The 144,179-nt window shown below is 39.1% G+C and overlaps 1 protein-coding gene across 2 annotated transcripts; it reads left to right on the forward strand.

Annotated features, from left to right (window-relative positions):
• The first annotated feature begins 7,174 nt into the window (after positions 1 to 7,174).
• On the forward strand, positions 7,175 to 106,886 carry MOXD1 (monooxygenase DBH like 1). 2 transcript variants are annotated; one of them, XM_080806243.1, is made up of 13 exons: positions 7,185 to 7,484; positions 35,095 to 35,241; positions 36,862 to 37,029; positions 37,154 to 37,237; positions 77,847 to 78,026; positions 78,312 to 78,414; positions 80,066 to 80,232; positions 81,329 to 81,520; positions 82,724 to 82,783; positions 87,786 to 87,928; positions 98,514 to 98,682; positions 99,149 to 99,397; positions 105,997 to 106,886. In XM_080806243.1, the coding sequence occupies exons 1-12, from the start codon at positions 7,218 to 7,220 to the stop codon at positions 99,347 to 99,349; spliced, it is 1,881 nt and encodes a 626-aa protein (XP_080662369.1). In that variant the 5' UTR covers positions 7,185 to 7,217; the 3' UTR covers positions 99,350 to 99,397; positions 105,997 to 106,886. The 2 variants fall into 2 exon arrangements, with proteins under 2 accessions (XP_080662368.1, XP_080662369.1); XM_080806242.1 differs by lacking the exon at positions 105,997 to 106,886 and having other exon boundaries at positions 7,175 to 7,484; positions 99,149 to 101,663.
• Positions 106,887 to 144,179: the final 37,293 nt, after the last annotated feature.

The raw sequence follows: 144,179 nt of genomic DNA on the forward strand, positions 1-144,179 counted from the left end.
TTTATTAATCCTTTTGGTTGCAGTCGCTCTGAGAGCAGGTGCACAGTCCCTTCCTATTATATGGCTGATACGGAATCCTCTTCCTGGCTTCTCACAGGCCCTCTTCTTTCGTCCCCTCACCCCAGGCATAATCTCTTCAATGAGTTTAGTTCTTCAAAAGCTGAGAAGAGCTGTAGACTTTAAGCTTTTGGTTCTTGGCCTTTGAGGACCAGGCTAAAATCTGGGTAAAAAGAATTACAATATTTCCTTCCAGGGGTGGGGTGGTTGGAGGTAGAACACGGAAAGGACAGAAGGGGATGTCAATGACTTGGCCTGCCTCAAGCGCCATGAAGAAAAGGAACAGGGCGCCATGGGAAGTTATCACACTTTATCTTCCCGACAACTCCATGAAGAAGGTATGTGATGCAGATGACAGACCCAGGCGGACCTAAACTAGGCTTCTGGGGGTGGGGTAGGATAGATTTAGACACAGAGACTCTTTAGAATAACAAATTAACAGCAACTGTAAAGTATAAATTTGAACGTGACAAAAACAGCTCCTTCAAGCAAACACACAAGTCTGTTCACCTTCACCTTCTCTCAGTCCCTACACATGGTCAGATTTTGACATGATTGTTATCATGACATACGGACTGCTTTGCATGGGGCTTTTTCTTACTCAACATATTTTGATGGGCCTTTTCCTGTGTTTCCATCCTTATAATTAGCATTATCAACTATTGCAAGAGATTCCTTGTGAAGTGGGCCATGATTGGTTTAGCTCGTCTTCTGTGGTTGGACTTTGGTGCTTTCCAGCTCTTCAGGGTCTTAACTAAAGCCTCACAGTTGCCTTCTCCAAAGAGCTCTTGACCTCTGCTGGTTCTAGAAGATAAATTCTCAGGGGACAGAAGTTTTGTGTTGAGAGGCAATGTACTAGGAAGGCCATGGGGCTGTGGGTCACACAGAACTGGGCTGGGATTCCACTCCATTTCCCTGTGGGGCTTGGTTCTCAATTCAGTGTTTTCAACCTCGGGCTCCAGTCAGCCCCTTGAGGCTGGGCCTTTGTACTTGCTGTTGCTTCTGGAACACCTTTCCTACAGGTCTTCCTGAGTGTCTCCCAGACAACATCCAGACCTCAGCTCAGAAGTCATCTCCTTAGAGGTGCCCTCCGGTGCTGCCCAACACTCCTGTTCCCACGCTTTGGTCCATTATCCTTTTTAAATTTCCTTTCTCGGTTCCTGTCACTCTCTGGAAGGTGTTGGCCCAGAGACACATGGCCTGTTCACTGTCTCTGACAGAGCTGTGGGTGCAAGAGGGCCTGGATGCATCCTGTCCACTCCCACCGCAGCCTCGACACTCCCAGGGACACTGGTACCCCGATGCTTCCTTGCTGGGGTCCCACACCTGACCCGGCCCCGCTGCTGCATTCTTCTTTATCTAAGTATTGCTTAGAAAGCAATTGCTTAGAAAGCTTCAGAACCTTATTTAACACTCATTCCCAGACTGGGTCTTATATTTGCCAGTTTCCACGTGGAAAAATAATTGCTAATTAGTCCACTATTTTATTTAAGGGAACCTCTTTTTGTTCGTTATTATGTCTAGTAATGACTGTCATGACTTAATGAACTTTTTGGATAACTACATTTTTGTATTTATATATCTGGTCTTTATGGTTTTTTTCTCCCCCATTAGAGTGCAGATTGCTTTAAATTTTTCCGAAACCGCATGTGGGATTTTGGAATCAAGTGGTACTGAATCATCTCATCCCCAGTGTGCAGCAAGCTCCATATTCAGTTTTGAACAGATACTGGTTGCTCATTTCATCTGATAGCCTAGGCTTTCCTTTTAATCGATGGCTATGGAAGTATAAGCACACGAAATCACAAGTACTTACTAAATCTACTGCATAACCAGGAGGATAATATCTGGGGGGGCCCTAGGCTTCTGGAAAATAGCACTGTGTTCACATTGACTTCTTTCTCTCTCTTCTTTCTCTAAATAGGTTTACTGAGGTTAGAACTTGGTAAAATCAATACCAAGGTTGAGCATGAGACATCGAAAAGAATTAACTGTTAAGAGAAGGATGGGGAAAGAGCCCAACATTGTTATTCATTGTTCAGGGCACCCAACCATCCTGTTTGCATCTAGTAAAACATTGTAGCTCTGAACAGTTTGCTTCTCTCTAGAACTTACCTTCTCCATTTGCAGGATGAGAATACTGACCAGGTTCCTTCCAAAACTGGGCATTCCTAGGATTAACTCAGTGCATTTTATCACCCCTCATTTCTCCTCTCGCAATCACTGACAGCTAATGTTGCTTCATCTCCACAGAAAGCAGTTTCCTAAAATGTGAGGACATTGTTATTTTCAATAAGCTCTAGATCATTCTGATGGATGGCAAAATTCCAGGCCTATTGGTCTCATCAATACACAAACAACTTTTTAAGTATGGCTTTACAGTATTATAGGCTAAATATTAGTATCAATCAGTTTCTTCTCTACCATGTTATTGATAGACATCATGGTTCCCTGTAAAGGGAAATTTTAACAGACGGTCATTAGTGATAAAAAAGAATATTACTTTTTTTTCTTCCACAGACTGTTTTTACTTGAAACAATCTTATTTCAGAACATAGTTTATAGATAATGCCGAAGTGTAGGTTTTGCAACAGAGAAGTGGTTTGCCTGCTGTTACTTTTATTTTCATACGTAGGAACTTAAGAATGATTTCCAATGCCAACTGGCCCTCCATTGCAAAGCAACCTCAAGAAGTCAGTTAAGCCCATCTCAGCATCCTGATAATAAAAGTAAATGCACTATAGCCTCATCTTCTCCATTCACCCACAGTCATCATTACTTTCTTCCATTATTACAATAAGGAGTAGATTGTTGGGCTAATAGTGGGTCAAAGCATCTTGCTTATATGAAAAATACCAGCTCTGCTGGAAGAAAGTGTCCCAGTGATGACCTGGTGGCTTTAAAAATTATTATTTGGCAGGGGTGGAGAGGCACCTGTGAGGCTTGGTCAGTTAAACGTCCAGCTCTTGATTTCAGCTCAGGTCATGATCAGGGTCATGAGACGGAGCCTGGAGTCCAGCTCCCCCCTGGGCCTGGAGACTGCTTGAGATTTTCTCCATCTCCCTCTGTGCCCCTTCCCCTGCCCCCCGCCCCGCTTGTGCACTCTCTCAAAAAAATAAATGAATCTTAAAAAAAAGAAAAAAAATTATTTTTTGTTGAAGGTGATGTAATAAATATTTTATACTAATATTTATTAAGCTCATACTGCATGCTGGTCCATACTCTAGACAATGCATTTATAACCAGGAGAGAGGGAGGTAGAGAGGAAGGAAGGAAAAAAGGAAGGAAGGAAGGAAGGAAGGAAAGAAAGAAGAAAGGAAGAAGGAAGGGAGGGACGGAGGAAGGAAGGAAGGAGAGAGGGAAGGAGGAAGGGAGAAAAGAGAGGGGAAGGGAGGATGAGGGTAGGGAAGGGAGGAAGGAAGGAAGAAACCAAAGTTCCAATTTTGGCTTTACTGCCACTGACTCAATATTAACTTGAACCAGTGACCAACTTTGGTCTGCTAACTAAGCCTATCCACATAAGAGTGAGAAAATGCTTCAGCTTCCTTATTTGAATGCTGGACAACTGCTGAGATCACTTACATAAATATTTTTCTTTGAGCTCCCTAGAAGACAGGAACTTTATAAATATTTAGTATTATTGTTGCACCTTAGGTACAAGTAGACAGGAAAATTATGATAGTCCTCTATTTATGTAAGAAACAACCTATTTCAGACAATTCCGGTTCATGCCAAGCAACTTTGCATTGGTTTGTTAGTGTCCCTTGGGCTTTCCTTTTTCCTTTCTCCTCCCCCCATTGCAGCTGATGAATGTGGAAATATAAATAAACCTTCAGAGCAGAGGGTAGGAAGGTGAGGAAGCTCAGCGTGGGGGTAGTCACACTGGCCAGCTCCAGCGGTGTGTCAGAATGGGGGAGGATTCAAAATAAACATTACATTTAAAATTCCTGATTGACAAGTGTGAGAAAACGATTCATTTTAAGGATGAGTAATTTGGTTGAATGGTCTGTCCTTGAGTAAGACCTTGATGAATCTTTAGTTTTGTCTGTTCTGTTTCTTTTTTGGATACATGTGGTGAGAAGAACCCCCCCAAAAAATGGGATCGTAACTGGCATGTTTAGAGTCTGTTTGTTTCAAGTGGAGTCTTCCAAAATTAATTCACCTGTTTCTTTGTAAACTCTTGTCCCACAGGCTATTCCTCCAAGATTTTAGTGGGACTCAGTTCTGGAATGATGTTCTCAGAATGCATACAAGGGTTATTTTTGGATGGTGGAATTTCAGGTGATATTTTTAGTTTACTTTCTTATTCAAACTTCCCTGCACTTCCTGTTTTTTTTTTCTTTGAATAAGGAGCAAGTATCATTTTTACAAAAACAGTAGTTTGAAAAATAATAAAATTGAAACCCCGTGCCACTGATTTCATTCTCCTCTCTGCCAGATAGCCTGAGTTTCTAATGGACCTACGCTTTCTTCTTGCATTCCTTACAAATATAAGACAAGAAGTTATACAGTAATTAATTTCCAAATTGGGAAAGTGAGTCCTCTGTGCAAATGAGTAGGCAGTTGGTGTTGGTCTAGGGAACCCAGGCAGCTTATGAACCACACTTACATAAAATTTTCTCTTTTGTCTTTATTTACGGGAATGATTCAAACCAAAGCAGAGTGGGTCTCTTGCCCATGAATTATGCTGATAATGTTGTTTGTTGACCTGATGTCAAGAACATTTTATTAGTTTTACTATTTCGTGAGCACTCAGGGTGTTTTAGATACAATGTCAGTTACAGATAAACAAAAGACATTAACTTCACATTCAATGATTTTACTTAATGAAATAATAAAAACCATTTAGGACTTTCTCTTTTGTGTATCCATGTGTGGTCTTCTTTTCTATTTTTGCTCCAATACTAATGCAGGGCAGAACCTTCAACATACCTGGGGGTCAAGCTTTCTCCCCACTGTCCAATTTCGTAAAGAAGATGCTTCCAGGAGGATCTGCAAATGCACCTATACACTTTTTCTATAAATATTTATTAAGCACTTATAGCATGCTGGTCCATACTTTAGGCAATGCATTTACAACTGGGAACCAGAAGTGGTCCCTGATCTAGAGAGGCTAATGGAGGAAAACAAGCATATCAACAGACACTGAAGTGTTAGCACTGCAATCATGAGGTCTGGATAGAACACTAAATGAACACCACTATGAAGGGGCCAATGTCATCTTGGCAGACGTATAGGAGGAAGGATCAGAAAATACTTCAGCGGGGAGAAAAGGCAAATGTGGCAGAGTGAGCAGTCTGGAGAGGCACAGTGATGTGAAACAGCAGGGCTCTCTTTTGAAAATTCTAGAGGTTGTTTTCATGTGTCTCGAGGGCATGGGTGAGTGAGGTGAGAGTGATGGAAGGTGAAGCTAGAACATTAAATGGGGGGCAGTTTCTAGATATGAATTTAGGACTCATAGAACCAATCTCAGGAACAGATAGAGCTATGTGTTCCAGGCTCTTCCATGCTGGGAATAAAAGAGGGTCACAAAGCAGGAACTTGATCTTTGATTGCTCTGGAATAACTGAGCTCCCCTAAAATCCTGCCCAATGCGGTGAGTGTACCTCACATGGTTCCCAGACCCAGTCCTCTTGGCCTCCATGTACACCATTTTGTTCCTCTCTTTCCACATTCCTCTTCTCTTCACGGCTGGAGCCAGAGGCAATAGCCACAGCCATAGGGCTTGTAGAAACTCGGCTCTTTCTTACCTTGTCCCACAGTTTCAACAGCCCTCTTCTCTGATGCCAGCCTCTTGTCATTGGCTAAACCTATAGACTTCTATCCCTTCTCTCCTTGGAATGGGTCCCTTCTCAGGCCACTCCTGGAACTCCCTGGTCAGCGGATCCACTTGAAGTTCACTTTCCAGACATGGTGACATATGCTTGAATCTTTGGGAGAAAAAAAGTTTTGATGCAGGCTGGTAAGTTTGGGAAAGTTCTGGGAAAAGAAATGGAAAGAGATATTGGAGAAAGAAAAAGCAGGCTGAACTAAGACTTAGAGAGAACAGGATGTATAAGTGGCTTGTACCGAGCTTCCAAATCCAGAGTAAGTGGTACATATTTGTAGTATCTCATCTTTTGTAGTAACCTCTTATCTTTGAAACTGATATCCTCTATTATTTTTCTATTTTGTATTGTTTGTATGTTTGTAAGCCGCTCTAGAACTTTTTAGAAACATGGCAGAATACAAATACATGAGCACATAAATAGAGAAGGTATTTACAGTCGCCACATTGAATAGCGAGCGTTCTGAAGACAGGTGTGATGTGGTAAAAAACACTTCTTGCTAAAACACTTTTTGCTAAACGTGACTGTGGTCAGAACTTGACATAGCGGGAAAAGAGGATTTCAAATTAAAATCTAACTTCCAAAGCATGCTTTAATCCTGACCTACAATGGTGAAGGAGTTTGGCAGTATTTGTTCCCTTAAAACCAAACTAAACCAAACCCAGGAGGAAGGCACGCACCAGGGCGCTAACTTTTTGCCATCGCGAGCGAGACTTTGCCAGCCTCGGGACTCCCACAAAGTGAAAGGGTGGGAGAAATGTCCCGGAGGAGATGAATGGTGTCCCTCCGTGGGCTAGGGAGCCCTGACCGGGACTTTCTCTTACTGTCCCTCCTCCCAAACCCAGGATTTATCCCTTTTGATCACTCAACTCCTCCCCTTCTCGGCTGGGCTAAACTTGTCTTCTCTCACCAATTTCTCCTTCCCCCAGGAATTCACTCCCGGGCCAGCGCCCCCTCCAGCGCCCCAACAAGCGCCCACGTTCTCCCAAAACTAGCGTGCTCACTCCTTTCCCCTCGGCCCCAGCCCCTTTTCTCGGCTTCTGCCTCTTCCACCGGGGACGCCCCTCTCTTGCCTCCCCACGGAGCCCAGACCTCGGGGACCGAGACCGGGCCGCCGGGCCGCAGGTGGCGGGGCGGGAAGCCCGACAGGCCGAGGGTCGCCGGCGGCGGGCAGGGGAGCGGGAGCGGGTGCGGCCCCTCCCCGCAGGCGGGCGCGCGGCGGGCCGAGGGGGCGGGCCCAGGCCTCCCGCGCGCCGCCGCCGCCCCTCGAGCCTCCTCTTCGCTCCGCCAGTCGGCGCGACCCAGGTGCCGGCGGGCAGAAGGCTCCTGAGGATGTGCGGCTGGCCGCTGCTCCTGCTTTGGGGGCTGCTCCCCGGCGCAGCGGCGGCGGGGGGCTTGGGCCGGGCCCTCCCGCACCGCACCGTCCTCGACTCCGAGGGCAAGTACTGGCTGAGCTGGGGCCCCCGGGGCGACCGGCTCGCCTTCCGCCTCGAGGTGCGCACCGCCGGCTACGTGGGCTTCGGTTTCTCGCCCACCGGGGCCATGGCCGGGGCGGACATCGTCGTGGGCGGCGTGGCCCACGGGCGGCCCTACCTGCAGGTAAGCGCGTCCCCTCCGGGAGCCTGCCCCGCCGAGCCGCGTCCCGTCTCCTCCCGCCCTCGGGGCAGGCGCGAGTGCAGGCGCCCCCGGGGCCGCCCGGTACCCTCCGCGGCCGAGGCTGGAAGCCTCCCGCAGCCCTGCAGCCCGAACCCCGCACGCGCTCCTCTTGGAGGTCAGCTCCCGCACCCCCAGAGCCAAAGGCGCCCGCGGCTGGGCTCCCCGCCTCCGCCGCCCGGCCCAGAGTTTGCCCCCGGGGAAGCTGAGCACGGGTGACCCCGGGCAGCTTTCCGTCTCGGAGCACTTTCCTTTCCCCAGCGCCGCACTGACTAGATCCCCCACATACACACCTGCCACGCATCCCGGTCCATCCGTCCTGGGAAAGGAGAACGACCCTTTGGGGACCTAACGAGAGGGCTGTTAGGGTTGGAGGGAACTGGGAGCTTTAGCTCTTTGCTATCTTGCTGTCTAGAACCAGAATCCCAGAATTTACCAAATCCTAGCCATTCTGGAGTCCCTAGGCATGGAGCTGAGGTCCCCTGCCTCATCTGAGAGATGAATGAAAGGTCCCCAAGAATCGTTTAGGAACTTTGCTATTCTGGGAGCCCGTTAGGATGCCCATTCAGAGACCTGCAAAACTTACAGTTCCCCAGGCAAAATCCTCTATGAAGTGGGGAAACTTTTCACTTCTTTTAATGGCCAACCAAGTTAATTTGACAGCTGCCGATTTGCTTTGAAAGAGTCGGAGTAGGTACGTTGCCTGTTTATAGATATCTTTATGAATGGGAGAGTGGAGGAGGATGGTGAGAAAACCAGAATGATTAGGTGGTTAGGTTTTCTGGACATCTTTGTTAATTTGATCTTGACAACCAAAGTGCCTTTCTCAGCAATTTGATTTCCGACTTCTAAGTTTGATTTCCACAACTTTCTGACTGAGATGCCATGAAATTTTAACCCTAATTCTGGCACTGAGCTAGTAACTCTGGCTAGAAAGAAAGAAAATGACAGTAATAAAAACTTCAAAACCATCCTGTTGTCTTTTTTTTTTTTAATAAATTAATCCTTTTCTCCCAAAATAAGTTTACTACACCCCCCAATAAAATTAACTTTTATGAGGACTATGCTTTGTTGAAGTCATTGATGTATAAATTTCCTCCAGCAACATTTCAGGCATCAAATTTGTAAACCAAGAATTTGATCTCAGGAACAGGCCTCACTAGCTGAATAACTTAACTCTCTTCTGATAATGAAGAAGAAAATATCTTCTTTAAATACCTACTTGAGCCAAGTCCTTTTGTTTGTTCAGGGTGGGAAAAGTAATGTGTCCCTTAACTATCTTTGCACGTTTTGTTGAGAAGGACTTGGAAAATCTTTCTATAGTAATATCATAAACAGGGTATACTTTAAAAGATAACTTGATATTGTCCCCCCCCCCAAAAAAAGAGTAGCATTTCTAGAAAATCCATCCAATTTGATATCTAAAGAAAGACCAAAAGAAGAGTTGTGTTTCAACATGCCATAATTGGCCCACCACAAAAACAGACTTTGTTAACCACAGAGTGTTTTCACACTGCTGGTGGTTCTTCATAAAGACTGCATAAAAATTAACTAAATGCTCTTTAGATTAACTTTGAGCCATATGAATTTTCTCAAAATAATCAGTGAATACCTATCACTATGAGATAAACCTTAGAAATGGTCACTTTCCCAATATATTTCATGACCATGAAATAAGATTTTTTCCCCCCAGTTTTATTCCTAAGGAAATAAAATCCTTATTTTCATCTCTATATGATAATTGTTTTCTTAGTGGACTGACAAGCTTACTGTTCCCTTTCCTTCATCCAACTCATTCTAGGACATATAAAATACACTAAAAATTATGCTCATCAGTTATATGGAAAGAAAACTGATCAAAAACCTTTTTAATAAAATGAAAAACACCAAACACTAAAAATAAAAAATATATCAGTTCCTTCTGGGTCATCCAGGCTAGGTGATTTTCTAAAACTTGAAATTGAATCTTTTTTCTAGAAACTATTAATTTGAGAGTCTTCATACAGTGGTATGTTAAGGAGCAACTATACCAAAAAGGTAAACAGGGTCCTTAAACAGTATATGTAACTCAATTAGTGGACTTCAGATTTCATGTAATTTTACTCCTGGTGAGAACAAACTTTGCAAGACAAAGCATTAGCTTCTGGGGCATCCAAGCATGGGCAGCAGCTGCTAATGGTTGGAGATGGCATCAGGCCACTGATAATACCCTACATTGACATCTGGGTCACCTCCCCTTGCAGCTTTCTTTTTTTCTATATATTTTATATCCTCCTTTCTTATTTAATTCTTAAAAACTTGACCTTCGGTTATTTTTTTCTCTCATGATTCTGACTTCTATTTTTCTAGTTATCTTAAACTTTCTTTTCAATAGGATATTAACTCCTAGATAACTGTGTAAGAATAAATTCTACCCAACCGGTAAAGAATTGTTGGTTAAAATAGATGCCAGAAACCCAAATGCTTATAGAAGTTAGACAGCAAGTATAAAAGAGTGATGGGCTTGATGCAATGCAACAGACAGTAGAGAGGATTGAGGGGAAAAGAGTCTTTGTGACTGAGTTACTGTTTTGTGGGAATGCAAATCAGGTATTGGCAGATCTTTTGTTTTTGCTTTTGGTTTTTTGAGAGAAGATGGAAATTTAGATGTGTGTAAATAAAATCTGATTACGAAATACTGGCCACAATCCAAGTTTGTACAAAGCACCATGTAGAGCACATACATACACAAAATTTTCATGGAGATAAGAGCCCATGGATAACTTAGTCTGGGGCCAAGAGGGAAAAAGCCAAGGTTAGTAAGGAATCGACCCAAATTATGAAAAGCCATGAAAGGCAGAGGGGCAGGTCCCATTTTTCTTCAGACGTGGCTTATTCTGTGGCAAGAAATGTCCAGTGCCAGAAGGGGCCTTGTCCTTTTTTTTTTTTTTTTTTTTTTTGTAATCTGTTGTATAACACAACACCCCAAAACGTGTTTGCTTAATACAGTGACACTTAGTTTGCTCTCAGATCTGCAATTCAAGGAGGGGCTAACTAGGGACAGATCTCTACTTCACTTGATGTCAACTCCAAGGTGAGTGATTGGAATCATTGGAAGGCTCCCTCAATCACTTGCCTGACTGGCAGCTGCTGTTGGCTCTTGGCTGGGGATCTTAGCTAGTCCTGTGGTGGGAGTGTGGCCACTACATATTGCCACTCAGCTTCCCCACAGCTCAGTGGCCCTGTCCCCATGGTGAACACCCTGAGAGGCCCAGGCAGAAACTAGATAGCAGCCTTTTATAACTTAGCCTTTGATTCATCTTCGTTGTAATCGTATCTCACTGGATTCAAGAGGGAACATAGGTGGCACCTCAGGAACATGTCATAAGGAGGTCACAGGGGAATGGAATATATGAGTGTGGCCGTCTTTGCAAAATACTTGCTTCCACACCCATCCCCACTGACTTGTCACAGTCTCCTTCCCACCACCACCTTTGAACACCTGTCTGCATCCATCTACTCTCTCTTGACACTACTGAGATTGGGAGGCAATATTTACTTATTCACCTTCTTTCCTTTTACACACACTCTCTCTCACACCACTCAGAAGGAGTTAGTGAACAGTTATTCCACACTATTCCACATTCCCCTGCCAATATAGACTACTGAAGTCTACAACTCCCATGTTTTTCAGTGGTTGCCAATTACTAATTCAAAGTCGGAGCCAGTGAGAATACCTCCAGAGGGCAGTGTGACATTTGCTTGTAGGTTGTGGAGTGAAAAATCAAGTTCTGATTTCCTCGCCTCAAGGCAATAGGCCTGGCCACCCTTAAAACTCTACCCAGAGATGAGGCTTTATGGAAATTTGCCCCTGCCCATTTTTTAACCCACTGACCCAAATGGGTATATAACCAGGTCTGATCAAATGGGAAAGAAAAGAGAAACATGGTTGGGAAGTGAAGGTCTCAGTATCATCTATCAGATACCCTGTTGTGGAGGGTCTCAAACTTGGGGTAATGTGACCCTTGGGATGCTGCTGAGGTCATTTCTGCACTGGCTTTCACAGGATTGCCTGGGGTGGGGGTGGGAAGCAGCCTTTCCTCTTGCCTTGGCTTTTGAAAACCTCACTATTTTGTCTCAATGAATTAACTCTCACTTCCCTGATGGATTCCTGTCCTTTCCTTGTACTTTGCCCCTTTTTGACACAGTGCAATCCCACCCCCCACCCCAGCCACTTAGCAACTGTGAGTCCCCATTTGAGGAAAGTAATCCGGGTTGATGAATGCCTAGTTTGTGTGACTTAGAGAAGAGGGCAGCATTGTCGGATGTGCCCGTTGAATTTGCACAAAAATTGATTCACTCTTCCTTTGGGGGTAGAAATCTCCAGTGAATGGAGGCTGAAACATATGTCATCATTTGTTACAGCCTTGCTCCCGGGCTGCCTCTATGAAACATTTCTGTGGAGGAGAAGCAAGTCTTCAGCAGCAGGGTAATTGCTGCTGGGCTGTTCGCTGAGGAAGTGCTCGGAAATTGTGCTGTGATTTGAAATCACAGAAAACAGTGAGCATTCTTTGTGGTTAACGATGTGCTGCTTTTAAGCGCGTCCCAGCCAACGGCAACAAAGAAATGTTTGGAAAGCAAATTGAAAAGCTGTAAGGGAAAGATGAAGAGAGCGTACAACCCTGACACAGCTCAGCTGGGGCTTTGTTAAGAGATATTTATAAGTCTTCAGATTATGCTCCCCCACCCCGATTTCCAGATGACGAAGGGACCTCTCCAAGCGTCGTGCTTTGTGCATTAGTAATAAGGACACATGAGCCAGTGTAATGCTCCACACACGATACTCTACAGCTGTGTGGTTCTCCCTGGCAGAGCAGATGATTTCATAACGCCACCCTGAGGAAACAGGGCAGACCTAAGAGCCATGGGAATAATGCACCTGAACTGCCCAACAAGTTCAAGGCTTCACACTACCAATGGCGTATTTCTGGGTTCTTGTAAGGGAAGGCAGAGTCCACTTCAAAGAAAGTGAATGGTGGCTTATTGATTCACTTTTTTGTAATACAGCCCTATTACAATAAAGTTGCTGGCAAAAGGAATGAATTCATTATACATCAACATGTTTCTGAAAAATGTTTGATCCGTATGAAAGAAAAAGACAAAACTTTGAGTATGGATGCCTTATGATACTGTTTACTATAACTTTTAAAAAATAACCAGTACAGAACTTTTAAATAGCCAGCTGGTTCCCCAGGAAACTTCTTCCCAATCTATGTCTTTTAAACTTGTTACAATCTAGAGTAGACCCCCCCAACAAACAAACAAACAAACAAACAAACAAAAAACCCTGCTCATAAGGATAGCATATAGGTCATAACAGAGAATTCTACAAAAATAACTTCAAATGCATACTTTTTGTTAACTGTAAAGTTGGAATTATATATCTAGTGCTATACAAATAATGTATAGACCACATTTAATTTGCTACCAAGGCCTTTCCTCTTCATCTCGTGTAACCAAAAATTATGAGAAGACTTTAAACAGTTACTGCTTTTACAAGTTAGTGTTGCTGCTCTGTGTATTTACTTATTGCTCTTAGGAGCTCAGGGTTCAGGGATGCCTGGCTGGCTCAGTCTGCAGAACATGTGACTCTCGATCTCAGGGTCAGGAGTTTGAGCCCCACATTGGTTATAGAGATTGCTAAAAAATAAACAAACTTAAAAAAAAAAAAAAGCTCAGAGTTCTGTTGATTCCCCTCAGGGCTCCTAAGTTTCCCCACACCTCCAATTTTACAAGTGAGAAACTGAGTTTTCTATACCTATTCAATGGTGTGGTGGCCGTACAGATCAGCAGCCTGGATTCATTTCCTCTGAGTCCTGGTTTTTTATTCTTTCTTCTCCTGCAAGTAAGCAGTAGTTTACATAAAAACATTCCAATTTTCTTCCTTAACAGTGAAAGAACATGTGTAATAAATAGGTTTTAAAAGTGATCAGTAAAATAAAATCATAGTATTTCTCTTACTACTTCTGTTCCCCCATAAATGTCATAGACATACATTTCTATGGTATGATTTTTCATTTACTGAGTTCTCAGTAAATGCCATACAGTATGATAAGTCCTTAAATTATGTACTCTCATATAATGCTCACTATAGCCCTGTGAGGTCAACGTCTTATTCCTCCCATTTTGTGGATGTCCAAACTTGAGGCTGCAGGTTACAAAGCAGGACAATAATTTGTGACTCTCACACGACTGAATAAAACACTTACCTATGGGCAGTGAATATCGGAATGGTCATTCAATCATTTAACCAATATTGATTGAACTTTTATTGTTCAAGTTCCAAGTCCTAGGGACACAGCATTGAGTGAGATGAAGCCAGTGGTATCATGGAGCTCAGATTTTGGTGGGGGATAAACAAATAAATACATAAACAAGAAAAATACCAGAAAGTGCTGAGAATTAAAATAGCGTGATGTAATAAGGGGAAACCATGTGGCTATTTCAGATTAGGGTGCTTATGATCAAGACCCGGAGGAAAACAAATGTCCCAAATCTTAAAGGTTGTCTTTGGAGATTAATCACAGTGTTTACAACTCAAAACATTATATACTGTGAAGAAGGTTATCTGGCATGTGCATCAAAGAAGTTAGTAGACCTTGAATATAGGAAACTGCTTACCTGGAAGAAATATAATTAATGTTTTAACAAATGTGTCTGAACCACATGAGCTCTCTTTTCTATTTCTGTGGTATTGCTACACAGATGTTTAGTAAGCGCCACTAGAGTCTTTCACGCTTTGATCTAGAGAGTTGGTGATTTTATAGAACTTTCTTTCTTTAATTCTAGGTGTCAATGTTTTTCTCTTATACTCTGTTCTTTCTCATCTGCAATAATATTAGAGAATTAAAGAACTTGGAGAAGCTAGATCAGCAAAACACAGGTGCCTGCGGAAGAGTTCCATCTTTCAGGCAATTTTTAAACGAAAACTCGGAAATCTCAGTTTGTTAGGCAAAACTAAATTGCTACCCTTTTTCTCCTGTGCAAAGTGCATGCCCTGAAATTTGCTCATACAAGGGAACTCATGGTAGATGAAACCAGGTAGAAGCTAGGCCTCCTAGGTACTTTGGACATCCAGATCCCTTTGGGCAGAGCCAAGATGGATTCATGCTATGGTGGATTACAGTCTAGTGATGAACAGCAGGGCTAATAGAGAACTGCGAACTGAGAAGATACTTCCCATGCCAGAAGTTCTCTGCACATTAGCATCACTTGGGGGTCTTTAAAAAATTCCAAAGTCCAGGTAACTGCCCTCCCTCCCCCATACCAATTAAATTTCATACAGTCTCAGGGGGTGGACATAGGCATGAATAAATTTTAGTTTCCCAGCTGATTCTGATCGGCAGATATGCTCAGAACTACTGACCTTATGTGTTGAGGCTCTTTGATAGGAATCAGGTAGTCAACTCCTTTATGGACAACCTACAGAAGCCTGGAAGATTCCAGGCATCCGGCATGGGGATGCAAAGGAGAATTCCATGCAAAACCATTCAGAGTGCATTGGAAGTCTGATGTTGAAGCAAGGCCAGCAATATGTCTGGATATGGGAAAATATTTTATAAAATAGAAGAACAAGCTGGATTTCCCTAAAATGGAAATGCTTCTGAGATGAGTTTGACAATGTTATTGATAACTCCCAAGTATTTTCTTTCAGATTTCCATGCTTCAACTAGAGTAGCCACGGAAGGAATGTGGGTAGTGATGTATTTCAAAATATGCTGAACCAGAAATCTCTTTTGTCTCCTAGCTTTCTGTCATTTCTGTACACCTTTTGTCAGTTGGTCCTAGCTGCTGTATTTCTAGGCAACAGGAACATCTGCCCACACAGAGTCTAAAATTCGTAAATTATATATAGTTACAGGGCATCAAAGGAACATTAATAAACAAAAGTTTCAGATAATTCTCAGCCCACATTTAAGCCAAGAAAAATGTTCTACTTTAAAATTTTTTATTAGAATTAACAGTAACGAAAGGGACTCCCTGTGTATTTGGAAAAATTCTCAAGTGTCTTTCCAGTTATGTAAATAGACATCCTCTCCCTTCCTTCCTCTGTTCTCCGAGGTTACTAGTAAGCAGTGAAATGCCCTGAAGTTATCACTGCAGAAGAGAGAGGAGGAATGGTAGCGGGAGTGGTAGATAATTAATATTTTATTAGGGTATGGATGGAACATTTATAAGTTGGTGACTGTCAGCATTGCCACATCTTCCCGAGGTACCAGGGACAACAATTCCATGTGCATGACAGGTCATCAAGAAGTGCTTGCAGAGTAACTGAGGAACACTTAAAGCAGGAATTCTTGGTGTGAATCCTGGCACTGCTTGCTGCTTATCGGATATTGGGTCCCTGCAAACTCTTTAGCCTCTCTAAGTGAGTTTCCTTTATGAAGAAGGGACTCCTGATATCTAAAGCATGGGGTTTTGGTGAGAATTAAATGGAATAGGCATGTAAAGCTCTTAAGCAAACTATGTGGCACATTGAAAGTACTTAAATACAAGATACTATTACAATCGGTCAAGCAATCAGTGAAATGTCAGAATTAGCAGGAGATGACATGGAGACAAATATGGCAGCTTTCAACTTGGGGAAAAGGTTTATCTGCTCAATGTAGAGATGGAGGATATTGATAGCAGTTTTTAAGAAAATTAGAGGAAAAACTGTAAGCAGTTGGTTTGTGAGTACTTTGCTCACATTAATGACCAGAGACCAGCATAGTTTCAATAAACACAGATTACACTAACAAGACTGCATTTTCTTTTGCATTTGGTTTGCTGGACTTGTAGTTGGAGTATTAAATACATGGCACATCTGAATGATAATAAGGCAATTGGCAGGGTTTCTCATTTCTTGCATGAGATGGGCTAATAAAATTGAATTAGGCATAATCATAGATATTTAAACATTCATACTGAAAATACGTTGATAACAGACCGGTTACATTGGACTACAAGATGAGGACTCAAAGATGGTCATGTAGGAAAAGAATGAAAAGAAACTAAAAGTTAAAAATTCACCGACAATACACATAGAGTTAAACACTTTGTTAAAAAATTAATTGTGTATATATAAAATGTGTAAAATTGAACTTAATTAGAATTCATACGGAAAAGTTCTAAATATTAGGTCATTTTAAACTCAGAATATGTGCTGGCTAAACACATAGATGCAATTTTAGCCTATAAACTCGACTGCTTACATGAATGGAGGTAATATTGACAGAGTACTCTGTACTAGGCTATTCACATCAGAAGGTAACTTTTAGAATAACATTTTCAAGAGATCTAAAAGAGGATTAGAAACATGATTGAAATCCCTGGAAGCTAGGATTCCCTGAGTGATGGGAAAGAACTGTCAATGTTTTGCCTGGAGAAAGGGATTAAAAAGATGTGATCATTTTTTTTTGTTTGTTTTGAGTAGTAGACAGTATTCCTCAAAAAATATGGATTAGATGCTCTCTGTTAGGCTCCAGAAGTAAGAAAAAAGACCCAATTAATACATTAAAGAGTAGAAGATTTTATTTAGTTCAGTATAACATACATTTCTGACAATGAGAGTTCTTGAAATTGAATGAGTTGCTTTGTGAAGTTGTAAATTCATGAGCTTTTCACTAGAGGTATTAAATACTGTATAATTATCTCTTTAAAAATATTTCTGAGAGAGGAGCGCCTGGGTGGCACAGTTGGTTGAGCATCTGACTCTTGGTTTTGGCTCAGGTCATGACCTCAGGGTCATGAGACAGAGCCCCGCGTTGGGCTCCAGGTGCAGCGGGGAATCTGCATGAGATTCTCTCTCCCTCTCTCTCTGCCTCTCCCACATTTATGTTCTCTCTCTCAAAGAAATAAATCAGTCTTCAAAAAAAAATTTTTTTGGAGAGAATTCCTCCTTTGGTGGGAGCTGGGATCAGGTGACTTTCAGGTTGTCTTCCAGCTTTAGTGTGATATTAAAAATAACTTTATTCAACATTCATGCTTTTAGATTATTCAAGAACTGAATAGAAGAGAAGATATTAGTAACTATATTGGAAACCATCTATGCTGTTTTTTACCCTGCCTCAGAAGTTGTCCTGTCTCTGTGTGCACTGTCCCGTTACAGTGGGTGTGAGAGCATTTCATCTTCCTACTGTGTGTTTCATTATATTCGAATTATGTGTAGTGAATGTGTATTAGTGAATGTGCACTTGGAATCTGAAATTTAAAATCTGAATTTAAAAAAATGCTTTCTGACTTGTATATACTCAGAAGAATTTGGAGGGCTTTAAGAGGGAAGATGATTGTGAAGTTGGTGAGTTTCTGAAACTTGGGGGTGACGTTGTTTTGATTTATCTCCTCCTGGTCTGCATATTCTCTGTCTCCTGACCTTTCCACTCAGAAAGATGTCCAGGTAGGCACCTCAAGTTTAACCTTATTCACCTCAACATCTTTCTTTCCCAGCCTTCCCAGTCTTAGTAAATGGCACCTCTTGGTATCTCCAGTCAAAGCTTAGGAGTCTTTCTTTTGTCATCTCTTTCCTTCACCCCACATATGAAATACATCTTCAGGTTCTGTTGACTTTTCCTCTAAGCTAAGTAAAAAACATGCCTCCTTCCCTTCAGTTTTACTATGACCAATCAATCACAGACCACCTGGACACTGCATGACTCCTATCTCTTTTTTTTTTCCTTTAAGATTTATTTATTTATTTGGGAGAGAGAGATAGAGAGAGTGCGCACACACATGTACACTACTGGGGGCAGGGGCAGAGGAAGAACTTCTTAAAACAGATTCCCCTGAGCTCAGCCTGGGGCTCAGTCTCATGACCCTGAGATCCATGACCTGAGCTGAAACCAAGGGTTGGTCGCTTAGCTGACTGAGCCACCCAGGTGCCTCATGACTCCTGTCTTCTGACCACCACTCTTATTCCTTCTTGTCATCCTCTACATGGTAACCACAGTAACACACACACACATACACACACACACACACACACACGTTTTTTGTGTCAATCAGAATATGTCACTTGCTGCTTAAAGCTCAAATGACTTTTATATAAGCTTAGTATTAAATTTGAAGTCCCTACACAACCTATAAGGCATCATAAGTTCTGGGGCCTCCTTTGATCCTTGTTGATCTCTCTTGGGTTCCATATAGTTCAGTCACCTGGCTTTTATTTGCTTCCTCAAACTGGATGCCCAGCCCTGTTCAGGTCTTTTCCCGTTGCTGCCCTCTCTTCCCGGAACCTGCTTCCTCCATAACCTCTTGTGCTTGGCTCATAATTGTAGTTTATTTCTCAGAGTAAGTATCGTTGTCTCAAGTAGTGACTTTTCTGGTCACTCAGCCTGAAGGCTTTCCAGTCACTCTCTATAATCTGTTTTGTTCTCCTTTAAGTATTCATTGTCTAAACATTTTGGTTATATATATATATATATTTTTAAATTTTTATTTATTTTTTAAATTTCTTTTCAGTGTTCCAGAATTCATTGTTTATGCACCACACCCAGTGCTCCATGCAATACGTGCCTTCCATAATACCCACCACCAGGCTTACCCAACCTCCCTGCCCCCGCCCCTCCAAAACCCTCAGATTGTTTTTCAAAGTCCACAGTCTCTCATGGTTCATCTCCCCTCCAATTTCTCCCAACTCAGTTCTCCTTTCCATCTCCCCATGTCCTCCGTGTTATTCCTTATGCTCCACAAATAAGCAAAACCATGTGATAATTGACTTTCTCTGCTTGACTTATTTCACTCAGCATAATCTCTTCCAATTCCGTCCAAGTTGATACAAAAGTTGGGTATTCATCCTTTCTGATGGAGGCATAATACTCCATAGTATATATGGACCACATCTTCTTCCCATTTGTCCGTTGAAGGGCATCTTGGTTCTTTCCACAGTTTGGTGACCATGGCCATTGCTGCTATGAACATTGGGGTACAGATGGCCCTTCTTTTCACTACATTTGTATCTTTGGGGTAAATACCCAGTAGTGCAACTGCAGGGGCATGGGGAAGCTCTATTTTTTATTTCTTAAGGAATCTCCACACTGTTTTCCAAAGTGGCTGCACCAACTTGCATTCCCACCAACAGTGTAAGAGGGTTCCCCTTTCTCCATATCCTCTCCAACACATGTTGTTTACTCTCTTGTTAATTTTGGTCATTCTAACTGGTGTAAGGAGTTATCTCAATGTGGTTTTGATTTGAATCTCCCTGATGGCTAATGATGATGAACAGTTTTTCATGTGTCTGTTAGCCATTTGTATGTCTTCATTGGAGAAGTGTCTGTTCATGTCTTCTGCCCATTTCTTGACATGATTTTCTGTTTTGTGTGTGTTGAGTTTGAGGAGTTCTTTATAGATCTTGGATATCAGCCCCTTTGTCTGTACTGTCATTTGCAAATATCTTCCCCCATTCCATGAGTTGCCTCTTTGTTTTGTTGACTGTTTCCTTTGCTGTGCAGAAACTTTTGATCTTGATAAAGTCCCAAAAGTTCATTTTTGCTTTTGTTTCCTTTGCCTTTGGAGACATATCTTGAAAGAAGTAGCTGTGGCTGATATCTAAACATTTTGGTTATATTATTATTAAAAAATAATCTTTAAATTGTCTGCTTCCCCCTCCCCTCAACTAAATTGTAAGTTTGATCAGAGTACGGACTTTGCATGCTATCCTGTATAGTTATGTGCCTTCAGGGGCTGAAGGAATAACAGGGGCTGAGGAATACTAGTTGCTCAATGAAATTTGTGTTGGAAGAAAGGAGAAGGAAGGGAGGAAGGAAGGAAAGAAAGGAGAGAGGAAAGGAAGGAACCAGTTTTCTTCTCAAAATTTACTTCTTGTGTACAGTGGTCATGGGTAGTTAAGAGAAGTCCTCTAAAATTTTAAAAAACTAAGATGATGGATTAAGATGAAGGTAAAATAATATCTTATTTCTATGATAAAACCTGAAATTGCTTGTTTTTTCCCCATTGCTATTTATTGTTAACCTAAAGAGTCAAAATGTTAATTTTACATTCTATCTCTGATAATTCTATAATTATAGCAAAGTATTAAATTACTGTACGTGAAAACTGAACTGAGATGATTGGGTGTAGGGGAAAATTCAGGATGTGTATTTTCAGAAGGTGGCACTTAAAGAACAATCAGATTGCTCAGGTGGACCCCTTATTGGAACGCCAGCCAACAGGGTTCCTATTTTGGTATTCCAGTAGCTATTTAACAGATCCCTTATTAGACCTAAAGAGTTTCAATTTTATCTGAAGTGGCTTCTAGAAGGCAAGCTCCTTGTGTTTTGACATTCTGCCCCAATTTCTAAGATTAGTGAAGAAATATCTTATTAAAACCAGCTTACCCTGAAATCTGAATGTTATGTTTATATAGTTTGTTTATACAGCTTATGAATTTTGGGGATCAAAGATTCTCTTTAACACAAAAATATTTATTATTACACTACCAATATTATTAAACCACTGTAACGCTTATTATAGAAAATGATATCTCAAACAGAAATGTTTGAAGTCACAAGGCTTTTGAGATTCAGAAAAAGAAGGAAAAACGACAAGCACCTGTTGAAGAAAGTGATGGCAGATGGTAACATTTTTCTCAAGGTTCCCCTGCAGCTGTGCTTACATTCGGTTTTCCAGGCAGAACCGGGTTTATTCATATCTTTTATTACACCCAGAAGAGTTTTTACTTCATCCTGCTTACCACAGTATCAGTCAAAGCTTTTTTCTGTTGCAGAGATTTTATTCAAGAGAGAGAAAAAAAGACTGACAATGAGAAAGAACCAATTGAACATCTGTGTAATCATGTTTTTTAACAAGAGGTCGTAGCAATCATGCCGATTTCCAAAGCCAGCTTTTGGATGTTAGTTTTAAAGTGGCAGTCAGGACAGTCAGGACTCGTGCTTATCATGCCAGGTGATAAAAGCCAACGGATGCTCGGGCTGACTTACTTTTCTCTTGCCTCTCGGCATTTTGAAATCTCAATGATATATTTCATCATTTTTTTCAAAGCCTAGTGTTCAAAAGACAAAACATCCTGTAAGAACATGTTTCATTTTTATGACACAACTGCAGATTAACTTTACTGCTGAAGTCTAATTATCAACTCAGATTTTCAAGGGTAACAGGTAATATTTTATCTTTAAAAGGTAAAACAATGAGGGGCGCCTGGGTGGCTCAGTGGGTTAAAGCCTCTGCCTTCAGCTCAGGTCATGATCTCAGGGTCCTGGGATCGAGCCCCACATCGGGCTCTCTGCTCAGCGGGGAGCCTGCTTCCCTTCCCCTCTCTCTGTCTGCCTCTCTGCCTACTTGTGATCTCTGTCTGTCAAATAAATAAATAAAATCTTTAAAAAAAAAAAAAGGTAAAACAATGAAGCACCTGATTAAAATAATAATCCACAATAAAAGCAGAAAATGATACCTTCATGGCAATTCCTACTGAAGTTAATCTTTTATTTATTTGAGAGAGAGAGTGAGAGCACAAGCAGGGGACAGAGGCAGAGGGAGAGGGAGAAGCAGACTCCCTCCTGAGCAGGGAGCATGATGTGGGGCTAGATCCCAGGACCCTAGGATCATGACCTGAGCTGAAGGCAGATGCTGAAAGGACTGAGCCATCCAGGCACCTTGAAGCTGATCTTAATGTAGATATTTGAGTTAGAATATGATTGAAATCCACGTAAAGGGGCGCCTGTGTGGCTCAGTCCGTTAAGCATCTGCCTTCGGCTTGGATCATGATCCCAGGCCAGCATCTGTCTCCTTACTCAGCAGGGAGCAAGCTTTTCCCTCTCCCTCTGCCATTACCCCTGCTTGTGTGCTCTCTCTGTCACATAAATAAAGAAAATTTAAAAAAAAATTCACGTAAAACCATTTAGCTAGAGTACATAAGTTCACATTTCACTTTACAACATTAAAGCTGAATAAACATAAAGAAGAATGGCTTCTGCATATTGACTTAATTAAAACATCTTCAAATTTTATTTTTAAACTTTTACAAAATCTTTACAGAATCATGAATCTCTGAATACTCCTCAACCCTCTTGTCCTCATAAAATCAATTTTTAATGACTCTGAATTGGAGCTTACTTTTTTATTTATCAGTATTTTATGTTAATTTATACTATATGCAGTATGTATTATACAATTAGATATTTATAATGGCTGTGACATCTGACCATGACAGTGAGAGTGCACTGTGATCAATATTCCTATTTTTATTGTAAAAGTGATGGAATATTGAGCACTATAGGAAGATGGCTGAGAAATGGCCTTTACCATGGATGCTCAGTAAAGATGTATCTGATTGTATTTGCCAAATGGGACCTTAAATGGGGGCAAAGGGGTGTCATCCTGTTCTAACTGAAAAGGTGAAAATCAGATTGTCCAAGTGATCTCAGAGAATTTCATAAACATAAGTACTATACAGTCTGGCTTTGTGACTATAAATTTCTAGATTATATTATTGGTTTTCAGGCTCTTAACTGGTTGATGTTTTACTGTCAGTTTCATTCTGCAGGGTTTTTTTGTGGTTTTTTTTTTTTTCCTCCAAGAAGATAATAGTGCAAAATAATGATTCCATGTAATTATCCAGTCAGATGACATGTAGCCCTTTATCAAACTGTCAGGAAACTGCTAAACTCACTGAGCAATACTTTTTTGGATTTAGCCAATCTGCATGAAGGATTTTCAAGATTGACTATTCTTTGGGTGACTTGCTTTCTTTTCATCTCTTCTTTCCTCCCTCCCTTCCTTCTTTTCTTCCTCCTGGAAAGAATAATTGAATGATAGGGAATTGGGGACTCAGATTTTTTTTTCTTTTGCCTCTTTCTCTTTCTGTCACACTTCATTGCACTTTTAAGTTTTGCCATATACCATTTTCTTTATTTTAAAATATTGACCCCATTAAGACTGTGTTGGGTTGGTTCATGTATTCTCTTAATTCAGCTTGAAGGAAGAAAGAAGGTGTTGCGAGGGAATAATTTTGCTCCCCCAAGTGAAACTATTTCCACACCACTAAGATGTTAATATAGGATGATGGTTCCTGAATTAGCATTAGAGGAAAAATTTATAATTTATAATTTATTAATTACATAATAGTTTATATAATTAATTAAAATTATAATTTAAAAATAATAATTTAGAATTAGCAAGAGGAAAAGCAGGATGCTTCTTTTAAAATTACACATATTTAATAAGCATCTGCAGTATGCAAGTCACTCAGGATATAAATTCACATTAGAAAACATTCTGAAACATGGTTTCTCTCTCTTAGATCTGGGGTTTTTTTGTGGGTTTTTTTGCATTTTTTTAAATTGTTTTTGCCTCATTTCTTTAAAATAGGTAGGAAATGCCCTTTAAGTATAAGAGGATTTCAAAGAGCTGTTGCATGCATCAACTTTTTTTTTTCTGAATGCTGATGTCAGTTTCGTAAGATTCATGTCCATTTAGGGGCTAAAAGGTCACAACAACATTCCCAGATTTCAGGGCCAGATGTGTGTGCGTGGCAGATCATGCCAACTCAAACTCATGCTAGCATCTGGTTAAACACATTCCACACCGATTTTAACCATATGTAAATGTAATTGAGAACAATTGAGAAAATAAGCTGTCTCCCTCTTTTTGTTCATTTACAGCACAAACAACTATATTAAAGGTACAAATGTATAGCTGGATTGGTAAGATTAGCTTTCTATTTCCAGGCAATTACCGCATGGTTGAGAAGATAATTTTTATCTAGAATATATTGCAGGCTCCATGGGAATGCAAAAGAGGAGTAAGGATTCTAAGAGGGAATGATCACTTCCAGTTGGAATGATCAAAGAAAACTTCATAGAGGAGCTAGAGTCACGAGTCTTGAAGAGAAGGAAGTGTTTCAGTGGAATTAAGTTTTAATGGGTGGATTTAGTGGGGAGGATTTCTCAGTGGAGTGAAGAGAGTAGGGGGAATAGAGAAGAGTGTGAACAAAAGCTAGGAGATGGAAAAAGGCAGAATTTGAGGGGAATAATAAATAGATAATAGAGACCATGCGGTAGGATTAATGGTGACACTATGAAAAACCAGGTTAGGCTGAGTTGTAGAAAAACTTGAATCTGAATTATAGAACTTTGTACTATAGACCATTGAATAAAATACAGTGACACATTGAGTGTGATTTTGACATAAATAATACAGGTGATACTCTGAAGTGAGGTAGAAGAAGTTGTAATAGAGTAGAAGTAAAAGATGGGATATTTTTTCAAAGGTGGAACTGATAGGATTGTGGAAGTGTGAGTACCAGAGGAAGAAGTTAAAGAAGACTGCAGTTTTGAATTTGGATAGTGGGAGAATGGCAGGATACTGAAAGAAATTCAGGAAAACAAATCTTAGAGACAAAGGGTAGATACAATTTTGGTTATATTGCACTCTGAAATGACACTAAGACTTCCAAGTGGAGTTATCCAGTAGACTTTTAGATATGTGATACTGAAGGAAGGCAGTGATTGGAAACGCCTAGAGTAGATGAGATTCCCAAAGAATGAAATATGAAGACAGGAGATAATGTCAGGGACAGAATTTGATGTTTATGCTTAGAGAATGGGAATAGTAGAGATAAACTGTCAGAAGTAGTCAATAGTGGGGCTGTCCAGAAGTGAGAAATGTGGACATCCTTGCCTTTTCCCCAAGACTTAATTGTCCCCAAACTTGGGGGAAGAATTTAGACTTTCATCATTAACTATGATGTTTTCTGTAGGATTTTTTTATGGATGCTTTTTTTTTTTTTTTTAGATTATTTATTTATTTATTTAACAGATGCAGATCACAAGTAGGCAGAGAAGCGGCAGAGATAGAGGAGGAAGCAGTCTCCGCACTGAGCAGAGAGCCCGATGTGGGGCTCGATCCCAGGACCCTGGGACCATGACCTGAGCCGAAGGCAGAGGCTTTAACCCACTGAGCCACCCCAGGCACCCCTGAAAGGACTTTTCTTTTTTTTTTTTTTTTTTTTTCTTTTTTTTCTTTTCTTTTATTTTTTTTTTAAATTTTTTATTTTAATAAACATATAATGTATTTTTATCCCCAGGGGTACAGGTCTGTGAATCATCTGGTTTACACATTTCACAGCACTCATCATAGCCCATACCCTCCCCAATGTCCATTTCCCCACCACCCTCTCCCGTCCCCCTTCCCCCCCGCAACCCTCAGTCTGTTTCTTGAGATTGAGTCTTTTATGGTTTGTCTCCCTCCCAATCCCATCTTTTCATTTTTTCTTTTCCTACCTCCCCCCAAACCCCCCCACCTTGCATCTCCCCTTCCTCATATCAAAGAGATCATATGATAGTTATATTTCTCGGATTGACTTATTTCGCTAAGCATGATACCCTCTAGTTCCATCCACGTCGTCGCAAATGGCAAGATTTCATGTCTTTTGATGGCTGCATAGTATTCCATTGTGTATATATACCACATCTTCTTTATCCATTCATCTGTTGATGGACATCTAGGCGCTTTCCACAGTTTGGCTATTGTGGACATTGCTGCTATAAACATTCGGGTGCACGTGCCCCTTCGGAGCACCACGTTTGTATCTTTAGGATATATACCCAGGAGTGCAATTGCTGGGTCGTAGGGTAGCTCTATTTTCAGTTTTTTGAGGAACCTCCACACTGTTTTCCAGAGTGGTTGCACCAGCTTGCATTCCCACCAACAGTGTAGGAGGGTTCCCCTCTCTCCGCATCCTCGCCAGCATCTGTCATTTCTTGACTTGTTAATTTTAGCCATTCTGACTGGTGTGAGGTGGTATCTCATTGTGGTTTTGATTTGTATTTCCCTGATGCCGAGTGATGTGGAGCATTTTTTCATGTGTCTGTTGGCCATCTGGATGTCTTCCTTGCAGAAATGTCTGTTCATGTCCTCTGCCCATTTCTTGACTGGATTATTTGTTCTTTGGGTATTGAGTTTGATAAGCTCTTTATAGATTTTGGATACGAGCCCTTTATCTGATATGTCGTTTGCAAATATCTTCTCCCATTCTGTCAGTTGTCTTTTGGTTTTGTTTACTGTTTCCTTTGCTGTGCAAAAGCTTTTAATCTTGATGAAATCCCAATAGTTCATTTTTGCCCTTGCTTCTGTTGCCTTTGGCGATGTTCCTAGGAAGAAGTTGCTGCGGTTGAGGTCAAAGAGGTTGCTGCCTGCATTGTCCTCAAGGATTTTGATAGATTCCTTTCGCACATTGAGGTCCTTCATCCACTTTGAGTCTATTTTCGTGTGTGGTGTAAGGAAATAGTCCAATTTCATTTTTCTGCATGTGGCTGTCCAATTTTCCCAGCACCATTTGTTGAAGAGGCTGTCTTTTTTCCATTGGATATTCTTTCCTGCTTTGTCGAAGATTAGTTGACCATAGAGTTGAGGGTCTATTTCTGGGCTCTCTATTCTGTTCCATTGATCTATATGTCTGTTTTTGTGCCAGTACCATACTGTCTTGATGATGACAGCTTTGTAATAGAGCTTGAAGTCTGGAATTGTGATGCCACCGACTTTGGCTTTCTTTTTCAATATTCCTTTGGCTATTCGAGGTCTTTTCTGGTTCCATATAAATTTTAGGATTATTTGTTCTATTTCTTTAAAAAAAATGGATGGGATTTTGATAGGGATTGCATTAAATGTGTAGATTGCTTTAGGTAGAATAGACATTTTCACAATATTTGTTCTTCCAATCCATGAGCATGGAATATTTTTCCATTTCTTTGTGTCTTCCTCAATTTCTTTCATGAGTACTTTATAGTTTTCTGAGTATAGATTCTTTGCCTCTTTGGTTAGATTTATTCCTAGGTATCTTATGGTTTTGGGTACGATTGTAAATGGGACTGACTCCTCAATTTCTCTTTCTTCTGTCTTGTTGTTAGTGTAAAGAAATGCGACTGATTTCTGTGCATTGACTTTATATCCTGACACTTTACTGAATTCCTGTATAAGTTCTAGCAGTTTTGGAGTGGAGCCTTTTGGGTTTTCCACATATAGTATCATATCATCTGCAAAGAGTGATAGTTTGACTTCTTCTTTGCCGATTTGGATGCCTTTAATTTCTTTTTGTTGTCTGATTGCTGAGGCTAGGACTTCTAGTACTATATTGAACAGCAGTGGTGATAACGGACATCCCTGCCGTGTTCCTGACCTTAGCGGAAAAGCTTTCAGTTTTTCTCCATTGAGAATGATATTTGCGGTGGGTTTTTCATAGATGGCTTTGATAATATTGAGGTATGTGCCTTCTATCCCTACACTTTGAAGAGTTTTAATCAGGAAGGGATGCTGCACTTTGTCAAACGCTTTTTCAGCATCTATTGAGAGTATCATATGGTTCTTACTCTTTCTTTTATTAATGTATTGTATCACATTGATGGATTTGCGGATGTTGAACCAACCTTGCAGCCCTGGAATAAATCCCACTTGGTCGTGGTGAATAATCCTTTTAATGTACTGTTGGATCCTATTGGCCAGTATTTTGGTGAGAATTTTCGCATCTGTGTTCATCAAGGATATTGGTCTGTAATTCTCTTTTTTGGTGGGATCCTTGTCTGGTTTTGGGATCAAGGTGATGCTGGCCTCATAGAATGAGTTTGGAAGTTTTCCTTCCATTTCTATTTTTTGGAACAGTTTCAGGAGAATAGGAATTAATTCTTCTTTAAATGTTTGGTAGAATTCCCCTGGGAAGCCGTCTGGTCCTGGACTTTTGTTTGTTTGAAGATTTTTGATGACTGTTTCAATCTCCTTACTGGTTATGGGTCTGTTCAGGTTATCTATTTCTTCCTGGTTCAGTTGTGGTAGTTTATACATCTCTAGAAATGTATCCATTTCTTCCAGGTTGTCAAATTTGTTGCCATAGAGTTGCTCGTAGTATGTTCTTATAATTGTTTGTATTTCTTTGGTGTCGGTTGTGATCTCTCCTCTTTCATTCATGATTTTATTTATTTGCGTCCTTTCTCTTTTCTTTTTGATAAGTCTGGCCAGGGGCTTATCAATCTTATTAATTCTTTCAAAGAACCAGCTCCTAGTTTTGTTGATTTGTTCTATTGTTTTTTTAGTTTCTATTTCATTGATTTCTGCTCTGATCTTTATGATTTCTCTTCTCCTGCTGGGTTTAGGCTTTCTTTGTTGTTCTCTCTCCAGCTCCTTTAGGTGTAGGGTTAGGTTGTGTATTTGAGACCTTTCTTGTTTCTTGAGAAAGGCTTGCACTGCTATATATTTTCCTCTCAGGACTGCCTTTGTTGTATCCCACAGATTTTGAACTGTTGTGTTTTCATTATCATTTGTTTCCATGAATTTTTTCAATTCTTCTTTAATTTCCTGGTTGACCCATTCATTTTTTAGAAGGATGCTGTTTAGTCTCCATGTATTTGCGTTCTTTCCAAATTTCCTCTTGTGATTGAGTTCGAGCTTCAGAGCATTGTGGTCTGAAAATATGCAGGGAATGATCTCGATCTTTTGGTACCGATTGAGACCTGATTTATGACCCAGGATGTGGTCTATTCTGGAGAATGTTCCATGTGCACTAGAGAAGAATGTATATTCTGTTGCTTTGGGATGGAATGTTCTGAATATATCTGTGATGTCCATCTGGTCCAGTGTGTCATTTAAGGCCTTTATTTCCTTGTTGATCTTTTGCTTAGATGATCTGTCCATTTCAGTGAGGGGAGTGTTAAAGTCCCCTGCTATTATTGTATTACTGTCGATGTATTTCTTTGATTTTGTTATTAATTGGTTTATATAGTTGGCTGCTCCCATGTTAGGGGCATAGATATTTAAGATTGTTAGATCTTCTTGTTGGACAGACCCTTTGAGTATGATATAGTGTCCTTCCTCATCTCTTATTATAGTCTTTGGCTTAAAATCTAATTGATCTGATATAAGGATTGCCACCCCAGCTTTCTTCTGATGTCCATTAGCATGGTAGATTGTTTTCCACCCCCTCACTTTAAATCTGGAGGTGTCTTCGGATCTAAAATGAGTTTCTTGTAGGCAGCATATTGATGGGTTTTGTTTTTTTATCCATTCTGATACCCTGTGTCTTTTGATTGGGGCATTTAGCCCATTAACATTCAGGGTAACTATTGAGAGATATGAATTTAGTGCCATTGTATTGCCTGTAAGGTGATTGTTACTGTATATTGTTTCTGCTTCTTTCTGATCTACTACTTTTAGGGTCTCTCTTTGCTTAGAGGACCCCTTTCAATATTTCCTGTAGAGCTGGTTTGGTGTTTGCAAATTCTTTCAGCTTTTGTTTGTCCTGGAAGCTCTTTATCTCTCCTTCTATTTTCAATGATAGCCTAGCCGGATATAGTATTCTTGGCTGCATGTTTTTCTCGTTTAGTGCTCTGAATATGTCATGCCAGTGCTTTCTGGCCTGCCAGGTCTCTGTGGATAGGTCCGCTGCCAATCTAATGTTTTTACCCTTGTATGTTACAGACTTCTTTTCCCGGGCTGCTTTCAGGATTTTCTCTTTGTCGCTAAGACTTGTAAATTTTACTATCAGGTGACGAGGTGTGGACCTATTTTTATTGATTTTGAGGGGCGTTCTTAGCATCTCCTGGATTTTGATGTTTGTTCCCTTTGCCATATTAGGGAAATTCTCTCCAATAATTGTCTCCAATATACCTTCTGCTCCCCTCTCTCTTTCTTCTTCTTCTGGAATCCCAATTATTCTAATGTTGTGTCGTCTTATGGTGTCACTTATCTCTCGAATCCTCTCCTCGTGTTCCAGTAGTTGTTTGTCTCTCTTTTGCTCAGCTTCTTTATTCTCTGTCATTTGGTCTTCTATGTCACTAATTCTTTCTTCTTCCTCATTTATCCTGGCAGTGAGAGCTTCCATTTTTGATTGCACCTCATGAATAGCTTTTTTGATTTCAACTTGGTTAGATTTTAGTTCTTTTATTTCTCCAGAAAGGGCTTTTATCTCTCCGGAGAGGGTTTCTCTAATATCTTCTATGCCTTTTTCGAGCCCGGCTAGAACCTTGAGAATTGTCATTCTGAACTCTAGATCTGTCATGCTACCTATGTCTGTATTGATTAGGTCTCCAGCCTTCGGTACGGCCTCTTGTTCTTTTTTTTGAGGTGAGTTTTTCCGCCTTGTCATTTTGTCCAGGTAGGATTTGCTTTCTCCTGCTGTGGAATTCCGCTGTTCTTGGTGACTGAAGTTGGTTTTGGATCGGTTTCTTGTTGATCTTCTGGGGGAGGGGCCTGTTGTAGTGATTTTCAAGTGTCCTTGCCGCAGGCGGAATTGCACCGCCCTTGCCAGGGGCCGGGCTAAGGAATCCGCTCGGGTTTGCTTTCGGGAGCTTTTGTTCCCTGAGCGCTTTCCGTAGAGTTCCGGAGGACGGGAATGAAGATGGCGGCCTCCCAGTCTCTCGGCCCGGAGGAGCCGAGAGCTTGGGGTTCCGCTCCTCAGTGCGCTCTCAGAGCAAAGCGCCCAACAGTCCCGCCTCCCTGGCTTGCGGTCGCGCCTCGAGGAAAGCAGTCAATTGTTGGAGCTGGAGAAAAGCGCCGGGTCGCTTTTGTCTCTGTGGCCTCCGGCCGCGCTCCGAGCCCACCCAGCCTGCGACCGGCACAAGGTAACCCTGGGCTTAGAGCTCACTCCTCGGCTTTGTCGCTATAGCCGGCTTCCCCGCTCCAATACCTGCGAGCTCTGTGGCACTCAGACACCCCCAGTCCTTCTGTGACCCTGCGGGTCCTGGGGTTATGCTGACCCCGCCTGGGTTTCCCCCCAGTTTAGCCTCTGGAGCGATGTCTCCCAGTGGAGCCGACTTTTAAAAGTCCCGATTTTGTGCTCCGTCGCTCCGCCGCTTGCCGGGTGCCGGCCCCTCCCCCCGGGGTCTATCTTCCCGTCGCTTTGGATTCACTTCTCCGCAGGTCCTACCTTTCAGAAAGTGATCGATTTTCTGTTTCTGGGATTGTTGCTCTTCTTCTCTTTGATTTCCCGTTGGATTTGTAGGTGTTCACAATGGTTAGATAAGCTATCTAGCTGATCTCCTGCTACCCGATGTCGTCTCAGCCTGCTACTTCTCCGCCATCTTGACTCCTCCTCTATGGATGCTTTTTATAAGGTTAAGAACATTCCCTTCTGCTGTTTGATGAGAGATTTTACCTTGAATGAATGTTTTAAATGGTTTTTCTGTATTTATTAAGATGATTCTGTGGTTTCCTTTTTTAGACTTAAATATAATGAATTACATTGATTGATTTTATAATGTTGAACCAACTCTGCATGATAATGATATATTATCCTTTTTTTAAAAAAATCACTAAATTCTATTTGCTAATATATATTTTTGTAATGTCTTTGATTTTGGTATCAGGGTAATGCTGGCATCAAGCAATGATTTGGGCAGTGCTCTCTGTTCTTTACCTTCTGGAAGACTTTGTGAAGGGTTGATATTACCTCTTCCTTAAATATTTGGTAAAATTCCAAATGAAAGAAACTTGGCTTAGAATTTTCTTTGTAGGAAGGTTTTTACCCATGAGCACACTATAGGACTGTTCAGAGTATCTGTTTTCCTTAATGAATTTTGCTGGTTTATGTCTTTCAAACGTTGCCTGTTTCTCATCTAAATTATCCAAGTTTCTTATGTCTAGGTGTACATAATATTATTAACTTTTTAATGCCTGTAGGATCTAATGTAATGTTTCCCTTTTATTTCATTTGCATCTCTTTGGTTTCTATTGGTATCATCTGTACTTTACTTTATATATCTTTCTCCTGCTTTTCTTTTAGATTAGTATTGTTTTTATGATTCCAAAAAGTGAATATTATTTGGGATAGAAAGAAGGCAAGATATGAGCTGTCATGTATCATAACTGAAATTCTCTTAAAGTGAGATGCATGATCATAAGCGGAGGGTGGGGAAATACTGGCATCTTAAAGAGAGAGGGTTCTAATATTTGTCTCAGGAGGCCTCCTGAGAAAACAGTAAGAGACTCACATGTGCATTTCTAAGCATTAGGAAGGGCTTAGCTCAAGAAAACGTGTAACTGATAATACTATCTTGATAGCTAAGCTGCGGTAGGCTCAAATCTGAAGACATGTATCAAAATAGGCCTTAAGAACTGGAGAATGTGGAGAAAACAAAATGGAATTACAGGGGTGCTTCACATTTCAGTTATAATAAAATCCATTCATGTTTCCCTCAATAAGTTTGAAGATACCAGCATCTTTCAGACAATCACATGTTGCCAGAAGCGTAGAGCTTTCACTTCACCGTCACCTGTTTTTTCACAATATTGAACCCTCAGCAGTTTCTGTAGCATAGACATGCATGCAGGGAATCTTCAGGGAGACCTGAGTGAGGTTTCTCCCATTTTCTCTCAGCTAAGTCATCTGAAAAGCCAGAAAAAGGTGGAATAGCTGAAGGAACTGTTATCGGTGAGTGCGAATAGAAGGAATGGAAAGTTGGCGAGCCGGCTGGATATTCTGTGGGATTAATGGGTTTGGGAACATATTTGCAAGACTAGGATAATTATTCTACTCTTCGTTGCATTTTGTTTCGTGTTCTTTTTGTTTGCAAAAACCATGACTGCTTGAGTCATGACGTGAAATGTGAACTCAGTATCAAGGCTCCATTGATCTGAATCCCTCTCTGTCTCTGGACATTGGTATTTCACCCACAAATTGAAAATCTGTGTGATCAAAAGTGGGAAGATCACAATATGACAGGAATATTTCATTTGAATTGTTTTCACAGTTACAACCGGTTCTCAGAATAAATATTTTGACAGCCCCCAACTTTAGCAGCAGCAAAGTAACGTTTCTTGTAAAAACAAACAATCAAAAAAACCTTAATGTAGATATTTTCTGTAGACTTCCCAGCAGCGTCCACTACAGCGTGTAACAGTGGAGAAGGATGCAGACTTGAGTCAGACAGTCTGGCTTTGAATACTGGCTTTTCAGTTTACCAGCTGCGTGATCCTGAGCAAGATGCTTGACCTCCTTATGCTTTCGTGTCTTTGTCTGTGAAAGAGGAAACTAGTTTTATCTCATAGACCTGATGTGAAGGTGGAAATGAGTTAATGCGTGTGCACGTAATAATACACACTTAAACCGAGCCTTGTGTGTGGGGTGTGCTCGGTGAATTGTAGTTGCCGCAAGGGTGAAAAAGGGTTAGTTAGCCTCTGTGCATCACCGATAATGGGTTTGAGCAAATTTCGGGATGTCAAATTTACACATACTCGATAGCTACCTCAAAAAGTTACTAGGAATAAAAATGCCAGATGCCATCCATTTGAGTGTGACATTTACCATTTAAGGTTTTTTTTCTGGTGTACTTTATTTATTTATTTATTTATTTATCTAAGCGTAGTGATCATTTCTTCAAATGCAATTTTCATGTTAGTAAAAAAAATAATTGTAATTATGTTTCAGCATACATTTTTGAAATCAGCCTTTTATGGCTTGTTAAAAATAAAATATTCTCATGCACAGAAAGGCCAGCACGATTAAGGCCAACTTGGTGTTTTCTATACGTGATGAGAATTAGCACTATGAGTTTTATAATACAGTAATATATTAGTAAGGGCCAAGTGGTAAGATAGTAGGCAAATGGTAAAATATAGTAAGTAAATGGTATATGGTCTAGGGAAATATTTTGGATAAAAACCAAACTGCATTGGTAAAGGGGAAAGGAAATTAGCATTAAATGGGCAATAATCCATTGTAGGTAATTTCCCCTCATTTCTTTATCTTTCAAAACCCATAAAATAGGTATGTATTATCCCCCATTTCACTATGTTAGAACAAAAGCTCACAGAGTTTGACTTCAACAATTCTCCGAGGCTATTTAGGGTAGAGCCAAGGGTCAGGTTCTTGCCATTTGATTTCAAAGCCCACGACCTCTCCATTGCATTTGTCTGCCTCGCAAAAGTTACCACACATCAAGTTTAGTACAAAAATCATCGCTAATCCTTAAAAACAAAATTTCCCCAGTTTTTCAATATCTTGTAATTCAATGAGTTTAATTTCTTTCCATTCTTTTTCACTGCATTTCATTTTAATGAACATTGGGTATGACAGCACATACTGAAATGACCTATATCCTCAGCTGGGGCCTCTTTGCTTTTAGGAGCGGTGAAGGGAAGCCCCAACTCAGATAACAGTGGAAAAGGGCTTTCCTTGGGTTGGTTCTACATGGGTTGGTTCTATCTTTGTCCCAAACTAGTCAATTCACTTTGGAGCAAGCGGTTTCACAGTGTGGAAGTTCCTCTTTTCATTTGTATAATGAAGGAAAAGTACTAGGTGATCTCTGATGTCTGTTTACTCCATCTCTTTCAAGGCTCTATGATACCATAAATCCATATCACATTTTCCCAGAGCGCCTGAGGTTCAAATACGGTTCAGTTTCATAGGGAACTGATTGCCTAGTTGGGATACTCCAGCTCCTTGAAAATTCCCAGGACTTTAGAAATGACTGTAGATACAGGACTTTGTAATAAGCAAGCCCCCAATCACTTTTTTAAGGGCCTATAAATATTCCCAATCTAAATTCTTTTTACTCTGAATCTGGGATGTCCTAATTTTTCTTTTCCATATTTTCCACAGGATTATTTTACAAATGCAAATAGAGAATTGAAAAAAGATGCTCAACAAGATTACCACCTGGAATATGCCATGGAAAATAGCACCCACACAGTAATTGAATTTACCAGAGAGCTGCATACATGTGACATAAATGACAAAAGTATAACGGTACGGAGCCTATGTGAGAATGCATGCATGAAGATACTGTACATTTATGGTTGTGAAACACTGCAGAATAAAAGGAACAAATATGTAAAAATAACCTTTGCAAACAAAGTCACACAGTCTGTTTTAGAGTACCTTTGAAATCTTTTTAGAAGCCACAGAAAATCTAAGACTATACATTTGAAGAAAGGCAATTTTTGTGTGAATCTCACATTTTGAAGGGCCATTTTAAAGTGAGTATGATTTTATCTGTAAGAGCTCTAGCTTTTTCTATATCAAGTTGGAGAATCCACAATAGATAAGGGTTGGAAAAAAATGTATTACACAAGAGGGTATGATGATGAATATCAGGGTATAATTCACCTGATTTGTGACTGGTTCATTTTTGTAAATTTGTAAAATCGAGATGAATAGCAGATTGATTAAAATTGCTACCGACATGTTATACAAGATTTTTTATTGCTTCATGCAAACATTAATATCTTTATGCATATGCAAATTAAATATTTAGACAGTATATAATTCATGTGGTACTTAGGAAGTTTCATGAATTTCTTGGATCGATTTCATTTTGTATAGATCAATCAAATTATCTTTTTTATTTGATAAAGCTTCAAAAATGGGAATGTAAAAATCTGAAACAGTTTTGATTAACATTCAGCGTAAAGAGTCAAAGAGGAAGAAACAGAACACATGCAAAGACATGGATCACTTTTTATGTAATATACAGTGCAATTATACTTTAATTGGAAAAATAATTATAGTCATTTGACATATTAAGAAAGAATATAGCTTTTAAAATAAATAGCTTTTGCTTTATTATTTATTTTCAAAGTTCTTATTACAAAGATCTGGCAAAGACACCTTTATCTGTGGGAGGACTGAACAATTTCTTCATACCTCAGCAAGCCCTCCCCCTCCCTGCTCCAGCACCCCTTGGGCAATCTCTTGTTTGCTAAATGGAAACCGATTTCACCTGACAGTACTTTCCCTTGTTGGGACACTCTAGTCCCTTGGAAATTCCCAGGATTCATAAATGACTAAAGCTAGATTCTCGGATAATAAACCCCAAATCAGAAATGCCTCCCGTGTTTACACTTTCTGTCAATTCATACACATGACCAGGCTAGTGCCTAGGAAAAATATATTATGAACGTAAAGGTACTGATCTGGAAAGCCGTTTTAATTTTCATTCTGTTTATTTTCCCTAAAATGTTGCATGGCATTAAAACAGGTTTTAATTTTATAGAATCTTGCATCTGAACAGGAGTATTTGCTTGGTAACTACAAGTTGCTAGTTTGCAGACCTAGTGTGAAGATTATTTACTGTTGTCATGTGCGTGAAAGGATAACCACGGAGTCCGTCGTTCTTTGCTCTCTCAGAAGACATAATCTTGCGTGCTGAGAGAGACTATTTCTTCCAAAAAGAAAGTCGTCTATTTGGAAACTTAATGACTTAATCAAATTGACCATTAATCCTAGAGACCATACTGAGGACTCCAAATGTCATTATTCTCTTTTCTTCATGTCTCTATCCGGCTTCCAATGGAGTTCTCTAAACTCAGCTCAGTGGTAAGGACAGGTCTCTCATGAGATATAATGATGCTCCTGTGTGATCCCTAGGAGAGCACTGTGAGAGTGATCTGGGCGTACCACCATGAAGATGTGGGAGAAGCCGGCCCCAAGTACCATGACTCCAATCGTGGCACCAAGAGTCTACGGCTGTTGAATCCTGAAAAAACCAACGTGTTATCTACAGCCATACCATACTTTGACCTGGTGAATCAGGACGTAAGATTTTTCAGGTTTTGTGGCTGGAAGGGTGGGTTTATTGAAATCATGTAGGAGTTTTTAACTTACACTGCTGTGTTTAATAGTGTGACTTTGTGTTCCCCTCCCCTTTTTATTAAGACAGGTCCCCATCCCAAACAAAGGTACAACCTATTGGTGCCAAATGTTTAAGATTCCTGTGTTCCAAGAAAAGCATCATGTAATAAAGGTATGTGACTCAATCACAGGCTAAACTTAATATGTATGAATGGAGGAGAAATTGTTGTTAAAATGAAAATGACTAAAAAAATTGAAATGATTTTCAAGTGTGTGAAAGTTATTTCAAGAACAAAGAACTGGCTTATCTGACTCACACCCTGTCTTGGGAGTCACTGAATTTAGAGAGAAATCTTGGATTGTAGCCAGGATTTTGGTTTTTGTCTCCTAATTTTACATTTTAAGGTAAAACTTGGGGGATGCATTTGAACACTGCTAGTTATTTCTCTTTTCTTTTTTAAAAAAGATTTTATTTATTTATTTATTTATTTTAGAGAGAGAGCGCACGCACATGGGCACATAGAGTAGGGCAGGGAGGAGTAGAGGGGGAGGGAAAGGATTGGGGGGGAAGAATCTCAAGCAGAACTCCATGCTTGGTGGGGAGCCTGATGGGGTGGGGGGGCTCAGTCTCTCGACCCAGAGATGATGACCTGAGTCAAAATCAAGAGTCAGGCGCTTAACCGACTGAGCCACCCAAACACCCCAACACTGGTTAGGTTTTTTTTTGGTTTTTTTTTTAAGATTTTTATTTATTTATTTCACAGAGAGAGATCACAAGTAGGCAGAGAGGCAGGCAGAGAGAGAGGAGGAAGCAGGCTCCCTGCCGAGCAGAGAGCCCGATGCGGGACTCAATCCCAGGACCCTGAGATCATGACCTTAGCTGAAGGCAGAGGCTTAACCCACTGAGCCACCCAGGCACCCTGGGTGGTTATATGTATGTGTGTGTGTATATATACACACATATATATACACACACACATACATATAACCAACACTGGTTATTTCTTAGGCAACATTGTACAGTTGGAATTGCTGGAGTTTCGATTTAAATAATACATTTGCATATCAATAAATTATATACAGGAAGATTACATCCCCACCAATATTGTTTGAAAATGTCTGCTTCATTGTAAATTTTGGATATTGTCAAAAAATATTTTTTATAGTGATTTTTATTGAAAACAGGAAAATGAGTGGATGCCCACAACATTAAAAAAATTCAGAACTGGGTGAGAAAGAAGCCCACTTTGCCTGTGGCCTCTAATTTTCTCCCACCTCTACCAGGAATAGTCTCCCAAAACTTTTGCATCTAGTTAGTGAATGAACAAGTATTTTTGAGGGATTACACGTCCTTGGCTCTGTGCTAGAAAGTGTTTGGTAGTTCCACAGAGGCTGAATATATAGCCCATGCGTTCAAAGAACCTGGGAGAAGTGTCCTAGACACAGGAAAGAAGAACATAGAATTTAGTCGTGCATACAAATGCTCTAAACATTCAGAAGGCCGACGTCATCCGCTTTTCGCCAGCCCCCAGACCGTGTAACAAAGCAGTGTGGATGTGAGAAAGGAGCAAACCTGTAGATTCTAGAATCCAGAAGGAAGTATATGGGCTCGACTCACAGGTTGTTTCTTGAACTAATTTTGTGCTCTCAGGTAAGTAGCGCTGGGGTAATGCCCTGGCTTCTTCGTCTGTAAAGGGTGGTCCACTGTAACACTGTCCCTGCTAACCTCAAAACATTTTGGCAGAAATGGAAACACTGAGTACATTCTATAAAGTGACTTAAATTTGTTAATTTCTAATTTATTTGTCCAGAGGCATAGAGCTGCCTTTTGTTTGTACATATGATTCATAACTACTTACAGAGACAAGAGGGGCAGGTTGAGGGAATGTTTATTGAATTACTAAGTAGTCCTAAATATTTGTGGAGTATTTTTGCAATTGGAAGACTTACTAACAATGAGACTTCAAATGAGACACTTATTTCTGTGCAATGTTATTTTCTCTTTCTTCCATGTGCCTTAATACTGTGCCCAAGGCCAGCATTATGCCAGTGAAAAGCCTTTCTCAGGAAAGAGAATGGTATATTTATATATACTTTGTGTCATATTGTACTGTGTGTCATTTGCAGTAAATTTAATGGGAACTCAGCTTAAGGGACAAATTTAGAAAACTACAGGGTCAGAAATTAAAGCAAATGTTTCATAAAATGGGTCCCTGATTCATTTTTCAGCAAATGTTAATCGATAGGATATGAAGTGCTTAACTACTTATATCAATGCATTTTTTAAAAAGATTTTATTTATTTATTTGACAGAGAAAGAGAGCACAAGCAGGAGGGAGAGGGAGAAACAGGCTCTCTGCTGAGCAGGGAGCCAGATGTGGGCCTTGATCCCAGGACTCTGGGATCATGACCTGAGCTGAAGGCAGGCACTTAACCCACTGAGCCACCCAGGTGCCCCCATCAATGCATTTTTATTCTCAGTTGTTATTTTTTTTTTTAAAGATTTTATTTATTTATTTGACAGAGAGAGAAATCACAAGTAGGCAAAGAGGCAGGCAGGGGGTGGGACCGGAAGCAGGCTCCCTGCTGAGCAGAGAGCCCAATGCGGGGCTCCATCCCAGGACCCTGAGATCATGACCTGAGCCGAAGGCAGAGGCTTAACCCACTGAGCCACCCAGGTGCCCCTCTTAGTTGTTATTAATGCTAATAATTAAGTTGAATGAAAAACGGATTTGCTCTTAAGGGGAGTCAATATATCTTCCAACTCTCTAAGTAGGACACTTTCTCGGTATCCCATCAAAGAATTTTCCATCTCATGGTTATCATAGTAATACTCAGATATGTGGGCGTGTATTAAGTATCTGGAGTTCTATAAAATGATGAAAGTTCTTTACTCCTAGCAAGAGGGGATTTGAGGGAGAGAGGAGTGGTTATACAAAATTTGGGTGCTGCAGGGGCAGAGGGTTGGTGGCTAGAACTTAAAATTCTATTATTACTTAAAAATACCATTTATAGAATAGGTTCCTGAGCTTGTTAAACCCTAAAACATTTTAAAGGTTGTTAAGTATTATGAGACATTTTACTTAGAAATGAACTTAAGTATTGTATACAAAAAGAGAAGGGGTGCCTGGCTGGCTTAGTCAGAGGAGAATGTGACTTCTGACCTCTAGGTTGTGAGTTCGAGCTCCATGTTGGGTGAAGAGATTACTTAAAAATAAAGTCTTAAAAAGGAAAAAAACCCAAAAAGAGAAGAGAAAGCTTTAGTTAGAAAATAAATTCAAAATATTTAAGTTGTAAAAATAGGGACACCTGGGTGGTTCACTTGGTTAAGTGACTGATTTTGGCTCAGATCCTGATCTCAGGTTCCTGGAATGGGCCTGCCTCAGGGTCCCAGCTCAGTCCCAGCTCAGCAGGCAGGGCAGTTGGTTTGAGGCTTCTTTCTCTCCCTCTGCCCCTCCCCCAACTGGCTCTCTCTCTCCTTTTCTCTCTCTCTCTCGCTCGCTCAAATAAATAAACAAATCTTTAAAAATAAAGATTATAAAAATAATTCAGGTTCTACATGTTTGGAGACAGTCTTAAAAAGTTTTAATTTGTGGCGTATGCCAGTTTACAATAAAATTTTAATACGTTTCTACAGTAGAATTCATAGATTTAATACTTACCTTGAGAAATTACCTAACTTCCATTGTCTTTCCCTTAGCAGAGATGATTTCTAGTAATTTAAGAAAATTGTATCTTCTTTTCACAGACTCAAAGACTCCTATGTTTTGAAAAGCCATGAGCTAGGTGCTTGTCCTTATTCCTCATTTTATGTCCCACAAATCACTGGATCAAAAAGCCTCAGTTTTCTGATACAAAAAACAAAACGTACTTTCTCAGAAAAAAGAAAATGGCTTTTATATTGTGTTATATTATGTGTCATTTGCAGTGAGTTTTAAGAACATATTGATAACAGGGGCGCCTGAGTGGCTTAGCGGGTTAAAGCCTCTGCCTTCAGCTCAGGTCATGATCCCAGGGTCCTGGGATCAAGCCCCACATCGGGATCTCTGCTCGGCGGGGAGCCTGCTTCCTCCTCTCTCTCTCTGCCTGCCTCTCTGCCTACTTGTGATTTCTGTCTGTCAAATAAATAAATAAAATCTTAAAAAAAAAGAAAAAAAAAGAACATATCAATAATAGTAATACTGCAAGAAATCAACTTTGTTGTCTGGACTCTCATTTCAAACAAAGAAAAGTGTGTAATTGCAGTTTGATTGTTAATACTACTGCCCAGTATATATTTTGTAGTTATAATAACTATAAAATTAAGCCGATAAATAAAATATATGAGTGGCTTTTGTGAATATATTTAATGTAAATGACTAAAATAAAAAATATTGGTTATATTTTAATTTAAATTTTAATCATGTAATGATAACAATCATTTGCTACCAAAAATATGAAATAAGGTAAATATTTTCTAAAATTATAAACTAACAAAGGTAAATAATTTCTAAAAGTATAAACAAAAAAGGTCAATAATTTCATCTGCAGGAGAAATGGGATTGTGATAAAAATTGTTGGTGGCTTTAATTCACTTGTGATTCCAATTTATTGATTTGTATTTTGATTTTTGTGGAAAATATTTAAATTGTGATTTGAAAATATTTGTATTATCAGATGACAGCATCTCACACTAGAAGATAGATATGGAGATTATACAAAGAAAACTCTTAACAATTTATAGTAAAATCATACCTCTCATGTGAGACCACTTCTGTGACTCTCATGAGAGCCACTGTCCAGCCCATATCTCCCTATTTGAATATGACCCTATTTAAGCTTTGCCAAATATGTAACTTCACCTTAAATTTAAAGTTTTGGGAGAAAGTGATTCTTTTCTACTCTCTTTAGTCAGTAGTGATATCATTATCACCTGATAGTAACAACTGGATATGATCTGCTAGAAGCTGGGGTTATCAGTTGGTTTAGCACACTGTTTTGTGTGTGTGTGTGTGTGTGTGTGTGTGTGTGTAGCCTTTATTGCCAGAGAATGCTCCATAGATGAACTAAACTCCGAACTCCTCCATTTAAACTTGATCTATCTTATTTGATTTAATAAATAATTGTTGATGGCCTATCATGTTAAAGAGGAGGAAAAAGAAGAACAGCCGGCTGACTCATCATCCTGTAGCCATCTCGCCTTAAAGGCCCACCTTTCTTATAGGGCAGCAGTAAGCCCTTTGGTCTCTTAGGTGAGTTCTGTGCTCTGATGGGCCAGATGTGGATGCCTTCTTGCCATTATTAGTCATTCATCCATGAGAAAGTTATTTGTCACCAACATTTTATGATTTTAATTCTAATGGTAACTTCCTATGGGATTATTTGGACTGAAGGTTATGTAGCAGTTAAAAAATTTTTATTACCACTTGGCACTGTATCTGACACATAGAAAACTCTTAACAAACTCAGCTATTATTATCAGGCTTTTTTTTTTCCCCCAATGTTGCTGCCTGAATGACTTTTCACTGAAAACTGCTGTTTAGTGAGGAGACCCAGAAAAGGAAAGAGCGTCATGCTAAAAGATTGGCTATGGCTGAGTGTTAAGAGAGAATTACCTTTACTTTTTGTGTGACCACTGGCAAATTATTTACTTCCTTGTGCCTCAGTTTTCTCACCTGGAAAATGGGTGTAATAGTTCTCACCTAATAGGGTTGTTATGACTTTTAAGTGAATCAAAGGAATTTAACATATGTATTTAGAACAATGCCTGGCACATAGTGTTTGTTAAATAAGTGAATAAAATTAAGTAGATCACTAGCAATACTCAGTCGCTAATCTGTCAATCATCTTGGTTTCTGGGTTGCGGAGGGATCCCAAACCAGTCAATCCTTTCTAAACAGTCAGAATTCCAAATGAAACCCAGATTGTCCCTCGTTTCACTTCGGGAGGCCACCTTGAAAACTTTCCATTGTAGAGAAATGTGAAGTTGAGATAAACAAAACACTATCATCATTCTTTTCATCAATAGATGCAGTAAGAGAGATGCTCTGCTGTATACTTGCTACTGAACAGAACGTTTTTCTTGACATGATATTAGATGCTGCTGTTCTTTTCCATTGGTGCCATTCATAAATCTGAATGATTTAATTTGGGAGAATGTTTCCTAGGACAAGAAAATCTAAGAATAATTGACACTGAATGACCATGAAATGTTCTTGAAGCCAGAGTACTGTATAGCCATGAAATAGTCATTCAAAAATTGACTTTCCTGTCCTAGACACATGGCATGAGTATATGGGTTTATGTACCATGTTAAATAAACATTGCTGGTCAGTTTCCCTATTATGTTTATTTCTCTTCCTCCTCCTCTCCCTCCACTTCCCCATCCTCCTCCCCCTCCTCCTTCCTCTTTCTCCCTCCTCTTCCTCTCCTCCTCCTTTTTTCTAAATTAAAGGACACCATCACATAGAAAGCTTCAGCATTAACATATTCAGAAATGTCAAGTGTGATAGAGGATTTCTATTTCTGAAAATGTGTAAGACTTCTAAGTTAAATTTAGTAAATTGTAAGAATTTTCAGTGTCAAACTACATGACTTGATGACTATTAGAATGATCTCTTCTTTGTCAGTTTATCTTCTTCCTTTTTTCCCCTGAAATGATATTTCAAAATATATTTTCACTGATGTGATTTTTCTTCTCTGATGGAAATAGCATTTTGGTTTGTCTTCAGGATGCATTTCCACAGACCCTATGTTTTAGTTCTCATTCTTTTTTCATGTGTTCACCTCCAGTTTCTCGTCATTAGGTGGGAGACTAGCAGATGTTTGCTATTGACTGTTGACTGAATGGTTGTATTTTCACCCATTTACGTCCAACTCTTTTAAACTTTTTTAGCTTACCACTGTTTCCCTTTGTCTTTTTACCAATTTAACCATATCTCCTAAAGGCAAATCTTTGGATATTTAGCTAGATCTATTTAGTATGTTGAAAGAAATTAACTTTCAAAGTATACCTTCTGTGAAAATACTTTCTATTCCTTTTAAAAACTTGGCAACACTCTATTTGATTATTAAATTCTTAATACCGATGATTATCCCAGCGCCTGTGCATTTTATCACCCATGGAAAACTCTTTATCTTCTAGAGAAATTATGCTGTAAAATCATAAGAATCTTCTTCTTTAGGAATTTGTCATCCAAAATTTATAAATACCAAAATAATTTTATATATACGTATATTTTAGTGTATCTGTAGTTTCATATATCTCTTATGCACTAGAAGAGATGAAAATACTTGGCCATTTACTGTGGCTGAAATTATAACTCTGTACAGAAAAAAAGTGGGTTGAACTCCGCTCCTAACAATAAAGAGTTGACTCAAATTAGCACATTTGAAAGATTGCTGTCTTAGATTGTTCAGTGTTGCAAAGTTCCTTTCTAGATCTTCTTGAGTTACATCTACTTGACAGAAACATTGGAGATTGTCTAGCTACTTGGGTGTTCTTAATAGCCACTTGAGAATACAAGGTAATTGAATTCACTTTGAAAGCATGTCTTTTCATGGAAGTGATTTATTGCTAACTCTGTCACTAATTAGCTTTCCGACCTTAGAGAAAGTACTTAACCTCTCCCTGGTCCTCAAATTTCTTGTCTGTAAGATAAAGGGATTGGATCCAGTGATTTCAAATGGCTCATTTTACTTCTAAATATCTATGATTTGCTAAACCTGAAAGTGAACTATGTGCTGGGGTTTGGATGCCCTGTGGTCTAAATTGCAGATTCTCCTGCTTCTCACCATCCCTAAGCTTGCTAGGGTGAGAATGCTTAGGACCCTACTGCTTCCCTTGAAGTTTAAAGGCCTCTTTCTTTAGTCCCTTGGGCCTGGGTTCTCCTAGCATGTATTTTGAGACTTAGATTCCCATCTGTAAATGGAGATAATATTTCTTGTCTCAAGTGATAACTACCATTATCAAATGAAATAATATTTATGGAGTTCTTTTATTTTTGGCCTATATTAGATAGCTCATAAATACTACCTACATTTCCAATTTACATTGGATTTGAGAGACCTCTAAATCTTGGAAATAACCTAAGTGAAATAAATGTAAATAAATAAATAAATCTAAATCTTGGACATAATGTCAGTTTTAAATAAGGGTAGAAATTAAGAATGCCATTGTGAGCAAAGCTTACAGGTTGGTGCAGTGCATAGTAGAGGCTCTGGAGATAGGGACAAGTTGTATTCTAACTCTGCTTTTCATTAGCTTGATGACCTTGGGCAAACTTAACTTTCAGAGTTTACATCTTCACTTGTAAAGTAGGAAAAATAATTTCCAGTGAAGATGAAATAAATACAAGTGAAAACACCTGTTGCATAAAAGGCTCATAATTGCTCGTTTTCTTCTCTTGATGGGGATTATAGAGACGGACAACTCAAACTTCATCTAGTACTTTCTCATACTTATCAGGGCTGCACTGAAATCATGATAGGAAGTCAGTTTCTATTTTATTTTGAAGAAAAGATTCCTTGGGAATTAGATTTCATAGTTTCGCTCCCATTATTCTAACCCAAATGAAATTTAAGCTCATTTCCTCCTGTTCCTGTCTAAGTAAGGATAAAATCCAGCTGGTGAATATCCTCTGGGAAATATTCTTTCACATTCTTAGGTCACCCGTTACCCTCCCATTTTGCAGCCTTAAATAGTCCCATTTTCAACAGATAGAAAAAGATATTTCTTCTTCTTTGTTGTTCTTCTACCACCCAACTCTACTCCCAATCTAGTACATTTTTAAAAAGTAGTCTGAAAGGTTGGACAACAATATTGAAAAGCATTACCACATTTATTGATAATTATTAGTTATAAAAATTGGCAAATAAGTTAACGAACAGCACTTTTACCGAAAGCACTAAATCTGTACTAAGATATTTATATAGGATTCTAGGTGTTGATGGCAAAATAGGTGTAAGAAGAAGGATGGTAATATGTAGATAGGAGTGACTTTTACTTAAATGCAGGGAGGTATTTTTTTTTTTACTTAAATGTAAACAAATCTTTACTTAAAAGTAAAAAAAAATTTTTTTTTACTTACTTTTACTTAAAGGCAGGGAGGTATTATTTAAAGTATTACTTTAAATACATTTTCTTGTTAGATTTTCACAGCCTTCTACAAGGCAAGTTGAATTAGCACCACTTTCCAGATGAGCACACTGAGGCATAGCTGCCTAAGTACCTTGCTTAACACTATCATACAAATTCTGTGAGGCAGAGTCAAGACCAAGCACAGAACTTCCTAGCAAAATTACTGGACCTTTCTCTCTACAATTCTACTAACCCAAGCCTTCTAGCTGATACATGCTGCAATGAAAAATAATTTGGATGAGAGGTGTCTAAAAGCTTGTATCCAGCCACAGGTCCTTTGAGTCAGGTTCTCAGAGCCAAGGCTTCTTTTGAATCCAGTAAGATCAGGGCAGAGACTGAAGGCGACATGAGCAAATTCCATCAGAACCTTCCAGAGATACCAGTTCAAAGGTCCTGGGATCTGATGTGACCTATTCGGGTGAATTTGAGCAGACAGAACTCTGCTGTTTTCATGCCTGAGGTTTGGAAAGACTCATTAACAGGAAATGACACATAAACTATCATTTGTGATTTAAGAAGTCATTTAAATGAGACTAGAGTTGAAATGATTAGGTGAAAGATTATCCATATGGCTATAAAAAGACACAGAATATTAAATATCAGAGATGATGGTAGGGAGAAAAGAATTGGAAAAAAATTTCAGTGAAAAGAGAGTAGTCTGCTAATCTTACAGGACACATCTTGTAGCATAAGAATCATGGGGAACAAGACCATAACCTTCTGTTTTAAGCTGAGTTACAGTCCTCTTTGGAGAGAAGTGAAAATAATGGTGATGATCTATTTTATTCCCCTTCACTCTGAAAAGGGACTTTTGGGAAGAAACAATGCTTTAATTTGGAAGTTCAATTTATAGCAAAACGCTATAGAAAAGAGAAAAGTTTCCTAAAACCAGGAAGAGCTATGTTGTTGGAGAAAGAACTAGAAGTACTGGCATCTCAGCATGGCCTACGAGCCAGGCTGAGAGCCGGGTTCTAATCCTGAACTAACCATTGGTCAGTGGAAAGTTAATATGTAGGCACCACCATGAGTCTCAAGAGATTAATTCACATTAATAACACAATTCAAAGACTATCAACCTGTGTAACGGAGAGGTTGTTCTAAGCCATCTTTAGCCCTTAAAATTCTAGGACCTTAGTTAAATATCAGAATTAACAAAACTGGAAACTTAAAAAATAAGTTTATAAACTTGATACCTGTATAAAATTTATAAAACTGTAATAAAAGGTTGTCCTAAAAAGTTGTAAAAGAAGAGAATTTTGTGTGTGTTCCCACAGGATATAATATGCCAAATTTAATCTGGTGTCTGTTTTCAATGTAAAAAATTACACACTTATCAAAACAGAATGACATCCATTGTTTCCTTTTTGATCCCACAATGAATTTTTTTTCTAGTTTTTATGAATGTTTCCTTTAGGAATGGGCAGGAAAACGTTCCATATGTGGTGGCCTCTCACTTTAAATAAATGAGATATCTACTATTTGATTTTATAAAACTCATAAATCAGAAGTCAGCTTTAGATCATCCTAATCAAGTTATAAAAGACTGCAGAGCTGTGCTCTTTAAAATATCAAGCCTCTTTTGGTGTGGTTAAAGTGAGTGTGTTTCTACACATGAAAGTTTGATTATTATTTTTTAAAGAAAAATATTACTCTCACATTGCAAAACCGTTGTGGTTAAATCTTGCTTCATTGAGTCACTGTGTTTTTCTTGATTCATAATCTTGGATGAATCATCTGAATAGAAGATTTAGGAATGGAGCCCAGGCCCTTATGTTGGTGGGTGGTTGTTGCTGTCTTTGTGTTCTATTTTATAACACCTTGTAAATGTCCTTCATGTTAAGTAGCATCAATACACATTTTTATGGGAATACACTGTTTTATTCAACAAATATCCTAATAACTGAGCACACATAGCACACATTCCCTCTTGAAATACACTGCTAGTTGTCTGCACATGAAAAAGATTTAAGCAGTTTATGGTTTTGAGATAGGTAATTCCTTGATGCATTGCATATTTCTCTGTGGATGCAGAGACGAAAAAACACCAGCTGTTTCCTGGAGCCACAGCTGACTTCCATTATAAAATTTCAACATGAACTAATTCAGATATAAGGGATGCTTTCTTCTACGAAGGGAAAAGATTTATGGCCTAGTGAAATATATACATCGAAGTTAACTCTATACATCGATGTTTATAAGGTAATGGCCCCACTTTAGAAACTGTGTATTGAAGGCGACCTTGCCGACTCTAAATACATTCCATTACCGATCAAGAGAGATCTTTTTACTCCCTGAAATCTCACTGAGTTGTATGTGGAACTTTGAATATTAAGTAAAGGCAAGACGAAGTAAATAACAGTTAGTGATCATGTAAATACTACTCCATAGCCTTTCAGATTTTAGCTTGGCCTGAGGGAGTCCTGTGAGATATGAGAGGCCCTTTGGTGGTATGTTCCAGAAAGCAGTGTACATGATACACTATACATCTTAATGGGAGGGATATATCCCTTTGCACTACCCTCCCAATGGCGAAGAAGAGTCATGAGTGTCTAATGAGTGCCTGCTTTGGACAGCCCTCAGTACTGTGACTTCTAGCAGATACAAGGCAATATAAGACATAATCTTTCACCCCAGTCCAGATGGGGAGAAGAGAGTCACACCTGAATAACGGAAACCCTAAAACTGGCAAGCGAACGTTGCTGTCAAAGTACATAGTAGAGGCGAAAGAAAGGAGTGCTGGTTTGGACACCACCTCCTGCTGTATGGAAAGAATAATTGGGGAAAGTACAACCAAATAGATCTTAGGGAGGTCGGGACATGCGGTGAGGATGGCTGGGACAAAAGCTCTCTGTTCACCTGCTCAAGCACCAAAATAAAATCAGGTGATGAGAAGACACTTACTGAGAGCACTGTACACTTCATGGGTCGTCCATCATCAGAAGAAAACCCAGGAAGTAGGTAGTAGTATTGTCTTCATTTTACAGAGGAGGAAACCAGAGCCCAGAGATGTTAAGTAACTTGCCTCTTGTTAGGTTTCCTGTATGTATACCTCCCTCCCGCCCCGCCCCCCCCGAAGATGGTATATTTTTAAAATAAACATGTATGAGCACTTTTGCTAGTTTAGCCTCAAAACATGAATTCTAGGTTTGCCGAGAGCAGCAGTCATTGACTAAAAAAGTAAGACTCTTGTTTCCGAGTTTTAGTTCCTAAGTATTACACAATTGTCTGTGTGGAAGCTCCATCTGGTCCCACATGTGGCAAGGACTACTCGATGCTCCAGCTGACATCTGCTCATGTTAGAGCCAATTCACAGCTGCTGGCTAAAGTTTAAATCCATCGTATAGTTATGTCAGATTAGAATGCAGAAACTCGGGCCGTTACTTGTTGTCAGGGTAACTGCATTTTCTGATCAGAGAATGCCTTAATCATACCAAAGCCCTTAGTGTGAAATGCTGAAAGGGGCTGCAGACTGTGGCCTTTAGTACCTAAATGGGGTCACTGATTTTTATCTTGAATGATACCATTGTTAGCTTTATCCCCAGCCATGAACTTACCCGTTTTGCTTAATGTTAGAACTCTGGCAAGTTGTGTCATAGTCTCCAAAATAGAAGCCGAGGCTACCTCTTAATTGCATGATAGGCATATAACCATTTAGTTCTTTAAAGAAAAGCTGCAGGCAGTTCCCTCAGAAGAGAGTGATGGCCTTTCAATTCTTGTGGAAATGAGGGACTCTTCCTTAGAGCTGTAGTCCCTGGAGAGTGATTTGACCCTTGAGTTTGCTGGAAGTCTGTTCCCTTGTCAATGTCAATTACATGTTCTTATAGTTGAAATGTATGCAGTGTATATGAGTTTCTACATAGAAGTTTGTATCATTCAGTTTTTCATTATATTGGACCATGAGCCTAATAAAGGTCTCCAGAGATAATTTACAGATAGTCCAAGATTTGAAAAAAATATTGCTTAAGAGCTCCCTGAAAGACATTTTCTGGAGTAATTTATTTCTTCTTCAGCTTGAGTTAATAGTCACATGAAATTCATATGTAATATGATACGCCCTGAAAACAGATTGCAGCCATTAAATTGTATCCCTTACCGTTTGAAAACATTTATTTTGCAGAAAATGAAGTCTAGTGAAAAAAGCTGCTTTTCTCATCTGGTTAGTTAACTGAAGCCGGGATTCAAGTTCATCATTATTGGAAGTATTAAAACTTTCCACTTTCTAAAATCATCTTTATAAATGAAATTGGGATATTTTTGCCATAGTAGCTATTTTAACTTTGCGACTTAGAGGCAAAAGCACTCCTTTTGGATGGGAACTGAATACTGGTGTTTCATCACTATCAGTAGCATGGCCTATTATTTGAATATGCCCCGGGGCTTTTCTCTTACCTTTTGTGATCTTGGTAACACCATATACCCATATGTAGAATGGAAATAACAATTCCTATCTTCTCAGAATTACTCTGAAAGTGCTTTAAAAATATTGAATTTTAGGGGCTCCTAGGTGGCTCAGTTAAGCGGCCGATCCGTCATTTCAGCTCAGGGTTGTGAGATCGAGCCCCACATCGGGCTCCACACTCTGCAGGGAGTCTGCTTAAGATTCTCTCTCCCTCTCTGTCTGCCCCTCCTGCTCATGCATATGCTGTCTCTCTAAAATAAATAAATAGAAATTTTAGAAGAGAAATTATTTGTTGCTTACCCGTTGGGTAACAGACATTGTGCTTTACTTCTTACTTATGCCATTTTGCTGATTATGAAATTGAGGCTCAGAAAAAGTAGATGTCCTGCCTAATGTCGCAGAGTTATTATAAGACATCACTTAGGGGCACACCCGGGTGGCTCAGTCAGTTAAGCACCTGCTTTCGGCTCAGGTTATGATCCCAGGGTCCTGGGATCGAACCCCACTTCGGGCTCCCTGCTCAGTGGGGAATCTGCTTCTCCCTCTGTCCTCTGCCACCCCACTTCTTGTGTTCTATCACTCCCTCTGTCAAATAAATAAATAAAGTCTTTTTTAAAAAAGAGATCATTCACTTAGTCTAGTGATGGGAACTTGCACAATGGATTTAATTTATATGAGTCTAAATTTGGAGGTCCCTGTCTTCCTGGTCACTTAGAGCTGGTTTCAAATCCTGGCTCATTTACCACTTATATGATCTTGAGTAATTTAAATAGAACTCTGAATCTCAATTTCTTCACCGGTGAAATGTTCACACCTGTTCACAAAATTGCTTGGAAAATTATCCAAAGATTTTTATAAGGCACCTGAAGCATGATGGGTGTGAAATACTGTCCTTCTACTGTCACTTTTTGTTTACTTGGACACTACATATTCTGTTTGCTTGGGCAACATTTTATGTAGTTGTTGGAGGAAATGAAGTCAAACAAGAAAAGTCTGCTTTTCTCATACAGCTAATTAATTGAAACTGGAATTCAAATTTAGGTCATAAATTCCAAATTGCTACATTTCTTTTTCAACATATGAAATATAAAACAATTTTAAAGTAAAAAAATATACTGAAGATTTGTATCCTTTTCTGTAGTCATCTTTTAATAATCTATAATGAAATAATTTTTAGAGCTTTGGAAAAGCTTTAAATTACTTAGACGTAATTATCCAGTAATTTAGAGCAGTTGTGAAACTCATTTTGATTTCATTGACTTTTTTGAGGCATTAAAAAGGGAAAGCCTTGAAATACATTTGTTTATATCCAACTGGATTTCATATGGTATGTTAGTTTTTTATAACTTGTCTTCCTCTATTTCTACTATCTTTGCTTTTTATTTCTCTATTCACTTTAAAGATAAATCTTAGGTCTTTTAAGAATGAGCCTGCCAGATACATTTTATTTGTTATGTAAGGCAAGCTCTTATTGCAAGAAGTTGTAAGATTTACAACTGAGTTAAATTTGCAAGGTTAGAGAACTAAGTTCTTTTTTTTTTTTAGTGATAAACAGGAAATGTCAGTACTGAGTAATGTTTTCCACTCATATAGCAAAAAAAAATTTTTCCAACAGATTGTTGGTTCAGTCACAGTATTTCAAAGTATATTTATTCCAAGTTGCTAAAAGATATTTTAGGCAATGATCTATTTGTTCTTCAGCTTGAATTAATAATCTTATAAAATTCATGTGTGATATGAGGTGCTCTTTTAATGATCCTGAAAAGAGATCACAAAAGTTAAATTTTTATCCTTTAGTTTTTGAAAGTTTAGGAAGTTTGTACTGTACACTGTTTTTTAAGAGAACGCTTGAGGGCACCTGGGTGGCTCAGTCGGTTAAGCATCTGCCTTCGGCTCAGGTCAGGATCCCAGTGTCCTGGGATCGAGTCCCACATAGGGCTCCCTGCTCAATGGGGGAATGCTTCTCCCTCTGCCTGCTTCTCTCTCTGCTTGTGCTCTCTCTCTCTCTGACAAATAGATAAATATATATATATATATATATATATATTTTAAAGAGAGAACGCTTAGGTTTTTTTCTCCTTTTTAAATCAATTTTGTATGAAGTCTGTGTCTACCTGCACTGAGGTGACATAAGGTTTGAAAACTGCATTTAATTAAGTGACTCAATGTTCCTTTTTTAAAATTTAAATGCTGGGAATTAATCAAAAAGTATTATCTAATGTGTATTTGTTTCACTTTTAATGTAACATATGCTTGTTACGACAAGAAAAAAAATGAAGTGTATAATAGTGGTGATGTCCTCCTTTCTCCAAATTCCAGTTTGGAGGTAACCATTTATTTGTGTCCTTCTTTAACTTTATGTTCAAGAAAACACAAAATTACACAGGATCTTATTGAGTTAATCACCCTTCCTTTTTTAAAGAAAGGAGGATTACTGGACGTAGTGCTTTGAAATTTGCTCTTTCAAGTTACTACCCATATCATTGCAAGTCAAATATAATAACGCATTTATTTTAATATTTCCATAATGAAATCCCCTAATACGCATAAATCACAATTTTTGCAGCCATTTACAGTTGGATTCACATTTAAGGTGAACTTAATTTTTTTGCTGCTGTAAACAAAGTTTTAATAAATACTCTTTTATGTATGTCCTTAGTGGTTTCATTTCTGTAGGAGAGATTCCTAAATACATCAAGTTAAGCTTATAGGCATTCCCAATTTTAACATATTTGTCGGATTGTTTTCTAAAATTCACACACTGGCAATGTGTGCATATTTCCTCATTCCATCTCAAGCCTGAGTATTGCAGTCTTTTAGAAAAATTTATTGGCTCCTGATAGGTGAAAACTGATATTTATGATTGTTTCAACTTGTTTTTCTCAGACTACCAGTGAGACTTATGCTCTTTTTATTTATATTTCCCCTTCAGTGAATTGGTTGGTCAATCAATTCATTAAAAAAATCCTTTTATTGAATTACATACATAAAAATTTACAAATGCTAGTATACAACTCATTGGATTTTCATAAGGTGAACTAACTCATGGAATCAGAATTAAGATCAAGAAATGGAACACTAATGGTCCACCAAAAGTGGCCCCAAGACCTCTTCCAGGTACTACCTCTCTCGGGGCATAACCACTCTTCTGACTTTGATAATTTTCTCCTGTTTTGAACTTTATGAGCTATAGACTTTTTATAGCTCTTTATAGGCACTTTATGTGCCTACCTTCTTTTGCTCAATGTGATATGTGAGTCAGCCATGCTTTTTTGGGTAGAAAATAATGGGTTCATGTTCATTTTTTTTGTAGAGTTTCATTATCTGAATATCCCAGAATTTTTTATTCATTTTGTGTCGGCTAGTTCTGTGCACCAAACCATCCCAAAATTCAAGGACTTTAAGTAAATACACATTTATTGTAGTTTATACATGAACCAAGGGGTTCCTCTGTTTATTGCTTTGCTTACTCCTAAGTGTAAGCAGCTTGTCTTGTGTGGGCAGGCTTTCTCCTAGGGTGGGGAGTTGACTCTTTGCAGGCTGGTCTAGGAGGCCTCAGATGGGAAGTGGGGTCTTCTTAACAGTACATGTCATAGTCTCCAGAAGTCTAGATTGAGCTTGTTCCGATGGTGGGGGCAAGATTCTAAGTGAGAAAATAGAAACTCTAAGGCCATTTGAGTCCTGGCCGTAGAGCTGGCATACCATTACTCTTCCCCAAGAAACAGTTTTAACCTAGCTACAAGACAGTTTTTTGTAATAGTTCCTTCTTTTTATTGCTGGATAGCATTCCTTTGTATGGCTATTGCACAATTGGTGTATCCATATTCACTTGATGGGTATTTGTGTTGTTTTCATTTGGGGACGATGACAAATAAAGCTTCTATGAACGTTTGTTATCATTTTTTTGGATGTATATCTAAGAGTGGAAGGCCTGGGTCATATGGTATGCAATATGTTTGGTATTTTTAAGAGCCATCAGATTGTGTCCCTATGTGTTACAATTTTATTTTATATCATATATATATATATATCTTATATATATCTATCTATCTTATAGTAGTGGTAGTATATGCTACAAATATTTATATATATATGTCATATATATGAATATATATATAAATATATATATAATTATGTATTTTATATTCGCAGCAACAAGGTCTGACTGTTTCAGGTACACCACTTCCTCACCATCACTTGGAATCGTCACTTTTAAATCTTAGCCATTCTAATAGTTGTATCTTGTTGTGGTTTAAATCTGCATTTCCCTAATATCCAAGGGTGCTGAACATCTTTTCATGTGCTAATTTACCATTCCTATATTTTCTTTGGTGAACTGCCTCTTCAAATCTTTGTCTATTTTTAAAGTTTTCTTATTATTGAAACTTGAGTATGCTTTAATATCCTGGACACAATTTGTTTACCACATATTTGATTTGCAAATATTTTGTCTTAATCTGTGGTTTATCTTTTCTCACTTAACAGTGTTTCTGAAGAAAAGAATTTCTTAATTTTGGTAAAGCCCAGTCTATGTTTTTTTTAATGATTATGCTTTTAGTGTTATAACTAAGAAATTTTTCCTCCTAATTGTAGGTCACACATATTTTATTTGATTTCCCTAAGAGTGTTTTTAGTTTTTAGTGCAAAGGTCTTATACAATTTTATCAAATTTATTCCTAAGTATCTAATATTTTTGATGCTATTTTGGATGACATTTACCTCCAAATTTCATTTTAGGGTTTTTACCAATGTGTACAAATGATTTTTTTTTAGGATTTTATTCATTTTTTATTCATTTATTTGACAGAGAGAGATCACAAGTAGGCAGAGATGCAGGCAGAGAGGGAGGGGGAAGCAGGCTCCCTGCAGAGCAGAGAGCCCCACGCCAGGCTCAATCCCAGTACCCTGAGACCGTGACCCAAGCTGAAGGCAGAGGCTTCAACCCACTGAGCCACCCAGGAGCCCCACAAATGATTTTTATATATGAATCTTGTGTCCCTTAAAAATGCTAAACTCACCTATTAGTTCTAGCTGAATTGTTAGAATTCAGTTGGATTTTCTGCATGGATCATCATGCCGGTTCAGAATAAAGAGAGTTTCACTTCTTCCTTTCTGATTTGATGCCTTTTCTTCTCTCTTTTAAAAATTCATCTTGAGATGCATGGGTGGCTTAGTCAGTTAAGTGTTTGCCTTCTGCTCAGATCATGATCCTGGAGTCCTGGGATTGAGCCTCGCACTGGGCTCCCCTCTGTGGGGCGGGGGGGGGGGGGTGTTTCTCTGTCTGCCCCTGCTCCCCTCCCTCGTGCTCTCTCTCTCTTTCTCACTCTCAAATAAATAAAATCTTTAAAAATAATAAATAAATAAATAACAATTTTATCTGCATTGGACTGTATAAACATCCACTGTAATGATGAATAGAAATGGTGAGAGTGGATTCCTTGCTTGTTCCTTCCCTTAGGGTGAAAGTACTGAGTCTTTTACCATTTGTTACACTGTTAGTAATAGGCTTTTCTGTCACTCCCCTTTTACCGTGACTCCAATTGTTAGTATATCAGGCTGCTTCTAGTTGTCCTACATTTCGCTTAAAATTCATTTTCTTAGTCTGTTTTTATTTTGGATAGTTTTATTACTCTATCTTCAAATTTGGCTGTCTTTTCTTTTTTATTATCTACTCTGCTCTTAATACTATACACTGTATTTCTCACCTTAGTCGTTGTAGTTTTAATCTCTGAAAGTTAGATTTGAATATTTTAAAAATATCTTCTCCAGCATGTTTGTACTTAACATATTCTTTGACCTATCTTCTGGAACATATGAATAATAGTTATAATACATGTCCTAATGTCCCTGTCTACTATTTCTATCATTTGCATGAGTTTTGGTTAGTTTGTTTGAATTTTGTCATAGGGGTTTTATTTTTCTGACTCTTTATATGACTAGTAATGTTTGCTTGGATGTGAGACATTTTAATTTACCTTACTGGATGATGGATATATCTGTATTTCTAGAAATATTTTTGAGCTTTGTTCTGGGATGTAGTTAAGTTACTTGAAATCAGGACTTTTGGATCGTGTATTTCAGCTTTGTTAGATACTCATTTTACCCACTGCAAGGCAAACCCTTCTGAGTACTTTACCTAATACTGTGTGAATGACAAGATTTTCCTCTCAAGATTTTCTGTATTGGGGAAAGGCTCTAATCTCTGCATTGTGATATTTCTGTCATTGTTTCATCTAATACTTTAGAGTAATTTTCATCTGGTCTTGGGTAGGATTTTTTAGGGTCATTTTTACCTGTGTAAGAGAATCAGTGCTCAGTAATGTACTTGAGGTAGACCTAATGTAGATGTCCTGAGTTATCTCCCTATGCACCTCTCTCCTCTCCCATGTTATATTCTGTGAACTGTAACCTACTTGGCCTCCTTGGACTCCCAATTTGATCTCCTCAACTCAAGAATGCCAAGTTCTGCCTGAGTTTCAATTTTCTATGCAATAGCCTAGAAACTCTCCAGACAGTCATCTGAGGAAATCATAGGACTGATTTCATTTCCAGAGATCACTCTCCTTCTCTGCCTGATGTCCACCTCCTTGATACAATGCTCAACATCATCCCTTGTTAAGAAATTTCAAATTAAAACCATACTGGGATGCCACATATGTGAATTGCCATATAAAAATTAAAGAGTTGGCAAGATGGGGAGTAACTGGAACTCTAATATACTGCAGATGGGAATAAAAAGTGGTGCAACCACTTTGAAAAATCATCTGGCAGTTTCTCAAATCATTAAACATACAGTATCATATATTCTGGCTATTCTGCTATTAGCTAAAGGCTAAGAGTAATGAAAGCATATGGCCATACAAAGACTCATAAAAGAGTGTTCATAGCAACTTTCCTTATAACAGCCAAGAAATAGAAACAATCTAAATGTATATTAATAAATGACCAGATAAATTGTGGTACATAAATACAATGGTCTACTACTCTGCAATTAAAGAGAATGAATCATTGCTACATAAAACCAATATAGATTCATCTGAAAATAATTACACTGAGTGAAAGAAGCCAGAAAAAAATGAGTACATATAATAAGATTCTATTTTTAATAATATTCTAAAAAAAAATACAAATCATCCATAGTGACATGAAGCCATTGAGCAGTTTCCTGAAATAAGAATGAAGAAAGGAGGGAAGACAATGAAGGATTGCCAAGGAGCATGTGGAAGCTTTTGGGGATGATGTGTATATGCTCAATTTGGTGCTGGTTTTATGAATATGTCCATGTGTCAAAATTTAATAAATTTTATACTCTAAATGTATGCACCTTAGTGTATGTCAAATTATACCTTAATAAAAGTGAAAAAAAGTGTTGTCTTGGAGAAGTTTGAGGTCAAAATGATATTTTCACGTTCAGTATTTGTTCCTTAAATTGTTTGGGTTTTGTTTTTTGTTTTTTAATATTTTATTTAACTCATCCATAGAGTTTTAAATTTCAATTATTTGTTTATTTCTAGAAATACTATTTTGTCCTTTTTTAAATATGCTGATTCAATCTTTTTCTTGCTCATCTTTCCATCTTTTATTTTTTAAAACATTTAAATATACTCAATAACATTTTTAAAATGAAGTATATATAGTTATTTTCTATTTTATGCTTAATAATTCCAATGACTCCAGTCCTTGGGAATCTAAATATGTTGTGGATAGTGTGTTTCCCCAAGTGTTTGTTAAGTTTGCCAAGTTAATGTAATCCATGGAAATCACAAGGTACGGGATGAAAGGATGCTCCCTCCAGGAAGTATCATATTTGTATTTGCTTTTGCCAGTGCCAGGGGATGGTGACCCATGAGAGATCCTTTATTTTCTTGGTTTGGAATTTCCCTAAACATACAGGACTATAAATTTGAATCCTGCTGTCCCATGAGGGTGGGCCTCTGTTTACACATCTCCAAGGAAGAATATTGTTATTATTTTTCTTCTACCATGTCTTAGTCAGCTCAGCCTACCATAACAAAATGCCATAGGTAAACAACAGAAATTTATTTCTCACAGTCATAGAGGCCAAGATCAAGGTACTGGCAGGTACGTTTCATTCTGAGGCCTGTTCTCATGGCCTCATCAGTATGTAGACAGCTGCCATTTCACTGTGTGCCCATATGACCTCTTCTTTGTGTAAACATGGGGTGAGGAGAGGGAGGGCAGCATGCTCTCTGGTGTGTCTTATTGGGGCATTAATCCCATCATAAGGGCCCCACCCTCATGACCTCACAACCCTGATTACCTCCCAGAGACCAACTTCAAGTACCATCTCATTACAAGTTAAGGCTTCAACATATAAATTTGAAGCTGGGGGAGGGGAGGAAGGGGGGCGTGGGGAGTAGCATACAAAAAAGCATTTGGTCCATAATAATCAGGAACTGTAGCAGAGACAGACAAGTGTTTTCATTGGCTGCCTTTGTTAGTAGTTAGATTTTTTCCTAGTCCACCATTTTGCTGCATTAGTATGAGCTTAGAGAGTTTAGTTTCTATTTTTAAGTGAAGGATACAGGAGGAAGAGGTGTATGTCAAGTTATGTCAAGTTCAGTTCCACATCATTTGATTATCCTGTCCTGTGACCATTATTCTTGGAGACTCTAGGATCATAGTATGACATATGGTCCCACAGGATCCTTGGATTCTGTTTTTATCACTCTGATTTTGACTTCATATTCTTTTTCTTTTACCTTTGGAAAATCTTCCTTAATTTCTTACTGAGCTGATCAATACATTTCAAGACACTTTTTTTTTTTTTTTAAAGTTTTGGGAATCCAGATGTCTTCCATCTGAAAGGTGTTCTGAACATTTAGTTCTCTTACTAGAAGCTCGAGTTCCAATGGATACAATTCAGTTTTGCCAGATTCAGGATGAGAAGGCTGGAATGCCATGACCAAAGACACAGAGAACAGGTATTCCTAGTAATGTTTGGGGAACCTGTGATAGGACCACAGAGAGCATGAATTGTTAGCCAAAAAGGGAGTTTCTCTTGAGCCAAAGAGGGACTATTGGGTTTTGATTAAACAAATGGCATGATTTGTCATAGAGATTTTAGAATATAGAAGATTAGAGCCAGGAGTATAGCCTGGACATGTGGGGACAAAGTATGTGAGAGGGAAAAGCAGCCTCAATTGGGTAAGTGGCCTTGGAAATAAGGAGAGAATGCTCTTGCGGGTTGCTGTGGACCCTCCCAACTTGCTTGATGTTTGGGGTTAGGAGTTTTAAACAAATGTGAAAGAAGTGATGGTTCATGGGGGGAGTGAAGATGATGAGTTCTCTTTTGGAACTATTATTATAACTCAATTTATCAGATCCTTTTTGGGTTTCTTCTTTCAACTGCCAAGAGAAGAGTTTGGCCACATTTCTGAAACTTGCAAAATTCTCTTTGAATATCTCTGCTGGTCATAAATAATGACATTTAAATTGAGTGTGGCTTTTATCTTATTGAGAAAAATGTGGAATAAGTCACCCATGCTTTTTATGTTATCTTCATAAATAGATCCATTTTAATGTGATTTCTATAACTACAAAGCTGTGAATATTTAAACTCTGATAAAAAGTATTAATTGCAAAAGTTATTTTAAGTTTTATTTAAAGGGGTTGGCTAGCATTTTTAAGAAAAAAAGCACATCAGACCTGTTAAGACTAACAACCTGTGTTGTTGACGGTCACTGGCAATTCAGGTCACCATGAGTATCTAATGGGAACAGAGATACATGCTAGATCAAGTGGGGGCAAAGATAACTAATAAAGTAGAAATGACAAGATGTTAACTAATTCTGGGTGGTTTTTATACAAATAATGTATTATTTTCTCAAGATACAAACTTTCTAAAGTAAGCAAGCAAACAAATAACCTCAAACAGTGGCTTTGCTTTCCAGAAACCTACATCTTGAGGAGACTTATTTATTTAAATAGCTGGAAGGCAGCAGGAGACTTAAGAGTATTGAAAAGCTGACTTCAGTATGAACCTGTTTACTAAGCTAAGCAAAGTCTTCATGGGGGGTTATCTGCCTAGAGTGGAGGTTCAACCACAGAAGACCAGTATTGAAGTCAAGTCCTAGCCTGAGCACACTTCAGTTTGTGTCTTCTCTTCATGGAATTGCCCTAAAAATGAGAGCTTCTTTTAATGGAGGCCTCATGTTTAAACACAGAAAACTAGAGAGGAACTGTAATTACAAAAGCCATCCACTTGTATTCATTTCTTCGCTTAACTCTCTTGAAGTATAAAAGACCCTATTTTGTAATTGTATTGTAGTGATGGTTAATCATATTGTGTGAGGTCAAGCATAGATAGCCTTTTTCATTTTTTTTTTTAAACATCTCTTTTCATAACCAGAGGGCAAAACTTGATTTAAAAGATCAAATGGCTTTTTTCGGGTTCCAGAGTAGCTCAGTCGGTTAAGCGCCTGACTCTTGATTTCGGCTCAGGTCGTGATCTCAGGGGTGTGGGATTGAGCCCCCGTCCTTGCGCTCCGTGCTCAGTGGGGAATCTGCTTCAGGATTCTGTCTCTATCCCTCTCCCTTTGCACCTCCACCCTCCTCCCTGCTCAAGCATGCTCTGTCTAAAATAAATAAATTTTAAACAAACAAATAATCAAATGGCTCTTTGAAACATACCGTAACATGAAAGTACAAAATTATTTTGAGCTTATTTTAATTCCTTTTCTAATCCTAACTCCTGTTTCACACTCCCACCACAGCCTGTTCAGATCAGAAAGGGGGCAAGCACAGTGACCCAGAGAATGGGACTGAATGGTCACCCCTGAGTGCCGCCCAATCCTGCTACTTAGCATCTGGGCCAGTCTGTTCAGTTTACTTAACTCTACCTCAATTTCCTCGTCTGTAAAACGAAAACCGTTAACACCTGTCTCCAGATTGCGTGACGACAACGTGAAATGAAATGTATTATGTGTCATGGGCCTGGTACAGGTAAAAATTCGTTAAGTGGTAGCTGGTACTGATGCCATAGAACCCACGTGTTCTCTATGGGACTCGTTTTTTTGCCTGACCAGAGAATGGAAGCCCCTCCCCTCTGTGCCATGCTCATCCTTGGATTTTCAGCCCTGGGCACAGTTCCTAAGAGTGGTGCATAGTGAGTGTTTGTTGGATTCTTGATTTGAGTCTAGACTCAAGTCCATGATGGCGAGTGGTAAACAATGCTCAGAAAATCTATCTTACCCCCCAGACAAATGAACTTGGACTATGTTCGGCACTGTGGATTATGTATCTAATTTAAGGGCCAAACTGAGCAGTTCTGCTGTGTTACTTGTAGACACTTCATGGAGAGGGCCAAAATCCAAGAAAATAAGGATTTGAACACCTGCAATTATTATCAGTTCTAAAGCAACGGTATTTTATATCTTAGAGAAAAAGCACTTAACATCAGTTTCTCCTTTCATTATAAGATAAAACAGAATATACTTTACATTCGATTTTGACTTAAATTTAAAGAGCAGTGAATTCTAGACCTCTGGATAAAAGCCAACCTGGGACTCTGCATGAGGCAATGTTGTTAATTTGTTTTGCCTACAGTTAGATCTAATCTTTAAACTGTGCCTGAAGGAATAAAAAATGTCATTCAATGACTATTTCCCTACTCTTAGGAGAAAAAAAAATGGCTCATTTATTAAATTTCTTCAGGAAATATAATCCTTAAATTATGATAAATGTTAAGATAATATACTGTATTTAAAACTGCCAAAATTATCATGATAAATTACATATAAACACAAGTACTAGACCTTTCAGGATGTGAAAAGAAGTTTTTAAAAGTTAGTTTTAAAATATACACCATTAGATTGGTTATTTTTATATGTAAGCTCTATTGGAGTAATGAAAAACGAAGTTGTTTTTCTTCGAATTTGGGGTTGTGGAATTTTATCATGAGGATCATCTGTTAGTAATTGAATTCTGTCCTTTCATGGATGGAACTATTAGGCCTTTAAACTGTAAAATAAAATTAAAAAATGCACAACAACAACAACAACAAAAAGCAGACTAGCAACTGTTACTTCAAAGGAGACCAAAAAGGAAAACAACCCAGAGAGACAGAAAACATTTGCTGCAGAACCAAGGAGGGTCTCAGTGTCTTTGCTGGGACCCTCCCAGCAGGAGCTGTGCCTGCTCAGGGGTGAGTCACATACACTGACATCTGCCACTGGGCTGTGAAGTCTTGACAATGGGTGTAGGGTAGTAAACTTCCTTAGTTTTTCTAAGAGCCTAAAAACTCAGAAGATGTAATTGGGTTTTCAGAAGATCAGCATGTCGTTCTCTAAATAACAAATTTTAATTTAAAACGTTATGAGAGGAAATAGATCTTTTTTTTTTTGCATTGTGTGGGGAAAAAAACAATTTTGAAGGTTTTTAGAGACTTTGTACTTATATGATTAAGCATAATCATATAATATATAATTAAGCATGGCATACATACAATACATATGGAATATCATAGATAGATTATGCATGGGAAGTATGAAAACTAACATTTGATGAATGCTTTGTCTATACCATGCACTGTGAGGGATTTTCCAAGGTCTCATGTAATTGTCACGATCACCTTGTGGGGTAGGAGATAGAGCCTCACATATTAATTAACCTCTCAGGGACATTTAGCTAGTAAATGATGAAACCAGAATTTAAAAAACATGTTATAAAATTAATATTTGTTTGCTGTAAAAATGCAAATACAGAAGGACATGAAGTGAAAAGCAAAAAGCTCTAAGTTCTCCTATTCACGGTCTACTTCCTATAAACCAAATTAATATTTTCTTGTATCTTTCTGAAATTCTCTATATGTATGTAATCATATCCCTTTATGTCTTCTTCTGTGTATATTTTCATCCCTCTCTCTTTATATGTATATGTAGTTTTTCCTGCTTTTATTTTTAGACCTCAATGGGATTACCTTATATATTTTGACATTTGCTTTTTACATTTAATTGTATGTCTTGGAGAAGTTCCACTATAGTATGTGTAGAACTATCTTACTCTTTTATGACTGTGTGGTAGTCCATTGTCTAAATTCCATATAATTGAATAGAGAGCAACATTAAATTATTTCTGACTTTATGCCATTTACAAACTGTCTATCCGTACTCATCTGCTTGGGTGGCCATAGTAAAGTTCCATAGACTAGAAGCCTTAAACTGCAGAAGTTTGTGTCTCATAGTTCTGGAAGCTGAGAAGTCTAAGATCAAGGTGCTAGCAAGGTAGGTTTTACTCTGACATCTTGTCTCTTGACTCAGTAATCATGGCTGCCTTCTCACTAAAGTATCTAGCCCTTTACTTGACATAAATGTTGCAATGATTTTTATCATTGTTTTGGCCGTTTGTTTATTTACCTTTGCTCAGCTGAGTGCTGCTTCTAATTCTTTCCTCTATTAACTTTTATTTTTTTTTAAAAGATTTTTATTTATTTATTTGACAGACAGAGATCACAAGTAGGCAGAGAGGCAGGCAGAGAGCGAGAGGGAGAGAGGAGGAGGAGGAAGCAGGCTCCTAAGCAGAGAGCCTGATGCGGGACTCGATCCCAGGACCCTGAGAGGACTCGATCCCAAGACCTGAGGGCAGAGGCTTAACCCACTGAGCCACCCAGGTGCCCCCTCTATTAACCTTTAATTCACTTCTCCAGGATAAGAAGTTGGGTCACACAAAATAAAGTTGTAGTGTCTATGTATTTTATTGCATAAGTCTGCCTCCCTTATGCTGGGATGTCAAATTATGTTCCTATGAGAAGCTCCTCCTTCCTGCATTCTTATACTCCATAAAACGTGTTGATGCACATGTGTCTCTCTGCTCTACATCAGATTGGCAGAATTCCATATATACTCAAACCTTTGATATACATATTGCTGCATTGAAAGGCGTGTGTTGACTAATAAAACTGTGGGGGAAGTTCTCTGAGCCATATTCTGTAGTATGAAACAATAAAATCATCTCTACTTTACGTGAATTTTCAATCCCACAGATTACCAGTGTTTGAAATGCAGATTAACCTGAAAAACAATTCAATTTACCATTTAAAAACAGCTCTTACTCATAAAGATGTAAGCAATAGCATACTAAAAAATGGCCAAATAGTCTTGAGTTTTATTTTAATTACAACAAATAATAAAGGCCTTGAAGAAGTCTCCTCCACATAATGAATTGTCAGCAAGTGGCAAAAGAGTGACTCACTACTCCAATGAAGGAGAAAAGCTCTCATGTATGCAATAATTGCACCCAATTAAAAAAAGATACATGTGCTAAGTTGTACAGAACTGAGTGTAGTTTTCGACTGCTTGATACAAATTATGATATCCTAGACACATTTTCTCCTTTTTACCTTTGAACTAAAGAAAGTTGATTTGTATTTTCATTTTATAAGTAAAAAAACTGAGTTGGTAAGTAGTCTGTCTCAGGTCACACAGCTCGTAAGTAGCAGATGTTGAATTTCAAACTAAGTTTTTGTATTATGCTAATGCATAGCCCTACCTCCTGAAAGAAGCTTAGGGAAACAAGGCAAATGTGTGCCAAAATAATCATAGAAGGCATCCAGGGGAAACAAAACCTGGCATTTCTTTCTTTTTTTGTGTGTGTGTATTAGAGAGAGAGCTTGCGCCAGCACAAGAAGGGGGAGGGGTGGAGGGAGTAGCAGACTCCCTGCTCAACAGGGAGCCCAGTGTGGGGCTCCATCCCAGGACCCTGGGATCATGACCTAAGCTGAAAGCAGACGATTAGCCAACTGAGCCACCCAGATGCCCCCACATCTGGACTTTCAGCAGTGGCTAGGAGGACATATTGGATGGAATAAACACTGAACGAAACCATGGAGGGAAGAAGGACGTGGTGTGGAGTAGGAAGGGATTCCTGTGGCTGGACATTCATGCATATGGGACCGTGTAGTTCACGTGCAGCAAGCCATGTAATATCCTGAACATCAGAAATACAAGTGTATTCATCAGCTGCAAGCTGGGTGGTGCGGAGCCATTGACCATTCATTATCAGTTAGATTAACAAGATGAAAAGTGACTTGGGAAGATTAGTTGGGAGAGGGAGTGTTGTCCAGAAAGCAACCTCCTAAGCATCTAGGAAGACAAGCACGTGGCTATTGGTGTATTTCAGGTGGGATGTATGGAAGTGTGGACTAGGGTAGACACTGTGCCTAGACAGTAATTTGAAAAACATTTTGAAGATGAGAAAGATAAATTAGGATGAGTCGTACTGCCTTGGCATTGTTCTAAATATTTAGTGTTCTCATGAAAAAAAAAATGTGGTTTTTCAAACACAGTATAGAACCCAACTACTAATTATTCTGGGAACTTCTTTTTGTGTTTTTCAGAAGTCTGAATTAACAAAGATTCTGACTTCATCCAGGTAGTGTAAAGAGGGGAAAGACAAAAGGTGGATGAAGAAAACAATTGTCCTTGGTAATAACTATCAGCATCGAACTCATTTTTGTTTCAACTGAATGTTGCTTGGGTTTATTTCAAGCAAATCCCACAGTCCAGAGATTTATGATGTTTCAAGAGCTACAGCTTCATTTTGAGCTTTGCCCTTAACATTGTGTGGTCCTCATCCTTAGGCTCTTTTCCCTTATGATAGAAAAGTTGCAGCCCAAACTTCTGAAATAGAACTTTTTCTTTCATATTTTGGGAGGAGAGCTCCTCAGTCAGCCACCATGTAAAAGTCCCTGTGATTTGACCAATTTAAGTTCATTTTAAGGATGGGATCACATAGATGGGTTTAGGCCACTCATGGGAAGTGGGAATCATTCTTAGCCAAATGGTGTGGCTAAAAAATTCAGGACTCTGGTAGAAAAGTCTTCTGGGGGAATTGATGCTGGAAGGCAACCAAAAGTTATAATTCTCTGCCCTTAACTTCTGTGGAATATAACTTCTGTTCTCTTTCTAGAATATAAACTGTGTGACAGATTCATATTTGATGCATCTTTGTTTACTTCTTGGCATCTGAGAGTCATTGTTAATTAGTTAATTAGTTGAGTGAATGAATGAATGAATGAATGAAGGACATCTCTGAGAGAAAAGATTTTCAGAGCAAAATGGTAAGGAAAATTTATATCCAAAACTGTGCGTAAATACATATAAGAAATGTCAACATAGCTAAGTTTCCTTTGGAGAAAGGAGGGAGATCACATTTCAGAAAAAGACCTCTATGGAGAAAATACTGTCTTATACATACAAATCTGAAAATCAAATCCTAAATAAATTGATATGGTATATATAAATGTATACTTCATATGATTACATATTTTGCAATAAAACATGTGACTGGGGCAATATATTTTTTTGACCTGAATATTTGTAACACAAAAGTCTTAAAATTAGATTTCAAAATACTGGTGTTTGTGAATGGATTACTTCTATAGATTTGTTTGTTATCTCTTTGGGCCCAATGTTAAAAGTGTATCTAGAACCCAGAATCCAATGTACAATAAAAATACATCATTCTCTGAGCACCTACAAGGTGTCTTTTGCTTCAGAAATGCCGCTATTTGTCTATACATAGACTAGAACGTTAGAGTCTGGTCGAAAGAAAGCTCGTGCACTGTGACTTGCTCGCAGTCGTGTCACGGAGCTGTTTGGTGGCACAGCCAAGAAGGGATCTCAGCCTTCTGACCTCCAGGTCTTCCACTACTCCTTGTTGTCCATTTGGGTATTAATTTAACATTTCTTAGAGGACCTAGGTGACCTCTAGTTTATTGAATATCTCAGTTAACTGAATGTTAATATTTGTTAATAGAGTGCTAAAAGCTACCTTAGAGTTCATGGATAATCTATTAAAAATTCAAAGAACAGTAGACAAAAGAATGCCATTGCAAAACTTCCTCAAAAGCAATTTTCTGCTTTGTGTTTATATGCTTGAGGTGTTTGGCAAAATACCTGATTGCTTCACATTCAGAAACCAATGACTATAAATCATGATATTTTAAATTTCTCGAGGACACTTTGCATATTCACCAATTAAAATAGTTTCAATAATGCTCGCTTCGGTAGCACATATACTAAAATTGGAACGATACAGAGCAGCCAAGCACAGCCCCCATTCAAGGATGACACACAAATCTGTGAGGCGTTCCACATCTTTCAACAATTTACTTTGGGCATAGAGGGTTAATAAGAATGTAATTCATAAATCTATGGCCCCATTCTGGTATCTTGTCGTGACATTTAAAGAAATACAGAAATATTAACATCCTGGCCAATCACAGCTCACATGGTCCTATACTGAATGCCTCTTCTGGAAGAATACATTCTGCCACCAATGTCAAGAATTGATAAAACTCCATGTTAATACAATACCAGCAAAGCTGCCAGTATCAAATTTTGGTATGGTATGTTTTCTTGAGAATTAATAGTTGCTGTGACTAGACAAAAACAAAATAAAACAAAAACATGCTTTAATGCTTTCAAATAACATTATAATAAATTAAAGCTGAATTTCTATGTAAGAATGATGAATGGAGGAAGAGAGGGTCTCCCGGGAGAAAGTTGCTCCCCGGCCTGCCTTGTGTCTAGTCACTGCTTGGCTCTCACTTCCTTCAGTGGGTCCCTCCCCCTTCACCCTGGGGCTTCATCCCCAGCATCTGCAGGTGTTCGTGGGGCTGTCGGGTCCTCTACCACAACCTCAGAGGCAACATGAGTTGGGGGATTTTTTTTTTTTTCCTTATCATTCCTCTTAATAGTTCATGCCTTAAAAATAAGTCTGGACAGCCCAGCTGGAATCTTGCAACCAGATCCAATCTGAAAAAACAGTTCTCACTGAGATTTCTCCTTTTGAATAAATTGGGAATTGAAAATACTTTGGTGTTATTGCATCAAGGGCCCTTGAGACATTATAGTTGATTTCCAAACATACATTGTAGGAATAAACTTATGGAGTAGAAACATGTAAAAACACACAGAAAAAAATCCATAAAGTCCACTGTTCTGATAAATGTAGTCACTAGCTTTCAGGGTGAACTGCACTTTGAATAAGTTAAGAAAATGGTAAGGTTCTGAATTTATGGTTTCACAGGCATTATATTTTTTTAATTTTTTTAAAAAAGATTTTATTTTATTTATTTGACAGAGAGAGAGAGAGATCACAAGTTGGCAGAGAGGCAGGCAGAGACAGAGGAGGAAGCAGGCTCCCCGCCAAGCAGAGAGTCTGATGTAGGGCTCGATCCCAGGACCATGAGATCATGACCTGAGCCGAAGGCAGAGGCTTAACCCACTGAGCCACCCAGGCGCCCCTCATGGGCATTATATTTTAAACAAATGCGAAAGAAAAATGAGCAATGACAGGGATACTGCACATGTGAATTGATTCTAATACCATTTGAAAATATCTTAATGGCACAAATGAATGCAAACCAAGTTAGTCATTTGATTTAGAAATCATATAGATGGATACTGCCTAATTCTATTCTCTAATGAGGGTCCAGGGCTAAAGGCATGACACATCTTGAAATCACGCTGAAGGACAATTCCCTGGTAGGACACTTCACTTATTCACAGTCATTGTTCGGCCTGATTAAGTTGGAAACTCATTTTCTACAGGAGAAAGAATAGTAGGCTCTATACCACTAATTAACTTAATATGATGTCATCGTCTACATTTCTATTTTTGCAGAATGGCACAATGACATCCATGTAGCATTTCACACCTATTTTCAGCATAGAAAACTCGGGTCAATTCTGATACATACTTGTTACTGATGAAGCAGTGGATGTCACTGAACTGTTGAGGGTTGTGGTCATGGTCCTCATCAATGGCTTTGGGGTATGTTTTATGAAACTGAGGTGATGAAAGTCCTTTCGATTGAGACCCCCAGTGTTGCCATTTTAGATATTGCTGTGGTTGTCAAGACAGTGACTGTCCCAGTTTTTGAGACTGTTGAAAACGGAGTAGTTGACTTCTTTACCATGCTGGTGGCAGACTCATTTGTATGGCCGGAAGTCACAGAGGTGACAGTCCCTGAGAGAATATGAAAAACATTAAAACCAGGGCTGTGACTCAGGGAGTTAATATCTGCCTTCTCTTGGATTTTCCTGGTCACATGTAAACAAGTCTTTAAAAAAATCCTTAAAAATAAGTCAGCCTTAATACTAACTACCTATGTGGAATGTATCAGGAATCAGTAAGCAAGAAAGACACCTGTGTGTTTTATAGGGGTGATTATATTTCCCATCTTGCTTTCGAGGGCCTTGATTGAAGGAAGTTTGTTATTAATGTGCCCAGCTCTGATTAAAAATTATAAATAAAATGAAAGGGTAAAATGAAAACAAACAAAATAGTTTTATGTGCCGAAAAGTTCTAAGAGAAAAAAGGACAATTTGAGATACTACATATATAAATGCACACACAGAATTGATGAATTGATGATATATATTTACTTGTGTTTGATTCTTAATCAAGACTCTTGGTTGCAAATGAAGGAAGCACAACTTGAACTAGTTTTGGAAATAGGAAGGAATCGACTCATGAAATAAGAGGAAAGATTGAACAAGTAAGCCAGAGAATGGCAGAGATGCAGCTGGGCTCAGAAAAAACTTAAGTATTCAAACCCTGCTGAGACCATCTTGTCTTAGAATTTTCCTTTGCACCAACTTTATTGGATCTCACCACACACTCACTTCTTTCACAACTTCTGGCAGGTGATAAGTTCTTTTTCATAGTTTTAAAGTCCCAAGAAAAGATTGATGGGTTGGGCACCCATTCCTGAATTTGTCAATTACGGTTGAAAGGGCATGGACACACATGAAGATGGTAGTTTCCAAGGAAATCAGGATTGCAGTGGGGGGCGGGGGTACGTTATTTCCCAGAAGTCTCCTCTTCCTTGGTTCTTCCCTTCATTCCTTCTCTTCATCTCTGTTCCACTTAACTGTCACTTCCTGAGCTTTACCTGCCAAGTCCATTCAAGTTGTGGCCCTTTGACACCAAGTCAGCAAGTCAAATTGTGCTTTGAACTCTGACCCTTTTCAGAGTGGATTACCTGTGAGACAATGATACCATTTTCTTGCTCAATTTTGTTGTCTCTTATAAGTTGAATATTTTATTATGCTAAAAGAGATCTCCCCATTAGGTATGAGGACAAGGAGGGCAAGACAGGTAGAAACTATCTGCTATCCTACCATAGTCCCATGAGCATATCAGTATGATTTTATAATCCTCTGTCTATACTGCTAGTCCTGGCTGAAATGTTTTCATAGGCTGCATGGCATTATGAGCCAGATGCCCTTTGGATAACCTCTGTCAGAGATGGTTTGCTGGCTTTTCCATGGACATCAACCTGTGCCTGGGGTGGGTATGTAAAGCACGGTGCCAGGAACAAGAATGGGCAGGAAGAAAAGTGATGGAGATTTACCAAATTTCCAGCTCATTACACATTCCATCCATTACCTCTCTCCTTTTGTTTTAATTTTTAATTTGTTGAATTGCAAGTTGTTTTGGAAAGCTATGTTCTACTCATGTTTCAACAAGCAACATCTTAAATGGGTAGACTTGGAAGAATAAGCATAGGAAAGTTGCTCATAAGAGCTCTAATAACCTCCTGTTTTTCTCACACTGACTCAGTATCCTTGGACAAGTCAAGAAGGGAACTCCCCCTCCCTCCCTGCCCCGCTCCTTTTTTACTCTCCAAAAGTAAAAACTAAGGTAAGATACACATATTCTTAGTTTATTAGATAATAAAACTTCTTTAACTCTCTCAAGGGCACTTGAATATTCATCAAATAAAATAGCCTTAAGACTAAATACATGGAATTATTTAACGTCAATCATGTTAGGGGAAACAATGTGCATTTGTAATAAGTTTGTGTCTCAAACCAATGCAGGGACAATCATGACCTAGGTGTAAGTGTACAAAGCTGTGAATTGTTAGTTTATGATAAAAAAAAAAATTGAGAGGGAAGGATGTATTAGTTTCCTAGGGATGCTGTGGTAAGTGACCACAAGCCAGGTAGCTTGAAAAAGCAGAAATTCATTCTCTCACGGATCAAGAGGACAGAAGTACAGAATCAAGGCATTGGCAAAGCCATCCATGCTCCGTCTGAAGGCTCTAGGGGAGAATCGTTCCTTGGTTGTTCCAGCTTCTGATGGTCTCTGGTTTTCTCTGACTTGTAGCAGCTTCAGTCTAATCTCTGTGTCCATCTTCACTTGCTCGTCTTCTCTGTGTGTATGTCTGAGTCTAAATCTGCTCCTTTCTCTTCTGTAATGATACTGGCCATTGGAGTTAGGTCCCATCCTGAACCAGTGTAACTTCTTCTTAACTAATAACATTTGCAAAGACCCTCTTTCCAAATAAGAGCACATTCTGAGGGACCAGGTGGACATGGTTTTTGGAGGGACACTGTTCAACTCAGTATAGGGGAATAAAGCAAAAATATGTTTCTTTATTATTATTGTTGAGGTAATTGGTATTTGAAGTTTGCAAAAGCATGTGGATTCCGAAGTTTGTCAATGTTCAGTGGCTTTTCAGAGAAGTCTTTTTGGAACAGAATCTGTTTCCCAGTAGGTGTTGGTGAAAGACCATCAGGCAGGCACAGTTTTGTCAAGGACCCCAAAACTTTAATGACAGAAAGATATCATACATTTCCACTACGAGTTTCTTACCTCCTATTCTGATATATAGCCTAGGTTCTAAGTTCTAAGGAATTCTGATACACTTAGAAGCTTTTTGTCTTATCCCCATCTCATTCTATTCTATAGAACAAGGTCACACCAAGTAAGATTCTTCAGATCATGTCGTTATTTTATATAATTAAAGTTTTTTTCCCAATCATATTGTCTCCAACTCTGCCCTCATGCAACTAGAGTGAATAGAAATTCTCTCTTCTCTTACCAAAAATAATCAAGTCATTTACTGAGAGCTGATTAGAAGGTATACATAGATTTTAAAAGTTTTGCAATGGGAGCGAAGTGCTTTTCACTTTCTGAAACTTGTCCCCTTCCCTGAACAGGTTATGCTCATCCATAGCCAAGGAACAGAACACAGAACAAAATAAAGAAAGATTGATATGCATGGAAGTAGAAATGTGAATCATGACTTTTTTTTTTTTAAAGATTTTATTTATTTGACACAGAGAGAGAGATCACAAGTAGGCATAGAGGCAGGCAGAGAGAGAGGGGGAAGCAGGCTCCCCGCTGAGCAGAGAGCCCGATGTGGGGCTCAATCCCAGGACCCTGGGATCATGACCTGAGCTGAAGGCAGAGGCTTTAACCCCCTGAGCCACCCAGGCGCCCCGTGAATCATGACTTTTGAGCTCCTTTATTAACAGTTGTGAAAGTATCTTCAGTATCCCAAGTGGAGACTCAAAAGGAGAAGGTTGCAGGATTGATCCACCGTTGTGTCCGTGTCACTTGTAAGGGGATGGTGCACAAGAAGTTTCAAGGAGCCTCCTGGGAAGAAGTGGTAGGTTAGAAACTGGAGAGGTGTGAAAGAACCAACAGCAGGAAAGAGGGACAGAAAGAGAATTTTCGAGGGAGGACAGTCCTGGGTGGTTGTAAGTGCAGGGTGGTGCAGGGGGATTGGGTTGCTGAGGTGGGATGCGGGGATGCAGAATAGGTCACTGGCATTGAGACAATCAAGAAATTAGGAGGCAATAAATTTGATGACTCAGTCTTACTGATGGAAAGGCTTCATTTCCGTTCAATAAATAGTTATTAGGCAATCTCTGTGTGGCAGGGATTATACTAGACATATTGACCTGGATAAAGAGGGTAAGAGAAGATGACAGAGTCATGAGAACAGTGTAATATTTGGGGCTTCTCAGTTCTCAGGTTCAGTCTTATAGTGTTAATTTCCACATTGTTCTTGGTTATGCTTAGTATCTCTCTTTTTTCTTGTTTTCTCTTTTACTGCTAAGTCCTCTCAAGAGCACCCCAGAGTTTCAGTTACTTGAACTAACTGGAGACGGTTTTACTCTTAAAAGTCCTTCAGGTTGGGTGTCTGGGGGGCTCAGTTGGTTAAGCGACTGCCTTCGGCTCAGGTCATGATCCTGGAGTCCCGGGATCGAGTTCCGCATTAGGCTCCCTGCCTGGCGGCGAGTCTGCTTCTCCCTCTGACCCTCCCCCTTCTCATGCTCTCTCTTTCTCTCAAATAAATAAATACAATCTTTAAAAAAAAAAAAAAATTCCTTCAGGTTGAAGGCTTCCCTCTCATCCCTATTCCATCTGTGATTTCTTTTCTAGACTGTTCTTTTGCTCTGCATGGGGGCTATCAGATAACCCACAGGTGCCAGGCCATCCTGGCCTAGCCTCTAATGCATGTGAAGATGGGTGTAGGCAATTCCCATCTGTTCTGGTCCGTAAGTCGCTCCTGCGTCCGAGAACACAGGACTCAAGAACTCGGTTTACTCTGTCATCAGGTGTTGGTGTCACTGCGCCCCACTTCCGTAGACATTTTCTATTCCTTTTTATTTTTTTCTTCTGCAATCATATGGCCAGCCTAAAACAAAAATAAAATAAAATGTTTGTCCCAGTCTCGGAAATACCCATTTATCCACATCCGTATACCTTACGTTGCCCTGAACTTCTTTGACAATTTTTATAAGTTTAATATTTATTTTTTTTAATAGAAGCAACTTTTGGCATTTCCATTGAGATTGTTATACTGTGACATCTCTGAAGTAACCGAAGTGAGTCTCCCTGTTTAAGTGCTGCCCCTTAGAAGCAAGGATTCCCTACAGCCTTTTTGTCTCAGAAATATTTTTAATATAAAAATTAAATGATTATTCCAAACAATGCAATGATGCAGAAGCAGTAGTCTTTCTTGCACGGACAATTCCCAAATACACAAGAAAGAGTAGTGTTTAATGCTTGCATTCCACCTACCAGAAGGCTGTATCGTGGAGCAGCGCTCTCTCCATCCGCACAGGGCGTTCCCTGGTCTGGGCCCCAGCCTTGTTTGGGCTAAGGAAGGATGACCCAGCAGGTTTGTGGAGCTGGGTGAGGAAGCAGCGGATAATGAGCAGCTGTCTTTTCTGGGACTGGGAGCAGAAACTGGCATCACTGTGTCTGGAGGTGTGGCAGGAAGCTTTGTGGGCAATTCTCCGTGCGGGGCACCTAGAGGGAGCCAGCCCCACTCTGGTCAAGACGTTCTCATTCCCTGGAGCTTGTCCCCTGCACTGCCCACGGTGAATATCCTCAGGGTCTCAATGAATTATTCCACACGGTCATCTTAAAATTCCTTCTCCAGAAATTCTTCTGTTCTTCAGGGGTTTGATAACCTGCTTTTTTCCTCTGATATTAGTGGCGTCTTTGTTCAGTAGTTATCCTCACTTCTCTTTGTTTGAACTTCTGTCTCACATCCTTTCTGTTTTGCCAAGAGCTTTGCTTCTTCCAAGCATTCATACTTTCTCCTATGAACAGTGCTCAGATTTGCATGCAGAAAGTTTCCTTGTTCTCTTATGAGTCTATTTTTTTCTTGGGAAAAACTTTCAGGCTGTCCCCTCGGCTTGTAATCTGGAGGTCAAATTACAATTTAATTCTCTTTGAAGACCTCGGGTTTTGAAGAGAGACCTTGTTATTTGCTCTCCTTAGGAAACAACATATCCAAAGGCCACCACCTGTCTCGTTTCCCTAAAGGCCAAGGGTCGCTTGAACTGGGGTGGCAAGGAGGGCAGAAGACTGCCCCCGCCCCAAGACGTAAGGCTCCCAGTCTTCCCCCTCCCTCTCACTGGGAACAGCTTCCAGAGCCTGACGCATCTCCAGCAATGATGTGTTGCAGCTAGGAGAGTACTGACTTTGGGGTCAGACCAGCCTTGTCTCAAATCCCCATCTACTCTTTCCTGTCTTGGTACTTTGGGCTTGTTGCCTAATCCTCTGGGTCTCAGTTTTCTCCTCTGTAAAATGGAATCAGTAACAGTAACCTAATAGATTGCTGTCAATATTAAACGAAATGACAAATCCAGTGACTGGCAGATAGTAGAGTAGGTGCTAAATAAAATACAGATGTTACTATTATTATTCCTAGAATGCACTAGTAGCTTAGAAGCTTGCTGTTGGTTTCAGCACTCACTGTATTAAAAAAATAAATAAATAAAACAAAGTACTTGTTTCTAAAAGTTTCTTTTAAGAAGTTGACATGAAGCTCCTTAAAACCTTAATAAATTCCACACGCACACTCTTAACTCACTTTCTCTCTCTCTCTCTCTCTCTCGCTGTTCCTCGAAGTCCGTTTGTTTTTGTAGCTGTCTCAGCAATACCAGCCCTCTTTTGTCCTCCTGGCTCCTTCCCGGGACTGACCTTGTGGAGCTAAGCACAACCTACAGGTTCTGCCTGAACCCATAAAGCACTTTGAGAAAATGTCTCCTGTACCTCTTTTCCTGTGGACTTGCTCACAGGGCCCCATCTCCCTTGGAGGGTGAGGTGCCCACCGAAGTCTCACGAGAAAGCTCAAACCAGATATGGGGGCTGAAATCTAATCGCAGTCCTAGGCTACCCTTTTGCATCCTGTATTATGCAACCATGCTTGAACAATAACTGTCATTTTCAAACAAAATAGAAAATAGTTTCTGCCTCCAGGGTGCACAGTCCTTTAGAGGCGAGACAAGTGCAAACAAAGCCATGTGCAATGTCATTTCTGTGAATGTGATGTTAAAGATGCGTGTGTGGGGGTTAGCCACAGTGTGACTCACAATGCAACACAGAGGCAAGCTGGGTTGAAAAAGTGGAACCTCCAGCTGCCTACTCAGATCTCTGCCTACTATGTGCCATTTCCCTGTGTGGGTACTTTGATTTTCTGATTAAAAAAAAAAAGAAGAAGAAGAAAGAAAAAACAAACTATGTAGAAAATCAAAATGGAAAGCCTTAGGAGAGAGAATAGCTAAAACTATCTTTATATGCATGTCTAAAGCAGGGAAAAAGCAAGGGTTTCAAAATGCATTGCCTGCATTTGAGTAGTTAGGGTAAGGGCAAAGGTGTTAAGCTCTAAGGCAGGTAAAGCCTTGGAAATTTAGGGATACACCAGGGCTTCTTTAGCAGATGTTTGGAGTGTTCAATGAACCCTGGAGCCCTGTACTTAGTACAACTAAGTAACTTAGCCATAGGTAAGTTACTGCAGGCAACTTCCTGCAGGCACGGCACTTGGGGACCTGCAGATGCGCTTAGCTCTTTCCGAGTTCCTGGACGGAGGTGGGCAGGTGGTATGAAGAGAACTCACAGGAGGGACCACGGAATGCTCTCATGCACTGGGATGTCAGTATTAGGACCAACTTGACCCTCATTCTCTGTTCACTGGTTTCTACTTCCTCTCCTAATTTGAGTGATGTCACGGGAGCACATTACTACGATGTTGTTTTCTCTCCCAAATACTAATAGTAAGAATTTTATTTTAATCACTAAAATAAAACTATCCATTATTGAGCCCTACTTTGTGTCTAGCACTATGCTTAGCACCAGATAGAAATATAGATGATAGATCGATAGGTTGATAATGGAAAGATGATATAGCTAACTAGCTAGCTAGCTAGATAATAGACGAATGACACATCATCTGTCACTGTCAATAAAGATCGATAAAGGTAATATTTTGAGGTGGAAGAGAGACTGAGAAAGTTTATGTCTATTTACAATCTTGATTTTTTTTTAATGTGGTTAGCCACAGTGTGACTCAGAAAGAAGGAAGGAGAGAAAGAAAGAGAAAGAAAGGAAAAGAAAAGAAAAGTAAAAAGAGGGAAGGGGCCCGAGGGCAAAGTAGTCTGGAAGAAAGCATGTTTTGAAACAGCAGCCGCACAGAATGATAAGGAAAACAAAAGTGAGTTCAAAACCCAAACAGATCAGTAAATCCTATGATTCCTGGAGGAAAGTGTTATCTCATCTTTTTTTTTCCCCTAAGATTTACTTACTTATGTATTTGGGAGAGATAGAGCCTGTGAGTCAGGGGAGGGTCAGAGGGAAAGAACCTCCAGCGACTCCCCAGTGAGCTCGGAGCCCAGCGTGAGGTGAGGCTCTATCTCAGGACCCTGAGATCATGACCTGAGCTGAAACCAAAGGCTGGACGCTCAGCCCACTGAGCCACCCAGGTGCGCCATGGGTTATCTCACCTTCGCCGTTGACGTCGTCACCATCATTATCCTTGTTATCTTCTCCAGAACAAATTATTTTTGAACCACATAACCTTGGCATAGTTGAGAGTAGGATTCCCTTGAAAAACTGATCATCGTTTCTGCTAGTTTCCTGCCTAGCGCTGGGAATTTACGGGGGTTTGACTCATGGCCCCCTCCCTCTCGTCTGTGCTTTGTTCAGGTGGAGCCGCTGATACAGAGAGGCCACGAGAGTCTCGTCCACCACATCCTGCTCTATCAGTGCAGCAGCAGCTTTAACGACAGTGTCCTGGACTATGGCCACGAGTGCTACCACCCTAACATGCCTGATGCTTTCCTCACCTGCGAGACCGTTATTTTTGCCTGGGCCATTGGTGGAGAGGTGGGACCAATGATTACTGAGATGGGACACTATTCATGGCCCATGTTTTTTCCCCCTTCGGTTCTGATACTTATAAGTAAAGCTCTATACATTATCTCTGATAGGAGGATGGCTTATTTTTCCTTCCATTGGAAGCGATTCTCTCCTTAAGCCATTTTGTTATATCCACTCTAGATCATGGAGTTCCAGAATGTTGAAATATCTTTGAGAATGGTTGGTTTTTGAGCGGAATAGAACACTTAGGGACTTTAACAGGGCACGTCTTATGGAATTTTCCTTACTTAGGGTTTTTCCTATCCACCTCATGTTGGATTATCCCTTGGCACTCCGTTAGATCCTCGTTATGTGCTCCTGGAGATCCATTATGACAATCCGACTTATAAGGAGGGTGAGTGCATTCTTCATATGTTTTATCTATTATTTTTAAAAGTTTTGTAACTCCCATCTTAACAGGGTTGAAATATACTGCCACCCAATATTAGAAGGAATTAACCTATATGTTTGTCATCCAAATTAGGATACTTTTTAGAGCAAATGAGGATACTATTAAAAATTACACTGGGACAATAGTGATCAACGATACATGAACTGGGCAAAATGGATACATGTGGTCACTGATCTTAAAAAAAAGTGCATCTTACTTTCCAAGAAGTGGGATAATAGATTTTTCTCTTTGTGATATAAATTAGTTCCCAAAACATAGTGCTTATGAAACATTTTCTGACTGCACATATGAAAGGCTACCAATCATCACACTAGAAAATATTAATATTTTGTTATGTGGTAGGAAAACCATAAATATGCTCATGAAATATTTCTGCAATGATATTATTTAATATGATATTTAAGTGAAGAGGGCTTATACTTTGATTTCTGAATCTAGTTTTCTAAACCTATTTATGTAATATTCCAAAACCAAAAAGTCAAAAGATTCAATATGAAGTTCTCAACAGAAGTAACTCAAAGTTATTATTTTGCACTGATTTGTGCAATTATTCAGCAAATACTGAGCACCAAATATGTCTCTGCTCCATGCTTAAATGTGAGTGAAAAACACACCAAACCAGGTGGAAATTATGGTGTAGTGAGAAAGAGAAACAATAAAAATAATCACAGCAATTAATATAAAATTATGTATATGCCAATGGTTCTGAAGTATCAATTTGGTAATGACAGGTAAGTAAGTCAGCCCTGCAGAAAGGAGTCAATAAGTTTTCAAAGTCAGTGGAACAAATTTATGAAGGGTTTGGGTCTCATTGTCTCCCTCCTTATGATAACTGTCTCAGGAAGGAATGTGTCTTACTCATCTTTCATCCCCACATGCCTATTGTTGTGCCTTCTAGTCACATAATAGATTCTTAATATTTTTTGTTGATTGAATGACTACTTTGTTAAATGATTAAAAGAATGGTGGCAAACTATAAGGAAAATTAATCATCAGTAGTTTATTCTGTCAGCAGGTGGTTTCTAGACCAAAGGGCTTTTACGTCTATGGAAATGTTACTGAACTTTACCTGAAAACAAGATAAAATAAAGTTTTGTTGAGTTAGTTTATATTCTAATGAATGACTAGAATTTTCCTTCTGTCTGTCTTTATGTTAGATCATTGTGGAATACTATCAGCTAGACAACACAAACATTTCTCCCATGGTATACTGTGTAAGTCAAAAATGGTTGCAGACTATACGACAACTTATGTTTTAATTCCTGTTTTTCTTTTTTTAAGATTTTATTTATTTATTTGACAGAGAGAGACAGAGCAAAAGCAGATGGAGCATTAGACAGAGGGAGAAGCAGGCTCCCCATTGAGTTGGGAGCCTGATGTGGAGCTCGATCCTTGGACCCTGGGATCGTGACATGAGCCAAGGCACCCCTTAACTGTTGTTTGTGAAACTGAATGTTGTCTTCCATTAATCTTTACTTGTAATTCTTTCCCTTGTGAGGTTTTAAGGAAAATTCACAAATCCATTCAATTGAATGTAGAGAACTTCCTTTTTTGAGAACTCAAACTCACTTTTAATTATATGCTCTTATTCCAGGCTTAATAGATAATTCTGGACTGAGGTTATTTCATACAGCAGACATACGGAAGTACGATGCTGGGGTGATCGAGGCTGGCCTCTGGGTAAGCCTCTTCCACACCATCCCTCCAGGGATGCCTGAATTCCGGTCCGAGGGTCACTGCACTCTGGAATGCCTAGAAGAGGTATGCGGAGGATCAAGTCTGTGAGCCGCTATTCATGGATTCATCAGTGTTCTAGGAAAACTATGTTTGGGGAATCCCAGGCTTATTACTATTATTCTTATTCTTGCTGTCATGCTCTAAAGCCATTACTTATCATTGTAGCAAGACCTTTGATTGCTTTTTTAAATCTTGAAGGCTGTAGGAGTAGAATTCTGGACAAAATACCTTCCAGGATGGTTTCCTTCCTGACCTACTTTGTTTGTTTGTTTTTTCGTATTTGACACTTTATTTTATCTCTTACAATTTCTACCTTGGTTCATGTAGTCACTTTTTCATTTCTCACCTTCACTGTTTATCCAGATTTGTTTTTTCCATTATTCATTTTCAGTTTTTTTTCTCTTTGCTTCACACTTTCCTTCCAACTTAAACCAAAGAGCAGGAGTACTTAATATAAAAATGCATATTGGGTCAGGAAAACCATGCAAAAGTATTTAATAATGGCTACTTCTGTTTACAGTTCTTTTTTCTTAAATGAACATATTTTAACTTAGATCATATTCTTTACAAATTATAAGCTATTGTATTATAGACCAATGGCAGACTGATGAAGTGGAAGGATTATGCCCTTTGAGTTATTTACACCGTGATTTGAATTGCCATGACATCGTGTACTAGCCGTGGGACCAAGGGCAATTCATATAATTCCACTCTTCCGCCTGATTTTCTTATCTCAGAAAGTGGGAATCATTTTTCCTTTTAAGAGTTTCTATTAACAGGTTACCAACATGCTGGAATCTTTTTGTCAAGATGACTTTGATTGACTCTTTACCTCTTAAAAGAAGAGAAAAGAAAGAGAACGTTTAGGAGTGATCTGATAGGTCCTCAGTAGGCATTAGTTCCCTTTCCTTTTTGACCGCAAATGTTACTTCACAAAGATAACACTGCTAGGAGTAAGTCATGAAAAATCCAAATTCAGAATCTTTGGCTGCTCAAGCATTCACTGAAATTGCTTTAGATTCTCTTCTCAGTTGTCCCTCCAAGTCTCTTTTATGGCGAACTGTCTGAACATGTGCTTGTTTGGGCTAATTGTGTCTTCCTCTCTGTGCCCCGCCTGTAGGCTCTGGAAGCCGAGAAGCCAAGTGGAATCCATGTGTTTGCTGTTCTTCTCCACGCTCATCTGGCTGGCAGGGGCATCAGGCTCCGTCATTTTCGCAAAGGGGAGGAAATGAGATTACTGGCTTATGATGATGATTTTGACTTCAATTTCCAGGAGTTTCAGTATCTAAGGGAAGAACAAACAATCTTACCAGTACGAATGTTTTGTTCTTTTTCACTGTATCTTAGAGAAGTCAAGGCATCTATCTCCTGTGATTTAGCAAGGTTTCTACCAGTAAAGTGAATTGCTCATCGTATTCACATTCTTGAAGCCACCCACCGTGGGTGTTGCACAACCCAGATGGAATGTGTTTGATCTGATTTCCAAAATCAAAACTCACTTTTCTTACCATTCCCAGGGGCAACTCAAGTTGTTGATTTAAGAAGAGAAGAAAAACTTGGGTTCTGAGTACCAAACATTACTCTTTTCTTACTTGACTTTCCCGTAAACCTTTGGGTTGCAATTCTGGAAAAGCAAAAATAGAGGGTATTTTTGTTTTTGTTTTTGTTTTCTTAAATACCATAGGAGCATTTGGGGAAGTTTGATTTTGAGTAAAAATAAAGATAAGGATAATTCTTTCATTTGATGCAGGTTTCAGACAGAGCTAATTATCCAGCTTGCAACAATAGTTGGGGTTATGGAAGGGCAGTGTGGGAGGATGGTGTGTTGAGATACTGATCGTGGGCCTTTGGAGTAGTGGGCCAGGGAGATGAAATCTAGGGACCAGCACCCAGCACAAGCTGCCTCTGGTCCATGAATAGCCTGTCCATCTTTCTGAGTGGTGAGCCATCAGAAAATTATTTTCTGTGTATGCAGAATTGTTCAAAAGGTTAGAAAACATTGGAACAATAACTATTACTTTGCTTCACAAGTCTGTTGGGAGGAAATAAAGATGTGACTAAAGACCTTTAAAGAAAAGAATATAAATGAAGAGGGAATCACAATAACTAGTATCTATGACTAACATTTATGTAACTAGTATCTATGACTAACATTTATGAAGTGTTTCATTTGCACTAAGAACTAAATGCATGTTATGTCGTCTAATCTCTTCACAGCTGTGCAAAATAACAGCTATTTTACAAAATTACTGTTTAAATAAATAAATTGTGCCCAGATAATTCTTTTTCTTACCTAAGGTCATACAGCTAGAACATGGTGGAGTCTAGCCTGAGAGAATCTTGTTGGTTTGCTTGTTTATTATACTAGCAGTCTTAGAATTCAGTAGATCAAGTTTCCCCTGGATCAAATTTCTTAATGAACCGACTCACATAGCAAATAAAACTATTGGCCTACAAATAGATAAATAAAACAGGCTAAAACCCAAATCTGAAAGCTTTTATTTTTATGTTTTAGGGAGATAATCTAATTACCGAGTGTCGTTACAACACAAAAGATAGAGCCCGGATGACTTGGGTAAGAAAATTTTTATTGTTATTAAAATCCATTTGTGGAGAAGGAGGAATAAACTTTGATTTTAGAAGAGAAAAAGCAAAAAGCATTCCCATTTGGAGGCAAAATTCCTGAATGTCTTGAGCATGAAACATTCTAAGAGTGAAATGAGAGTTTTTTAGCATTTTATCAGGTTAATGATTCTATGGCAATAGAATAATTGCCATAAACATATACATATATAATGTTTATATATGTTTATATATATATAATGTTTATATATATAGTTTATAGTTTACAAACTATAAACTATAGTTTATTGACCCTTTCATGAAAAGCTATCCTAGTCTTTTAGTTTTTCCTCAGCAAATTGTATTAAAGACCTGTGGTCGCAAATGACCATCTGCTTGAGTCCCGACTTAGATGAATCAAGACTTCAAAAAGAAGAATGAATTGTATGACTTTAGGGCTTCTGACCCAAAAAGAAATTTGGTCCCAACAGATTTACTGAGGAATTCTGACAAACACTCAAAAAGTAGACCATTCATGCCTTACATAGTCTCTCCTAGGAAATACCTCCTACCAACTCGTTTTATGAAGTTAGCATAATCTTAATATTAAAACTTGATAATGACAGTATTCAAGGGGTCAACAACATGCACCTGATGGAAATACCTTTGAGGGAATATTGGCAAACCAAATTCTGTATTATATAAAAATGTAATGTTAGGACCAATTTGCATTTAGCTGAGGAATGTAAATTGGTTTAAGATAGAAAATATATTAATAATACTAGTCTACATTAGGAGATTGAAGGAAAAAGACATATGATCATGTCAATAGGGGTAGGAAAAAGCCTTCATAAGATTTAAGACAGTCATAAAAAAAGAACATTTTACAAACCAGGAATAGGAGAGAATTTCCTTAACCAGATAAAGCTTAGCTATGAAAAATCTGTAGCAAATATCAAACTACTTGAATATTAGAAGTATTGGTTTACTATCAGGAGGAGGACAAAGATGTTTATTATCATCATTTCCATTCAACATTGTACTAGGAAAGGAAAAAAATAAGTTCTATGGATCAGACAAGAAGAAGCAAAGAAACAAAACACATTATTCAAAGATATTATAATTTTCTACATTAAAACCCCCTCAAAACTGATATCTAAAATTATATATATATATATTTTTTCCTTAATTTATTTGTTTGACAGAGATCACAAGCAGGCAGAGAAGCAGGCAGAGAGGGAGAAGCAGGCTCCTGCTGAGCAGAGAGCCCGATGCGGGGCTTGATCCCAGGACCCTGGGATCATGATCTGAGCCGAAGGCAGAGGCTTAACCCACTGAGCCACCCAGGTGCCCCCAAATTAACTATATTTTAATATATAAGAAACTATCTTAAGGAAATGCATTTTAAAACTCTAAGTTCTATAGAAATAAAATCTAACAAACACATCTATGTGTTTGATCTCCATGGGAAAAAAATTATAAATCCTTATTTGCAAAACTTTGTAGTAAACTTAAAGAAATGAAGAGATACTGTGTTCATGAATAGAAGGTCTCCATAAGATAAAGATAATCCTTCTATTCAAACTGGCCTGTTAATTTGATATATTTTCAGTAAAAAAAAAATCAGAGAGATTTTATGATTTGAGATTCTCATATCCTAACTAAGAAATCCTTGCCTAGCCATAGCTGTGAAGATTTTCTCTAATTTTTTTTTCATATTTCTAAAAATTTTCCAGTTTTAGCTTTTATATGAAGCAAGTAGATTCTGAAATCTACATAGAAGAGCAAAGGGTTAATAACAGGCAAGACACTACTAGAAAGTAAAAGATGGAGACAATCTACTGGATGTGAGGCTTATTTTAAAGCTATGGTGATCAGTAGTGTCTTTGGGTCTAGAGTTAGAATAGTGGTACATAATAGGAATCCTGAAGACTGGCCTACAAACCCCCTATACGGAAACTTGGTTTAGAACAGACACAATATCCATTTAGGTGGGGAAGAATGGACTTTCCACTAGAGAATACTAGCACAACTGGTTATACAATACACAAACAAGCCAATTCCAGGTATTTAAATTAAATATTTAAATGTGAAAAACAAAATCTTAAAACTATTGGGAGAAAAATATATGAATATATTTTTATGTTGTTGGGAGTAGTTAAAAAACTTAAAACATAAAAAGCACGAACTTTAAAAGACTGATGAATTTAACTACTTGAAATCTTTTGGTTACCAAGAACCACTATTAAATAAGTGAAAAGACAAGTTTTAAACTGGAAAAAAAATGTATTACATAGATTAATAAAACATTAGTATCCAGCATATAAAGAAAATTTCATAAATCATTCACAAATCATTTGTAATGTAAGACAAATAGATCATAGAAAAAAAAGCAGTAGATAGAAACCATTTCACAGAAGTAAAGGCCCAAATAGATAATAAACACAGGAAAGGATGCTCAATCTCATTTGAAATCAGGATCCTGCACATATAAACCAGAATGAGATATTTTATACCCATCAGGTTGGCAATATTTAAAATTGCAATTCCAATGTTCTAAAACTGGAGTCCTTGCACATAGCTAAATGTAAATTTATAAAACCACCGTGGGGAAAAGCATGACATCACCCGGCAAAGCTCTAGATTCACAGATGCTCTACCCAGTTCCATTCCTCTGTGGATTTCACCTTAAGGTTCTTTTTGCAGGAAGTGTTCCTGGAGAAAAATATATAAAATATTTGTGGTAGCGTGTGACAACACAGGAACACAAAGCTGGAAACAGCCCAACTGTTTATCAAAAAAATGACAAATAAATACAATATAATATGTCCATAGAATATATTTACACTATATATTTGTGAAAATTAATGAGTGAAAGCCATGCATGTTAAAATGAATGTATCAGAAGAATATAAAGGACAAGTTAAGCAGACCCTAGGGGGTACCTAAAGTTGTAGAACGTACAAAACGTAAGTGGATGTAGGGATGCCTATATACGTCGGTAAATGGAAAGTAAAGGGTTTGAAAGGCAATAGAATGATTAATAAAGTGATGAGATAATCCTCATCTTCAGTTAGGATGGGGAAGAGGAGAATTAAAAATGAGCACAGAGGGTGCAGTCAGTCCACAGGTGTTGACTTTGTTTTGTGCCTTATATGTGATTTTGTTTGCATGAAATATTTTACTACAGACATCATATGTTATCATTTTAGTGGATATTTTGGTGGCCTCTTCAAGGCCAGCACAGCTAAACTGAAAGTATCTGATGATAACTCACAACTGTGTCATTCACTGAGCATTGCCTTTGGTATCAGGAAATGCCCCACCTGAAGTCATGCTCCCCACAGTGGGGCAGCCAGCAGTAGTGACTGGTTCATGGGAGGATACAAATGCTGGGCTCCCTTCCTACAATTTAGTACCACTCTGAATAGCCATCCCAGCTGAAGGATAAATTAAATAGGATTTTTAATGAAGCATCACTTGTAACCTCATTTGTAGATTAGTTTCTCCCTTTGCCTAATCCTGCAAAACATGTGTTTTGCAATTTGTAAAATCATTGCATTTTAGTCACTGCATTAATTTAGAACTATGAAAAATACTGCCAAGTTTTCCACCTTCACTTTTTGAAGAGCAGATGATTTGCTGGATGCAAATTTAATTTACTTTCCCTGCAACCCATGAATATGTAATCCCAATATCTCTTTTTTACTTCCATCACTTATGATGAAATGTCGGCTGTCATTCATTTCATTGGTCCCCTGCATGTGATGTGTCATTTTTTTCTTGTTGCTTTCAAGATTTTCTCTTTATCTTTGTCTTTCAGCTATATAACTATGATGTGTCTAGGTATGGCTCTCTTCAAATTTATCTTTGGTATTTGTTGAGCTTCTTGGGTCTGTAAATGTTTTTCACTAAATTTGCGAAGATTTTAGCCATTATTTTTTCAAGTATTTTTTTCCTACCCTTTTCTCTCTTCCTTCTTCTTCTGGAAATCTAATTACATATCTGTTGGAACATTTAATATTGTATTTTGAAGTATTGCCTGGAATATTTTCACTTTTTTTAGTTTTTTGTTTTGTTTTGTTTTTCTTTTCTTTCTCTGTTCTTTGGATTGGAAAATTTCTATTTTTCTATCTTCAAGGTCACTGATTCTTCTGCCATCTCAAATCTGTTGTTAAACTCATCCTGAGAATTTTTTATTCAATGATGGTAATGTCTAACCTTAGAATTTCTATTTTCTTCTTTCTTATGTTTTCCTTTCTGTGGTGTAATTCTCTATTTGTTTACTCATTTTTGATGTATTTGCCTTTAATTACTTGAGCATCTTTAACTTTTTAAACGTATTTTTATCTGTTTTTAAGTTTTTGCTAAATGCAGCATCTGTAGCTTCTCACAATCAGTTTCTGCTGGTAACTTTATTATTTTCAGAGTGTAGATCATAGTTTCCTATTTCTTTTTATGTTTAATAAATTTTGGTTGAAAATTCAACCCTGTAACATGTAATTATTCTAGATTGTGTTCTCCTAAGGAGCTTTAATCTTTTTACTTTCAATAGCTAATTTATCACCATGATTCGAAATTTGAAATCTATCTTCTCTGTGGTATGTGTCTTCTTATGTTTATACATGACAACAAGATTATAGAAAATTCAGGGCAGCCAAGGAAAGATTCCATTGACCTGCCTGATTAGTATCATGTTAACTAAACATCCCCGTAATCCTTTCAAATGTTCACTGTGGCAAATAGTTTTCATCAAATGAACAAAAGTTGAAAGAGATTATTAGGTTGTTTAAAAAAGGAAACTTTTTTAAAAGAGAGGGACATCATCCTATTAATTTTTCAATGTGTCTCTACCTCTTTAAAAATCAAACTGTCACTCAGATTATTATTGCTCACTTTCAGACTTATTACATTTCAATATTGGAGGGAATTGTATGTCATTGGTGGCTTGTGTGCTCTAAGTGTCAGAGTTGGTAGAACATATACTTCTCTAAATAAAATATCTCCATTTTCAGGGAGGATTAAGCACCAGGAATGAAATGTGTCTCTCATACCTTCTTTATTACCCAAGAATTAATCTTACTCGGTGTGCAAGTATTCCAGATATTATGGAACAACTTCAGTTCATTGGTGTTAAGGAGATCTATAGGCCAGTCACGTAAGTAGCAAATGGATTTCATAGTGGGGTAGTATACCTCAGAGAAGGATGGGATTCATTTTCATATTGGATTTATCACCACGTTATGGAATTCTTTTAAGTCTTATTCTCTTTGCTTATTTTCAGCTGGGGTGAGAGGTAAGCTTCTTGCTTGGTATGTCCAGGGTCCCTGAGACTCCCACCAGGTTTGGTGATTTTTCTAAGAGGACCTAAAGGAGGTCTGTTATTGTGCTCATGGCTTTTATTGTACTCATGGCTAATATTTATTACAGAGAAAGAATACAAAGCAAAATTAACAAAAGGAAAAGGCACATGGACCAAGTCTATAGAAAACACAAAGCAAGTGTCTAAGAGACCTCTTTTGAGGAATCATGTGGAATGTACTTAATGCTACTAGCACCGAAGAATGACAACATGCATGAAAGGTTGTTAATGAGAGATACTCATTAGAGACTCAGTTCTCAGAGTTTTTATTGAGGGTTGGTTACATAGGTGTCCTCTGCCTAGTAAGTACTAAAATCTAGACTCCTAGAAGGAAAGCAGATGTTCAACATAAATTGCATTGTTTGTACAAATAGTCAAGGCACAATGAGTCACTCTTCATTTAGAGAAAGTTTTATATCAGAATAGGAAATTGTTTACTACTTAGGTTTGCTGACGCCAGCCAAAGGCCAGCCTTCCAAACAGGCATTTCTAAGGAAGGAATTCTCAGGCCTGCTATGTTCACTCACTCTGCACAATCGCACATCATAGAAACTACTTAAGATAAAATAATAAACAAGATCTATATTATTTCTGCCCTCTTGGGATTAGATTATATTCTGGAGTGGAAGAGGGGTAATAAACAGTATAAACACAAAATTTCAGGTATTATTAAATGTTATGAAAACAATTGCAACAGTGAAGAAAGTGTGTAGCTGTTGTCAGTTGGATGGTAAACCCGTCTCTGAGAAGATGTCTTGGTCTGTCCAGGCTGCTGTCACATTATACCACAGACAGAGTAGCTGATAAACAACAGAAATTTATTGCTCACAGTTCTGGAGGCTGGGAAGTCCAAGATCGAGGCGCCAGCAGATTCAGTGTCTGGTGAGGACTCACTTTCTCACAGATGGCCATCTTCTAACTGTAACCTCACGGGGTAGAGTGGGGGAGGGAGCTTTCTCAAGCTGTTTTTATGAGGGTGCTAATCCCATGAGGGGATGAGACCCCAGCTCCTAATACCATCACCTGAGTGTTAAGATTTCAACATATGAATTTGGGGCACAAACATTTGATCCATGGCAGGAGGTGATATTTGAGTAGAGACCTAAGTAATGAGGAGCCAGCCATGGAAAGATAAAAGTATACTCTTTCCAAAAAGCCAGTGTAATGACCTTAGGGTGGGTATGAAAGTAGCATGTTCAAAGAACAGCAAGAAGGTGAGTTTGGCTGGAACAGAGTGAAATATGGTAGAGAGTAAGTGAGGAGGCCTGACAGCGGGAGGGATGTTATAGGCGACATAAAGGTCACATGGGACTTTATAAGTGACATAAAGACTTTGGGTCCTAAGTGCAAAGAAGCCATTGTAGGATAGAAATAAGGTTGATTTGGCTACTGAATTGAAAAAGGATTCTAGGAGGACCAGGCTGGGAAAATAAATATCAACCAGGAGACTGTTGTGATGGCGAGGTTGAGTTGTGTTGTGTTGTGAGGCGAATGCACGCGGGACCAAGGGGGTGGCAATCGAGCTGATGAGAAACAGTTACAAGAAGGTTACCTGCTCATGGTGGCACACACTGGACTCGTTGTTTGACGGCATCTCAGAGAGGTGATAAGGGAAAAAGAAGAGGAAAGAGAAAATAGTGATGTATGTGCTGTGAGGAAACATATTTGAAGAAGAATTGGAAAGTTCTGCTTTGGATATATTAAGGTCAATGTAGAAAAAAAGGATTTTATTCATTCTTAACAATACCACAAAGAAGAATTAGGGTGGCTGGTGGAAATTTTGGAGCATAGATTTTGTTTTAATATAAGGAAGAGTTTTCTAATGAAAGAGACTGATATAATTAGGTGAAAGGTACACATAGATTTTCGAGGGGATATGTTTAAGGAGAGGATTAAAAACACATAATGAGAATGTGGTCGAATGCATTCATTGAAGTAGCATGTAATTATGATCTACTTTTTATTCCGAAATATTATAGAGATTGTGAATGATGAACTAAGAGCTCTTGTCTTTTTAAATTACACTATCTGTAAATATGTTCTTGTAAGTTCCTCCTCAGACAACCCAATGACCAGCAGAACAGAAGTCTGTATCTACTAAAATTCAAATAAAAAAATGCTTATGTAAATTCATTTGTAGTTCATAAAGTATTTCTCTATGTATAATTTTAATTAATTTGTTTTCACACACTTCCAATTGGTAGAGTAGGACTTGCAATCCCAATTTTGTAGGAGGAAATGGAACCATCAAGGGATTCAAAGACTATTATTTCACGTCAGAGGGTGTATAATCAATGTAGGAGATAGTGTTTGTTGTGTCTCTGATAGAGAGGGAGATAGATAACTGCCTTTTTATTCAAAGTAAATAATTACATATGCAAAAAAATAAAATGGTAATGACTATCAAAACAGTCTATAAAATGTCATTCTAAAAACACTAGGGTCTAGTCTTGTTTTGTTTTGTTTTGTTTTTTTCAAAGACTTCATTTATTTATTTGAGAGAGAGCACAAGCAGGGGGCAGGAGCAGAGGGAGAGGGAGAATCAGACTCCCCACTGAGCAGGGACACCCCCCTAGCATGGGTATCAATCCCAGGGCCCCAAGAGCATAACCTGAGCTGAAAGCAGATGCTTAACCCACTGAGCCACACAGGCATCCCTACAGTCTTAAAGTATCAATTTTGTTCCTAATAAGGCTTAGTAGATTTTTTTCCCCTTTAGAATTTTTTTTAGTATATTGACTAGAAACTTTTCCCTTTAAAGGGTTAATCTGATAGCATGTTGAAAAGAAATGGACATTCAAAACTCTTTGTTTCATAAGGTGATGATTCAAAATGCATTCTACAGCCTAATTATTTTCTTTTGTGTTCAACCTGTGTAAATCCTCTGAAAATGCTCCAGTCCCAAGTTCTAAGGAGCTCTGCTAGAGTCCGCACCTTTGGTCTCACCCAGGAAATACAGAAGTTGGGTTTTAAGAATTGCTTCCCAGAACCAAGCCAGTTTTGAGACATCATTACCCACATAAAACCACTTAATTACATGGTTTAAATTTATTTATTCTTCAAAAGTATGAGTGAAAAGGAGCCTCTGTTGTAAAGTTCATGTTTAGGCTTTATTTATTTACTTTTTAAAGGATTATTTATTTATTTATTTATTTATTTGACAGAGAGAGATCACAAGTAGGCAGAGAGGCAGACAGGGAGATGGGGGAAGCAGGCTCCCCGCTGAGCAAAGAGCCCGATGCAGGGCTTGATCCCAGGACCCTGAGATCATGACCCGAGCCGAAAGCAGAGGCATTAACCCACTGAGCTACCAAGTGCCCCCATGTTTAGGCTTTAAATCAGACTTTCAAGTGAATTCATTGCACTGGCATAGATGCTATTGAAAGCCAGACCAACAAGGGACTGGCTAAAAGACCAGAAAGAGAAATGGCTTGGATGATTTTTTTTTTTTTCTGTTTTACTGAAGAGAATATTCAAGGGGAATATCCTATAATGTATAACCCCTACTATCCTATCCCATGCCTTTCATGTAATGATTAGTTAGGTGCACTGTCTTGTTTTAAACATTCTGTAACAATCCTAGGATTAGAGGAAGAGCTGGTAGAAAAGTAGAGATAACTACATCCTGTCTCAGATCTGTCTGTTGAAGGGGCTGTGATTTCCCTCTGCCTCCTACAGATCTGGCACGGCTTAAGGAAAAGCGGAAAGACTTCTAAAAGATCAGATAACAGACTAGATCGCATGTTTAGATAAATTCTGTATTCTCTGCCGCACCACACATTGACCCTTTCTCCGTACCTTCAGTGGGGTTTATGTGATGGAAAGCTTGATGTCATTTGTTCGATTTCTAGAAAAGAATCAAGGGAACTCTGTGTAATTTTTCTTTGTAAGAAAAATTCCTTCATGTTTATAATGTGTAAAAATCTTCTATTCTTGATAAGGGCTTTAAGGAAGGCAGGGGGAAAAAAAAGGTTTCAAAAAGAAGGCACAAGCAATCACCTCAAATTCTGCTAGAAATAAACAGTGCTGGGGCGCCTGGGTGGCTCAGTGGGTTAAGCCTCTGCCCTCAGCTCAGGTCATGATCTCAGGGTCCTGGGATTGAGCCCCACATCAGGCTTTCTGCTCAGCAGGGAACCTGCTTCTCCTCTCTCTCTCTGCCTGCTGTTCTGCCTACTTGTGATCTCTCTCTGTCAAATAAATAAATAAAATGTTTTTTTAAAAAAGAAATAAACAGTGCTAACATTAATTGAATGTTATTACAGAGCTCTTTCTGTGGGGGTGTTGCCATAAAGATGAGTAAACTGCTGTTATAAATTGTACTGTACTTATAATTGTACTGTTTCAAATAACACATTAAATCGTAATTTCGTTTAATTTATATAAAAACATGGGGCTCCTGGGTGGCTCAGTCGGTTAAGCACCTGCCTTCGGCTTAGGTCAGGATCCCGGGGTCCTGGGATTGAGCCCTGCATCAGGCTCCCTGCTCAGCGGGGAGCCTGCTTCTCCCTTTCCCTCTGCTGCGCCCCCTATTTGTGCTGGCTGTCTTTCTCTGTCAAATAAATAAATACATAAATCTTTTAAAAATGTATATAAAAATATGAAGCTAAAACTGAACAGTTGTTGAATTTCAGATAAACATGGTTGCTTCTATTGTTTTTAACCACAAGAAGTAATATTTTATAAAAGGGTCTCAAATGTTGAGAATAGAGATTGTAGAAGGCATTAAAATGTTGCACACATTTGTTTCACTACAGGTTTTGACTTCAGATCATAAAGGATGAGGACATTCATACTTTCACATTTCTACCCCACGTCCCTTTTCCATACCTCCAAATATTTATCACTTAGATTATAATTTTTGTGTTTTCGAGTTTTTAAATTTTCCCCTTTATTTCGCAAACCAAATTCCCACAATATTTAATGCAACTTTTAGACTTTAATAGATTCAGCGGTAATCCTTAATCTTACAGGATTTCTACATTTCTGAGCTCTTTCATTTTATTCATCAGAATGTTATTTCCAAGTTGGTTCATCAAGAGGGGTTTCCAAGGGGCACCTGGGTGGCTCAGTTGTTAAGCATCTGCCTTCAGCTCAGGTCATGATCCCAGAGTCCTGGGATGGCCCTGCACTGGGCTCTCTGCTCAGCAGGAAGCCTGCTTCTCCCTCTCCCGCTCCCCCTGCTTGTGTTCCGTCTCTCTCTGTGTCTCTGTTAAATAATTAATAAAAATCTTAAAAAAAAAAAAAAGGATTTCCAAGTGTTTTATGCCTTGTGTTTGTTTTTTGTTTGTTTGTTTGTTGTTTGTTGTTTTTATATTTGTGAATTTCTGCATTTATATCTGGACAGCATTTAGCTGGATATAACATTTTGGGGCCCTACCACTTTTTCCCCCTTGGGAGCTCTCTTTGGATGAATGGTGGTATTCTTCATCTACCTGTAGAATTCATAAGTTAAACTGAACATATTTTAGTGTTCAACATCTGCATTAAATTTTCCTATAACACAGGGTGCTCTTTTATTACATATATTTTTTTTTTCAATTCAGGGAAAAAATTTTCTTATATTATATCTACAAAGTATTTTCTAATCTATTTGGAATTTTTCACAAGTGTTTTCTCATAATTTTTTGGAAGTGTTCTTCTGCTTCTTGCTTTTTTCTAATTTATTTGGTGCTAAATTTGTTTTAGCCTAAATTTATTTCCGTTGGTCTACTATTTCCCTTTTCATCTCATTCTGTTGTTTTAAATTTTTGTATGTGAGCTCTTGTTTAATTAAATGTATGTTCTTATTAAATAAACTTAGTACATGAAACACTTGTGGGAATTCTCTCTGGTATAACTGGTTTATATTTTCTTCTAGAGTCTGCCTTTTCTGTCTCTTTTCATGAAACATGATATAATTTCTTCTTTCTCGATGTTTGCAAGCTTGTTATGTCATTTCTTGCTTATGCTGAGCTAATTCTGTCTAAAACGGATCTTTGCTCTGATAAAATATGGGTGAATTCTTGTCTACCTTCTAAGCAAATCTGACAGTAGCCCTCTGTCTCTGCACACCACAGTTTGAGGTTTGGCTGACATATTTTAAGTACACACTTTACCATATTTTGAGGTAAAGGGCTGTGGGGATAGACATATAGAGGTGGGACTATATACTCTGGGATTACAGAGGATGGGTTATTCCTTTTTCAGATATTCTTAAGAAAATCTACTGAGGAAGTTCTCTTTCTTTCAAGTTTTTTTTAAAGGATTTATTTATTTTAGAGAGAGAGAGTGGGCAGGGGGAGTGGCAGTGGGAGAGGGAGAGAGAGTCCTAAGCAGACTCTGTACTGAATACAGAGCCTGATGCAGGGCTTGATTTCACGACCCTGAGATCATGACTTGAACTGAAACTAAGAGTCGGACCTCAACCTAGGGTGGCACCCAGGTGCCCCTTCAAAGATTTTATTTTTAAGTACTCTCTACCTAGGGCTCAACCTTTAAGTACTCAACCTGGGGCTCAGACTCAACCCAGAGATGAAGAATCACATGTTCCACTGACGGCACCAGCCAGATGTTCCCTGCCTCCCCCTTGCCCCTGAGGAAGTTTTCTAATTGGTTGGGACCAAGTCCCTTTCCAGAGGGGAATGTCCGAGGCTTTACGTCATATGGTTAAATCTGTTGTGACCCAGAAGTTTCTCTTCCATCATTGAGACAACTTTACTGGGGGCTTCCCAACATTCCTCTAGTCTTGGAGTGTCGAAAGGATTAGGAGTTATACCTTGTTAGGTCAGATTTCCTGGCTTTCTTCTTCAACAATTAGATTATAAAGTGTATGACATGATACTGTCTTTTTTTTCCCATTGGCTTGTTGGTATGTTTTTATTTCTGTTTTACTATTTTTTTTTTAAAGTCAAATCCTTGAGGTAGAACTTACCCATGACAAAATGCACCCACTCTCAGATGCATATACATACTTACCCCCACCACGGACAAGATACAGAGCATTTTCATCACCCCCACAAGTTCCCTTCTGCTATCTGGAGACAATCCCTCCTCCCACACAAAGCCCCGGGAAGCTGCCAATCCGCTTTCTAGCACTACGTTAGTTTGATCTTTTCTAGGTTTTATAAAAATGGGATCCTACAGTATGTACTCTTTTGTGCCTGGCTTCTTTGGTTCAGAATGTTTTTGAGATTCATCTCTGCTGGTGTATCAGCCGTCCACTCCTTTTTATCATTGAGTCATATTCCCTTGTGTTCATCTCTTCCTCTTTTAATCACCAGTTGAAAGACATTTGGATTGTGTCCAGTCCCTGGCGATCACGAAGGAAGCTGCTATGAACAGTGTTGTATTCGTCTCTGTACAGACATGTTTTCCGTTTTCTGGGCTAGCATGGACTGCTGGAATCACTGGATTTGTTTACGACTCTCAGAGTACTTTCCAAAATGATGCTTCTTTTTACATTCTTACCAGTAATGTATAAGAGCTCCTAAATTTTATTTAAGTGTATGGAGTGGTATCTTATTGTGGTTTTATTTTCCATTTCTCTTATGACTAACAATGTTGATTCTCTTTTCACATGCTTATTGGGTCCTTTATATATGTTCTTTTTTAGTTGTTCAAATTTTTGTCCATTGTTGGATTACTCGTCTTCTTATTATTGAGTTGTAAGAGTTCTTTATATTTTTAAAGAGTTCTTTATACTTCAGATATAAGCTGTTTGTCAGATATATTTTTACAACTAATTTCTCCTAGTCTGTGAAGATTTTCATTTCCATTTTTTAAACAGTATTTTTTTGAAACCCGTTTTATCATTTTTTATTTATTTTTTACTTTGGACATCCTGTATAGGAAGTCTTTGCCTACCCAAAGTTATGAAGATTTTTTCCTGTCCCCCCCTACCCAAGGTTTACAGTACCTTTTTCCCATTGAATTACCCTGAAATGTTTGTTGAAAGCAATTGGATCATATACTATTTCTGGACTCTGAATTCTGTCTTGCTGATGTTCATGCTTACCCTTACTCTAATGTCACACTTTGTTATCATAGTTTTATAGTAAGTCTTGAAATAAGACCATGTAAATGCCAAAACTTTGTCATTTGTTTCTTTTCCCAAAATTATTTCGGGTAGTCTAAGTTCATTTCACTCTCCTATATATTCTTAAATGAACTTGTCAATTAGATTGAATTTACAAAGGGAAATTGCTCACCAATATTAAGTCATGATGTTAATGTAGTTTGTTTTTATCAACTACAGTGATACGCAAATAATACCTTCTTATTTATATTTGCATCTGGGTAGACATTTACACACTGCTCAGATGTAAAGAAATGTAACTGTTTTAATTTCTAAACCATTCCCAATATTCCTAACCAACTCCCAGTCCCCATGAGAGCAAGACTTGCTACTTCAAGTTACCTGTTTCTGGTTTAAAGCTTAGTGTTTAAAGGAAAAATACACAGGGTAAATATTTACCTCTTTAGGATTTCTCTTTCCATCTTCTCCAGGAGTAATCCAGAAATGTGGTATAGGATAGGCTGGAAGGGGTAGGAGGTTTGTTGTTGTGATGTCATTACAGATAGAGGTCTGGACAAAGTCAGCAGGAATGCAGAGGAGACAATAAGTATGAGTCTAGCTTCCATCTAAGAGAGGATCACCAGCCCCTGTCACCAGCCCTAGTCAGGCTGTTTCTGAACATGTGAACTTTTTCTACATCCTTTTCCATACACTTATAGTAAATTTACAAGTGTGTTTATACTACTTCAGTTACTTTACCTTGTGAAATCTCAAAAAAAAAAAAAAAAAAAAAAGAAAGTACTAGTTTACTGGTTTATTCTAGCAGCAAAACTTTTTCAAAGATTTCATCTATGTACAATACACTATTCACTCTCTCCAGCAAGGCTGTGGAAAACGCATTGGGGTTAAGGTCCCTTAGCGCTTTAGTATGGATTCTAGTGTCACCTTGTGGTGTTTCTGGGGGTTACAGGCTGATTATTTCCTTCAGGTGTTTCGCATTGGTTATGAAACTGATTTTCTTTTTCTTTTTCTTTTTTAAAGATTTATTTATTTGACAGAGAGAGATCACAAGTAGGCAGAGAGAGAGAGAGAGAGGACGAAGCAGGCTCCCTGCTGAGCAGAGAGCCCGATGCGGGGCTCAATCCCAGGACCCTGAGATCATGACCTGAGCTGAAAGCAGAGGCTTAACCCACTGAGCCACACAGGCGCCCCCTGATTTTCTTTTTTTAAAGATGTACACCTTATCTCTTTGAAAAGCAAATTTTATTTTTAATATTTGATTATAAGACTTTTAAGAAAACCTACCTGTAGCTTTCCACGGACTTAAAAGGACACTGTAGGGACACCTGGGTGGTTCAGTCTGTTGAGCCATGGATTTTTGGTTTTGGCTCAGGTCATGATCTTAGGGTGTTGGGATTGAGCCCTGCATTTGGCTCCCTACTCAGTTAGGCCTGCTTGTCCCCTCCCCCTTCTCCTCTCCCTGCAACCCCCACTTGCTCACGTGCTCGCTCACTCTCTCAAATACATAAATATTTTTTAAAAAGAAATTTTGAAGATCAAATATAGTAAGTGTAAATTCCTCAGGGGGAGGTTAATCAATCGGTAATTCCTGGACCATCTTCTTGGGTTGTTACGGGTATCAAATACCTGCTGGTGACCCATGACAATCTCTGAGAAGACTCATGGACTAGTTCATGTAAATCTTTGTGATCGGCCAACACTACCTAACAGTTTTTCTTTTTTCAGGAATCAATAACATAAAACTTATATTCATGAAAAATATCACTGGAGGAGTGGCTTTTCAAGCAGATTGTGTCATTCTTCTGTGATTTCTTCTTTCTTTCTTGGCCATTAATGTGTGCGTGTTTTGTTTTGTTTTTTAACAGCAAGTGGAAGCCAGAGTTTATCTTCAGCAGAGTATTTTTTTTTTTCTCAGTAAAATTTGAAAAATGCTAGTTCAGTTTCAGATTTTTTAAAATTTATTATCACTTAGGCAAGTCAAAACAGGACAGCCCATAGGGGTCAGGCTTTTCAACTCTATGGAACTGAAATTTCCATGTCTTACAGTAACATTTCTTTATTACACCATTAGCGTTAAATTCTGCAGAACGAAAAAAAAAATTCTGCGAAACGGAACACGTACCAGGCATATGGTTAAGGAGAGCCAGAACAAATAAGCAAAGGATTATGAGGCTGGGGGAAGCTTTCTGGGTCAAAATTATTTGTCTAGAGTAGTACCCATCTGCTACTAAAATAAGGAATTTCATTTTTTTCCAAAGACTCCTTATTCGGACAAGTATGAGGTCTGTCTTAGAATGTTGAAAAGTAAGGGAGACATGTTAATGCTTTTGTTTTGAATATGACTAATTGTGGTTATTTTAAATTCAGGACCTGGCCTTTCATTATCAAAAGCCCCAAGCAGTATAAAAACCTTTCTTTCATGGACGCAATGAATAAGTTTAAATGGGCTAAAAAGGAAGGTCTTTCCTTCAACAAGCTTGTCCTTAGCTTGCCGGTGAACGTGAGATGCTCCAAGACAGACAATGCAGAGTGGTCGGTAAGCCCTACTTTGTTTTCATCTTTGAAGAAACTAGATGTCACATTTTACCTAATCCCCAACAGGTAAAATCTAAGGAACAGACAAATATCCATAAATCCAGTGTTTCAGTTGTCTTTTGATATGTCTGATAATTTATTTGTTCAATCACTGCGTGGGTTGACTGAGAAGTCCTGATTTTACCCTCTACAAAGAGGGAGATTGACTGATCAACTAAGGTCGGAATGAAGCAGGAGTAGGATGGGATGAGAGCTTCAGAAAGCAACAGAGCTGAATTCGTATCTCTCCTTCCCAAAGGCGCATGTGGCTCTCTGCCCCGCGCCCCTCCGCATCCCTAAGGCTCCGAGTCCCTGATGGTTGACTCCTTGGGCGACCCACTCCCACCCACCGCTTCCGCCCTGCCCACGTGGGGGAGCTGAGCAAGACCTCTCCCGTCACTGGCATTGTCTACTGCTTGGTTTTTCAGATTCAAGGGATGACAGCATTACCTCCCCACGTGGAAAGACCGTATAAAGCAGAGCCTTTGGTGTGTGGAGCCTCTTCTTCCTCTTCCGTGCACAGAAATCGCTCTTTTGAGCTGCTCGTGGGCTTCGTGGCACTCGGTAGCTTGCTGCACAGCACACGCTTATGGTCATCATTCTGCGCCTGGGGACGATGTTTCCTGTGATCCGAGCCTGTGGGTTAAAGACACTGTGGGCACAAAGAGAGAACCAAGGTGTGTGGAGAACTTCGGTCACACACTCCCTTCCTCTCTGCGTCCATCCTTCCCCGCCTACCTGAGAGATGTTGACTGGGTTCTCTTCTTTTGCTCGGATAGGTCTGATCACATGTATCTGCTGCCAATAAAGCAAAACTAGACCGACTCAACGCAACCTTTTTAACAATTTGGACAAAGTCAGGTGGCAGGGAAAGAGTTCTTCATTTCCTTCCATGTTTCATTTTATTTAAAGACTCATTACCATTATTTCACTTTTTCTTTGGTGATTTGGCTTCCAGATTCCTTTCTTAAAATGCTTTCATCTTAAAAATGTGAAAGAAAGTACGTTCTGTCCCACGTTTCATCCTCTTTATTATTCTTTGGGTGTGACTTCCCCAGTGTAACAATGGTCCTTTCTTTCCTTCAGTGTTAATCCAGCTCCGCCCTTTCTGTGAAAAACTGATGGGCCCCTGACCTCAGTGCGTTTCAGTGATACCGCTTCTAGCCTCTCGGTTTATCTGGGTCTACTAGTACTCCCAAACTACCCCAAACCCATCTTAAAATAATTTCTTTTTCCTTCCCCACCCAGCATTGGCCAGGTGAGTTTTTTTCTTGAGCTCTGTTACCTTCTAAAAAGAAAGAAGCTATGGGAAGCACAGAAATGGTATATAATGATTGTAGGCTGAGGAGAAAACATGGCTGGCTGCAGACCCTGTGCTGTGAGGGGTCCTTCATGAGGTTCCAGGTCAAAGGCCCAGTAATTCGAGCCAGCCTAGGAGGGTGTGAGGTCCCTGTAGGACCTCACTGACCACGTTGGGTGTCACGCGTGAGGCATCCTGGCTCAATTTGAGTCATAGTTGCTATGGTAGATTTATTTTTATATTAGTTAATAAACTAACTTTCCTTAGTAAAGTCGTCAACAATGGAAAATCGTGTCACTTTTTAGGTTCCCTTTGTGTAGTTCAGCCAAATCTCATTGTGTGTCCTTTCCTCATTTCTTAAGCTAAGTCTGTTTGGATCATATTAATAAACTAAATAAAATTAAATGTTTGTGTGGTATCTTGTACACTCCTTGAGGGAAGCAAGAGATTCCGTACTGATGTGTCCAGTCAAATGGATTAAGAATGTTGCATTTTTGTATTCCATTTGTAAGCCCTTTCTCTCTTTCAAACAGTGTGTCTTCAATATAAACTATATCGTCTTTTAAATAAATACTGTATTTTGGAGGGTTTCCTTCATGGTTCTCAGAATTTATCCACCTAATGAAATGTATGTAATATTTATGAGGCAGATTTCATGGTTAACTTTACTTGTTTTTATTTCATAACTGCTTTATCGATTTCCATGATTTTCCATCCAAGTATTTGTATAAGAAACACGATAATCCCAAACACTTCCCAGTTGAGATTTCATGTTTATTTTTACTTCAGACTGTCTGAATTTGAGATGTCAAAGTAAAGCAATTTCCTTTGGAAATTACGGAATAATATATTTGTTTTCATTGTTCTTTGTGAGGAAGGTGAATATACAGACTAGAAAGGGATAGAGGGATTTTAGAAGTTTGCATTGGTGGATTCAGGGAATCTCCTTTTTCAGTTGATGTTACTAAGAATAAAGATGACATTCTTCTTCTCTTAGGAATTCTTACGAATGTATAATTGTGAGACATTGACTCTATCTTTGAAATTAGGGTAGGTTATCTGTTGAAAATCCGGCAGGATTCTGATTATATTCTAAGTCAGTTTGCTCTTACAGTGAGCAGACCTTCCTGAAGAGCCCAGGCTTTCACCTCTGCCCTTGGTCATGTCGCATGACCTGTTTCCTAGGCTAGCAGGATTGCCTGAGACCAAAGGCAGGACAGAGTCTCCATGTCCAATGGTCCCTGCCGTGATCTTTAATGCAGGAAGTGTGGGAAACACATAGGTGATGACACCAATATTCGTCAAAGCTGGATGAGGTTCGGGGTATCTTGGGTGATCACTCTCTCTGAAGGAGTCTCTGGCAGGATCAAGAGAGTCCTAGTGGTGATGAGAGAGATGCAGGCCACAGATGGAAACCTATTAAAACCTTTGAACTTCATCTTAATGGCTATGGAGGCCAACGACGAGTGGCAAACAGAAGGACATAGGGAAGTATGGTCATTGCATTGTACCTAATTGTACTGTACAATTTGTTCACTCAAACTTATTGTTGGATACAGAAGCCATCTCCTGTTTTCTAGTATGATAAACATTGTTGTGATTATAAGTATTTCCTTATAATAAATTACTCTAAGTGAAATCACAGAATTAATAATTATCTTTTTCAAGACCTTTGAGTTAATAATTATAAATTGAATTTTGATGAATAGTGCCAGATGTCTTCAACTTTTTGTTTAAATTATTTTCAGATGGTTCCCAATTCTATGTATCTACCTATCTATTCAACTATATCTATCATCCATGTGTCTATCCATCCATCCATCTATATCTATCTATCTATCTATCTATCTATCTATTATCCATCATCTATCTACAGAGAGAGAATGATAATTTATATATGGCAAAATAATAATATTTGAGGACTCTGGGTGAAAGGTTTTTAAAAATCTATTCTTTTTAGGTTTCTAATTATTTCAGAATAAAAAGCTACAAATATGTATGAAATAATGAAGGATCCACCTATAGTACAATGACCCAAGCAGTCTTTCTCCCCTAGGCAGTACCCACCATTTTGGAGAGGCATAAAGAGAACTTGGGTTGTGATTATTCCTCAGACTCCTCTGGGAGATTATTCCTCAGTTCATCAGTTCTGACTAGAGATGGGCATATGCCCGGTTTGGAGGTCCAGAACAAAGAAAAGGCTTGAAGAGTCCAGGGAGTGAAGAAGGATCCCCATAACAAAAGAACAAGAGGCCTTAGAGTTTGGAATCATTCAAACATATTATATATTCTTTGTGCTCTTCCCTCGATTATAAACCTAATGTGTAGTCATGCCTATTCACTGAAGGGAATCTGGAAAATATGGTAACTTTGAAAAAGTAAGTAACAAAAGCCATTAATCCTATTACTGAGAGAAGGCCAATTTTAACCTTTTGGTGATAGGCTTCTAGTCTATACCTCTGAAAGGATATTTGTGTGGATCCATACATTGATGTTAGCTAGCACTAGGTTCTACAACAAATATCAAATATGAGTGGTTTAACACAAAAATGTTTACTTCATGTTTATTTAGTAGTTCGATGTGTGTGATTCATTTGGTAACTGACTTTTCTTCTTAAGGTGATTCAGGTCCCCAAGATCCTGTGATTCCATCATTCCTAGATCATGGCCCTGTGCATGCACCTTGCTGAGGGAGAGAGACCTGACCTAGAAGCGACATATATCATTTCTGGATTCACTCTGTCAATTAAAATTAGCTACAGGGCCTCTCAAGAATACAAAAGGGGCTGGATGTGCAACGCTTAATGGGGTAGCTGCCTCCCAATGACAACACTGTAGAAGAACTGTCTCTGCGGCCATAGATACATTTTAGCAAACTTGACTTTTCACCTAGTTCAGTGATTCCAACAGTTCCGAGTTAGAAACAGTTAGATCAATATAGGGGTGCTGACTATACATTTTGTCAAATAGAGCACTAATTAGAGCAACTACTATTTATTTCACAAATTTTATGGAAAGCCTCTTTGGAGCCAGGCTCTGCACTGGAGTGTTGGCCTTAGAATTGTGAGCAAAAAACAGATATTATCTGTGCCATGATGGAGATCTAGACTTGTGAGGAAGCTCATAGCTGAGTCAACTAAAATCTCCTATCACCAACATTTCACTTTACAATGTGGAAGGAGGGGTGCCTGGATGGCTCAGTTGGTTAAAGTCTCTACCTTTGGCCCAGGTAATGATCCCAGGGTCCTGGGATTGAGTCCCACATTGGTATTCCTGCTCGGTGAGGAGTCCACTTCTCCCTCTGCCTGCCGTTCCTCCTGCCTGTCTCTCTCTCTCTCAATCTGTAACAAATAAATAAATAAAATCTTTAAAAAAGTTAAATAAATCATGGAAGGATTCAGAATAAATGTCAGTCCTTTGAATTGAATAAATCGAGCTTTATAAAAAGCTTATTCATTCACTTTTTTCCATAAATTTGTACCATGAATCCAGTTTGTATCTTAGTTTGATCATCTTAGCCCTACAGCATCTTGATTGACAGTTGTATCCAAATCCAGCATGGTCAAACTGATACGTCACGAGCAGAAAACAGATAATCAAATAGACTGATGACAGCATCCCGCGCTTCCCCGGTCAGAGCTGTGTTCCACGGAAAATACGAAAAGTCATGGAAAATTGTTCCAAAGTTAAACAGGCTTCTACAGAACTTCTCAGAGTCTTTAAAATATATGTATGCATCTGAAAGTCCAAAAGAAGTTTATGCTCTATGAAACATTTCCCAATGTACCATGCAGTGGTGGAACAACATTCCCCAAGAAACGAGCTTTGGGGCACACTACTTTCCTGGCAGAGGATAGCCAGGTTTCCATAACAAGTTTTATGGAAGATTCCAAACTGTTCATGGGCAACTGTAAAACACAGCCCAACAGACATAGGCCTTCCACTTACGTTCACTAGTCTCTTCCTTACTTCCTGTTCTGTTTCGCCAACAAACACATGCTACTTTTTTTTTTTAAATTAGTCTAGAGGTAGTATAATAGAATTTTTAAAAGGATTTTAAAAGGGAATATTAAAAAGGACTATACTAAAATGAATTAAATGACATGAATTAGGTATTTGAGAAATGTTGACCGATAAGGCTGTATGTCTTTGGAAAGTTTAAGACCTCTGGACCTTTAGAGACTAATGGTATGGAATCGACATAATACAAAAAAAAATTGGGGGGAAATGTGGGGAATAATCTACAAATGTAGGATGCAAGCCTGAACTGAACCACTTTCCTCCTTAATATTTTTAAATAGCCCCATTAAATATTCATGAGCAAAATAATACCATACATTTATCTAATGCTTTGGAATTCGTAAAATGTTTTCACAATATTTAGTGCTTAAAACTGCTCTTATAAGTGAATGCTCATATTCAGAAAAGCTAAGGAGACAGCATTTTATTGCCAATAATTGTGGGAGACCTGTTGCAATCACTTTAAGAACTACATGTGTATGAATGAATGAGATCCAAATTACTTGGACTTACTAAGCGTCTGTTTTCCCACTGATAAAGTGAGGATAATAATTTCTAGCCTTATGAAGTGCCTTGTGGACTAAAAGTGGCAATGAAGAGATAGCACCCAGCACACTGCACTGTCAATAGTACTTTTTCCCCTCTCTTTGAAGATCTCACACTGGGGTACACACTCTCTGATGATAAATGCAGAATTTTCTCTCTTACCTTTCAGGCATAATCAACTAAAATTAGACTAACCGAACCATTTCGGCTGAGCAAATGATACACAATCAAATGAATATTAGATCTGGGTGAATTTGACAATCACTCCCTCAAAAAATCTCTCTAATGACTGACTACTTAATAAGTCTTCGGTTTCTGAAGAGGAAAAACACCTTATTTTGCTTTTTTGTTCCTCCTCTCAGAAGTAATGACTTCTCACTGAAATGAATGCTAGTTCAGAGTTAAAATGAGCCAATCCACCTTTCTTGTCTTTTGTACGATGAGTTTTGTATGTGAATAGCTTTAAATTCTGCTCTTTTATTGCTTCGTGAACTTTTATCTTCCATATTTGATTACAGTAACTTCACCTCACCTTGAGAAATTGTTCCAAAAGTTGTCTTCTCTTGTTAGCATATGTCTGGAAAAACGGGCTTTTCCAAATGATCCTACTAAGCAAAACGATATTCTGTTAAGCAAAAATAAGACAGATATGGGACATGAAAGAGTGGGACGGGAGAGGGATCTGTATTGAGAGGGAAATATTTCTCCCTCTTAGCCACTAGAGGGCGTGCCGCGTATCTGGCTGGAAATCTTGCGGGCCTCTCAGAACTACCCTAACCTTCCATACTAACTCTATCTACTTCCTTCCCTATTATGTTTATTGGTGCTAATTCTAAATTCAATTACCTGAAGTTTAAACTTTCTTTCTCACGGTCTAGCTCCGAGGTCAATCTTAGGTCTCTTAGCCTTTTATAGAGATGACTCTAAGCCTCCTTTCTAAAATTTCCAATTTGGGGGTGTCTGGGTGCCTCACTCTTCGGAGCCTCAGACTTGGTGTCAGCTCCGGTCATGATGTCCAGATCATGAGCCTGGGCACCCCGCCCAGTACAGAGTCTTTTTTATTTTCTCTCCCTCTCCCTCTCCCTCCCCCTCTGCTCCTCCCCTTGTTCACACTTTGTCTCTCTCTCTGTCTCTAAAATAAATGAAGAAATAAAATCTTTAAAAATAAAATAAAAGTCCCTATTTGATGCTTCATTATAGCATGCATTTCATAGTTCACCTTCCATTTTGAAATTGTTTAGATCTTTAACTTTCCGTTCTCTTATTTCTCACTTTTTGGGTTTGTTTTCTCGTTTAATTTCCCCTTTTAATTCTGATCTCACCATCTTAATTATGGCTTTCCAGTCTCTTTATTATTTAGTCCATTAGTTCTTTATGCTTAAAAAATATCCTTCTTTGCTCTCCTAACAGCGTGAACCTCATCAGCAGAATCGTGAGCAGTGGGTGAGAAGGCACTTCGAGAGCAAGAAAGAGTGGAGGAATCCCCCTCCCCCCGCCAACACTTTGTATCTATATCACTGGCTTCCTCTAAAGGATTTCCCAGGATAGTTGAAATTTTCCAACGCTTCAAGTCCTTTGTTAATATTGCTAGAGTCATAGATCCCATCACTCAGATGACACAGTGGTTTTGCAAGAATGGTGTTGCTTTCCACAGACCATTTGGTCCTGATATGGAGGACTCTGTTCTTTAAAATTCCATAGTCCCCAAATTACAAAACCACAGGGTCTGGAGTTAATTTGGACAATTTCATCTTCTAGCCAGGAACTGTATACGGGCATTGGACTTGGAGAACAGAGCAAATACGGTTACTGAGGCGACTTCTGTCACTTTTGTGACTGCTAATTAGAGAAATTTTCTCCTTCATTCTTTTAAGATCTTCTATTTTTATGGTTAACAGAGATTTCCTGCAGTCTGTCCCTTACTTAATTAATATGTAGTTGTCCATATGGGCTCGCAGGAAGCCTGTATGCATCCTTTAAATGATTTTAGCTTTTCATCAGTCATTCACCCTTGAGTCAGACACTTCGCTACAGACTTGAAATACACTGGTAAATGAGAAAGCTGGAGCTCAAATACAGGGAGAAAACCAGAGGTTGTAGGTATGATTTTTAACAATCTCTTTTTTCAGGGCACCTGGGTGGCTCAGTTGGTTAAGCGTCTGCCTTCGGCTCAGGTCATGATCCCTGGGTCCTGGGATGGAGTCCCTCATCGGGCTCCCTGCTCAGTGGGAAGCCTGCTTCTCCCTCTCCCTCTGCTGCTCCCCCTACTTGTGCTCTCTCTCTCTCTCTGTCAAATAAGTAAATAAAAAATAAAAACAAATAAAAATCTCTTAGTTTTGAGTCCTCTTTGCATAGTTAATACAGCATCGATTCTGATGGCCATAGGACAGTTTCTTTGCACATCTAGTATACTTCGTGTCGTCATCTTCGACATGCAGTGTCGTATTTACCCTCAAGGTTAGTGGTATTTTTAGAACTTTTAACTTACTTTTGGTTATTATCTATAGATGAATTCATTTAACTCAATAGTTCAAAAGACCTTTCTTTAAGTAAGATATGCCTGTATCTCCAAGAAGAATATTAATTTTTATATGATTTGGCTCCATTCAACTCTATCTAATTTATAAATTATACTCTTGAGCACTTTCCCTACCAGGATGAAAGGGGAACTGAGAGGTAGAATGAGTGAGCAGAGAGTCTGCAGAGAAGGAGAGCTTTGACTGTGGTCAATACTGCCTACCTACGGAAAAACATGTTTACTTGGAATTTGTTACACATGCTTGGTCTCCAGTTCACAGTAGCTTTGAGCACCTATTTTGGCATGAAGAATTAACTTGAAGTCTTTGCCTTACTTCATTATGATGAATAGAGGATTGATTTAAAGCTGACCCAAGTACTGGGGTGCCTGGGTGGCTCAGTCAGTTAAGCATCTGACTCTTGGTTTTAGCTCAGGACGTGATCTCAGGGTCATGAGACAGAACCCTGCTTCGGGCTCCGTGTTGAGTGTGGAACCTGATTGAGATTCTCTCTCTCTCTCCCTCTTTCTCTGCCCCTCCCCCTGCTTGCCCATGTGTTCTCTCATTCTTTCTCAAATAAAATAAATAAAATCTCAAAAAAAAAGCTGACCCAAGTACAATGAAAAAGCTATAATAAAATATCAAACTTTTAAAAATCCTCTTAAGATAGTTATTTAAAAATCCCTGTCCTATGGACTGTGTAATGTGATTTAACTAAAGTTTCCATCGTCTCCCTTTGTAACCCCTACTGAGTTTAGCACGGTGAATTGCCTGTCGTCATTTCACTATAAATATTAGTTGAATAATTCTGAAATATGTAGTTTTAGCGTACCTCCAACTATGTTTGAAAAAAAATTTTTTTAAAGATTTTTTTTTTTAATTTGTCAGAGAGAGTGAGTACAGGCAGACAGAGAGACAGGCAGAGGCAGAGGGAGAAGCAAGCTCCCCGCTGAGCAAGGAGCCCGATGTGGGACTCAATCCCAGGACCCTGGGATCATGACCTGAGCCGAAGGCAGCGGCTTAACCAACTGAGCCACCCAGGAGTCCCTGAAAAAAAATTTTTTAAGTAGGTTGCCAAATCCCAGGAAGCTGAATATATTTATTATTTAAAATTCTAGGGGCACCTGGGTGGCTCAGTGGGTTAAAGACTCTGCCTTCGGCTCAGGTCATGATCCCAGGGTCCTGGGATCGAGCCCCGCTTCGGGCTCTCTGCTCAGTGGGGAGCCTGCTTCCCCCTCTCCCTCTGCCTGCCTCTCTGCCTGCTTGTTATCTCTCTCTCTCTGTGAAATAAATAAATAAAATCTTAAAATAAATAAATAAAAATAAAAAATAAAATAAAATTCTAAAAAACAAATTTTGAATTCAGAGTGTTTTGTACCAAATGTGATACAAAGCATGTGATGTCAGACAAAATAAATCAAGTGTTTTCATGTAAAGTTATTTCATGGAAGAACTTATTCTGGTAGAAAAACACAGCAAACAGAACTAGTATAAGGCTATATCTTGTTGGTGAGGCTTACTTCATAAGTAGGCAAAATGGAGAACCATCCATGTGATCCAGCTTCAGGAATTCAAAGGTTTATGAGATGGATGGAAAAATGCCCCCTTGCTGGCTGCTGCCTAAAATCCCCCAAATAGAATATTAGTATTTGCTAATGGGGAAGATAATACAGTAAATCTTATTATGCCTTCTGAAGAGAGAAGGGATTTGGTGGGATGTGGTGAGGGTACAAGGTTTCGAGCTGAGCTAGGTGGTGTATTCAGGTGAAAGAATGAGTAAGCGCTCCTGTAAGAGGTAACAGGCACTAGAAAGAAATCCAAAACAACCTACTCTCCCATTTTCTTAGGGGGCACCAGGTATGTGCAGAAGCCACACCCAACATTTGTTTAAATAATTTGCCTTCAATGCATTCTCTCCTGTCACCCACAAAAAAAAGCATCAGTATAAAACAGGAAGGAAAACAAGGGGCTTCACGAAAGGAAAAGTCTGTGCAAAGTTGGCGCCCGCCTGTATGCAGCAGAGGGAAAAGAGGTGCTCCTTCTCCCCTCCTGGCGGTAGGTGTGACCTTACCCAAGAACGGAGAGGCCACCCGCCATTGACGCCCTCATTTGTTTTTAAGGGATGTGCCTATCCTTTCGTGAGCAGGGGTCCAGGCCGAGGCAGAAATATTCTCACGCCTGCAGAATCCCACAATCTGGTCTTGCGGATAACACAGTAGCCTGGACTTCGAGCCAACACTGTGGCCCACAGATTCTTCATTCTTCTCCCATGTTCTCTCCCCACCCCTCCTTCTAGCTTTTCCCTTCCGCCTATAGATTCGCCCTTTCTTTCTTCTCTCCCTCATCCTCTCAGCTAGGTGGCACATGTTTACTGAGCATCCCCTTGGTCAGGCCATAAATAGGACAAATCTCCAAACTTTCTAGAACTGACTGCCTGATGGGAGAGAAACACCATGAACAGCAATCAGACAAATGCCGCTATGCATATGTTAGAGTGGCTAAAATAAAACCCTGAAAAAATGCCAATGAGGAGAGGAAGCAAAAATATACCAATTTTCACACATTGCTGGTAGGAATGTAAAATGGTACAGCCGTTCTGATAAAAAGTTTGCAGTTTCATCTAAAATGAAACATTTATTTAACGTATAACTCAGCTTCCTGCCCCTGGGTATTTATACTAGAGACAGGAAGCCCTGTGTTCACACAAAAACTTCCACGAATGTTCATAGCAGCTTTATTTATATTAGTAAAAACTGGAAACATCCCCAATGTTCTTAAATGGGTGAATGCAGAAACAGACTGTGGTGCAGTAGCCGCTGAAAAACCACTCCGCAGTGAAAAGGAATGAACTCTCAATATGAGAATTTGCACGGTTTCCGCGTGAAGACACACTACGTGCAATTCCACTTTTGGAAAGTTATCCGAATGACAAGATCATAGTGGTGGAAGAGAGACCAGAGTTTGCTAGGAAGCAGGGTTGTGAGGAGGATTTGACTACCAAGGGGTATAAAATGAGGTTTCTCTGCAGTGATGGGCTAGTTCTGTTTCCTGATTGTGACAGTTACCCAAATATATACGTGTGATAAGCTTTCCTAGTCTAGATAGCCTTCTCCTCCAAAAAAAGGTGCCCGAAAATCCTGGTGAAATGCCAACATTGTCTGCAGTTTAGTTAATTGTATTGGACCAGTATGAGTTTGCTGCTTCAGACGATGCTCCACAGTTATCTCAGATGTTCTCATTAAGGAAAGCTGACGACTGGTCTACCGGCAATCTGTACTGTAGCCTACTTTCAGCTTCTCGTGAGCCTTAAGCTATTCAAAAGTTTAAAGTATTAATGAAAAATTTTTAAATAACAAAAACAGTTCACTCTGTATTTGTTGGAAAACTCACCCACGGGGGATCTGTCCTCAGTGGGGGAGTGCAGGGTGTCAGGAGAATCTTTAATTTCAGGAACAGGAGTTGGGAAACATCATATGGAATTTTCACTCTGCTCCAGCATGGGGCCAGCTGCTGTCACACTGGGGACAGGAGCTGCAGAGCCCCTCGGTTCCATTGGAGTCATTGGTGCCATCTCCAGTGACTCGGTGACTCAGCTCAGTTGATGCTGTGAGGGCCCCTGTTGTGTTGGAGAATGTTCCCCGGGTTCTGCCTCACTGCCAGGGCTGAAGAGACTTCTAATGAAAATCTCTCCCCCGCAAAATCTTTCCCCCTTTCTCAACTTCTGTGGAAAAGCCTTTCACAGTCACAGACCATTTGCCAACTTAATTTTGTCAGTGTTCCCCGGGGGCAAAATAACAGTGTTTCCCACGAGGGGCTCTGGATATCAACAACACATACAGTGCTGCTGAGGTCCACCCTCCCATCAAACATGTGACTGCCTTCAGCAGACATGCTAAAATGTCACCACACCCTAACAAAAGGAAGTTTCATCTCTCCTCCAGTTACCACATCTACGAAACATCACTTGGATGATGCTTAAGGGACAATTGCATAACAGTGTGCTTGACAGAAGATACCGAAACAGTTGTAGGTATTGGTTTGTGGGTTTTTTAAAACCTTGTCTTTCTTTCTTTCTTTTTTTTTTTTTTTAGAGTAGTTGAAGGTTTACAGCAAAATAGAGAGGAAGGTATAGAGATTTCTCACTTATCCACATGGCCTGCCCCCTAGATATTGTTTCTCACATAAATAAATTTAGCCAGGAGACTGACACTACTTATAGCCAAGTAATTTTCACATATTTAGTTGGTATTAGTTAGCTTTAGCATGGTGTTTATTTTTCCATCTTTTTAATTTTAATGGACTTGCGTCTTTATATTTAAAGTGAGTTTCTTTTGGGCAGTGTGTAATTCGGTCTTGCTATTTTATCCCATCTGGTCATTTCTGTGTTTCAATTATTTCTTTTTAAGAGCAGGGAGGGGTAGGGGTAGATTCCTAAGGAGGTTCCACCCCCAGCATGGAGAGGGAGTATGGGGCAGGGGTGGGGGGGGCAGGGAGGCTCCATCCCTCAACTGTGAGATCATGATCTGAGCTCAAACCAAGAGTCGGGCGCTTAACTGATGGAGCTACCCAGGCGCCCCTAGTCATTTCTATTTTAATTGCAGTCTTTAAACCATTTACATTTAATATGATTATTGACATGGTTGGGTTCAAATCTATTCTCTTACTATCTCCTTTTGTTCCCTCTGTTTTTTGTTCACCTTTCTCTTTTTCTGTCTTCTTTTGGATTAATTATTATTTGTAACTCCATTTTGTTTCCTTGCTGGCTGCCTATGACTCTTAGTTATGTCATTTTAGTAGTTGTGGAAGGTTTGGAGTGTACATCTTTAACTTTTCCTGTCCTGCCATCAAGTGATTTCTCATTACTTTGCATATAGTGTAAGAACTTCTCAACAGTGTACTCTCATTTCTCCTCTTCATAACTTCTTGCTATTGTTGTTGTATACTTTACGTCTCCATATATTATAAACCCCATGATATGTCCCATTACTTTTCCTACAAATAGCGTATGAACCTTAAAGAAATTCCAGTAATGAGAAGAATTTCAGCCATGCAATCAGCATTCCAGTGATGGCCCTTTCTTTCCACAGATCTAGCTTTCCATCTGGTATCCTTTGCCTTCTTCTTCTCAGACTTCCTTGAACATTTCCTGTACCACGGGGCTGCTGTAATAAATTCGCTAAGCCTTTGTATTCTGCAAAAGTCTTTATTTCAGTCTTTATTTCTTTTTGAAAGACATTTTTGCTGGGAATTCTTGGTTGTTCGTTTTCTTTTCAGGGCTTTAGACTTGCAGCCCTTATGCACTATTTCTGATGAGAATGTACAATCACTGTTTTTATTCTTTTGTGCATAGTGGGTTTTTTCTTGACTGCTTTCTGTTGATCACTATAACTTTGAGCAAACTGATTATGATATGCTTTGGTGTAATTTTCTTCATGTTTCTTGTGCCTGGGGTTTGTTGAAATTCGTAGACCCGGGATTTATAGTTTTCATCCCTTTAGAAGAAATGTTGACTATTATTTCTTCAAATATGGTTTTTGTCTCCCATCCTCCTCCTTTGGGAACTCCAATGATTTGTATATTAGGTATATTAGATTTGAAGTTGTCTCACAGTGATTGGTGCTTCCCCCCCGCCCCCCGCAAAGTAGTCTTTTTTTAAATTTTTATTTTCTTCTCACTGTGCTTCATTTTGGATAATTTTTATGGCTATGTCTTTCCAGTAATATCTTTCCAGGATTGTACTCTGCTATTACCAACCAGCATATTCTTCATCAAAGATATTGTAGCTTTCCTTTCCAGAAATTTGAAGTGAATCTTTTATATCTCCCATTACTTTATTTAACATGCTCAATCTTTCCTCTAGTTTCTTGAATATATGGAATACAGTTATAAACTATCATAACCCCCTTGGCTACTGATCCCATCACCTTCATATGTCTAGATCAGTTTCAACCAATGGACTTTCTCCCCCCCCCCCCCCCACTATCAAAGGTCTTTACAGGACCTTTTTTATGCAGTAATTTTTTACTAAATGGTAACATTTTGAAGTGTATTGTAATGGTTGCTGGATATTTTTGTATCACTATAAATAGTCTTGAATTTTGTTCTGGAATGCTTAAGTTACCTGGAAACAGTTTAATCCCCAGAACTTATAAGCTTTATTGGTGGAAACATTTATTCCATTGTTAATTTTTTCCTCACTACTGAAGCAAAATTTATCTTAGCATTTTAACCAATGCACCAATCAGTTATGACTTTTTAACTCTGGCTGGTGGAAACAGACACTAGCATTACTCTCAATGTTGGGTAACCTCCAGGCACTATCCCCTCCAATCAGCTCAGGTGTTTTTTTTCCCTGGCTTCAGCATGAGCTGACTCATAGTCAACTGAATACTTAATGGAGACAGCTGCAGATTCCTGGGGGTTTTCTCTCTGTGCATCTCTTTCCTCTCTCATATCCTTCCTGTGAATTCTATCATCCTTGGCTTTCTTTGTAAGCCCAGTTCTGTCTTCTCAATTCAGGGACACTACTGTGTTCCTTTGATACAGATAGACAGCAGCCTAGATAAATGTTCATGAAATTGATAAGCTTATAAGTCAATAAATCTCATGATGATCTGAAATGTCTTGGTTTCTGCCTGAATTTTCATTTTTCCTACAAAGGACAAGAAAAGCTTATCTATCTGGTCAGTGGTGTTCCTTGGGCATGGGATAGGAATGGGAAGCTTCTATCCATTTCATGGGGCTCAAGTTAAAAGGGAATGCTAAGACCAGGAAAGAGTGCAGCACTAAGAGGACCAGAGAGCCAAAGTCCAAGTCAGAGTGGTCCGAGTCACAGAAGCCAGACACACAAACAGAGGGGCCAGTTGTAGGTGCTTATTCCTCCAGGGGTCTTTTTTGACGCTTCCCATCCCTCATGTCTGGATTAACGGCTCCCTGTCTATTACCCAATAGCATCACGTACTCCCATTTTCAGAGGATTTATTATTATACACTCCCTGCATATTCTTCTATGTCCTCTGGCCTATGAGTTCTACAAAGACAAGAATTATAACTGTCTTGTTTATGTTTCTCACTTTCTCCTAACTTATTACTCTGTAGAGAGAAAGTCGTCAATAAACATTTGTTGAATAAATGCATTCTTTACAAATTATTAGTTGAAAATTCAGGTTGCTTCTAAAACCAATCTCATCTAACTTCTTGTTGCCTGTAATGCAATGATCACTGCCCCCTTCTTTCTTCATACTTTCTCTCCTTGTTCTTTCCCAGACTTTCATCTTTCCCTAAACCCTACTCATTCCTGGATTTAAAGTGGCAAATTCAATAACTGTGGTGGCTAAGCAGGTAATATAAATAAGCATCATGCTTGTCAATTATAAGAAAATTTGGAATGAAGAGGTCTCGGCCACATTAAAGAACACAAGCCTCAACTAAAAAGTTTTAATTTTTTAAATTAAGTCAAATTTTTAAAATGCTGGGTAAATCTTACAAAATGTATTTCTGTGATTCAGTAATTTTCAGGCTTAAATGTTGGTGCTCATCAGGGTTCCGTCCTTCTTGGGTTTCACTAGTGTTTGTTTCATGATAATTCCTGGCCTCAAGCATGTTGGACTAGATACAACAACATGGAGATAGAGATAAATATAAAATATGTAAAATTATTTATATATAATATATATTGTTATATATTACATAATATATATTGTATGTTATATATGATATGTATTATATAAGAATATATGTGGTGTATACATATTTATTTCAAAGTTGTTATATCCCTAATAGAACTCATCTTGCTCCATTAATTCCATGTTCTCATCTATTTCCTTTCTGTGAACTGGCCCCACAGTCTTCTCATTCACGTAAACTGGAATTTGAACTCATCATAGATGTCACCCACTTCTACAGTCCTCATAGTCACCTGTCCCTATTTCTCATAGACCCTTGAATACTTTCTCTATCCTCAAGTGTTAAGAGTTCAATTCAAATTATTATCTTTCATTTGATCTTTTGTCATAATTATCTTGTCAGTGATTCCAAAACCTGGATGTGTGTCAGAATCATATTGGACATTTCATAAACATAAAGCTTCCCATTCCCAGTCTCCACATGAGAACTACTGAAGCGTAATCTCAGGGGATGGGCTTGGATCACTCACAATTAGCTAATTAAAGCAATGCACTAGCTTCTCAAAAATACACATCAAGGGGCGCCTGGGTGGCTCAGTCGGTTAAGTGTTCCACTCTTGATTTTGGTTCAGGTCATGATCTCAGGATTGTGAGATCGAGCCCCACATTGGGCACTGTGCTGGGCGTGGAGCCTGCTTAAGATTCCTTCTCTTCCTCTGCCCCTCCCCCTTTCTCTCCCTTTCTCTCTAAAAAACAAAAACAAAAAACCCTCATCGATATTCTTATCATTACACCACATCAGCCTATACTTCCAATAAACCTATTCATACTCAGACTGCCCTCTTCCTTCCTCTTCCTAGAGAGGACAATACATCACCCTCATGCTACATAGAGAAACCACAGTTCAAGATGCTGCAAGATGGCCCAGAAACGCTTCAAGCTTCAGAACTTTAACAATGGACTATGCAAGTCAAAACGCAAAATAAGGGCAAGCTTTATGACTTGGAAAACTATCCAGACACTCAGAGCCGAAAACCTAATTGCCACACCAAGAAATGAAATCATTTTCCTCAAAAAACAATTAATCTTCCTCACGGTTCTCATGGGAGAATTATTGCTGATTGTTTAAAAGGATTTCTGTCAGTTTCACTCACAGACTTTTAAGATAGTACTGGAAATGAAAGATACGTGAAACACAGCCTTGCCTATATTAAATGAACCTCTGCTCAGGGACTGGAGAAAATCCCTCAGACATAGTAAATAGCTCTCCATTTCATTGTTCTGACATTTGTTTGTCTTTAACAGAAACACATTCTCAAAAAATAACACATTTTCACAAGTAGACGAAAAAAACTAGATAGCTAAAGTAACAAAGTTTCTTAATAAAATTTCTATTTATAGGAAATACTCTTTTTTTCAACACGACAGTGCTGATTGTCAACCCAAAGTTTTAAGAAAAATTGTCGCTGGGTCCCTGCAGGCAGCGCAGCTATGGGCGGGAAAGAGTGCCATCTTGTGGCACAAATGAAAACTGATTTGTCACGCAGGCAAGCCAGTCCTCACTACGTATTTGTTTTCTTGCCTTTGGAACTATTGGGTTCATAATAGCATCTGCTTTATCACCATCCAAATACAATAGACACATGCAGACGTTCTTTTTACTACAGCTGGAACCTTCGGGCATAAGCCAGGACAGAGCGCTGTTTGGATTTTAGCTTCTTTTGGAGTCAATGGGGAGCACAGTGCCCTCTTGTGGTAGATTTGTCACCTTTGCAAAGAGAGTGGTAAATTCTCTGGAAGGAATCCAAAAAACAATCCAAGAAGGATTTGAATATCGTCGAAAGGGTAGGTAGGCATTTGAGGATCTGCATAGAAATCTTGAAAGCAATCCTAACAATTTAATATTTTCTATTATTATTACATAAGAAGGATAAGAAAGTTCATCTTAAAACAGCCTTTTAAAGACATTTGTGAAAAAGTGCAGTACTCGTTTTGAACCCCGTGCTTCCCATTCTCCCGTCTCGCACACATTAGTGGAATCTGTCAAAAACGATGAAACACCCAAGTGTTTCTAGCTACTTCAAACTGAAAGGAACAAACAATAAAACCGCCCCAAACTGATTGCCAATGTCATTTGTGAGAAGTGCAGCTAAATTTAGATTTAGCTCAAGAACCTGAATGTTTAGCAGGAGTTTGGCGTAAGAAAAATTCACTGAATCGTTTTTAATGAATAGAAAGCTTCTCATGACATTACCTGTGTGTGAGAATTCAGCTATGTTTCTTCTCATGAAATAGACGAACCAGTTAAGTAATGAAAGCTGTGTCAATTAAGTCTTATATTTTAAAATAGAAATCCTAATATTTTTATGATATTTAATATTTCTATTTGAAGGGAAATCATTATATTAAAAGTACACTTTGTGCCTGTTAATATCAGGGGCTGTCTTCAAGGTGATAAGAGAGAAAAAATGAAGTTCTTACTTTCAAGGAGTGTGCTGGGTAATAAGCAAGCAACCACCCATGGGCTGTTTTTGGTTTTGTTTTTGTTTCTTAAGATTTTATTTATTTATTTGAGAGAGAGAGAGAGAGACCACAAGCAGGGGGAGTGCCAGGCAGAAGGAGAGGGAGAAGCAGACTCCCCGCTGAGCCCTGGGATTGGGATCAGGGGCCTCTACCCATGTTTTATTTTATTTTAGATGAATCAGTTTGTTCACAGAGGAGGTTTGCTTAAAAATAAAATATAGTGTTTCTCAAAAGGAGGTATAATTTTCTGGCTAATTTATTTATTTATTTATTTTTCTATTTTCTCAGTTTTCTAAAATAATGAGAGTGTTAATGAACTTTTAATATGAAACTGTGGAGGCCGAGAAAATTAAGGCCATCCCACCTCGAGTTTAGCATTAGCACAAGTACAGCCATCTTAGCTTCGGCAGCCATCTCAGGCCCCTGTGACCAAGGGCTGAACTTTCCCCTACTTTACTTTAGTTCCAGGGACCCCCACCCTGCTTTAGTAATAGGAATACCTAACCCTGTAAACACTTCCAAGAAAGTACCTAACCCTGTAAACAGCCTGGCAACAGCTAATCAGCTCACTGCAGAAAAGTCTGAAACTTCTCCTCCCCCTCACCTCCCAGCCTCTTGTAATGACCCATAAATACCCCTGCCTTAACTGGCATCGGGGTCCAAGTTCCTACTCCGCTGTGTCAGGTATACTTGGGCCCAAGCTTAAGCTTGTTAAATAAACCCTTGTGTGATTGCATCGGTGTTGGCTCCTTGGTGGTCTCTCGGACGTGAAAACTTGGGCATAACAAAACGTTTGCATATATAGCCATTCTATGAGGTCTGTATTTGTCAACGTTCTTCAGAGGAACAGAGCCAATAGGAGATACATGACAAATAGATGATAGATAATAAGAAATGTATTGTAGGAACTGGCCGTCACTATTCTGGAGTCAGAGACATCTGCTTGAAAGCTGGAGAAACGGGACAGCTGGTGTGGTAATTCAGTCTGAGTCCAAGGGTCTGAGAAATGGAGGCTGAGAGTGGAAATCCCTAACTGAGTCTGGAAGCCTAAGAGTGTCCAGGTTCAAGCGCAGAAGATGAATCTCTCAGCTCAAGCAGAGAGAACAAAGTCCCTTCTCTACCTTTTTGTTCTCCTTAAGCTCTAAGTAGGTTCGGTGAAGCTTATTGCGTGAGTGAGGATGATTTGCTTTATTCAGTTCACCGATTCAAATGCTAATCTCCTCCCAGACACTCCCTGAAATGATGTTTTACCCACTCTTTGGTCATCGCTTAGCCCAGTCCTGTTGACACATACAAGTAATCATCACAAGGCCCATTCTTGCCTTCTGAAAAGTTATGGAGGATAGAAATTTGAGACCATAAGACTTCCAGATGTAAGAGGTTTCCTTTTTCATATAATTATCTTAACAGAATCTTCAGAACAAAGTAAGCGACATTGACTTATGCCCTAGGGGCTGTGGTTAACCATTGGCAGCTTGCTGGAAGGGATTCAGGACACGAAGAAGAGCCAACGAATTCTGGGAAGATAGGATTCTGCAGGATCAAATACCTATAGGAATTTGCTTCCTCAACTTGGGGACTTCGCAATTGAATTCAAGGCACAGGAAGAATAAAGCATGCCAAGAGTTATGTTTGCTTTTTTGCCACAGAGGGGTGGTGGCTCTTCACTTTAGAACACAAAACTAGAAAAGGTGTTTCTTTTAGGTCTTGATTTGAAGGGTGCCAGAAAGAAGCTAGGTTGAAACTTTCTCCTACGCTAGTCTGATTAATACTTGACATTCCACTATTTCTTTCACACAGTGAACCATAGATGATTTTCTATTTGGTATATTCTACATACTTAGAAAAAGGTAGACTGAAGGGAGAGAATTTATAACATACTTTTCAGTCTGGTAAAAAAAAAAAAAAGTCTTGGTGCTCGTGGGTGGCTCAGTTGGTTAAGCATCTGCCTTCGGCTCAGGTCATGATTCCAGAGTCCTGGGATTGAGCCCCGTGTTGGACTCCCTGCTCAGAGGGGAGTTTGCTTCTCCCTCTTCCTCTTGCTTGCTCCTGCTCTCTCTCTCTCTCTCTCTTTGTGCATGCATGCTCCCTCTCAAATAAATAAAATCTTTCAAAAAAAAAAATAGTCTCAATATAAGAAGCCATGGGGCTCAGGGGAAAATGGGCTACAATTCAATACTATAGGGGTACAAACTGGGGAAGGAAAAACTTTATACTGAGCACTTTCCCTGGGTCACCCTCTTCACAGGCATTTTCTCATTTAACCTTCCAAAGTCCATGAGGAATTTCCAGATATAAATATGTATTGTGCTGAAGATCATACACTAATTAGACAGAGATTCTGAGGTAATAATAGTCGAGATAATAACAATACAATTATAATAACCAAGAGATATAATTTCTTGAGGCTCAAGTATGTGTCATTTATTGTACTGGAAAACAATCCTGCAAAGCAGTCCCAATCCTTCTTATTTTGTAGATGAGAAAACTGAAGTTTAGGGAGATAAAATAATTCCCTTTCATCCCCCAAAAAGAATAATAAATGCCCAGTGAGGATTTAGACTCAATTCCATCTGAAGTCTTCCACTCACACTCTTGGCCCTCTGTTGGGATGCTCTTGTCTGGACTCTGAAGCCAGGCTTTGTCACTGCCATGCCCTCTTGCAATGTTTGCTCCCACAGCAGGAACCGCGCATGCCAAGGAGAGCTCAGTGAGCAGTTCTTTGGGTTAAGACACAACACCTCTGGCAGCTTCTTGTTAAACACTGCACAGGTCTAAAGGGTTCAATTCTTTAGATTGTGTGTTCCCCTGGTCACCAAAAAGGAGACCCAGGGTCAAAAAAGTTTGAGAAACACTTGGTTCAGTCACATTAGAAAGGTTTTTGTTTTCTGTGTTTTTTGTTTTGTTTTTGTTTTGTAAGTGCAAGAATTCTCAGTATCATTAAATAGTTGTAAGAATAGTGGTTGTAAAAGTCCTCGTTAACATGTGGTATGCCAGGCCTTTTGCTGTTTAATCCATGGCACGTGATTTAGTGCTCAAAAAGTAATCGAGGGAAGAGACTATTATTGGTCCCATTTTATAGGTGAGAAAAATGGAAACGGAGCCATTAATTTGTCTAGGCTCCTACATGGAGGAACTGCCTCCGGAAATTACAAACCTCCACGTGACCTTGGGTAAGTCTCAGTTCACCCCATTTCCCCATTTGACTTGGAAGCTTTCTGGTAGGTGTGTTGGTGTCTCTGTGATGATAAAAGCAAATACTGAGAAGCTCCATGCACCTGCCAGCCCGGTCCTAAAGGCTTCGAGTAGAATATTTAATTAGTCTCTGAGCATTAGGTCTACCTCCTTTTCCGGATGAAGAAAGCAAGCCTGAGTGCAGGTCAGAGATTTGCGTAAGGTCAAGGAACAAGTGAGTAACTGTGCTCCCCAGACGGTGCGCGGAGCCCCAACTTCCAGGCCTCTCTAGGTCTCTCCCAGACCCCCTGTGGAGGGGCCTCTTCCAGCCCCCAGTGCAGCCACAGTTCTGTGCTCCAGCCCCACGTCTTGCATTTGGGAGGCACAACCTAGATCTGAAGGTTTCAGAGAGACAGTAGGGCTGTGGAGAGAAGGGACCCCAGGGCACGGGTACATTGGTCAGCTGGGAGGCAGGGCTGTAGGTCTGTGGGGGATGCAGGAGAGAGGCGAAGACCAACCAGGTGAACACCCCCCCCCCCACCCCTCCTGGGGCCAGGCCTGAGCTAGCCTGGGAAGTCGGCTCCGGTCCAGGCCTGAGCTAGAGGGCGTGGGGACAGGTGAGCAGATCCAAACTCAAATGCTGGTGCTAGACGTGGAGTCAGCCTGGGATAGGTAGAGGAATGCCTCATCACGGCTCTGGCCACCTCTGTGAGGGGACAAAGTGACATTCACGGAGAGGGCTGGATGGCCAATTTCCTGTGAAGCAGACTTCCCACCTGAAGCTCTTGGCAGTGCTGTGCATGGGTGGTGTCCCTGAGTTACCAGAGAATCCCCCTCATACGCCCCCCCAACATGGCTTGTTGGAAACCCTGGTGCCTTTGCCCCCAAAGAGGCGACATAGTCGGAAGGCCTAATAGACGGCGGACAGGAGGACAGAGAGGTTTTATTTCTGCACTAAGTTTCCTCAGACCTGGGCCAAGGAAGCCCCATGGGACCTGTGGAAGAAAAAGCCACACACAAAAGTCTTTCTGAATGTAGCTCATGCGTGGAATTAGTATAGTAGAATGCTCTGGTCCCTGAAATTCCCACTATTTGATCATTACTAAAGAGTTACAAATATAAGACACAACAATTATAAATCCTCCAGAATGCCAAAGAAAACATGCTCCAGAGACAGCAAGAAAAAACTAGGGCTGAAGGAGGAAAAGTGAGCTATGCTGACTGTGTGATATCTCCCCAGCCAGGACTTGAGGAACTTCTGGTTAATTTTAGCACATTTCCCAGTAGGAAACACCGAATGTCAGGGGCACCTCTCCAGTCCGCACTGGAATGTGGCTCCAGAGATGAGGGGAGCCCGGCTCTTATTTATTCTGGCTAGCTAGTCCAGAAAAGGAACAGAATGTGCTCCTTCTACAACAGTAGAACTCTCCTGTGGTGGCCCTCGCTGCTCCAGGATCAGGGTTTGTCCAGTACTATTGGTATTCTGGAAAGTTCTCTGACTCATAAAATGGGAGAGGTCCCTTTATTCTAGTTCAGAACTGTAGAAAAGCAGTAGCTAATTACGTCCTGACCATGGTTCTCAAATTGGCCTTGACAAACTCCCAGAGTGATCATGATAGATCAAAGTTCACAATTATAAGACATAGAGGGACTTCAGAGAACAGACCTGACTTCCTTTAGTACCATCACCAGTCCGATAGATAGATTTCCTTGGTGGTGTGGATCTCCATGTTTGGCAAGGTTGAGTCTAATCTGTATTCTGCAGGAGAAAGTAGCTTCCTTAATTAATGATGTCTAATATGGGTGTTGGAACGACCCATGTGAAGTCAGCTGTGTTGTACAACAAACCTAGTTTTACAGCAACCTGTTGAAAAGAAGACTTACCTACTGCTTACACAGACTTTAAGGTATTAGGAATGGATTCCAAGAGCTCATAGGGCCTTGAAGACACATTCACAGCAAATTTCTAAGAAGAAATAGGAACAGGAGAGGACAAAGATGAAGAGGTATTGAAATTTATTGCCATACAGTATATGAATAGAAAAAGGAAATGCTGATGAAGTGTTTTAGATGGTAATTTAGTGAACATTTTATTCAAAAGCGTTTATATCGTCACATTTTATTCGAAGCTGGAAATACAGTGTCTATTACATGTGTTCTAGTTTTCAGATTTGTTCAAAATGAAAAAAATATTTTTTCAGTAATATTTCATCTATAATATTAGATTCACTTCTGAACATTATATAAACTTCTTCAGTGAGCTAGTTGCTTCTCATCAGCTGGTGACAAAATGGTATAAACAAAGTTGGATTATTCTAATATAGCATTGCTATAGAGAGTGCCTAACTTTACTTCTGACTACCTCGTCTGCTTCTACTAGAAACATACCTTCTAGGGAAAAGAAAGCTATATTCAAAGTTCAAATATAGTATGATTTTTGAGTTTTTTTTAAGATTTTTTTTTGGTCTTAAAAGGAGGTATACTGTATACTTAAAAACAAAGCAACTGCCTTTCCTCACTTCCTCCTTCCGTTCCCAAAACAAAGAGAAACAAAGAAATAAACAAAATACTTTTCGTGTGTGTGTGTGTGTGTGTGTGTGTGTGTTCATTAGAAGAATAATAGAAACTGTCAATTTCTTTGAATTATTCAGTAACAACGTGTAAGCTTGTAAGCAGATACTTTGAGAAATGCCAAAGGACAAATATTATTCTAGAAGCTGTATTTTCTGCCTTAAAGGTCAGGGCACGCCTTGCATTTGTTGTTTGACACCCCATACTACCTGGTCTTCTAAAAAGAAGCTGACCCTTGGGCTTGCAAAGGGAATGAAAATGTCTGAGCAAGGAAGGACGACTGGGGGGCTGCTGGTGAGCTGTGTTTATCCACACTGAGCTCATAAATATGACCTTGGCAATGCCTTCTGACTTTGGCCAGGTGCCAGGTGCCTTTGATTAAAGGGAAAACTTGGGGACACAGGAAGAAGAAAGGCCAATATTTGCTCTTGGTATCTGGCTGTTAGAATAATTTACGCAGATCACACTGGGTGAGTAGAGAGAGGCCAGGAGGCTGAGCAGCGGCACAGGAGGGCAATTGTCTCAAAACATGGAGGGAGTTTCACATCCTGTGTTAAGCTTAAGACTGGTGTTATTTTTTGCACTGAAGCTATGGAAAATACTGAAAGGTTTGGGCAGGCGATCTGAAAACAAAAATTGTGCTCCTTGTAATTTTGTGCCTGCCCCTTTGCCAGCCAGCATATGTAGAAGAGAAACAGCCAGCCTCTTGCTCCAATGCCCATTTTCAGTGATTGATGCTTAAAGGTCACCGGTTGCCTTGCCAGCACATTTTTGTGCAAGGAGTCCAGCTTTCTGTTTTGATGTTAGTCAGATATGCATGTGGCACCTGAGGAACAAGGAGGAGATGGGGAAGAATCAGATTTTCTTTTGGCTCAATCACTGTCAGACCTACTCAATCACTCAGACCTACTCCTGTAGGTCTGAGTACCTTATTTGGCCTAGACACCTCCAACCCAGCAAAACATTCTTTTGTGATATTTTTATATAACGCTTTTAATATTTTACTCTTTGTCTTCTTTTTTTCTTTCCACTCACTCTTTTCAATTTGTCCTTTCGTCCTTTCTAAAACTTTTTTTAGACCCTGACTATGTCTATCAGGTACTGTACATGTGGGGAGATAGAGAACATGAGGTGCCCACAGTGTCTGGGAGACTTAACCTCTACAGCCATATCAACGCTATAAGCTACTCATGTACAAAGTACCATGTGTCCCGGACAAAGGCCTGGAAACTTTAGATGTCCATACTATTTGCTCCTGTAATACAACTAACTTTGGTTTCTCTCTCTTTCCCTATCTCTGTGATCAATAAATGGTTGCTGAAGCTTTTTATTTTTAACTTTGCTTTCTTCCTAAACAGCTGATTTGTTCTTGGAAGGCTGCCTTGAGTGATTTATTTCAATCAAGATTTATTGAATGGTTATTAGGGGCCAGCCCAGAATGGTGCTAGGATTTGGGGGTTATGGAGATGAACACAAAAGACCCCCGGCTCATGGTCTAATGGATGAGACATTTTTTCAAAGCAAGACTATACAAATCCAGGTAGACAAGTTCTAGACATTATGCGTGAAGTACTATAAGAACATAGAACAAGAAGAGATTATTTTTTCTGATTGACTTCCTGGGGTAGGGGTGGGTCAGGGGAAGTCACAAAGAGGGGCTGACATTTGAACTAATTCTTAAAAATGACTGAGTTCACCAGGCTGGTGGCACTGTATTTATTCCTGATTTTACCAAAGTTGAGGTACTGAGTGAGTGAATCATTTTACAGAGATGGAAGGCAAATAATGCAAAATTAATTATGGTGTGTCCTTGTTCTTAAGTCTTTAGGCTGCCTTCCCTACTTCAATGGTCGTGTTACTCAGCCTGCGCCTTTCTCAAGGCTTCCTCTATGTCACTTTCTCTGTTCTTCCATTTTTCTGGCCCATCAGCTTATGATGTCTTTCAAGTTAACCTGCCACCGTTTACTCAGCCCTGAAACTACATTTAGCTCCAAGGGACTTGTTAATACACACCACTCAACAAAGAACCATCTACTCTGGGTCTCATCAGAGCAAAGGTTTGGTATTTCAGCTTTTCCCCCTCTTCAATAGCTTCTGTAAGTGGAAAGATTTATTTTTGCACTCGTATTCTGATACCTACGCAGCTCTCTGGAAAGTGGAAATCACCACAATTTTCACTTTAATACTTTTCATCCCTGTGACTTATTCTTGATTCCTGACCTCGTGCTTTTCTAGGAATTCTGTCGGTAACACTTGTTCTTACGTATTTGTAACTCCTTACAACATATATCACATTATATCACATCCCTACATTCTACCATCATATCATGATATCACATCCCTGCAATAAACACATAGATGCAATTCCTGCATATTGTGCTTCATTGGCACATGCTGGTCAGATGTGGTTCTATGCCAAGCTCCTGATTTTCTTTAGAGGACATGAAAAGAGCAGTGACGTCCTTTGGGTTAGTGGGTTGTAGACTGTGAAGACCAGTTTTGACTGTAAGAATCCATGACAATAAGGGACCAACCACGAAAGAAGGTAAGCTACTTACTAGCAGGGACATAGGTGGTTTGATGGTCCTGAGCGCCACGTTTCATAGTTTGCCATTGGTCAGGTCACACGTGTAAAACAACATACTCTCCTATTGTTTTTGTTCTTTAGAGAGACTGAGCTAAAGAAACCCAATTGTTTTTAAGTGCTCAGAAGAAGTGGGCCAAGGACATTTTTAGAGAGTCTGCATTTTCTAACCTTTCTTAAATTTTCTCTTTGAAGATGGAGAAAATATTACTTTCTGAGAAAAAAAAATATGTTCTTGGAACAACTGCACAAGACTAAAAATAGTGGGAATTGAACATAAGAATGCCTTGGAGGAAAGAAAGCCAAGTTGTAAATTTGGGTCACTATGTTTCACTTAAAACGTCTCTCAAATAGGGGAAGAAAAGAAAATTCTAATAGGTTACATTAATTGGTGTTATTTGAAAAGCAGCTGTCTTTTATGGTGTTATTTGAAACGCAGCTATCTTTCATGGTGTAAGATTTACCTCCCTTAAAATAACTCATTTTGTTTCATTTATTTTTCTGAGAACACTATCAATTCAATTGGCTTAGGATACTAGACGCTATAGGTTGGATAACTAAATTTAGTTTTGTGATCATAAGATAAAAATCAGGATACTCTACCACAAAGTATGGGTTAACTTTCTTCATAATTTGTAAGCGGGCCAGGTTTCCTTTCTGTTCATAAATGTCATTGTCTTCATAAAGCGCTAAAACTTGAAATGAGTAAGGGCACTTGTGAACCCAAAATGGCTAATGTTCCACCTAAGTCCAGTGCTATGGCCCTTTGGAATGTACTATGTGGGTACTAAAGAGAAAATAACAGTATCTTTATGTTTCTCCTGGAAAACAACTGTGCAGCCATATATTTTAATCATGAACCCAGAGAGATCTATTTTTTTAAAGATGTATTTATTTATTTGAGAAAGAGAGAGTGTGCGAGTGGAGGGAAGGGCAGAGGGAGAGAATCCTCAGGCAGACTCCCCACTGAGCATGGAGCCCAACACAGGGCTCAATTCCAGGACCCTGAGATCATGACCTGAGCCAAAATCAAGAGTTGTATGCTTAACTGACTGAGCCGATCAGGCACTCCCTTTCCCTGGGGAGATCTTTTTAAAAAATATTTTATCTAAACTTATATCCTTTAATTTTGACAGTAAATATGACATTATGACAACACCGTAGTTCCAAATGTCCAAAATTTATCTTCAGGCTAGTCTAGAGGATGTCATTTATCTTTGTACAGTAGCAACTGCTTAGAATCAGCAGTTCTCCTAACTTTCTTTGTGGATAGCTTCTGAGCTCAAAAATGCATCCCCTCTACTCAATGGAAAGAATAGGTTCTGAGGGTTCAAGGAAATACAGCATGGTTGTCATCCCAGAAGTTCAAAATCGATTGCACATTGCTTTGTTGATGGACCTTCCATATGTGTCACTGATAGAGGCACCATTCAGTAAGTTGTCATTCATGCTCTCAATCTTTCCTCTCTCAACACCTGCCCACTAATTTAGGCTATCTTATTTTTTGGAAATATGAAAAATTTAAATTTTGGATAAGACTTCGAAGTTAATGCTAAATATAATATCAGGTAAGACTGTTACACTGGTAAGGAGTCATGCAAGAAACTGTTGGTGTCTCAGAGACTCAGCTAATGTACTTAAAAACTGGGCTTTGGGTAGAGTAAAAGCCCACTTATAAAGCATCCAGCGGGAGAGCTCAGGGGTTTGTGGACATTTAAAGTACAGCTTCATGCACCAAATATATGCTTTCAGGTAAGCTCTAAATGATTTGGATATAAATATTGTCAAAGACCTGATTTATTTTCTTGAGCAATCTCGGCATCAATGGTGGAAACAATTCCTTTAACATATTGTGAATGTCATTGCTCCTAGAACATACCTTATTTCTTAAGTATTAAAATATACTCTTTTCTTGTGACCACAAATCAGATGTAGGGACTATTATCTAAGGTGATGAAAAATATCTGAGTCTCATGATATTCCTGTGAGATAAGCAGATTACATATACTATTGCCCAATTTTAACTAAAAGTTCAATGTTATCATTAATTCATTGAATATACATTAATTGGGGGCCTAACAGGTATCAGGGAAACTCCAGATTCTGGAGACATGTAGACACAATCTTTATTTTGAAAGGAGCTAAAAATCTGTGCAGTCTAGATTATAAACTGATAATCCAGAGTTAGATGTAGCCAGAAGAAATGTTTGTTTTGATCTGCACAGATTTTAAAAAAATATATATTGATATAATTGAAATAGAGATACCTTTTTCTCCAAATCTGCATTTTTAGACTTTCATTGAAAACCTGACATTGGGCTACTGCCTAGGTGGGACATATACTCTTTAGGCCCTAACATGTCCTGGTAAATACGCCAGTTTACTTCCTTAATTAGTATGTGGTAGCAATGCAAATGTATGAATGTGAGAGTTCATAACACTTGATAATACAATGGATGTAATAAACTATGGCGAGTATGGTAAGCAAAATTTCAATATGGGTCCATGATCTTCAGCCCCTGATATTATTCCTGTGATTATGTTATGTTATATGACTTAAGGGAGATTTTCCAGGTGGTTCTAACCTAAATACAAAAGCCCTTTAAAAGCAAAGAGTATTCTCTGGGCAGGAGCAAAAGAGGAAGTCAGAAGGATTTAAAGCATGAGAAGTATTCAACTCACCCATGAGAAGGACTGGCCATTGCTGGTTGAAGATGGAGACGTTGGAGCTGAGGACTAATTCTAGAAACTAGAAGTGACTTCCAGCTCTTAGCCAATAAGAAGGAAAGGAAAAAAGAGAGAGAGAGACAAACCAAGAAACAGACTCTTAACTATAAAGAACAAACTGATAATTACCAGAGGAAAATGGGATGAGAGGATGGGAAAAATAAGTGAAAGGGATTAAGAGTAGAGTTAACACAATGAGCACTGAGTAATGTATAGAATTGTTGAATCACTGTACTGTACACCTGAAACTAATATAGTACTGTATGTTAACTACACTGGAATTTAAAGAAAAACTTAATGAAAAAGAGGAAAAAAATTCTTTTTTTTAAAAATAAGATTTTATTTATGTATTTGACAGACAGAGATCACAAGTAGGCAGAGAGGCAGGCAGAGAGAGAGAGGAGGAAGCAGGCTCCCTGCCGAGCAGAGAGCCCGATGTGGGGCTCGATCCCAGGACCCTGAGATCATGACCTGAGCCGAAGGCAGAGGCTCAACCCACTGAGCCACCCAGGTGCCCCCCAAAAATTCTTTTTTAAGATGATTTTTTTTTTATTCATTTAGAGAGAGAGAGAGAGAGCACAAGTGGGGAGAGGGGCAGAGAGAGAATCTCAAGCAGACTCCATGCTGAGCAGGGAGCCCACGGTGGGTCTCCATCTCATGACCCTGAAATCATGACCTGAGCAGAAACCAAGAGTCAGGAGCTTGACCAACTGAGCCACCCAGGCACCCCCCTCCAAAAAAGTTCTTAAACTATATAGTGAATAAATGTTTGTATCCTCTCAGCCTCCCCACCCCCACCATGCTGTTTTTCACTTTTCAAATTATTTTTGTATATTTTTTACATACATGTGTTTATCTTATTTACTCCTGGGCACAGAAATACTATAGTTTAATGATTTGTTCTGGCATTTAGGTTACATTACACTTAGATTACATTATATGGTGTCTGTGTTTGAAAATTGCAAGGAGTACTCTTACAATTCACCATTGAATCAATGTATTGGACAATCAGTAGTCCTCTTGTCTGCATATGGTTTCCCTGCCTAAAATCCACAGCCCTGACTTGTCATCAAGAGGATGACAAAGATGCACAATGTTGAGAGGGAACATTACTTTTTCTTTCAATAATTTTGTAAGTGGCTTTAAGAAGTCTACATTTATATGTCCCTCTCCATACCAACATTAGCATGACATCAGGTCCTCCCCTGACAAGTATGGTGCATCTTTGTGGGAAAAAAAAAAAAATTATCAGTATCCAATTAAAAAATCTGGAAAAAGGGCATGGTCATTTGCTCCTGTCTTCACAGTCTTTTTACTCCAGTTTGTCTAAAATCAATTGGTACCAATATTCTCTTTAGACTTTTCCACACAAATGAAGTTTCCTAAAAGGATAAAAGGAAAATTTTAGTTTCCCAAATTTGATTCAATCCAATTAAGGCAACAGATAGAAATAGATTTAAAAAATGTTTTAAAAATAAATACATAAACTATCTCACTGTAAAATTTAAGCACCTTTAAAAGTACTGAGAATTGGCAACAATTTTAAAAATTAATAGAGAATGCTTATAAGTAATAATAAAGTGGTATGATGATTTTATAAATTAATAGACTGCTTATATTAATAATATTTAAAAATATGGAGAGGGACATATAAATGTAGACTTCTTAAAGCCACTTACAAAATTATTGAAAGAAAAAGAATGTTCCCTCTCAACATCTTCGCAAATGCTTTCTCCTAATTTATCTCTTGGAAGCCTCCTCAATTAGCCCTGCAAAAACATTACTTCCCTGTCATGTCCTATATTCTAGTCTCTATCATAATATTCCATTTTGTCTACTCCATAAATTACCAACAGCTGAATAGATCACATTTATTCTTTTTTAATTAATTATTTTTATTAACTTATATTATTTGCCCCAAGGGTACAGGTGTGTACCAGGCTTACACATTTCACAGCATTCACCATAGCACATAACCCTTCTCAGTGTCCATAACCCAACCACCCTATCCCTACCCCCCCACAGCCAGCAACCCTCAGTTTGTTTTGTGAGATTCAGAGTCTCTTATGGTTTGTCTCCCTCCCGATCCCATCTTGTTTCCTTTTTTCCTTCCCTACCCCTCAACCCCCACCCCCTGCCTTTCAGAGTCCTCATATCAGAGAGATCATAGGATAATTGTCTTTCTCTGATTGACTTATTTAGCTCAGCATAATACCCTCTAGTTCCATCCATGTCATTACAAATGGTAAGATTTCATTTTTTGATGGCTGCATAGTATTCATATATGTATATATGAATATGTATATATATGAATACACGTATTCATATATATACATACACGTATTCATATATATACATATTCATATATACATATGAATATATATGTATACATATGAATATATATATGTGTGTGTATATATATATATATATGTCCACCATATCTTCTTTATCCATTCATCTGTTGATGGACATCTAGGTTCTTTCCATAGTTTGGCTATTGTGGACATTGCTGCTATAAACATTTGGGTGCACGTGCCCCTTTGTATCACTACACTTGATTCTTTAGAGTAAATACCCAGTAGTGCAATTGCTGGGTCATAAGGTAGCTCTATTTTCAACTTTTTGAGGAACCTCCATGCTGTTCTCCAGAGTGGCTGCACCAGCTTGCATTCCCACCAACAGTGTAGGAGGGTTCCCCTTTCTCCACATCCTCCGCAATGTCTGTCATTTCCTGACTTGTTAATTTTAGCCTTTCTGACTGGTGGATCACATTTATTCTGTTGCAGTCTTTTTTGTTGTTGTTGTTGTTTTTTTGGTCTGTGCTCTCCAATCCCCAATATAATATGAACTCCTTAAGGAGGTTCTTTTTTTTCTTACATCTATATTGCTGATGCCTAATACCCAGCAGGCATCAACAATTATTTGTGCACAGATTAACTTGTTTTTGAAATGTGTTAAGTAATTTTGTCATAAATAAAATAGATACAAAAATAGTAATAGATACAAACACTAAGATACAATTCTTTAATCTCTTTGTTTTGGTGTAGCAAAAAGCAGTAGATAGAATGTATATAACTGAGGGGCACCTGGGTGGCTCAGTGGGTTAAAGCCTCTGCTTTCGGCTCAGGTCATGATCCCAGGGTCCTGGGATCGAGCCCCACATTGGGCTCTCTGCTCTGCAGGGAGCCTGCTTCCTCCTCTCTCTGCCTGCCTCTCTGCCTACTTGTGATCTTTATCGAATAAATAAATAAAATCTTTCAAAAAAAAAGAATGTATATAACTGAGTCATTAATTCATCCATCCATCCACCCATCCATCCATCTATCCATCCCTCTATCCATCAACCCATTCACCCATCCATGCACCTATCCAACCATCTATCCATATATCCATCCATCCAAGAAACATGTATTGATAAAGTCTGATGCAGACACTGTTCTTTCTCTTTCATTTATTAATTGTATGACCTTAAACAAGTCAATCTGCCTGACCATTTTTTGTTTTCTACCAAATAATGACAATGATCCCCACATCCTTTGCCCAGAAAGTGAAATATTTCATTTGACTATGCTTTAAAAACTATAAGGCACTCTACAATAGTAAAATATTGTCATCATGACTAATATATCACCACTAGGAATGAACACATTTATATAAATAAAGGCCAGATAAATAAGAGTATTCATTGACTTGCATTCTTAGCTCCCTATAATTCTCATATGTGCTCAGGCCAATGAAGGCAAAAGAGAAAATTCTATGCAATTTTTGCATGGGGCTTGAAAGAACAAATCACATACATGTGATGAACAATAATGCACTTATTCATTCCTTTAAAACATCAATTCATTTTGCAAACATTTGTTATACTAAAACTATATGCAAAGCACAATGATAGGCACCCCATGTGAAATAAGCCACTTTAAAAAGGCAATTTAAGCCTAAGTCTGTGTTATTCTAAATCTTTAAAAAATCCATTGGTCAGGTGATTTCAGATATTTTAATATTCCCAATCACTTAAACAAGGTCTGGATTATTGTCTTGTTCCCACTCCCAGTCCAGGATATTGGCATCACGTAATGCTGAATCTAGAAATGATTAACATTTCTAGAACCTCAATATGTACAAGAAATGAGTAGTATTCTACTTGCATTATACACCGTAATACTTGCAACAAATCTAAAAGAGAGATATTCTCAGGTTACACCTTGGCAACAATGTCTCTGAGGCCACATTCTTAGTCCCTATTTCGTATTCCTTCAGCTTGCTGAGTGCCTAGACACCCCATTTTATATAAAGATGGGTAGCTTCGCAATGTAATGTGTCAGTGGTGATTACTCTCCTGATTGAGCCCTCGTCCCAACTTGCATGTGTAGAGCCCCAAAACATACAGGAACTGGAATCCTGTAGGCATAGGTAATTTTCCATGTTGTCTTTCCTGCATACCGCATTTTGGCAGCATAAAAAAAATAATAAATCCATTATACATGGAAAATATTATAATATCGCTGAAAAGCTGGGAAATATTTCAAAGCTCGTCAAGTCAAAGCCTGCAGGAAAATTTTCCTTGACATCACACAACGACAGATGCCCCAACACGTCTGCCTCTGTTGCGCTGAGCAAGAGTGAGACAGAACAGGACCCACCTGTTCTGGGGAGACATGCTGGTTTCCGACGACACTGGTCTTCCTTGTCACTCACTCCTCAAGTGCAAAGGCAACCATCATTTAAACTTTAGTAAGAGTGTCCCAGTTCTACTGAGAGAACTGTTAAAGGAGGGAAATTCTCCTGATGTTTTCCTATTTACATCGACAGAACTTTCTTTGAAGTCCATGGCTGAGAGAGATTAAAACAGGTAACAGTTACGCAGAAGCCTGGCTTTTCTGGGAATAAGATCTGCCAGGAGTGATATTACCATCTGGCTGCTTATTCTAAGTCTGCTCCAGAGGTTCCTTGTGCAAACTGCAGGGTCTGCAGTTGTCCCCAAGCCCAAGGGTGAAATAGTCTCAGGACTCAGCTAATTCATGTTCCGTCTAACAATGTGCTGAAATCTGCTAATATTAATCCCAAAGTAGCCCTTGTTTCTTTATTCACAGAGTGAATGTGTGTAGAAGCATGGACAAGGTGGTTTACTGTACCTACCGTTAAGATCAAACCTTCCTCTTCTTCTGTGTAGAACTCTATTACCTACAGCCTAGAACAATGCATCCAGTTAAGTCTGGATTTGGAAGCGGAACAGTACTGCGACTGTCCTGCTCAAGTCTCATTGGTAGTATTTCAACATGGCCTGAGTGTCTTCCTCCCTTGTAAGAAGGTCCAAAGGGACAGAGATCAGAGATACCTGGTTCTTGTCCCATACTACTACCAAAAAGCCAAGTGTGACCTTAAACTCCTCATTTCCTCAGCTAATGAATCAGACTTTGCAAGTTTCTTTCTAAATCTAGAACTTTCTCTCTGCTATTTTCTTTGGTGATGACATTTCTGTTCATCCATGACACCTCCAGGCCTTTAACTATTTGTTTGTTTCCCTTCTCTTTGAACAATCCAAACGCTGTAGTGAGTCTTCTTCAAACTCAACTGTTCTTTTATATGGAGACTTCATTCTTCAACTAGGAAACACCATACATATGAAGTTACAGAATCTTTGAGAACAAAGGAGGGTCTGGGAGATATCAGTAATTTGTAGTTTTTATTGGAAGAGAGGGGAATAATAGCAGACCTCTTACTGCTGTACCCTACTTGAGGAGGCTTTGCCTTAGGAAAACAGAGGGCAACCAGGTTCCTTGTGCTTCCTGGTGATGTGTAGGAATGAAGTTTTGAAGCCCCAAGTGGAGAGCGGCAAGCCCAGAATATGAATCTCCACATCCTTCCTGACATTAAAATTTTATCTTACTGTTATTTCATGTAACCATTGCTTCATTGGCTCAATGGTAGTTCTGCTTTTTTTAAAAAACAGAAATATTATACCAGTTGATTGTTAATCGGTTAATCAATAGTTTTTACAAAAGTAAAAATGCACAAAACAAATGGTGATAAAGCACCCTTAACCACAACTCTGCTACTAAAATACAAAATAACACACGTGACAATATTTAGTGGTATGAAACAAATTTTTAGTTATCTTAAGTGGTTAAAAAAATAAAACTTGTTTAATTAGAAAAGGAAGAGCTACATGAAAGCTTTGAGAATACTTCTGAGCAAAAGAAACAAAAAGCAGTCCTTTAAAAGAGTTTTAGGTGTTGCCACAAGGTGGTGTGAAGGGTCCAACCTGGCTTGGGTGTCCGGTAGTAAGGAGAGGCTAAGGGAGGTTAGAAAGGCGGGGCTGGGGGGGGTCCCCCTGGAGGATGTCAAGCAGGGAAGAGGAACAGCTGGGAGGGGAGTGGAGTGGGGGGTGTTCGTACAAGGAGATACTTGGGACAGACCCACAGTACTTTTTTCAGAGACCACTTCCTCTGAGTCCTCAAGACAGCGACGCTTCTCCTCATCCCTCCTCCTGCTTAACTGAGGTGAATTCCTCTTTTTCCTTTTAAACTTCCGTCAAAGGTAAATTTTGTCTTTGGAAGTAATGACACGATACACATTCCCTACAGTGTGCACTTTCCCTTCTTTAGCCATAGCACATATTTGAGTCCATGAATATTTTCATAGAGCATCCATAACCCATGATCCAGACAGACTGGTTATCATTGGTAAGTGTGTTACATTAAATCCACACTCCTCCCTTCCAACCTTGAGAGAATTGGAAGAGTATGAAGCAGAGTGGTTATATCAAAGAGATATTCCACAGGCTTCAGCTTGATGTAGTTGGAAGAGCACTCTTCTGAGTGTGTCAACATTTTCCATCTGGGCTGTCAACACCAGTTGCCAGAGCTGAGCAACACTGAAGGAAGTCAACCTGGAAAATCCCCTGCGGGGTATTGATTTTCCTCTTCCCAGAGAAAGGTCTGGGCATGAGAGGAAAGCCCTGCTGTGATTACTGAGAGTCACATTTTTTGGGGTGGTTGGTATTTCTACTGATTTACAGAGCTGAAAAAGCACTTTGAGAACCTTGTTTATCTGATAAACATTACTCATTCCTGGAACTAGTTTTCCCCTGTGAAAGTATCATTAATTAGAGATGTTCCTCAGAAGCTATGTATGTATATGTGTGTGTGTGTGTGTGTGTATATATATATATATATATATATATATATTCTTTTGAATGAAAAAGCTGCCCAATACATAAATATATGTCTGCTTTCAATTCAAAATTCATTTTTAAAGATATTTTATTTATTTATTTAGAGGGAGAACAAGAGGGGCAGGGGGGAGTGGGGGAGAGGGGAAAGAAGAGGGACAAGCAGACTCCTCACTGAGCACAGAGCCCAACATGGGGCTCAATCCAACAACCCTGAGATCATGACCTGAACCAAAACCAAGAGTTGGCCACTTAACCAACTGAGCCATGCAGGTGCCCCTTAAAATTAGTTTTTGATTAAAAAAATTAGTTTTTGATTGGGTACAGGTGTTTTAGGTCATGGTGAGCAATACTATAGTTCTTGCCTTCCACGGAGATTTTCTTTTTCCATAACTGCAGTTGGAAGTACAGTAAGATAAGCACGAAAAGAAAAGTTGGTCAAAGTTCCCCTGATCTTTTAAAGTGAGGGTCAATTGCATTTGGAAAAGATCTTTCCAGGGAGTGGAATGACTGATAGACCCTGGACATTGACCATGTGTGGCAGTTCCATTTAACACTTGGAATCCACAGTTCTAGGCTTGCAATGGCAATGTTAACAGAATAACATTCCCTGAGTGCTTAGTATGTGCAAGGCATGGAGCTATAGACTACAGATTTCATCTTCACAATAGCCCTGTGAGTTAGAAACTGCTATTACTTCTATTTTATAGATAAGACAACACTGACACAGGAAGGTTAAGCAACTTGCCCAACGTCACACCACAGCTAAGTGTGGGAGAAAGGACGTACAAGCAGTCGGGCCAGGTTACAGAGCCCAGGTTACACGATACAAGCTCTGGAATGCTGCGGGTGAAAATAATTAAACAAATATAAAATAGATGAACTCATCACTTCAGCACCTGGTCTATCAAGGAACTCATCTATTTGGCAACCTTATATATTTCAAATAGAATTGCAAACTGAGCATTAAAAACAACAATAACAACATAAAACCAAAGCTGTTGTGAGCAGCTAAAAAGTATACACCAGATCCAGCCATCAAGGCACCGATACAGTGTTCTTGGGTGGGGCACAGCTGGCCCTCATGTCTACTGCATTTACTGTCACTGCACATGTGTCAGAGTTGTGACTGGGTCACACAATGTATCTGTTGTTACTACACACATAAATGGAGGCCAAATCCTAGGCAATTCAGATATGCAATTATCGACATATATATTCACAGAAGGGAATGAGTACACAGGAAAAGACGGGAAAAGGCTAAAAGGAAAACAAAGAAACAAACAAACTTCACATTTTACCAGTTTATAGAAGGTCATTTAGGACAAGAACCCAAATCTTTATCAACTCCGATAAACCTCAGAGCCATCCCAGCCTGGCAACAGAGCTCATTAAGAAATGTTCGTGATGGTGATACTGAGTGATGATGAAAATCTCAAATGACATTTGATGATTAGTTCAAGAAGAAAAGTATCTGAAATACTGTTTGGAAGGATTTCTGTGGAAATTACTTTGGAAAAGGACATATCATACTTCAGAGAACTAGAAGCAACACTCATCTATCCATAGCTGCATTCCCAAGGGGTCCTTGTGATTGAGGGAGACGAACTGCCTTTTTCACTCTTGTAAGAGAGCAGGACCCCCTGAGCAGCATGGCCTGTGAGCAGGAGCCTGCTGAGCACTTGGAGCCTTCCTGCAGTGTCCGGAAGCATCCATGAGAGAGGAGAGTGAGCCCGGCTTCCCAGAGCCAGTCAGAGTCGGAGCTGACAGGAAGTGGTGTTTTTTTCTACAGAACTTCAAAATAGCCTCCTTCCTTCCTTCCTTCCTTCCTCCCTCCCTCCCTCTCTCCCTTCCTTCCTCCTTTCTCTCTCCTTCTATCCCCTCCCTCTCTCTCTCTTTCTTTCTCTTCCTCCCTTTCTGCCTTCCTTCTTTCTTTCCTCCTCTTTCTCTTTCTCCCTCCCTCTCTTTCTTTCTTTTCTTCTTCTCTTTCTCTCCCTCTTTCCTTCCTTCCTTCCCACATTCCCTCCTTCCTTCCTCCCTCCCTCTCTCCCTTTCTCTCTCTTTCTTCCTTGCTTCCTTCCTTCCTTTCTTTCCATAATGTATGTTTAAAAATGAATATGATTCACATATTATCATGCAAAGATTCATAAATTACATCTTGATAAAGGACTCAGGGTCCAGATCTGTCTTACCAACACCCAATAAAGTTTTAATTAAAATGCTAACTGTTTTAATAATGGACTAGAGGTCCCTGTCCTGAGAAGCAAAAAATATATAAGCAAAATTTCCTTCATTAATTTAAGCATAGTCCTCCTCCTATAGAACCAATGATTTAATAGTGTACTCCTGCTTAAGAAGCAACAAAATGTGAAAAACATTCCCTTAGAATTCTGCTTTATTTCACATACTTACTCTGAGCCCTCAGGTTTCAGAAGATGAGGACCTCTTTACAAATAACATCAACTGCACCAAAATGTCAGTCAAAATCTGTTTCTTGTGCTGTTTTTTCCATCATAATTATCCAGCTTGAGGGGGAAAAAAAAAAACAGTTAAATGATGTCACTCTGGGAGCCTATGTGGTAAAACAAGGATTAGAAGGAAACTTCTTCTTTATATATTTGTTTTTAGGTGACAACCAGAAAACATTGTCATTAGGCCAAATATTAAGACTAGAATAACACACAGCAGGCCTTTCTTCTCTAGAGAAGAGAACCATATCAACAAGCACTAAGGACCTGCTGGAGAGCCTGTCGTATCTCCATCTCCGTACCACACACAAGGAATTCACTATGGAGGAAAACAAAACAAAAAAGCATAGGTTCTGAAGGACTCAGAGTCTAATAGCGAGACTGACATATATAGAGCTGCCTAACAAACAACACAGGAAATGATACAAGGATCCTAGTGCCAGGCAGGCAGGCAGGTGCAGGGAGGCGGAGTAAGTGGCTCTCTGGGCGGGGACAGGGGAAGGAGGGAAAGAAGGGGGCAATGGGAGGGGAGAGGGGAGAGCAGAATAAAAGTTAAGATTTCCAATTCTGGAATCAGCCAACAGACCTGGCTTGCAAACCCAGACTACCGCTTAAGAGTTAGTGAACCTTGGGCAAATTGTTTATCTTCTCTGGGCTTTTTATGTAAAATGGGAATAATAACAGAACCTTCCTCTTGGGTTGCTATGAGGATTAAATGAAGTCATACAGGGAAAATGTGAGCTCGGTGTCAGCATATGATTGCCCTTCATAAATGTTAGTCCAAAACAAAGAGAAAGGGAGGGCTATTCCTGTAGAGGAAGACAAGAGTTTGGTTGAGGGATCACTAGCTGGACAAGAACGCAGACATTTCTGACGCCAGAAACCTGAGGTAGAAAAGTACCAAGGCCAGATTATTCAGAAAAAAGCGAAGGTACACAGCAACGGGAACATACTGCCCAAGGGCTGCAGGGTGAAATACGATGGAGATGATTGGCGCTAACAGTGAGCACCAAGTTGGGCACGTTACCACCCCCCCCAATTCAATATCAAGTAAAAGAGAGTAACTTATGTGTTTGATTATGTGCCTGAGTGTTGCACTGTCTGGGTATTAAATAGATGCTTCTGTGAAATATGAATTGATTTTATTTATTTATTTTCTCTATGTAGCTGTAAATCGCAACTTACCACTGAGCCCGCATGTTCTTTGACATAGCACCAGCACTGGACATGAACGATCCTCCCTTTTCCACTTTCTTCACTTGGGTTCCAGGATGCTGTATGTTCTTGACTTTCTTCTTACCGATGGTAATCTGTGTCTGATTCCCTTTCTATTCAACAAGCTGGTGGCAAAGCATTACCGGCAGCTGTCCTTTAAGAAGAACCTACCCTCCAGATCGCCCTAGGATTTGGAGACTTTCTCCTCTTCCTTGCAGAGTCCTCTAACGACTGCTCTCACACAGCTTTCTCTCATCTTGGTGGCTACTCTCCCACCCCTTCTACCCACCAGTAATTGTCTGGTTCTCTTGCCTCTTGCCCCCGTGCTCTGGACCACCATGTCTCCTCTTTCCACTTTACCTGCAGTCTCCCATGATGCCAAACCAAGCCATGTAAAAGGGAATTTAATAAAAGCAAAAGGATTCGAGGATGAAAATACCCCACGGGGTGCAGATTCAGAACCACTGTCCACAAGGTAAGCTTCTCCCGAGCAACCGTTGTTGTCTAGGAAACTAGCAGTGGGTTTTGGCCCACTGTGGCCCATGGGCGGCCACTTTGCCTGGTCTTTCTCTCCCTTAGTGAAGTCACTTCTCGGGATATCAGAAGATTTCTAAATTGCTGTTTATTAAGCCACCCCGTCTGTGGTATTCTGAGACAGCAGAGGACTTCCATTTTCCACGCCTCTCCCCGGGCTCTGCTTCTGCATCTCTCTTCTCTGACTTTGACCCTCTTGCTACTGCTGATAAGGATTCTTGTGATTACACTGGGTCGGCTAGGATAAGCTCCCCATCTTAAGATCCTTAGCTGAATTGCATCCTCAAAGTCCTCTTTTGCCATAAAAGGTGACATATTCACAAGTTCTGGGGATTGGGACTTGGACATCCTTGGTGGGGAGGTGGAAAGGGGAGGCATTATTCTACCTGCCACAGTATCTTAGTGGTGAAACACTCAAGTTTAATACTTTAAGGTCAGTCCATACTATCTCAAAGAAAGAATGAGAAAGCTTCAGGTTTCCACAGCTAACCTTTCATTGAACAGCAGCTATCTGCCAAACTCCATTTGATGGGAATGTAAAACAATAGTGACAACAAAATAATAGCAGTAATAAAACCACAGCTACCCATATGTGAAGTATTTTTATGTGCCAAGCAGTTGAGATAAATTATCTCTAAATTTCACAAAAATCTTGAAAGCTTTTATCTTCATTTTATAGTTGCAGAAACCAAGGCTCAAAATTGTGTGAAAGAGCAAAAACTGGAATTTGAACATTGGTCTTCTCACTCAAAGATGTATATATTTTTTAAAGATTTTATTTATTTATTTGAAAGCCAGAGAGAGAGACTGAACACAAGCAGGGGGAGCAGCAGAGGGAGAAGCAGTCTCCCCACTGAGCAGGTAGCCCGATGTGGGGCCCTATCCCAGGACCCTGGGATCATGACTTGAGCTGAAGGCAGAATCTTAACCAAATGGAGCCACCCAGGCATCCCCAAAATGTCTATCTTTTGAACTTAAATACATCACCTCACATTTCCCCTCAGAATAGCTGAGGGCTTTTCCTGTGTTGGTGGCAATAAAGAACTACTTCTATGCATTCACTATTTATTGATAGCTGGATTCAATAGGTCTGAATCCTGCCCTCAAAGGAGTTTTAGTGTAGTCTAGACTGGATGTGAATTTTATTATATCAATGTAATTCCCTCGTCGTCTTCCCTTTCTTTAATTTACTAGAGGACCAAAATACAAATATTTAAATACAAAGATTTAAATATTAAAATCTGTTTTTCCTAAGGGAAAGGAGAATATGGTTTCTAATTGCTAGTAAGCTAGGCTCTAAGTATACTGCAGCATAAAGTCTATTGTTTCAATAAGGTTTGAGGACAAAGGGAGTGGTTCGGATAAGAATTAGATAAGAAGGAATTTCCTTTTGAACTATGAAGAGCTGTCCCTCCACAGAGGAGATGGGACTAGTTCAACAAGATCCATCTGTGCTGTAACATTAGAATCCCATTGAGATGGGATTTCATCCTGCCCAAAAACTCTATAGGAGAATTAGCTTGATTTACAGATAGTAAAGAAATGCATTATTTCTTGAGCCTAGAATTTATAGAATTTATAACTGATGATATGTTTAAAGAGAATTAACTGATATTTATCAAGGGTCTGGTAGGTGCTCAAAATGGTCTTAGGCTGGCTCATAATTAAGCACAGAGTGTAGTATCTTTACTTGATGTTTGAAATTCTAGATGGAAGTTGGGAGTGGTGATGCACGCCAAACTATGATTTCACTTCTATTGGAATTTTATTTCTTGCTTATGTTAAAAAAAATTGTGCCTGAGGTTTGAGATAAAAAAGCAAACAAACAAACAAAAAACCAACTGAGAAATAATTTTCCAGTCAAGCAAATTCATTGAAATATTACTTGTTCCTTGTTGGCTAAGGTGTGTCATTGAAAGAGATTATAGCTTCTGGAGAAGAGAGCCAAATGCTTCAAAAGCAGATTGTCTGTTAAAGTGGGGATTTGGGTATTATTGGCTATTATGGGTTGAATGATGTCTCCTCAAATTTTGTATGTTGAAGTCCTAACTCCTGCTACCTCATAAGGTGACCTTATTTGAAGATGGAGTTTCTGTAGATGCAATCAAGTTAAAATGAGGTGATTAGGGTGGGTCCTTATTCAATACGACTGGTATCCTTATAAGAAGAAGCAATTTGGAGGTACGAAGGCACACACAGGGAGAACCCTATATGGATATCAAGGCAGAGATCTGGGTGATGTGCCAATGAATGCCAAAGATTTCCAATAAGCCACTGGAAGAGAAGCGAGGTGTGGGGCAGAGTCTTCTTCTCAGCCCTCAGAAAGAAGTAGCCTATCTGTCACCTTGATCTTGAACTTCCAGCCTCCCGAACAGTGAGAAAATAAATTTCTGTTGTTTAAGCCAAGTCTGTGGTACTTTGCTATAGCTGTCCTGAGAGACTAATACAGGAATTGGACCCTTTAGGGAAGTAGTTAACAAAGACTGGTTTAACAAAATCTTGGTAAGTCTCCACAACCCTGCTCCAAATCATTCTAATCAGGTCTCTAGAAACTCTCCTCCTTTCCTGTCAAATTTTATTGTTACCATCTCACTCTATAGCAAAACTCTAGACTCTGAATTTTTCAGATGTAAGTCAATGGTGGTATACAGAGCTACTGACTGTTCTCTGTGCAATACCAGAATCACTTTATAATGTTGTAATGGTTTCAGTGACATAAGCCTCAGGGCTGAGGCAAACTATAGCAACTGCAAAACATTAACATGTGTACATAGATTGTATCTCTAAAAAGGTTAACAGCAAGACAAATGCTAATTGGGCTGTTAAAATTCAGAGACACTGAAATTTTATACTTAATCTGTATATTAATATAGAGTTGTCACTGTTTTCTTTTTTCTGCAAAGCAACTTATTGTTCCATCAAGTAGCCAAAGGTGTTAATGACCTTAGAAAGGAAATATGGATTAGAGTGACTTATTTCTTTGGTGTGTGAGGGATTATGTTCATCCAAGAATAGAAATTAATGGCCCATGACAAGTTTTTCTAAAACTGGCTTGTAGCACTTGCTTGAGCCATTCCACTTCAATTCTGAAGATAATTTCACTAATTGGATAGATTCCAAGATATATCGTATGGAGGACAAAAGAACTTCTAAAATGCAAAAGTTTCAACTTAAATTGACTTCTCATTTCTGATTTATATAACATAATCAGACTGAAGAAGATAGGGTATGGGGAAAATATAAACAGGAACAAGACACTCCATAGTTTCAAGAAACATGGTTTATTGGAAGAGATGAACAATTGTAACCAAAGAATTACAACTCAGAGAAATCAGTGCTATGGTGCGTCTGGGACTAGATGTATGAGAGTCTTCTGAACCCTAGCCTGGTTTTTTTCTTAGCTTGGAGGATACTATGTGAATGATAACAGTCTCTATGCAACTGTTCCTATCTTTGGTCTGGGAAAGTTTCAGAAAGATCTGTCGTTTTCATATTATGTGTCAAAAATTGAATGGTGCATGTCTTGCTAATTCTGCTCTCACAATGCATTCTCTTAATATCACTGATTCTTCTTAGAAGGCCAGACGAACAAGGATCATATCAAGATATGCAAGCTGGACATTGGTTCAAACTTGGCAGCAGTTCTGAATTTCTTCCAAAGAGGCCTGTGTTGGTTAAAGAGTCTCATCCCTGAAATATTGGGGTAAGAACTCAAAACTGTATGAACTTAAGGTTAACCATTATCATACCTGATCTGATGTACCTCTCTTGTGATACTGAAGATTCCTTTTATTTTCCCATTTTGGCTCGGTGCGTATGTACCCAATCTCCTCCCATTTCTCCTGTTGTTCCTTCATCTAGCTGCTCATGCGACAGAACTGGAAGTCATTTTAGTTTTTCCTTTTCCTTGGGGAGTTGACTGATGTAAGACAGTTCTCCATGGGTTTCTTGCATTTCTGCAAGGCAAGCAAGGCATTGAGTGCCCATTGTTCTGTATGATCTTAAGAAGGATGTTTGTAGAGTGGAGAACCTTGAAAGATAGAAGCAGTGTCTTTCTCTGGAGTAAAATGCAAATGCTTATTGGATGGAAGATACAGATAGTGTCTCCCTTCAGAGGAAAGAACAGGGATGCTTAATGCTCATGATAAAAGTTCTGGGTTCCCTAAACTTAGAATTCTTTCCTTATAATGCATTCTATTGTGCAGATGTCATCTGGCCCTTCTTTGTGTTGCCCTATAGACATGGAGGCTCAGGGAACTGGCACAAAAATGCAAATACTCTGGCTACAGCTATTGTTACAAGTAACAGACTCTCCCTTGTCTCTGACCCTGGATTCTTGTGTCTGTTATCAGCGCCCATGAAGCTATGGCAGGTTAAAATGTTATTTTGCAAGTAGGGTAAAGTTTTCCCCCTTTTACAATTCTTGACCATTCCCTGACTCAGGTACCTACTCTTCCCCTGAACTAGGCACTGAACTTCGTA

This window comes from Martes martes (genome assembly GCF_963455335.1).
Source record: "Martes martes genome assembly, chromosome: 6".
NCBI classification, from domain to species: Eukaryota; Metazoa; Chordata; class Mammalia; order Carnivora; family Mustelidae; genus Martes; species Martes martes.

Coding starts and splice junctions, on each gene's coding strand:
- MOXD1 (XM_080806242.1), top strand. CDS start 7,218: ATGTGCGGCTGGCCGCTGCTCCTGCTTTGGGGGCTGCTCCCCGGCGCA. Junction 81,521..82,723: donor AAGAACAAACAATCTTACCA/GTACGAATGTTT, acceptor TTTATGTTTTAG/GGAGATAATCTAATTACCGA. Junction 87,929..98,513: donor GAGATCTATAGGCCAGTCAC/GTAAGTAGCAAA, acceptor TTTTAAATTCAG/GACCTGGCCTTTCATTATCA.